Genomic DNA, 127,506 nt, shown 5'->3' with positions numbered 1-127,506 from the left:
CCTTGTCTGTAGCCTCTAGTTAAAGAGAAAGTGCCTGAGAGCACATCATTTGTTATGATATTGGCTCTGGGGGCATTAAAAAGTGTCCTAACATGGCGGGTGAACTTCTCTCCGAAGCCCATAGCTTCCATTGCCTGAAATAGAAAGTTTGGCTCAATCCTGTCAAATGCTCTATTAGCGTCCATGGAGATTATTAGCAGTGGGTCTTGGTTTTTTTGAGCAGTGTTCAGTATATGGAGCAAACGTCACACATTATCTGCTCCGTGCCTGTTTTTAATGAAGCCTGTTTGGTCGGCATTTATTATCTTAGGCATAATGTCTTCCAATCTGAGTGCAATTATTTTAGGTAATATTTTATAATCTGCATTTAAGAGGCTGAGGGGTCTGTAAGAGTCACATCTCTGTTTGTCCTTGACCGGTTTTGGGAGTAATGTGATTGTTGCAATTTCCAGTGATTCTGGTAATTTATTATTTTCTAAAGCTTCTTTAATCATATGGTGCAGCTTTTTTTAAATTCTATTTGTGGCATTATTCCTGACAACTGTGAATGGATAATACATCACACTGCTCCAATCTAATGGTCGCTGCTCACATTTCTGTGAATCTGTTGCCAGATCAGATGGTGTTTCTGCTGCTGACAACATTGCAGTATAGGAAGAGGAAATGCTTTAGTGCTTTTAATACCTTTGAAATGACACTGTGGATCAACCACCTCACCAGTTCATTTTAAAAAAAATGAAAGCAAGACTTTCAAACAGAATGAGAAAATAACTTTGAGATCTATCGGAGTCAAATGAAAGTGGTGAGAGCCTACATTACCCAAATTGTTGATCCCATAGAATTAAGCTTCAAATTCCACTGATGTGATCCAAATTGTATGTGGAGTGTGCACACACACACACACACACAAAATGATACAACTGTCAAAAACAGCCAGGTCATTTAAGAGCAAAAAAGAGGAGGAAATGAATATTCATGAAAGCACAAACCTCTGAGCTCTGCTTTATTTCCCTTTTAAACATTTTTAAACTTTCATAATAGCTCGATGTATTTTTGATGTGTAGTCACATCTCTTAATTGTGGGGTAGGAAAGATTCTTCTGGAAACAAAAACTTCACATGGACAGATCACGATCACGGCAATCTTTTTATTTTTTTGGAAATGTGCCTGCTCCATTTAATCTTTATTCAGTGGTTCATAACATTTTGTCTTCTTTTTGCTTATTATCACAATTTGTAACAAATAAATAAATAAAATATGAAGCGCTTTTTCAAAAACATACACACGTTTCAGGAATGGCGCTTCATTTAGTTTATTGCAGACCCAGCCCTCCGTGATGGATCTAAAAGCAGCTCTGCTCCTTCACAGAATGCAGTTACTAAGCCTTGGCTTTATAACCCACTTCCATTTAAGGTTATTTGGTTTGAAGCAGCACACAATGTGGCAGACCTTCCATGAGAACGAGAGTGAGAGTTTGCAGGGAGAGGGCATATAGGGGGCAGGTTATAATTGGGCCGAGAGGTACAGTATACTTCATTTGGAGTTCCTGATTTTGCAGAAAGCAGTGGTTTTTAAGGGCAAAGGGTCACTGTGAATGAGGTTTAGTTTTTAACATGGCATGAGGTGTGGCGTCATCAGATGTGTGGACCTCTATTCTTCAGCCTGCACTCATTATGGAAACAAGGTTTTCTCAAGAAGCCAGTCTGAACTCTAATGCTGCCTGTGACTGTACTGCAAATTAAAATTCACTTCAGTTCAATTCAGTTTTATTATATAGCACCAAATCACAACAACATTTGTCTCTTTATATTATATGTAAAGATCTTACAATAATACAGAGAAACCCCAACAATCAGACAACCCCCTATGAGAAAGCACGTGGCAGCAGTGGGAAGGAAAAACTCCCTTTTAACAGGAAGAAACCTCCAGCAGACCCAACGCTCAGGGAAGGACGGCCATCTGCCGTGGCTCTGCTTTGATTCTGCTTTATCAAAAAAGAAAACAAATTAAAAAGCAGACAGGGTGCCAGTCTCAGCCCCAAATCCAAAATGAAAGCTGGTTCCACAGAAGAGGAGCCTGAATGCTCTGCCTCCCATTCTACTTTTAAAACAAGATGTGTTCCTGAATGTTTGTGTTTTTCTGTTTTGCCTCCATATTTGTTGCTCTGTGTTGTGTATTAGTTTCAGATCTTAATCCAACAGTGCTTTCCATGGCTGTGGCTTTGCACTCCCTGTTTCTCACCGTGTGAAGTCTAAACTTTAACTCGTGTGAAGTTTAGAGCTCAAAGACTCATTCAATAATTAAGCTCTTGCAGTGTGTATACAGTACAACATGGTTCTTAATTCTCCACCACATTGTTCAATATAACCAAGCGGCAGAAATCTTATGGTATTCAATTTCAATTCAATTTGATATATACAGCGCCAAATAACAACAACAGTTGCCTCAAGCCACTTTATATTGCATGGTAGACCCTACACAATACATACAGAGTAGTGATGTGTCGGTCGCGAACGAAATGGCTCTTAGAGCCGGATCTTTGAGGTGAACGACGCGAGCCTTGGGTTTTTGTTTTTTTTCTTTCTCTCACCCTCTCTCGCTTTGCGCTGGCAGAGGGGGGAGGGGCGGTAGTTACACTCGCAGTAGCCAGGAACAGAGCGGGAGGGAGAGAGAGAGAAAGAGAGCCAGGGACAACAAGGTCACATTAGAAAGGTATAGTAATCATCAACAACTATTTTCAGTTGTAAAAGTATATTTACAGTGGCCCCTAGAGACAAAGCATGTACAAACTCCAAAACATGTACAAAACACAACAGAAGTGCTCCAGGATGCTAGGGCGCAGTGTTGAGCTTTGTTACCTAGTGGCTACACAAGTCAGCAAGTACCAACGACCTGATTTGGTGTGTGGTAGTAACAGGTAAATGAACATTTTTTTAAATTATTTGAATATATATGAGTGCTTGTGTATAAATACACAAACAATACACATATGCTTTCAATTGTGTAATTTAAGTGATCTAGGTAGCTCTGTTTTGGAAGTTCAGTTAACGCTAGAAATGTGTTTTGGAGTTTGTACGTGCTTTGTCTCCAGGGTCCACCGTATATATTTATATATAAACATATATAAATAAAACCACTTTATATTCTTGTTTATAATAAATTAATTAAAGAAACAAAACAACCTGAAGAGCCGGTTCGGAGCCGAAAGAGCCAGCTCTTTTTAGTGAGCCGAGCCAAAAGAGCCGGTTCCCTAAAACGAGCCGGAAATCCCATCACTAATACAGAGAAAAACCCAACAGTCATATGGCCCCCTCTGAGCAAGCACTTTGGCGACAGCAAGAAACCTCTGGCAGAACCAGGCTCCCTGTTGGTGTTGTCAACAATATTTTAAATTTATTCTTTAATTAACCCTCTGTCTCATCCACTACCAGCTTTCAAATTGCAAGTCAGACTAATTTAACCCTTTATTCATCATGGGTTCACCAGCAGGCCCATTTTGTAAGTACTCTTAAAATAACCACAACTCTGTTACAATTTTTGCTAAAAGTCAGAAATTTCCTGAAAGATGAGATTGATTTCTTTAATTTTATAGCCAAAATGACAAAATAAGTCCATTAGGTCTGTATGGATCCTGCTTGATAAGGGTTTGAGCCTCATGTATGGTTTGCTTCCAGCAATCTCAGCTGCCTGAACCACTCTGCTGCACTCAACTGCCTCTGATTCTCAAATAAAATCTATTGAACTGTTTAGCTCTAATCTCTGAATCCAGCTTTTGATTCTTAAATCCTTTAGTTCTTAATAAGTGTGTGTCCCAGATGAAACGAGTCATCGTAAGTTCACAGTCAACTGAAATAAGGATGCAAAACTGCGAGTCACAAATTACAGACGTGAGGGAGACACTCATTATTCATCACTCAGAGATTTACAACACATCTTCAAAACTTTGCAGATTGCCTTGGAGCCTAATGCATTTTTTAAGCTGAGTTACTTTTGCACAGGAGCTACATAAGCCGACAAGCATGTTTACCATAAGATTTGGCGGAGGGTTAGAGCCTGGTGGGATAAAGCTCATGGCAAATGCATATGATTACCCCCACATGAAACAGGCTCTCTTTCTAGATATTAGGACTTTATCTTACAGCACTGGTTCAATGTGAGTCAATGTGAGTTGTTGGTGTTTCTATGATAGCATGAAATATGCATCTTGTGTGTCAACAAAAATCCAATCAATTAACTCATCACACTGTAATGGAACAATTTTAGTAGTGTAGTGAAATTACAGACAATTTTAGCCACTTTAAGACTGAATATCACAGCCCCTCGTTTATTTATTGGCTTTCCACGCACTTCCAGAGAGCTGCTCTATACCTGCTGAAATCTGTGTAATGAAGTAAGCTCAAATAAAAACCCCTCATTAACAGAGGAAGTAACACACCAGACGTGAGGTCAGTAAATGGTTTGTGCCATAAATAGTGAATGAAGTTCTGTCTCTGAAGAAACACACTCAAGACACGAACAAACACTTACTTTCCCCAGAACAGGGTGAGCCTCTCACCCTTGCATCGGGGGTGCTTGTGTTTTTCATTCCCTTCAGTCTACACACCAACTGGGGTGGATTTCTGCTGGGCGCCATGGCAACCAGTGGGGCTATTCTCCATCACAGTGGCCGAGGGAGGAAAGAAAAAGGAGAGCTAATCAACAACACACATTTCCCACTAAGACACACATGCACACACATACACAAAAAATCATTACATTCACTTAGCGTTTGCTGAGGCTTCCACGGATAATAAGGAGGAATGGATAAATTCATGACCTCCCATACAAACAGACTCAAAGTTTTAGCAAAATATCCCACAGTCACACCTGGGGTTTCCTGTGTTCCTGTGTTTGCTGACATTAAACTATTCCAAACCAAGTTGCAACTAGCAGCATTCCTACCTTTGCCAAGGAGGTTATGTTGTCTCGCTCAGTCTGTTTGTTATCAGGATTACTCAGACTTATGGCTTTAACACTTAAAATGTTTAAGTTTTGAAGTTAATCTGGATCTGGATCCAGGAAACAGAATTTTTTGGAGGGATTTTTTTTTCCCCATTATGAGACAGAGTCTTTTTCGCCTCATATCTTTACAAATGCATAAGAAAATGAAAAAAAAAATGAATGAAATTGAGAGAAATCATCTACAGTTTGAAAAATCCCAAACCAATCAACAGGGTTTGCATGTTCTCCCTGTGTCTGTGTGGGTTTTATCTGGCATGGCAGCTTCATAAAACTAGACTGGAGGTACTTTCTTCCCTGAGGACTGACTTGTCAATAACGACACTAAAAGACCTATCTGGCAAATAAGAATAAAACCACCTTAAAACCTAAACTAGAAATGCCAACCCACTGTTGGAGACAACTCAAACAGAGTGTCAAATACAGCGCTTATAATTCATCAGCCGTCTCTGTCCTGTGGTTTGCTCTAAAACCCAAGTGGCCTGTTTCAAAGAGTCCACTTCTCTTTAACAATTTTCTAGTCCAATGATTTCTTCTGTCCAGACATCACTGTAACACCTCACTGCATTTGGCACATATTACCATTTGGACAGTGTAATAAATAAATAAATAAATAAAAATATTAAAAAGATGTGAACGTTTTACAGTGGATAGAATAGAAAAATAAATGCTGTCAGTGGAAAATTTGCTATCAATCACTCCCTCACATGTTGCTTCCTTTAGGAAATACCGTCCTGTAATATATATATATATATAGAGAGAGAGATGTCATACCACCCTGACAAAACCTGCCTCACAAACAACACAGTTAAAAAATACAATTTAATTAAACGGATGAATTACTTAATATTACATTAATATACAAAAAAAAAAACCACCTTCAAAACCTGTCGTCCTCGCGCTTCTTTCGTTTAACAATGGCGCCATCACCTGGTACATTTTAGTAGGCACGTCCAAACGTCATCACGGCGCGACAAGGAAGCGCCTCTGAGCGTCCTTCACTTTGCTCTATGCTACAAACACCCGAGCAGGTTACAAAAGTCTGTCGTTTGTGGAGTACAAGTAGCTCTGTGCGGGTTGTCGGGCTTTATGGAGTGAACGCGGGAGACTGAAGGGAGACGTGCTCTGAGAGGTTTCCGCGTTTTTATTCAGTGAGTGACGTTTAGCTAAGTTTATACAGATGAAGTTGGTGTGGCAGCTACCGGTATTGTGCCACAAAAGTCATTTCTAATATTTCTCTGCTTTTTTAGTGCCTAATATGTTTGCTTATATTGGTAAATAAACTGTATTCAAGAGGAGTTATAAAGGTGTTATATATAAAAAATAAAGAAATTATCTACTTTGCAAGTATTTTTATGACTCTTTGTATTTTCACCCACATTATATCCAATCAGTTAGTCCAGTCATTTACAACAGATGAAATATAGTCATTTTTGGCAAATACCGGAAATTAATTGTTGTCTGACTTTTTGCCACAGCACCTGTTGTGTAAGGTTGCAGTCTGGTATTAAAGCAGGCTTAGAAGATGTGCAAGTTCTTTTTGAGGCTGTTTTCTCAGTGTGAACACAGAAAGTTGACAATATGTGAAGGTAAAGTTTACCCAACTGTATATACAAAGCTTAGATTAACTGTTATATGGATGAGGGGACTTTCCTGACTAGAATAGATTTCTGTGGTAGAGAAACTGTTATATTTTAACAGTTTACCTGTGCTAAGTCATTAGCTATTAAAATTTCTGTTTTATTGATGATTAATTTTCTCTTTGTGTTTGGGGCAGTGATGACAGCTCCAAACTCAGCAGAAAGGAAGACCTGCTGGGACGCCAGAGACCATCTCTGGAAGTGTTTGGATGATAATGATGACAATGTTGCATCGTGCCAGAGGTTCCAGAGCGAATTTGAGGCCAAATGCCCGGCCCAGTGGGTAAAATATCCCATCTTTTTTATTAATGGTCGAAGTTAGGGTTGCAGATAGTGTCGATAGTAGTGTCACAGATGAGCAGCTGACAGTGTTTATTGGACAATTTTGGAAGCTTTAAGTTAAATGTAGACATTTAGAGAACATTTTAAAGAACCTAAGCAGCAACAAGATTGTCAGCCTTTAGTAGCTTCTTGCTCCTTTTCATTCTCCCCTGCAGGTGAAGTATTTTACCAAAAGGAGAGACTTCCTGAAATACAAGGCGAAGATGCAGACAGAGGGATTCACACCTGCTGAAGGCCCCCAGGGGGCATCCTAATCACTACTTGACTGGAAACCGTCAAGAGCTGCAAGCTGGCCTGGGTTTGCTGAGGTGCAGGACTTGGACAGGAGCTTGTGGCTAGACAGAGTGCGTGAAGATCATACTAATAATGTTATTTATTTTTAAAAAATAAAGGCTGCTTTAGGAAATACAACTGGCAGCACAAGGGACCTGTTTGAAAATCTTCATATCTTCCATCCCCAGAAATGCTAAAGAGTCCAGAGTTATGGAGTCCAGTAGGATTTCACCTCAAAGTAACGTGTCATTTTGGACAGATTTTAGTATCGTTACCTCCTGCTGGAATTCTGAAGTCTCACATTCAACCTGCTGCCATTAGTTATCATAACACTGTCCAATATTAATGTTTCTGTGGTTCTGTTCAAGCAAAACAATTTTTTTCCCTAACACGTCTGTATTTCTCTGAGCAGAACAGAGAATCTGTTCTGGTGTTTTTCTTAAAAATATGTGATTTGCAAATAAGAGCTGATCTGATAGTGGAGATTTAAACTCTTTACTCTCATTTTTTGAAAATCTTAAAAGCTTGAATTGTGTCGTTCAAGAATAAATCAAAACAGAGTGGTTTTAGTGGTTTTATTGTTGCACATGAAGTAATATTGGATCATCTTGACTCCTAGGTTGTGTTGTGGCTGGATATGAATGCACTATCAGGGTCAACCAAAATTTAAAAATGTTACAGCTCATTTGAAACAGGCAAGGACATAGTATGCTTATATTACAAGTCTTTAAAGTATTTACAGAAGAGCGTGGCCCCTGGGTCAAAGGTCACTGCTGTAACACAACTGAGATGTACGAAACCTTCAGGAGAAGTGAATAAATTACACAAGAAAAAGACATGCTTCTGATTGAGGCTACGCTAAAGGCCCATACTGTACTTACAATGCCGTGATATAAAAAAAAAAGTGACTAATGACACTTAAAATCTGTGTACAAATATATAAAGGCATATATTTTACATTTTTGCACAGTACAGTGAGTGTTTTGTGCAAACCTTTTTTGTGATTTGACAGTTGATTGAACAAACTACTACACCCTTCCACTCCTTGCTTGCACAGTCTTTTCCTTAAATGCTTTCTTTGCGTGCTGCATTAAAGAACCAGTACCCAGAGGAAGTCTGCAGCCTCCCACAGTGGCATTTCATTTTTTTTCTTTACATGCCAGGAGAAATGTTGCTCCTCCCAGGAGACAATGAAAAAGTACAAAAAGCGGTCACGCTATGGTGCGACAAGTGAACGATTTCGTGAAACCAATTTTTTTGCAGTTACTAAAAAAGCTTTCTGTATTTCATAAAGATCCTTTGTTAGTGTTTGACTAACGTGAGCGCCACAGTTAAAGCTCATACTTCAATAAGTAGGTAAATTATCTTGTTTGACTTGATCTACCTTTAAAAATTTCTAGATCCTTTCAACATGTGACATGAATGTAAATCAGGAGCGCAGAGACAAAGGGTTTGTTCGTAGGATCCAAAACACCCTGCTGGGTTCACTGGGTAATGACCAGAGTTGGTCTATAAGCTTCTGCGATTAGGAAAAGAAAGTTCTGGCATAGGTCGAGCAAAAAGTAACTGAAGGCAGCTCAAGTCTTTAGCGTAAAGACATCTTTTCTAAACTTCGTTATGTTATATGATTGAAGGAGAAAGGTAAAACGGCTGGTTGCAGTCGAGTAGTCACAAAAAAAACCAACTTTTATGCCTTTCTGATCATTTTTCCTTGGCCTTCGTGGAAGTAAAAGAACCGTGGTCCTGTGCTTCCAGCTGGTCTTCTGAGGTAACATTAAAACTGACACTTTAAAGGGCACCTTAACCTGATTTTTTGAAAATGGAGTTTATTGAACCTTCTGACAATTATTGTTAATTCATAAAATAATCATTTGAATATCTGAGATTTAAATTGTGTCATATTTGCTACATCAGATTTTTCTTTTTTCGCTTAAAAATGTACTGTGCAATTTCTTTACAATTTGGGGGGGGGGGGGGGGGGGGTCACACTGATGATGTAAGACATTTCAGAAACTCACGTATCATGTCTATGATACACCAGGAGTCACACTTTTATTTGCCAGATGGCTGGTGGAGTCAGGGAATATTTTTCCTAGCGGTGGGTCCCAGGGGGTTGCCGACTGGTCACCACCAGGGCATCTCTAGATATGCTAAAGGAAGCCCCCTTATTTAGTATTTACCATTTGAGCTGCTCCTGTTATGGCTGCCAGGTGCACATTACTCATTTTATGAATCTTCCTAAGCAAAACTGACTAAATCTACCGCAACCAGGGTGAGGATGAGGGTGGAGTGTGCTTTGACATCACAGGAAGACATGAACACTGTTGGGGTAAGACGTTTGATAGTAGGTCATGTTAAAATTGTAGCGTGTAAATTCATTAACACAAGGCACTGTAAAAGGCACTGCAGCATTCGAGTAACATGTAGCAACAAGAATTGTAACGTTCACAGCATTTTAGGACACAAAAGCAGCTTCAGAAACTTTGGTAAGAATGTGCATGAAATGTGTAATGAAGGCCCACGGTGTTCAACGTAAAAAGTACAGTAGCTCTACATATACAGTACACTGGCAGCCACGGTAGATTTCTCTTTTCATGCATTCATCTCGCTTTAATCCAGCAGCCACTTCTTCCCTCTTACACGAAAGACAAGACTGATTTTTTTCCAGAAATGCTGAAATGTGTTCAATTTAGTTGTAAAAAGTATATTTCATTGGAAATGTTTAAGTTCAGCAAACATGCAATAAAAAGAGACTTGTCTACAGTGGCCATAAGTAGCTTATTTCTATCTAAAAACAGGGAAATAAAAGGATGTTGTAGATCTGAAAATGTATTTCAGGTTTACTGTAAAACTTATCATTTTTCTTCTACTATAAATCAAAAAAACTAAATCAGTTCTTGATTTTTAAAGGTTTCAGTTGGAGTTTAATGTCCCCCAGTGGCCAAAGGCGTTTAACATTCCTTGTAACACACCAGTATGGCCAGTATATAATAGTATATCTAAGCAGCTGGTGAGGGTTGTTTCTCCACTTCTTCTCCTTCTCACCACATCCATGTTCTTCTTTTAAGGCCTGTGATAGGTTTAGATTTTATTATTGTCATTTGTATTAGGAAATATTTAACCATATATGCTTAGAGATGTATAATCAATTGTGTAGTGATAGGATGTGTGATCTTTAGGAGGCTGCAAAGGCTTGGTGCGCATTCCAGAGTGTTCTGGAATCTACACCGACATCCTGGGAGCATGGGAAAAGGTCGTACATTGTTTTATTGTTTTATGGTAGGATAAACGTAGCTATATCTGTTTTAGTCTGAGTGCCTTTTGTTTAGATGAACTGCTGGACTTTCCAGACCAGTAGGTTTAGGGAGGTCATTTATGGGGTCACACTCTGACCCCACACACACACACACACACACACACACACACACACACACACACACACACACACACACACACAGTATTCTTTGTTCACATGTATACCTATGTAAGATGTTATATGTTAATGACCCTATGCATATTCATGTAACCACAATAAAAGGAGTGCTATGGGGAACCTGGCTGAGAGTCTGACGGAGGTCAAGTGGTGGAACGACACTTGGCTCCAGGCAGGTCTCCCTCATGCATGAGTAACACGAAGAACTTTGGTGTCTTGTGTCTTGCTTTTTGCTGTGTAGCAAATTGTCCTTAACGTTCCAGCGAATAGGTTTAAGCTACAAACCTATCATTAATTGGTCCTTCGAGAGCCGGAGCCCTGGAGTCGACATTCACCGAGGGGAAAAGAGACACACTGACAGACTGACGTCAGCCAGGACTTATAGAGGTCCTGCAGCAAAGTCCCGAGGCGTGAGAATTCGTCATCGGGCCGGTGGATTAGCCGTCTGTTTTTTTCTCCTCGATGGATGACGATTGATGGGATTCGGGACTGATGCTACTCACAATAAGCAACACCAAGTAGGTATGTGAAAACTCTTAGCCACTGTGTGAGGCTGAGTTCTAAAGTCTTTATCACTGTGTGCGATAAAGTGTGTAGTCACTGTGTGCGACTATTCTTTGCCACTGTGTGCGGCAAAGCACGCATCCACTGTGTGAGGTTGCGTTGGAAGTCTTTATCACTGTGTGCGATAAAGCGCGTGATCACTGCTATGTAAGTCTTTGCCACTGTGTGAGGCAAAGCGCGCAGCCACTGTGTGAGACTGCGTTGAGACGATAGGCCTAATTTTTGTTGTTGTTGTGTGAGTGTGTTTGTGTGAGTGCGTGCGGAACAGAACACGTGGTCTGTGACGCCAGCAGCTGTTGTTATTATGGGTTCCCAAGCAACCAAGAGTGTGTCAGAGGGTGACGAGAAGTTTATGATGAAATTCGCTCCCGGCAGCGCAAAGTATTTAGGACATTGGCGCAAAAAATATGATTTTGAAGGTAAATTGGTTGTAGGACAATGTCAAATGTTAGTAGACCAGTTGACAGTAAAGGCAGCTTGTGCAAAAGGGAAATTGAAACAGGAGAGAGAGTTACAACTGGCGTCCGCTAAACTGTGGTTAGAGCAGGCGCAGAAAAGACAGGAGGCAGCGAACGTGAAGAGAGCAGCTTTGCAGGCATTAGTTGTGAAACCTGAAGATGAGACGGTGCGGTCTACTTCAGTGGTACTGACGTTAAGGGACCAACAGCGTAGAGCAGCATTAGAGAGGGAGAGAGAGGCCAGAGAGGAGGAAGAAAAGCAGGAGCAGGAGAACAGAGAGAGAGAGGAGGAGGATAGAGTACGGCAGGAGTTTGGGGATGCCGCAGCAAAATATTTAAGCCCTTATGGAACTAGATCCAAAACTAAAAGGGATGAGGCGAGTGCAGCTGGTATGCCTGCCTACCCTTTGCATGATACCTTTCCCATGGTGGAGGTCGCGAACCCCCATTTTGGTGTTGAAAATGACCAAAGCCGTGTTATTTGTGTTTACAGGCCATGGACTGAATCTGAATGTGCAGAGGCATGTAAAGGTTTAGGAAACCCGTTGACTAATGTTGATGAATTTATCGCCCGACACAAGCAACTCTGCTCCTCGTACCGCTTAAACGGTCAGGAAACAGAAGCCACTTTTAGGAAGTGTCTCACATATAATTGGACTCGGGTGCGAGGCACCTACACAGGGAGGGATGGTAATACCGTCCTACCCTATGGCCATGCAAATTTAAGAGGCCAAGTTGATGGGGTTTATGAGCGTCTTAGAAATACCTTTAAAGCTTCTGTAGATTACAACAAAATCGCCCAATGCATTCAGAAAGCAGGAGAGGATGTTCATGAGTTCAGGGCGAGATTAGAGGAAGTTTTCAAAGAACATAGCGGCCTTGAAGAGAGTGCAGAGAAGGCCAGCCCATATCAGCAGCAGTTAAAACATGCTTTGATGAATGGCTTTCATTCACCCATTGCTGATTTCATCAGAAAACAAAATGTTAGTCATAACACTGACGGGTCCGTTGAATGCATGAACTGGGCCCGCCATGCACAGGAAGTCATTAAAAATAAAAAAAAGAAGTCACAAAGCTCTGAGGCCGCTGCCTTCTTAGTGGATGAAATCTTTTTCCAGGGACAGTTCAGTCGGGGAAGAAATAGAGGCGGAGGTGAGAGAAGTAGAAGGAATTGGGGCCCTAAAGAGAAACGGGATAAGAGATTTGATAAATGCTATAAATGTAGAGAAATGGGCCATCATGCAAGGGAGTGTCCTGAACGCATGCCTGAAGAGTATAAACGCCCTGATCCAAGAAACCCTTATTATAATAAATGACTAGCACCTGTTGACACTGCTAACACACATACATGTACAAATGATCCCTTAGCTTGCCAGAATTTACAACAGCCTGTGTTTCAGACTCTAGATTTGACTGAAGTATTGTTAAATCTGTCAGGAAAAGAAGTAAAACCAGTTCGCACATTAACTGTGCAAGGCAAAACTGTTCAATTTCTGTGTGATTCAGGTGCAGATAAAACTGTTTTAAAAGATCATGTGTCAGGAGTTGATCCTTCAAATGGCACAATTTATGTGAAGTCTGCAAATGGTCAGTTAAATCAGCATAGAATCTCTAAACCAGTGTGGATTAGAGATCCTACCACAGGAGAGGCAGCTCAGAGTTCAGTTGTAATGTGCCCAACTTGTCCGGTGAACCTCTTGGGAAGAGATATGATGATGAAACTTGGAATTTCAATAATTCCAACATCCATTGGGATGATAGCTGCAGGAAAAGGAGAAACTGCTGAGACAATGGTTCATGAGGACAGTGGGGATTTGCATTATTACTGGACACTTGACCTGTCGGCCTCCAGACCTGATCAAATAAACTGTAAACTGTTAGCTGCAGCTGAAGAAATGTTGACAACTAACCATGACATACAGCCACCAGAAGACTTGCATGTCACACTGAGATTTAAGACTATGCCTGGGCCTGATGAGGCCTACACAGATAAAGTGCTGAAATTAGGGCCACAGAGAATCACCATAAAGGCAATATATACTGATGGTGAAACCATGACTGGATGTAGTGTTATCCTTTCTGAAGCTGCACAACAACTTTTTACAGGGCAAACACCACATATTTCACTGACAAAGAGTGGCATAGCTGAGTGGACAGACTTAGCATCTTTGGTGAGACAGGGGGAGAGTGTTGGAATGTGGCAGCAAGCTGGAGGGGGTTGGGAGACAGACGTGCACCACAGCATCTTTCGTAAAAAGCTGGGATGGGTGACACATACTACACCTCAAACACATTTAAAGGGGGGTGAGAATGACACAGCAGAATGATATGTTATAGATGTCAAAGATCACCCGGAGCTTAAACAGGTCCCAGAGAAGCTCTGGTCTACTGGGAAGACTGATGTGGGGCTAATAACAACAGCGAGTCCAGTAGTAATAAAGCCCAAAACGTCTTTTAGGCCAAGAGTGAAACAATATCCCTTGAAGCCTGATGCAGTGGAAGGCATTAAACCAGTAATAGAGGATATGATTAAAGCAGGGATACTAGTTGAAGCTCCACAAGCAGTATGTAACACACCCATCTTCCCAGTTAGAAAGGCTGATTCACAGTCGTGGCGCATGATTCAAGATTTAAGAGCTGTAAATCAGGCAGTGGAGAGTATAGCTCCATGCGTCCCCGACCCCCACACCTTGTTAAATCAGCTTAAGCCAGACAAGACACACTTCACTGTGGTAGATTTAAGTAATGCTTTCTTCTCCATACCAGTACATGAGAATTCACAAGGCTGGTTTGGTTTCACGTATCAAGGCAAAAAATACACATACACCAGATTGCCGCAAGGTTTTTGTGACAGTCCTACAATTTTCACACAGAATATTACAAATTGTCTGTCTGATTTTGTGATTCCATCACATTCACAGATGTTGGTATATGTCGATGACATTTTAATTGCATCCAATTCAGAGAAGAACTGTAAAGATATATCATTGGCATTGCTGACTCACTTAGCTGAGACAGGTAACAAGGCCTCACTTTCAAAGCTACAGTGGGTGAAGACAGAAGTGAAATTTTTAGGACATCTGCTTAGTGCAGCAGGGAAAAGCATACACCCAGAGAGGAAAACAGCTATCTTGGCAGCACCTAGGCCAGTGACAAAGAAACACATGATGCAATTCCTAGGGTTGCTAAATTTCTGTCGATCGTGGATGCCCCATTACTCTGAAATTGCGCAGCCATTGTTAGATATGATGTACAGTAAACCTTTAGCTATGTCAGAAAGTTTAAGTTGGACCCCTGAGGGGGAGCAAGCTCTGTGCATGCTGAAACAGATGCTGACAGGAGCATCGGTTCTGGGACTTCCAGATTATAACAAGCCTTTTGTTCAAACTGTTGACTGTAAAGGGCATTTTATGACATCCATGTTAGCACAAGAATGTGGAGGTGGAATGAAGCCAGTAGCTTATTATTCTAAGAGGCTGGATCCAGTGGCTTGTGCCTTACCTCACTGTGTGCGTTCTGTGTGTGCAGCCGCTGAAGCCGTAAAGTGTTCTGGTGAAATTGTTTTGTTTCACCCTTTGACCCTGCTAGTTCCACATGAGGTGGATGTTTTATTGCTGCAGACCAAAATGACATTCTTGTCACCTGCAAGACACTTGTCTTTAATGTCACTGTTGCTCTCCCAGCCACACATAACTATTAAGCGGTGTACAACTTTGAATCCCTCTACACTGTTGCCCACAGAAGAGGAGGGTACACCACATGTGTGTAGTGAGCATGTAGAAACACAGTGTAAACCTAGAAGTGATTTAACGGACATACCACTCACTGAGGGCAAGGTTTGGTTTGTTGATGGTTCCAGTTTTAAAACAGCAGAGGGAAAGACTAAAACGGGCTTTGCTGTTGTGGATGATGTGCAGGTCATCCGTGCTGGGCAGTTATCACATTCCATGTCTGCCCAAGCGGCTGAGATAGTGGCTTTGACGGAAGCCTGCAAAGCAGCTGAGGGGCAGGTAGTGACTATATATACAGACAGTCAGTATGCATACGCCACACTCCATTTCTTTGCCGCTCAGTGGTCAAGACGAGGCATGACAACATCAACAGGGAAACCTGTGGAGCATGCGACACTTTTGCAGGCCCTGTTGAAAGCAGTTTTACTGCCTAGTAAAGTTGCGGTTTGTAAGTGTGCAGCACACACACGTGGCACTGACCCCATTGTACTAGGCAACGCCTTTGCAGATAAAATTGCAAAGGAAGCGGCCCTTGGAACACATGGGGTTCATATTCTGGCATCTCAGGAGCAAACTATGCCCATCACACATGATGTGTTAGCAGACATGCAGTCACACTCACCTCCAGCTGAGAAGCAGCTGTGGCTCACTAAAGGAGCAAGCCTGCGAGGTGATGTCTACTATCTTTGTGATAAACCCATATTGCCTAAAAACTTATATAGGACTGCTGCAATTTTGAGCCATGGGCTTTGCCATGTCTCAACAGCCGGGATGTTAGCAGCTGTCGAACGGCAGTTTTTCACACTGGGATTCAATGCTTATTCCAAACATTTTTGTAAAGCATGTTTGATATGTTGTAAACATAATGCTCAGGGAAACCTCAGACCTAAAAGAGGAAGGTTTCCTAGACCCAGCTACCCATTTGAAGTAATCCATATGGATTTCATTGAGTTGTCTAACTGTAACACCTACAGGTACTGCCTGGTAATTGTGTGCCCGTTCTCAAAGTGGGTAGAAATTGTCCCCACTAAGAAAGCAGATGCTATTTCAGTGGCTAAAGCGATATGCAAAAATGTGATCCCAGAGCATGGGATCCCCCAAACTATTTACAGTGACAATGGTCCTCATTTTGTGAATGAAGTGATTGAGAAAATGTCACAACATCTGGGGATAACGCTGAAAAACCACTGCTCATACCACCCACAAAGTGCAGGGCTGGTTGAAAGGACTAATGGCACAGTAAAGCTGAGACTCAGGAAAACAATGGAGGAAACAGGCAGAACATGGGTAGACTGCATTGAGCTAGTGAAAATGTATATGAGGATCACGCCAACTGATAATGGCCTAACGCCTTTTGAAATAATATATGGCAGGCCATTTAGAGTTCCAGTGTTTTGTAATGATAATGATAAAGCAGAAGAAGAAAACACACTAGCAGACTGGATGATTAAAATGCTGAAAAGCAAAGAAGTCATGAGTGCAAATGATCTGCCAGATGATTCTGTTTCTGTACAGGAAGAACGTCTGAAGCCAGGGGACTGGGTGCTGATAAAGGTCATAAAGAGGAAGTGCTGGTCGAAGCCACGGTGGGACGGACCATACCAGGCTCTGCTGACAACACCAACAGCTGTGAAGATCGCAGAACGACCCACCTGGATACACCAAAGCCACTGCAAAAAGGTGACACACATCCAGGCCAGCTCGGAGTAAGTGGCAGGAAGACCGGGTACAAAGGGGGGGGAAAGCCTCCAGGGCCCCTCGTCTCAATCCGGTGAAGAAATCAACTGAGCCACAGGTACTCATCAGAATGGCTGGTAAAGTGTTGTCTACCCTGCTGAGTGTGATGGCTTTGATGTCATCTTGGTCAGCTGTGGAGACCCTGTATGTCCAAGGAAACCACACCCAATACCCTCATGGCTATTCTACAAACTTTTGGTGGCAGTTTATGAATACAACTGCTCACTTGAACAATAGGACAGACTGCTATGTGTGTGCTCATATGCCGTTATCGGCATATACATCTGGACTGTGGCCGTATAGCATACCAGAGGACAGGAGTTGGTGTCTGTTGGGCTTAGCAACTCATCCTGGCAACAGAGTCCTCTGGTCCAAGGCCAACTATAGTACACCTCTGAACATCACCTGGAGTAAGTCGCCACTTCTAAACGTGAATTGTTCCGGGCAAACTGACTTATTGGCCTGGCCTCAAGTATCAGACCCACTGCCAGACATAATATTGCTGAACAAGCTGAACACAGCTCACCTGCCGTTGTGTGTGATGAACAATGGATCACTGTCAGTGGGGGAGCTGCCGCTTCGCTTATGTGGATACATATACACCTACTGCCCTCCAGAGAATGAGAGCAGGTGTATGAAATGCTTGACTAGTGCGAAGTGTGCTGAGAACTTGACATCGAGGAGGACTGAATGCAAGTTCAACCTGGCTTACAGAATACCAGTAAAAGCAAAAAGTCAGAAGTGGACAGGATGTGCAAGGACGGTGCCGAGCAGTAAAGGAACAAGAGTTTTGGCTGATTGGTATTTTCTGTGTGGACATAAAGCCTATCTATCACTCCCTGAGGGATGGGGAGGATTGTGTGCTTTAGTGAAGTTATCGGATCATGTCTTCTTCATGGACAGAGTTGAACATCACCCTAACAACCGACGGAAGCGTGAGGTGGATATAGCCTCACCGAACTTTTTTGGAGTGACAGTAGACACTGGAGTGCCGCGAGAATTCCGCATTTGGAGTGGAGGAGCTAAATTCTTCCAAAGTTTGATCCCAAACATCGGAGTTGCAGAGGTGCGGGATCATGTGGAGATCAACCGGTATGCCCTACTGCGACACATTAATCTCACTAAGACATTGGGAACAGTCTTAGCGGAGGAGCAAAAGGCCATCAGAACGATGGTACTGCAGAACAGGCTGACCCTGGACTTGATAACAGCATCACAAGGAGGAGTGTGTAAGCTGATTGGAGAGACGTGTTGTACGTTTATCCCAGATGGATATACGACTGGAGGAGACATCTATGAGGCACTGCAGAACTTAACTGCTCTGCAGAAATATGTGGCGGACCACACATCAGGAGGAGACGCGTCAAAAGGCTGGATAGCCTGGTTGACATCTGGACCATGGTGGAATTTGTTCTTAAAGTTTTTGACTCCCATTCTTACATTATTGGCGTTGCTTTGCTTGTTTACAGGTTGCATTTTGCCATGTGTAAGATCGATGGTGAATAAAATGATTGCTAACACCTTTACCAATTACATACTGTTGCAGCAGAGTGATATGGATGTTAAGGCTAATATGTTTGTATGAAATGAAGCCTGCACTGAAAATGTTGACAAGTGGTGTAGAGCTGAAGATATATATATACGCCGTATAGCCTTAAAAAATGACAATACAGGGTGGTGATGATAGGTTTAGATTTTATTATTGTCATTTGTATTAGGAAATATTTAACCATATATGCTTAGAGATGTATAATCAATTGTGTAGTGATAGGATGTGTGATCTTTAGGAGGCTGCAAAGGCTTGGTGCGCATTCCAGAGTGTTCTGGAATCTACACCGACATCCTGGGAGCATGGGAAAAGGTCGTACATTGTTTTATTGTTTTATGGTAGGATAAACGTAGCTATATCTGTTTTAGTCTGAGTGCCTTTTGTTTAGATGAACTGCTGGACTTTCCAGACCAGTAGGTTTAGGGAGGTCATTTATGGGGTCACACTCTGACCCCACACACACACACACACACACACACACACACACACACACACACACACACACACACACACACAGTATTCTTTGTTCACATGTATACCTATGTAAGATGTTATATGTTAATGACCCTATGCATATTCATGTAACCACAATAAAAGGAGTGCTATGGGGAACCTGGCTGAGAGTCTGACGGAGGTCAAGTGGTGGAACGACACTTGGCTCCAGGCAGGTCTCCCTCATGCATGAGTAACACGAAGAACTTTGGTGTCTTGTGTCTTGCTTTTTGCTGTGTAGCAAATTGTCCTTAACGTTCCAGCGAATAGGTTTAAGCTACAAACCTATCAGCCTGTTTAATCAGTATAATTCTGAGCAATCGCAACACTTGCCCAGTCTCTTCCTCATCTGTTTTTGAGTTCATCCCCGCTTTGTACCGCCAGCACCTGCCCACTGTTAGTTATAAGCTCCCAGTGACATTCCTGGCCAGTGCCCAGGCTGGGAACTCAGTCAGATTGAAGAGTGGAACCCCCCAGGTGGTGATGGCCAACATTACCACCGCCACGCCAATCAGATTCACCCCAAAACCTGCTTTGACCTGGAGATGAGGAGGAGAAAAATTACTTCAGTAAGCATCAAGAGTTTCTGTTTGCCACATAGTACGAAATAAAAAGAGCCTCGAATCGGATACGCTGTTCGCTAAAATCTTTTGATTCTGCAGGTGCAAGAAGATTGTGGGACAGTGAGTGTGTGTTTGTGTGTCGTACCATGTCCCTGATCTGCACGTGGCCGTAACTGAAGACGATGGCGTTGGGGGGGTTCCCCACTGGAAGCATGACCCCAAATGACACGCACATGGTGGAAGGGATCAAAGTGTGGAGGGGGTTGATGTGCAGAGTCTCCGACTGGACAGAGAAGTACGCCATGAAGAAGAACAAAGGGGGTAAAGAGAGAGTAGTGAAGAAAAAAGACAAGAGGGAAGAGGAGAGGTGAAATGGTTGGGGGTACAGAGGTTATAGATAACTCAGAAAAATGTAGAAGGAGGGAAGATAAAAGAAAGAGGATGATAAAGAAAAAATGAACAAACGGGAGAAAGAGAAAGTCAGAGTTACCAACTGCTACAGAAGTTGATATGACACTTTTAAAAAAACAACATTTTCACATAATATAATCATAAAAATGTTCGTCTGGTATTAACGTCACAACTGACCCATCCTGTCGCTATGATGTCATAGTTTTGCAATGTGGGGAAAAATTAAAAAAATTGCACATGTTGTACAATTTTATCTGCTGTTACAATGGTAAGCATTTTAGTTAGTTTTTTTTTTTTTTTTAACTGAGCTTTAAAACATGCAACAAGAGTGGTAATAAAAACCCAGAGAGGCCAACAGACATCACTGACTATATTTTAAGGGCCGGTTGAGATTACAAAGAACACAAAACTCATTAAAACATGTTAAAAAAGACTTTAGCCTTAATGAATGCAGTGTAGTTTGGAGCCGGAAGCAGGGTTCATACGTCATCAGTTAACAACTGGATAGAGGTGAAGTAATATGGCACCTGCTGCGAAATAAAAAGAGCCTTGATGTGCACTTTATGAGTAAGTGCACGAGGAACAGGCGCCATTCTGCAATAAAATGGCTTGTGACATACTGGTGAGAAAACGTCACCACTGACAGCTAAAATAGATTATTGCCAATACAGCAGTTTTTTGGGGGGGTTTCTGAGTAAAAGGGTCAGAATGTGCAGATGCACAAATATTTTTGCCCTACTCTTACATGTGTTTGTGCTTCTATCCCAGTATAGTATAAGAGTGTAAATAACACAGGTTGTTTTATATATCTATATGTATATAAAAACAGAACCCGGCCTCACAATCAGTGCCACTTACCTCAAGCTTTACATTGTTTGCACTGTTACACGCACACACTTATGTAACGGTTATGTAACCAGAACTATTCAGGCCACCTGGTAAAGATTATTCAAATTCGTGGCCCACATCAGAAGTAATTAGCACGGTTTAAAAATGAAAAAGTATTTTCAAGCAGCACATTAGCGCAGACCTGTTAGACTGAATATCCTCCAGGTCATTTATGTGAGTGTTTTTAAGGATTTATGAAATTTTTATGATCATTAATGAGGAACAGGTGTTGCGATATGAAAGAGAATATGTCGTACCAGCGCAGACAGGATGGGCAGGAAGACGGTGAGAGTTGCCGGGTTGGAGGCGAACTCGGTGACCGCAGAAACCAGCAGGCAGGCTAACAGGGTGACCGCCCAGGGAGGAAGACCACTCATGGGCTCCAGCTGTCTGCCAATCCACACTGACAGGCCGGACACCTACGCACACACGCAACATTAATCAGCTTTCTACATGCTGTTCATATCCCCACCATTACCTAATGTAATAACATGTGAAATGATTCTTCTCTTTTATAGCTACAGTCTCTTGTAGATACATGTTGAAATCACATTAACTCCATCAAAGTAATCAAGAAATTTATAATGGTGAAAATGGATCGCAGATTCAGATTACTCAGATGCTATGATGCCAGAGCAGTAGAGTAATACAAGTAAATACAGACATATATTCGTAGTACCTTGCAGCCCGCTGCCAGTGCATAGCCTCCACCAACTAGGATGACGATCTCCCACGGCATGAGTCTCTGGAAGTCCTTCCAGGTGATCATGGGAGCCAGTGGGTCAGACTCTGAATCATCATCTAATATTTTAAATTGACAGAAAAAAATGTCAATAGAGCAGGATCTGGGGGAATAATATCATGTAATACTTGTGGTTGACAAACACTTGAGAAGTCATTTATTTCACCAAATCTCAAATGAATGGCTCACAACATCTGTAATGTGCTGTTAAAATAATCTGAGGTAGTATACGAATGTTATCGAAGCTAGCTGAACAACATCACTGAGCCCTTTTTTTATTATTCAATATGTTTTAAAGCCACCAAATGGGGCCCTGATGAGACAACCCAAAGGTGCTCGAGTGCTTGTTCCTGACCTGAGTTTTTACAGCAAGAGGAGGAAGAGAAGGGCCGCCGGGCAGGGATGAGGAAGAGGAGGAAGCCCAGAAGAACAGACACCGTTGCATCAGTCCTGTAGCCTTTCCTGAGAGAGAAATTAAGAATACACAGATATAAAACAGACACAAAGTGTCTCAAAGGTGACCCTGAATCCTCCCTTAGTTATGCTGCAATAGATGTAGGCTGCCGGGGGATTCCCATGATGCATTGAGTTTTTCCTTTCCAGTCACCTTTCTCACTCACTATGTGTTAACAGACCTCTCTGCATTGAATCATATCTGTTATTAATCTCTGTCTCTCTTCCACAGCATGTCTTTTATCCTGTCTTCCTTCTCTCACCCCAACCGGTCGCAGCAGATGGCCCCGCTCCTCCCTGAGCCTGGTTCTGCCGGAGGTTTCTTCCTGTTAAAAGGGAGTTTTTCCTTCCCACTGTCGCCAAAGTGCTTGCTCATAGGGGGTCATATGATTGTTGGGTTTTTTCTCTGTATCTATGAAGCGCCTTGAGGCGACCTTTGTTGTGATTTGGCGCTATATAAATAAAATTGAATTGAATTGAAAGTCTTATTAAACTACTTGTATTTATTTTTATTATTTTAGATGTCATGAAGTCTAATGTAAAATATTTTGTGTATGCTTTAAAAGGGACCTATCGTGCTTTTCCTTACTTTCTATCTCAGTATAACACTGACCTTTACAAGTCCTAGCTCTGTATGATGTCACTGAGATATTCTTTATAGTCGATAAAATGCAGGGAGAAACAGCTAAAAGGACTCTTTTGAGTACCAAATAATGCAAAAGTACTCTAACAGAGGCTAAAAATCAAAAATATGTTGTATGAACAGAGCATAAGCACTCCTTACTAAGTGTCTATTATGGTAAATGGTAAATGGTTCTTATATAGCGCTTTTCTACTCTTCTGAGCACTCAAAGCGCTTTACACAACTTGTGCATTCACCCATTTGCACAAGCACATTGTTCTAAGTGCTTTCTAAGTAACATTCATACACATTCATACTCCGATGGATGCATCGGAGAGCAATTTGGGGTTAATATCTTGCCCAAGGATATTTGGCATGCAGACTAGGGGAAGCCAGGAATCAAACCACCAACCTTCCAATCAGTAGATGACCTGCTCTACCGCCTGAGCTACAACCAACCCCTAATTTACACCTACTCTATGTGACAGGGTGTGTATTTGTTACGGAGAACCAGTGCTTCCCTAAAGTGTCTGACCACTAACACTTCTGAACGTTTGTGGTGATCCGGCGCAACATTATCAGTACTTACTTTTCAAAGAGCGACGTCCAGCCGGGCACAAAGCCAGGTTCTCTGGTGAACCACAGCAGTGTCATCAGGATGAAGAAAACACCTGTCACCACCTCTGGGTAGCTGCACACACAATCCACAAAATCACGTCAGCAACAATTACATGAGTGACAACACGATGGGGACAAAATGTCACGTCTGGGCTCGTGAGTAAGATGCAAATGCATAGCTTATATTTACACACAGGTGAACTTAGTCCTTTAAATATACATAAAAAGTGGAAGAGTTGACATCAGAGTTGGAATTTCGGGAAATTATTTTGCATCGTTTCAGCTCTGGCACACACCTGATGGGTCCCAGCTTCGCGTACTCCTCGTGGATCCTCCTCTCTGACAGCATCTCTCTCCTGGTTTTGCGTTTCTTACTGAGTGAGCAGGTTTCTCTGAAGCTGAACACACAGACAGCAACAACAAGATCAACCACACGGTGACCTGATACGGTCGCTTTGTGCTTTTCAACCTGTAGCCTCAACAACATACAGGCAGAAGGATTACCATGAGTCCATAATGACAACATGGAGATGTGGGCAAGTAGGAGACCCACCTCTGTAATCACACCCCTGCCTGTGACCATTAGCACAGCAACTAGCAACACAGCACACACACAAAGATCCTCGAACGGGCACTCACTTGCAGCCGAGGAAAAGGAAGTGCAGCCACAGCCAGGTGAGAACCAGCATGATGATGGCGATGGGGAAGCTGAAGATGAACCATGTGCCAAAGTTGATCACCTTTGCGTCTGGATAACGGCTGGAAAGACAGTTGGAAACAGCAGCTTTAAACCACACTCATCGGTCGTCTTCATTTCATTTTAATGTGTAATATACGCATTGCTACACACTGGCTCTTTAGGGGCTGAGCCTCATGACTTGTGACGGCATGTGTCAAGACCGATAAAAATGGATCCTTATCACGTTTAAAAATAGCCGATTAACTCACATCAGCTACACACACTGACCCAGCCTCGGTCACGTGTGTTTGCTTTGACTGACAGATGTTGTCATTCTCATTTACTTATCTGTGCAGCATTACAGCTGACTGTCCACACTGATAAGACTGTGACTATCACAGCTCAGAGAGTTATACTACACTACTGGACAGAAGCCATAATGGGTCACCGAAATTCTCTTAAGAAACACTTAAGAAGCTTCTATAGAGCAGAACGCAGTTACAGAGTAAAGCAGCAGCATCTATCTATTTTAAAAGAAGACAACCAACATGTCATGCCAGAAAGGATGCCACTTTCTAATATTCAGCCTTATACAGTGGGGCAAAAAAGTATTTAGTCAGCCACCGATTGTGCAAGTTCCCCCACTTAAAATGATGACAGAGGTCAGTAATTTGCACCAGAGGTACACTTCAACTGTGAGAGACAGAATGTGAAAAAAAAATCCATGAATTCACATGGTAGGATTTGTAAAGAATTTATTCGTAAATCAGGGTGGAAAATAAGTATTTGGTCACCTCAAACAAGGAAAATCCCTGGCTCTCACAGACCTGTAACGTCTTCTGTAAGAAGCTTTTCTGTCCCCCACTCGTTACCTGTATGAATGGCACCTGTTTGACCTCATCATCTGTATAAAAGACACCTGTCCACAGCCTCAACCAGTCAGACTCCAAACTCCGCCATGGCCAAGACCAAAGAGCTTTCGAAGGACACCAGGAAAAGAATTGTAGACCTGCACCAGACTGGGAAGAGTGAATCTACAATAGGCAAGCAGCTTGGTGTGAAAAAATCAACTGTGGGAGCAATCATCAGAAAATGGAAGACATACAAGACCACTGATAATCTCCCTCGATCTGGGGCTCCACGCAAGATCTCATCCCGTGGGGTCAAAATGATCATGAGAACGGTGAGCAAAGATCCCAGAACCACACGGGGGGACCTGGTGAATGACCTGCAGAGAGCTGGGACCAAAGTAACAAAGGTCACCATCAGTAACACACTACAACGGCAGGGAATCAAATCCCGCAGTGCCAGACGTGTTCCGCTGCTGAAGCCAGTGCATGTCCAGGCCCGTCTGAAGTTTGCCAGAGAGCACATGGATGATACAGCAGAGGATTGGGACAATGTCATGTGGTCAGATGAAACCAAAGTAGAACTTTTTGGTATAAACTCAACTCGTCGTGTTTGGAGGAAGAAGAATACTGAGTTGCATCCCAAGAACACCATACCTACTGTGAAGCATGGGGGTGGAAACATCATGCTATGGGGCTGTTTTTCTGCCAAGGGGACAGGACGACTGATCCGTGTTAAGGACAGAATGAATGGGGCCAAGTATCGTGAGATTTTGAGCCAAAACCTCCTTCCATCAGTGAGAACTTTGAAGATGAAACGAGGCTGGGTCTTCCAACATGACAATGATCCAAAACACACCGCCCGGGCAACAAAGGAGTGGCTCCGTAAGAAGCATTTGAAAGTCCTGGAGTGGCCTAGCCAGTCTCCAGACCTCAACCCCATAGAAAATCTGTGGCGGGAGTTGAAAGTCCGTGTTGCTCGGCGACAGCCCCAAAACATCACTGCTCTTGAGAAGATCTGCATGGAGGAATGGGCCAAAATACCAGCTACTGTGTGTGCAAACCTGGTAAAGACCTATAGTAAACGTTTGACCTCTGTTATTGCCAACAAAGGTTATGTTACAAAGTATTGAGTTGTATTTTTGTTATTGACCAAATACTTATTTTCCACCCTGATTTACGAATAAATTCTTTACAAATCCTACCATGTGAATTCATGGATTTTTTTTTCACATTCTGTCTCTCACAGTTGAAGTGTACCTCTGGTGCAAATTACTGACCTCTGTCATCATTTTAAGTGGGGGAACTTGCACAATCGGTGGCTGACTAAATACTTTTTTGCCCCACTGTATATAAAGCTTTGTAATATCTTTACACATTCACCTAACAAGTGGAAAATATTAGTTCAATCCCGGGAAGAGATGCAAATCCCTTTGGGGCTGCATCAGGAAGGTATCTGGCGTAAAATTTGCTATAAAACATGTGTGGAGGGACTTGTGTGGCGCCCCCTTGTGGATAAGAGAGCAGCCAAAAAGTATCCATTAATGCCCTACATCTAAGTTTACACTCACACTCATATGAGGAGTAACTCAGGGATACTTTAGCATGCAGCCTGGAGCATCCAGGGGGGAATCAAACTACCAACCTTCCCCTTACTGTAGTAGATGACCTGCTCTAACCACACAGTTGCTATACACTTCTGCAATATACTATTAATATTTACAACCCTTTATTGATAACCTATTGAAAGGTAAGTTTATCACCTAATTAAATGTATTCATGTTTAAAGAGTAGTACTGTTCATACATCTAGAACAGGGGTTTCAAACATAAGGCCCAGGGGCCAGAATTAGCCCAGCAACTCCTCCAATCCTAGAAGGCTTTGGAAAATGTGTATAAATTAGGAACTTTTGACTGTATTTTGAGAAGTTTTCCAGGTTTCCCTACTGACAAAACCTTCTCCATTGCCATTCATACTGCAAGAAACTAACAGATACACAGGAAAATGACAAAAATGTTCTTGTTTTTCAAGATTTACTATATTTTCTGTGATTAACTAGAACGTCTATTTAATTTAACACATTTGTCATGTAGAAAAGTTGAAATGTACTGTTGAAACTGGACTTCTTTTTCTGATATTAAGAGTTATCAGGGATTAAATGTTGAGTGAAATGTCTTTATTCTGACAGAAAGGGTTGATTCGCTGATACGATTGATACGGTCAAAGTGGCCCACCGTGTACAATGAGTTTGACGTCCCAGATGTGGAATGTTTAGGTGTTAGTTGCTCAGATTTGGAGATACTTTGAATCTAGAATCAAGTGGAACTAAATGACATTCACTGTTGCTTTCCAAGCTCATAAATGGTTTCAGTTGTTTGTTTGTTTTTTTTCAAAGATTAAGTTTTTATTCTTATTTTAGCTAATTCAAATGTTGTTGTTTTTTCAGTTAACTATATAACCTTGGTGATCTCTGTACCCTAATTCCACCCAGTGACAGCTGGGATAGGTGAGGATAACCTCCCCACTTTTTCCACAGAGATAAAGAAAATCTGAGAAAACTGTGAGGAGACCATATCATCAACATTAATAGCCATCTGTGTAGTGTATCAGTAGTTTATGATTAGTGCACTTTAAGCTATTAGACAAGTTGGTCTCCACTGTTGTTTCATTTAAAGCTATATAGGTAATAAAGTGTGTTTGCTCTGATTTGCTTCACTGCTCTGTAACGACGCTAAGCAGAGTAAAGGTGACATGCAAAGACGGTGATCACGTATGTGCTGACCGAACAACTCTGCCATGCCTTCTCTGACCTCCGGGCATTCGCATCGTGGATGGAAAAGTGAAAGCGAGCCAATAAAAAGTATGGGAAAATGACTGGGCTACTTGTCATCCTCTGAGGATCATAGATATCTGCATCAAATTTTACAGATCCCATCCCCTAGATAATATGAGGGGAAAACCCATCAACCTCATAGCTCGACAGAAAGAATCAGGGAAAACATAGACCTTTGGGAACCATGAGTTTCTATATAAAATAACAGCAGAGAGAAAAAAATTAGATATTTCAGGCAAATAGAAAGTTTCATTTATGAAAAACAAGAACACAATAAATGAAATAAAAGTATGAAACTATTCTAGAGCTTTTAAGATTTCATCTTAACAGCAAATTGCATTTTAAAAAGACCTAATGCAATTAAAAAAAATCATAATATGTTGACAACGTCAGTGTCAGTGTCCATCAAGATTTCCTGTACTGGGTTAAATTTTATGATCTACTAAAGAGACACATTTAAAAACGCTGACAGTCTGCTGGCAGGGCTCTGGAGCCATGAAACACCGGATTCTTTGCACAGTTTAAATAGTAGAAACCCAGTTTACACGAGTATCTTTAATAAGAGCAGAACTTTCACCACTGAAACACAAAATCCAGCTTCTATTTCCACAAAATTACATACAAATGGAGACAGGGAACAATTAAGCGCACAGTGGAGGGGGTAATAATTCAAAGATGCAGTCCTGTCAGTACAAAACAGAACTAAATTTTCCAGCCTTTCATCAGCAGACAAAAGTGGAAAAAGTTATAAGATGTGAGGGTTCAGCACAGACGTACATAAAAGATGGAAGTTGCTAGCAGGATTTTTTTAACCTAGATCTTGTATGGGTATCATTTGTCTTTATGGTAACCAGCCTCTACTTGTCTTTATAGTCCTTTTTAACTCTAATGGGGACCATAAATGAGCATTACAGTGTATTCAATGTGAATTAAGATAGCGACTGGAGACCATAAACTCATCAGGAAAATGTTTACTGAGATTATACATCAAGCCAACGTTGGCAATTAGTCAGAGACGTCAACATAAACTGACTTTTAAAATAAAAATAAAACCAAATATCCTGATTTCAGTTGTAGGATACTACATTTCTGAATCATCAGGTAAAAATAAAAAGAGTTGATTCAGAAAGCTATGAGTAATGATATGTTTGCAGTTCCATTCAATCCAATTTTATTCATATAGCACCAAACCATAGTTGGCTCAAGGTGCTTTATATTGTAAGGTAAAGACCCTACAATAACAGTGAAAACCTAGCAGCCTAAGTCTACAGCAGGGTAACTAAGGAAGGATTCAGGGATACCTGATCTAGACCCAACTATGAGCTTTACTAAAAAGGAGAAAGATTATCTCCGGAATCAGAACTTCCATAGAAGAGGGGCCTGAAAGCTGAAGATTCTCCCTCCCATTCCATTTTCAATATTATAGGAACCACAAGTAAGCCAGCAACCTGAGAGCAAAGTGCTCTACTGAGGTGATACAGTACTATGAGTTTCACAGATAAGACAGAGCCTGATTGTATGTGAGGAGAAAGATTTTAAACTCAATTCTGGATTTAACAGACAGAGCCAATGAAGAGAAGTCAGTGTGGAAGAAATCTGCTCCTCTTTCTAGTCCTTCCCAGTACTCTTTCTGCAGCATTTTGGATGAACTGAAAGCTTTTCAGGAATATTTACAGTAGTCCAGCCTAGAAGTAATAAATGCATGGAATAGTTTTTCAGCGTCACTCTGAGACAGGATGTTTCTAATTTTAGAGATATTATGCAAATGCAGGGAAGCAGTCATTACAGTGTTACTGGAGGCCAAGCTAATGCCATCCAGAGTAAATATCTGGTTACATACAATGTTTCTAAGATATTTAAGGGCCAAGTACAATAACCTCACAATTGGAGGTCTTCTAGGTCATTGTGTCTTTAAGAAATCCCTGCACTTTAATTAATTGACGTGTGTTATCTGGCTTAATGGATATATAAAGCTGGGTATCATCTGCATAGCAATGAAAATGTACACAGAATACTGCCTGAGTGATGAATGAATAATTTGAATAGAACTGGTCCCAGGCAGAACCCTGTGGAACTCCACAAGTAGCTAGCTAAGAGAAACCTGCAAACAAACAGCTCATTTTCAGCTTCTAAAAGTTAGCCAGGTACTAAAATAACCCTCTGATAAATGTAACATTGCTTTGTTAGCGTCTCTGCCCTCATTCACATATCATGGGACTGACAGTGACAAGTCCTCCACTTCGTGTAGACACACACTAATATGTCTACAAAAGCATATAGCATAGATAAAAAGGCTTTTTTGTTTAATTTGTCTGTATGTTTGAATTTATTTTTATAAGTTTGGTTGTATTTGTGCAGCACTGACTAAAATCACATCCACAATCTGTACAAATATGCTTGTCAAAGCAACTGATGTCAAGTTTATCACTTGTTGTACGAGCATGGACTCCACTTTTGGATCAACTAAACTGAATAAGTACACACAATCACTGAATTTCAAGCTTAAATCTCTAAACTATGAGATTTTACTTTACACTGCTTAGACTTGTTGCTGTCCCTGTTAGCATCACAACTACTAGCACACACTCAATCCCACACAGATCAAAACCTAACCTTTGTCCACAAGCTGTGACATGAAGGAGGCCATTCTGTCAGAGCAGTGGCCAAATGAAATCATCTCTGTCAGCACTGTAGAGGCTGATTAGTTTGATCTCTTGTGGCCACAGACACTCAGCTAACATAAACTTTTTCAGAACAGAGAACACAGCAGCCAAGAAATCAACCAAGCTGTAAACATGTTTGAGAACTGAGGAGATGTTTGCAGTCATCCAAAGCCATTACAGACCAGCATCTCTCTCTGGTTCTGAACGGTTTGTAAAGTAGATTTAATATTACTGTCAACAGATTTTGGAAGCTTATTTAAATCATTACATAAGCAAGTGTTTGTGTAGATACCACATACGTGAGCATACTTACGTGTTAAACTGTTCAGCAAAGATGAGGTTGGTTGACGTGCCGGTGATGGTGATGAGTCCTCCGATGGTCGCTGCATACGTGATGCTTAGCGACAGGCATTTACAGATCATGTGATCCCTTTTGGTGGGATACTGGGAGTCTCTTCTCATCTTCACCCTCTTTACATTTGGGATTTCAATCTCAACCTAGACGGCAGTGATGAAAATGTTGTAAACGAAGAGCAAACATGAGAAGCAATTAGGAAGATTGCTTCTAGCTCTTGTTTCCAGCAACATGGCTCTGGCCCACCCTCTTCACTGACACACTGCTCACCTGTGGCAGGTGGCCGTTGGTGTTTTTTATGAATTCCTGGTTTGAGATGGGCTTGAGACCCAAACCGTTGACCTCAGCGGTTTTTGTCTGAAAACAACAGAATACCGAATCAGTGAAAGCATATAGATTTTTCTGTGGCTAATTTCCACATTCTGTGTACTTCACACACACACACGCACGCACACGCACACATGTCACTTACGTTACTTAGTGTGGAGAGCTCCTGCTTATTGTAGTCATTGCTGAAATAAGAAGAGAAGATAAAGAAAATCAGTATGGTTGTGTGAGAGAAAATTGACTTTACTTTGGTTAAAATGAGTGAGACTGAAGGAAAACAGTCATTTGATGTAACTTAATAGCACAGATAAAAAAGTAAAATCCCTGCAGAACTACCACAGAACCCTGTGTAGACAACTTAAACAGACATTCACATATCATCGAGTGTACACACTGCATAAATAAAGACCCAAAATGTCCACAGACACATACCAGTTGTTGCGGTAGAGCAGCTCTAGCTGGTTCTTGTCCAGGTTCTCCTCTTTGTCTGACACAGCTGCAGAGAAACACGGGCATCGTCAAGTCAATAACAGAAGTAGTTTGAAAAGTTCGACTGTTTGCTTGTTAGCAGGAGACCCTCTCTGCTACAGCACCTCAGCTAGCTTCTAGCTAATGTCCACACTGGTGCAAGCACTGTTGTTATATTTGCAGAAATGTAGTGACAGACCCAGACATACCACTGTCCTCTTCAGGCACCTCTGCTGTTTCAGAGTCGTTATGACTGTCAGCCAGACCGGTGCAGATCAGCTGCTGCAGGACGGCCTCAGCTATGGGCATCACCATGGCTGTGGTGGATGTGTTGCTGAGCCACATGGAGAGAAATACGGTGCAGCACATGAAGCCCAGTACCAACCTGCACAAGAAGGAGATCATTTTATACTTTTGTGGGGGAGCATTTTGACTACATTTACCATCATTATAGTGTTTAAATGTACAAAAGTGTGATGCTCACATGCCAGGCTTGGCCCCTGCAATCATCACCATCCTCAAAGCAATCCGTTTATGAAGGTTCCACTTCTCTATGGAGGCCGCCAGGCAAATGACTCCCATCAGCAGCAGAGTTGTGTCTTTGCAGTACTCTGCTGCTACCTGAACACGCACAGGGTACAAAAATTATCACTTCAAATGATAAGTCTACATCATTTCAAACTAATTCAACAGATGCCGGGAAAATAAACAAAATGAGATGTTGCAGGCAGGAAGAAGTTCCGAGACCCTCCTTTCACCCAGTCCACCCTCCCTCGTACAGGATCAGCACTCACGGTTTGTTGTTCTTAATCTGCTCTACTTCCCATCAGCAGCGTTCACAGGTCTGCAGCGTTACATAATCCCAAGTGCACTCACCTCTCACCTAAAATCTTTTAATTTTCCTTAAGCTGAACGTTTACACTTTGGTGTTCTTGGGAACAAAAGTACACAGGGTAGGCCCTATAAAAATGTCTCTCCACACTGTTTGTTGTCATAAAAGATGTCAAAATCCCATAAATGAACTTTTAAAAACAAGAAACCAACTTTCAGCCTGAATGGGAATCAGACAGATGCTGGAATGAATCCAAGCCAATCAGCTGCTTCACAGTAACAATAACAGCTGTTAAGACAATAAGTTAAAGAAATGACTAAAATAGCTAAAATCTCAGTGTTGGCTAATGCAAAGCTTAGTAGTGACAGCTCCAGGTTTAACAGACACATAATCATTGCTACAGTATTCACATACAGTGTACAGATTATCCTCCACAGCTGTTTAGCACTGAAACTCGGCTAATCGGTTTTCATTTCAATTTGCAGCTACAAATCCAAGTCATAGTCCTTTCCAATCACTTTAAATACTAGCTTTTTTTATGGAACACTTATGACCGCAGAAAACTTGAACTGTTAACTGGATGAGATAAGATCCTGTGCATTGTTGATGCTCTTATATTCCACTCTTGAGTGGCAGCAGATGAAGACGGAATCTAATCTCTAAATTAGCAGCATTAAAGCAGCAGAAAATGAGGAGATTACAAAAAAATGAAAGTGCTATAATAGACTGGAAATGTTGCATAAAGCTCTCTGCTGGCATATTTATGGAACACCATCACAAGCAGCTTACAGCAGTGTTAACAGGCAGCTTTTGTCACTGTTTGTCAAGGCGCTTTGGTCACGACTCAGTTTTTATGTAATGCAGATAACAAAGGTAAAGATGATGAAGGTGAGTTTAATTGAGGAAACTGTTACTGGTATTATTTTTTTTAAAGAAAAAAAAAGGGACTGACGCCAGTGGCCGCCACTATCAGTAACGCCAATCGTACTGTATTGAGATTCGACAATGGTGTTAATGGTTGGTAAAGTATGTGAGAGGCTGGGTGTGGCCACGTGAAGAACACTGAAGAACATCAGTGGGTACTGATGATGAGTGCCGGGTTAATGGGTTCATCTGCACTCTCCACTCAGTCATGTCTAATGAAACCTTCACAGTTGAGTGACCGTGCCTCTGGTTTACACTGGAGTGTAATAGGATAAGCAACAGAGAACTGTAAATCAAAAAACTGATGTATGTCTGAGGAGCACACGCGTGGACCAAATTTCTTTAAGCATACATAGCACAGTCCAGAACACAAAAACCATGATCTGCACGTATATTTTTACTAGAGATGGACCGATCCGATATTACGTATGGGTATCTGTCCGATACTGACCTAAATTACTGGATCGGATATTGGAGAGAAATAAAAAAATGTAATCCGATCCATTAAATATCAAAAAAGCACCTCAAAAAACTTGCAACACGGCGTAACTCGGCTCATAACCATAGCACGTCGGAGCATTGTGGTCACGTGATAGAGCGGCTGTGTGTATTTGTAGCCTGCTAGCAAACATTTCATCTCCGAGGAAGTTATCTCAGAGAGAAGTAAAGCAAGTGTGTAAGTTCATCTCTGAATATTTGTAAAGCATTCCCGCGTTAAGCTTAACAACCGATATATAGAGCAACTGCCTCTTCTCTCTCTCTCCTGCTGCTACTTCAATCGTGTAACTGCTTAATGATCAGCTGATCGGCTTTTCTGTCACGAGTCCGTCTCTCTTCTTTGTTTTTGGCCCACTTTGCACCAGAAAGAGGAAACCAGCGGCTGAACGACAGCAGCACTATTAAGCTTGATAAGCTGTTGTTAGGATTTATTTAATATTACTTTCTACACCAGGATCTTTTTCTACGTAGCTGACGGCTGGTAACTGTGCAGGGGCGGATCTAGCAAAGTTTAGCCAGGGGGGCCGATAGGGCATTAACAGGGAAAAGGGGGCACAAAGACATACTTTTCTTTCTTATTCTCATTTAAAATATCTAGCTTTTAATTATTTAATAATTATCTGAATCTTACACCCAAAGTTTTAATCTGATGTAAAATGTATAGAAGTCCATTAGTGTATATAGTAACTGTTAAGTCTAATGTACCCTAGTAAGCTGTATGTAGTACTTTTTCCTTTGGGAAAGTACCATCTGTGAATTCTGCAATTCTGTTGAAGAAAGATGTTGAATCTATTTAATTATTCTTGAAAAATAATTTATTTCTGTGAATTTTTTTCACCCTGCATCAAATTAAAGTAGATTACATTGATTAAGCATCATGAGGAAGAGGGTGGTTCCCTATTTTCTTTTGCTGGGAGTTTGCAACCCTATTAGTTAGGTTGCTTAATATTTCTGCTAAGTAAAATGGTAAATGGTAAATGGCCTGTATTTATATAGCGCTTTACTAGTCCCTAAGGACCCCAAAGCGCTTTACATATCCAGTCATCCACCCATTCACACACACATTCATACACATTCAAGTACTCTTTAAAATACCAGAATAGGGAGGATGGAGTAGGTTTAATTTTATTAGATTGATCAGTGTTGCTGATCTATGAAATATTTTGGGTGCAGTGCATTTTTTATTTTTTTTTTTATTTTTTTAACATACAGGTATAACAGAATAGCTTTAGTGTTGTTGTTGTTTTTTAACTTGAGTATGAACTTATACAAAAAGCAGCAAGATGTTAAAAAACAGTTTTACTGATTAAAAACAAACAAACACACACACTATATCGGATTCATATCGGTATCGGCAGATATCCAAATTTATGATATCGGTATCGGACATAAAAAAGTGGTATCGTGCCATCTCTAATTTTTACTAACACTTTTTTTCTTTCTTTTCTTTCTTTTCTTGCTTTAATGTTGCTTTAGAAAAAAAATTAGCAAACCCACAATAAAGTAAGACAATGCAGTGTCTAAGGAGAATATTCTTAATTATTCAATAACCTCTTCCTATTAATATGGACATAACTCTAGTTAAACAGATATATAGAGATCTGTACAGCAGATTTTCACTTTATAAAAACTGTAAACACTGTAAAAATTGATGAAATTTGGTTTTGCCTTAAAAAAAAAAAAACTACTGGGGACTCCTGTGCCTCATACTGTACAGTTACAAGAACACTCATAATAATGTATACTTTATTGATCCCCATGGGGGAATTACTCTCTCTGCATTGGACCCATTCAATCAGTGGGCAGGCGCAGCATGTAGGGACAGTACTTTGCTCAGGGGTACCTCAGGGCAGCCGTTCAGTGGATTCAAACCCCAGACCTTCCGACCATGGGGAACCCACTCTACCTACTGAGCTATCCCTGCCCCACTTTTTTAATTAGCAAAAAGCAAAAACAAGACTCTGACCAAGACTTTTGTATTGCTACAGGAGTCTCAGTCCTGGTGTCTTTTCAAACTGAAAGAACGGAGGAGGATATTTGCACAATAAGGCAAAGTTTTAACAAAAGACATCAAGAATTAGGATGTAATAAATTAAAGAATAATTGTTATCGTTTAGATTTACTGCACTGTGCCAAAGCTGTAATTTGCCTTGAAAATAGTTAGCTACGCATGGTGCTGTAGCAGGATTTGCAGCACATGGCTGTGTGGTAGAGCTGGGCGATATATCGAGTTTTTAAAAAATATCGATATATTTTTATACGAGATATAAGATGTGACAATATCCTTTATATCGATATAGTCTATGTTACGTTATAACTATACTTGTGGAGCCGCAAGTTTGCCTCTCTTTCGTCCACTTTTGTCTTTACGCAACATTACTCGGCCTCGCCCCTCCTTCACTGAACACAACTCCCCCTCCTCCCCCATCGCTTCACCTGCAGGAAGCGACAAGATGGACACGGCAAATCTCCGTTAATGAGTTACTGCGCATCGCCCCGTGCGTGGGGCTGGACGCCGTCAATGTATTAGCTAGCTAACCACGCTAACGAGCTAACCACGCTAACGCCATGCAGCCCAGAGGCGCTGCACAGCCTAAAATCCTTTCATTTTCTCAAAAGTTGACAGCGCGCCTTATGTATGAATTCTGGTTGTGCATAATGGCCGCGAAGCGATTTTATGTGGTACACAGCGCTCAGCAATCTATCAAAAAATGTTTTAGTACGACTTTGGTAAGCTACGGTGCTGCACCAGTTGATGGATTGTCAGAGCATTACGGCTACCAAGGAGCCTCGCGGAGTGATACGTACTGTGCTTCAACGTAATATTACCCTACTGTGTATAAGGACCATAAATGGCACCTGTTAAGAGACGTGGTTATGAAGAGGATTTCAAACTCAATGCTGTCAGTCACACAGTAGAAGTTGGGAACAGAGCAGCTGTGAAATCTGTCTTTGTTACTATGCTCTGCATCTTTTAGTTTACATTTTGACTGCACAATTGTGAGCTTTTTGTTATGCACAAAAATAACATTGTTTTCTTTTATTTATGGAGCATTATTATTTAATAAATGCTCATAATTTATTTTTGAGTAAATTTTATGTACATCTATGCTCTATGTTAATAAAAGTGCCTGTGTGACATCTGGGACACAGCTTTGACTAAGAACTCTCTTTTTGTTCTTACTTTATGGCTTAAAAAAAAAAATATCGAGATATATATCTTATATCGCCGTCCAGGTAAAATATATCGAGATATGAATATGGGGTCATATCGCCCAGCCCTACTGTGTGGGAATTATATCATTTTTACATTATTTTTATTCTTCTATATCCTTTTTATTAAGCTTTGAGTAGTGGCATTTGATGAGAACATTTATTCAATTTATTGAACATATAGTTTTAATCATGTTATTACACACATTGCATATGTGCTCATGAAAGAGTTAAGCACTCAGTCCTGTGAAGGTCAGAAGCTTCGTTCAGCGTGACTGTCTGTCCTATTTTACAGTGCTTTTCAATGTTCAAACGGGCATTTTAATCACATGACACATTGAAAACCCGAGAAACATGATGTGAAAATCTCCGTACAAAAGACAGAAAAGTGGAATCAGCACACACAGCATTCACTGGTGCACAGAATGACACAAAGATTAAGATATTGTCTTTTCAGAAATTGAGAGCAGGCGATGCTAAAACTTCCTCCAATTTTCAAACATGCAAGCAGAATTTTAGGTATTTTGTGGGACACTGAACTGTCTTTTAGCACCTTGTACCAATCAGTTTAAGATTTCACTTATAATGCATAAAGCGTGAGGTCTACCTACTGATGGACTGCTAGAAGCCAGAGACTTCAATTCTCTTGTAACTCTTCTAGTTGTTCCTATCCTATCTGTCTGCTCTCTTTTATTTTCTTTATTGCAGCTCCTCAAAATACTCCTGCCATCTTCTCAGCACACTCTTTTCACTCAGTACATTGGCATCTCAAATAGAGTTTATAAGATTATTTCAACTTCAGAGAGCTGAAGCTCGAACCAGACAATCAGCTGGAAAGACGGACTCACCTCACTGGACTTGAGTACACCAAAGAGCGGGTAGAGGAAGGCTGGGACCAGAGCAGCAGCACCCAAGGGAACAGCTTCAGACACCCAGTAGACGGCCGTCACCATCAACACATAAGCACAACACGCCTCCTGCAACCCCCAAAAAAAGTCTGTCTATATCATCCACACAATAAGCAATACAGAAAAAAGACACAGGTTTCTATAGCAATTGTATTATTATTTTAGGTTGGTAGCAACATTGTCCACATCCACACATCCATGTGTGCACATGCACATATGGATGTGTGTGTGGATGTGCACACATGGATGCGCACAGTCTTTTAGAATACATTACAAGTACAAGTACAAATATTGTATGAGTTTATTGTTGTGGCAGCAGTGGGGAGTGTTGTTTGTACTTAATATCCAACTGGGACACACACTAACACTCTTTCTGACAAAACTCTAGCACACACGCACGCACACACACAGTGATATTACATTAATCTTGTTATTGGTTATATAATGTCAACATGCCAGCCTCTCTCTCTGTCGCAACACCAATGGGCTTAGTGACACGCTCTCCAATCTTCAAAACTAAAGTTGAATCTCGTGACATTTGTTAAGACCTTTTATAGCCGACACTCGCTTTGCAGAAAAATACAGTTTGTTCATAAATGAATTATGCTTAATGCTTAATAAGCTTAATTTAGGTCAGAATGAATGTGTCACAGACAGGGTGCTATTATATATGCAGGTTATCACTATGTTATAATATGAGACTTGGATAGTCTTTTGTTGAACACAGATTTCATATTAGCTTCTATCAAACGCTGCTGGAGTCTGTACTGAAGAATGCTTAGTATAGCATTTTGCTTGTAGCAGGTCACTTAATCTCAAGTTAATAAACCCACAGGGAGGAGAATTAGCCACAGGACTTCAGCGTGAACCATGTCCAGACCTGCTTGAACTCCCATTTAAAAAAAATAAATAAATTTTTTTTCAGAAGTCAAGCTTATCCATGCCTGCTGTTTACATTATGTTGCAAGAAAACGCATGTAGATTATTACGATTCAAAGACATTGTAGAAGAACCCTGAAACTTTGAAGTTTCAAAATATCCACAGGTAAGCACAGATGCCTCAGTGCATGTGACAACAACCACAAAGAGACTGTACAAATGTGGCCAGTGTGGGAAGTGTGCAAAAGAAAAAAAATGGTGTTCAAAAGGAACACAATAGCCAAACTATAGTTTGACGATGAACATATCGATGAAGACAAGAAATATGAGAGAATGCTTGTTGGTAATCTGCTGCTCGCAGACCATTTTTAAGGCGGCTCAGTATGTTTGAATATGCATATTGATCTTCAGTGTTTTTATCATGTGTTTGTATTCAAACTGTGAACCACTTTGCAACTCTGTGTTTTGAAACGTGCTATACAACTAATGTTATTATAAAGCTACAATAAGCCATTTTAATAGCTATATTAAAAGTTTTAATAGCTGTAGAAGTACTATAGAAACAGTAACAAGCAAGTAAATATTTAAAAGCTTATTATTATTTTCAACTACCACATTTATTTATTTAAAAAACTACATTACAGTACTATTGCTTTAAGATAAGATGTGTCTGATTATTCAAGATATTTTATGTGACATGAAGGATTTTAAATTTAATTTTGGATTTAACAGCGAGCCAATGAAGAGAAGGCAGTTCTGTTTCTAGTCTATGTCAGTTTGTCTGTTGCTGTGTTTTGGATCAAATGAAAACTTCTCAGGCAGTTTTAGGACAGCCTGATAAAAATGAATTACAATAGTTGAGTCTAGAAGTAATAAATGTTGCAGAGTGATGGTAAAATAGTTTTTCAGCATAACTCCGAGACAGGCTGTTTCTAATTTTAGAGATATTGCACAGATGGAAGAAGGTCTTTATGTCTATACGACGTTCCTGCAGTTAAACTTACTGGTCATCTGGCTTTGTGAGTAGATAAAACTGGGTATCATCTGCACAGCAATGGAAATGTATGCTATGCCTTCTAATAATACTGCCTAAAGGAAGTATCTATAATGTAAACAGAAGTGGTCCTAGCACGGAACCCTGTGGAACTCCACATCTTAACCTTAACCCCAGTGTGTGAAGACGACTCCCTATTTCTGCTCTCACTGATATCACAGACAGCCAAAAATGTTTTAAAATGTCTCAAAAGGGGCATTTAGAACATTTTAAAGCTGGAGCTGTTGGCTCACAGGGATTACTTGCACATACAAAGATCTCATTATATGAAACACTGGCCATATTTAACAAGCATCTACCACTCTAACAGAAAATAAGCAGAAGCATAAAATATGCTCTAACGTTGCTCTGTTTTTGATTTGTTGTTGACAACACAGGTTTTTACTCTAAAGACAGGTGCTTACTTTTTGGAAACGTTCCTAAAGATTTAAGAGGCATTTCCAGGCATTAGGTGCAGCTGCCTGATTAGACCAAATGAGATGTTTGGGGTTCATAATCAAAGAGAACTTCGCCACTGAAAAGATTACAACAATTTAAATCCACTGAGAAAACATTCCAGTATTATAAAGAGAGACATTGTGTCCAAATAATGAGTTTTTGCACTTTAACAGCTAGCTTTACAGCTCCTGCCTGTGTCGGACACAACACCACACCGAGGACGTGCTGGAAGTCTGCCAGATCAGAATCAGAATGCTTTATTAATCCTGGGGGGGGATAGGATTAAAGCAATGCCAAAGGTCTGACTACTGGTTTGCGGGGGGGAAAGCACACTGATGAGAATGTAAAGAGAAAAAGAAATGTGACCTTCGGAAAGAACAAACAAACGGACAGATAAACAAAAAAGACGAATCAGCAGTAATCCATGATTGATTATTGGTCACTATTTATCAGAGCACAGTTGCCCCACAGAAACTGCATCTTCAGTTAGATCCTCAAATCCTACTGTTTGGCTTCTTTGTTTGGCTTGTTTTTAAAGCCATTGTACTTCAACCTTTGTGCTGAAAAGACTTCACGCTAAGACGTGTCGAGGTTCCGAAGTCATCACATGAAAGATAACCTGTGCTTGTGCTGATTTAAGGCAGGCTTCTCTGAAGGTTATGTAACCAGTTAAACTCTCTGTGGTGACAAAATTCAAATCAGTCTACATATATTTTATGAAAGTGCCACCTGCACGGCCATTTTTGAGGGAAAGTGGACAACTGACTGGCTGTGACAGGCATGAAAGTGTGAGATGCTGTTTTTTGTTTTCTATCTAGGTGAGAGTTCACTTGATTTCTGTTTCTGTTGTAAAATGTGATATTGGAGAACCAGAGGGAAAATGTTAAACGGCTTAACAAACTGTAATGGACCCTTCAGGCACAATCGTATCTTTCCTCAAGCAAGATGCTGCAGAGAAGAAAAATATAAGTTTTTATATTCTGGGTATTTAGCTGCAGTTTGTCATAAGAAACATCCATAAGTGACGGTGCATATTATTACTCTCTTTGTGGTAATGAAAACAGTGAAATAGATCATGCTTTAGACCATTTAAATGCATTTAACAATCAGGACACCAAAAGGACTCATAATTTGTTTGTAACAATGCCCCGGATTTGTTGTTTCCTACTTTCCTGCGAGATCTGTGAGGAAGAAAGAGGAATGCAAATGTTTTCCCTTTGCAGCTATTCACTAGACACGTCTTGAGTCTTTTGCATTGGAGCCCAGTGTGGTTTTAGAAGCTTTGAGCAAAGCGATTTCTGTGAGCTTACTGGGATGAGAAAAGATGTTTTTCTTTGAAATCTCAGTGGTTTACAGCTGATAGGTCAGCTTTTCTCTAAACAGAAGCCCACTGATTGCCTCGTCAACTAACTGTTATCCGTGATCAGCTTGGGAAATGAACATGAATATTATTCAGTTTAAAAAAAGAAAAGACAGTTACCTAAGGATGTCTGATAGGCAGATTAGGTCACAGCTCAAACGTTTTTCACTGAGTCAATCAGCAGAAGGCTAAACGGCTCAATAGATAAACATGCACACGGTTCACTCCTGTGCCCATTTGTATGGAAAAATACTCACATGAAAACTGACTTTATACTGACAACACTGATGAAACTTCCTTTTCTGGGACTGGAGTTTGACCTGTCCAAGGTGTACCTATCTCATCAGTCATAGAGTGCACACCTACAGACCCCACTACCCTGAAGTGGGTAACAAATGGATGGCATATCAGTCAAACAAATTAATTATCCAAATTGCTCTGACAATAAAAGCATTTTTAAAAGAACATCAGTACACATCACAGCTAAAAAGACCATCTTAGGTGAGTCATACACATATACTACACATATTTGTCCTGATCACCACAGTTATCATCCTACAGGGTACATTCATTGGCAATCCATCCACATGACAAGACAGCTAAAAACCACAAATGCCAGATTTCTGCTAAAGGAAAAGTCAGAGGCTCACCAAATATAAATCGTAATTAACTGCCAGTTTTTTTAACAGTAGCAGCAATTTTTCAGTGTGCATCACAGCAGCCAAGCCAAAAGCCAGGGAACATCTCTTTGCGTGTGTGTGTACGTAGCTGTCTGGACTCAGCAAGAATTTTGGAAAGTTGTGAAACTGCACACGTGCGCCTCTGATAAGCCCTGTGCTTATCTGCCACTGACTCTGCTTCTTTGTTCCTGTCCTCAGTCTCTCTGACCTGGCCTGACTGCATCCTACAGATGTCCTGTTCAGCTGCAGCTGGACACAGGACCTCTCCAAACACACACACAACGTTACTCTGAACCTGTCACATTCCCGACACAGTCTGGGGTCCCTGGTGTCGTAAGGAAGCCACGTGGGGGCTCAAATCCAGCGTGGTTGTGGGTTGATTATATAACTTAATTGCTTGGGTTGTTTCTTTCTTTTTCTTTGTAGTCAAGTTTTTGTTCTTTTGTTCTTTCTTGGCCTCATCCTGCGCCACTTACTCGTGCCAAACATCCACCACCACTGACATAACAGCAGGGCTCCTTGGCGATCGCTCTTATTGGCTGACGGTCAACTTGTGGAGCATAACACTTTCTTTGAATATGAATGACATTAAAATAAACACAGAGAAACACCTGTAGTTACAATTGAGATACGTGTAAAAAACACTATGGCCGTGTGCCAATAAACATGACAGAATATGATCTAAAGCGCATCTCTTACGACCCTTGTTCATTGTGTTTATCAGAAACAGCACTGATACCTGGTTCATAAATACCGAGAATACATTTTTTTCTTATATCACTGTTTAACAGAAGTGTTGGGAGTTGTTTTATGTGTTAATTCTTGAGTTCTTAAGTTCTTTCATTTACCAGAGATGTGGTTTAAGCTCCAGTCCCGGCTGCTCACAAACATTAAAAACTCAAAACTTCAGATTCTGATTCAGATTTTTTAAACACGAACTTTAACTTTGGTAGCTATATTTAGCGTTTGATCCATGCTTGAAAACACAAGAAACAAAAGGAAACACCTAGATATACTATAACTGATACGGTTTTATCACAGAACACCTTGAGGATTTTGAAAATGCATTGCGCATGCCGTGAGTTTTGAAATGACGTGGGCCTTTCAAACCAACACATTCTCACTCCCTTTAAATTGATTGTTACCTCCGTGACTCAGATTGTAATACATTAAAGTCACAAACTGGAGCTAATGTGTACCACTTGCATCATAAATACAGTGACGTGCTCTGATAGGGTGTTTTAAAGCTTCAATTTTGGTTTGCTGATTGCTACTGTCTTTCACTGGTCACGGGAGAAAAAAAAAATCCTAATCCCAATTGAGGTGTTCTCAGTATGACCTACACTAGAGGGGAAAAGTGCTTTCTACTGGATATCATGGAATCTGACAGGTGACCACGTTAACCAGAGAGGCTCTGCAAATCAGAGAAATGCACTGGTCTGAGCCTTGGTAAATATGAAACCACACCACAATCTGAAAGTCTGAAACAAACAAAACAAATATTCAAATATTAAAAAAAAAAAAAATACATGAAACTCACTCCCCAGCAGCAAAAGTTTAAGGTTTTAGTCTCAGAATGGCGAATGCTTGCACATGGCTCATGTAATTCTGTGCTTTTCATTACGATTTCACTAATCTGAGGACACTGAAGACAGAGCTATCCCAGATTCGCAGGGAAGACACGCAAAAGAGGAACGGACCTCTCTCCTTTTATTCCCATCTTTTCCCTCTTCACTTTTTTATTTTTCAGGAGCACGATGATGTTTAGCTCATTAACATGTCGCGACATCTCCTCTCCACACACACGGCTCAGCTGATGATCGGGGGAGCTCGAGACAAGCGATTATCAAAACGGAGGACAGTGCGCCTTTCTCTCTCTCTCTCTCTCTCCCTCACACACACACACACAAACACACACGCACACACACACAGACCAAGATCCCATCAGGACACTGAGGCCAAGAGCAGCAGCATCACCACACACAGATCAACTGGATATCTTGTTTACTGCTGTGCCGGATGGTTGCTAGGTATTTATTAAGAGTAAATTATTGGCGCATGATGTTTGATTTAACCTAAGTTCGCTTATACTAATTATTTTAACATACATCTTTAATTTATTTCTTATAGGCACTGGCATAGCCATCACATTTAATGCTTTGAAGAGATTTTCTGGTGCTTTAAAAGTAGTTTCTCGTCATTCCGTCTTTAAATGTTTCACATCTGTGCATTAAAAAGTGTATTTGTCGATCTACGAATTAACTTCAATAAATTTGACGCATTTATATGTCAATAATTTCCAATAGAATATTAATACCTTTATATTCTATCCATCAAATACATTAATAGTGAAAATTATACAGTTAAACTCTACCATGCTCTTATTTTGAAACCCATTTGGTTATGGTAAGCGTTCTGTTGCGTGTATATGCTAATAATGATAAAAAAAAAACTTCACATTTTTTCACACTCTCTCTCTCTCTCGTACTCACACTGGTAGGGTGGATGAGCGGTAAGGGAAGCAGGGACAGCGGGATGAACACCACAAGGATCAGCTTCCTCGCCCTCCACAGCTTCCTGAACAGATCCATCCTGGCTGCGGCCTCCAGCCTCATGGGTGACCCGGGGCTCTGGGTGGAACCGGCCACAACTCAGCAGAACCGGGCGTAAGAGTCAGAAGTGGCCTACGGAAAGCCTCAAGGCACAGTCAAGCAGGGAGAGCCGGAGGAAAGAGGAAGAGGGGGGGTACGGTCCTCCAGGAAGAGCGTAAAGTTCTGAGTTTGGGCTGTGCGCCTTAACGCACAGACGGCGGAGCCTGATCGGGTTCTCGGTGAGGTGAGAGCTTGGCTGAGCTTTACTTCCACGGTGACTTTTACTCGCACTGTACACTACACACGAAGGTCCCCCTCTTCCTCTCTGTGTGTGACGCTCTTCGAAGCATCAGGTGAGCGTGCCGGCGCATTTATCGGACTGCACAGGTATGCTAATTAATCCCAAGGTTTCCCCACCCTCTGTGGCTGTGAGGCCACCAATCAGGGCGGGTGAAAAAAGTTTGCGCAAGGGTGTGTGTGTGTGTGTGTGTGTGTGTGTGCGAAACACACATACACACACACAAAAACGTGTTCAAGGGATGAGAAGGAAATACCGCGAGATTAATCAATTATGTAAAAAAAAAAAAAAAACAGTGGCTCGTACACAAAAACTGTTTGTCTTATAAAGTGAATCATAGCAATTATCAGAAGGTTTCTAAAGTCATAAAACAAAGCGCCTCATAGAAGCAACAAATCAATCAGGTCAAACAATCACGAAACAGTGATCCAATGATGACGATCAAATAAAACAAACAAGAACGCAGCAAGAGGACAAAACATTATTCTGTTATAATTATACAATTATTCTCCCCCCGAAGGGAGGGAGTAAGTAATCGGCCTGTCTGTCTGTTTGTCAGCAGTCTAGTGTCCACAGTTGTTGAGATATCATTTTCAAACTTTGAGTGACGGTAGATACCAATAATAGCTCGATCTGATTTAATTTTGCTGAAACATCAAGGTCACACCAAATGTGAAAACCAGTAGAAACGTTTTTTATAGATCATCTTCAAACTTCACAGCAATATACTGGCCTTGTGCGGCATGAGTACCCAGGCTGAAGAAGCATTTGACCTTGACCTTAGTTGTTAATGGCCAAGATCAAAGTTGACCTTGAAGACAAATTTCAGGGAACCATATCGAGTAATATGTCATACAAAAGGCCATCAAGACAGCTGCACAACACTTGTGCAGAGAAGTGACACAGTGTATTTGATTAGATTTTTTCAATATGGCATCACAAAAAAATTGCACATTGCATTAATATCTTAAAATATCAAGTTTTTAGAGCTTATAGAAGCCAAAGATTTCAGCAAGTCATATGGTTAAAGATAATAGCATACAAGGTCAAAGGTCAGTGTCACACAAATTAGGGGAAAAAACTGTGGCTCATATATTAGTATGTATTAGTCATCGGGGGACATAAGCAACAGGCTAATGTCATGTTGTAATAAAAGCATCATAAAGCATCAAAGTGTTAGCATAGCTCTTGACCTTCTGTGGAAATGTCACTGTTGTTCTTTAATGTTTCAAAATGCAAAGTTGGGAGTTTTGCTTTGAAATTGTTTTTGGACAGTGGGTGTGCATAGTCCTAACTTTTGGAACTGCAACATAAATGAGGGGTTAATGGAGAAAAATGTATTTATATAGGTTTAAACTATGTTATTCTGTATGTAACAGAAATCCCTACCACACCAGCAGGTATAAAAACATAACTCGGAGGCCAGTATGGAAACCATTGATGTGTGGCCGCATTCATACACTGCCATCTAGAGGATTCACCGAGTTAATGGTATCAAGTGACGTTTCTAAACAGCTTTCCCCCACCAGACTCCTGCTGGCCCTGACAATGATGTTAGTGTTTAGCCTATTGCTAATCCAGGTAGAGAAAAACTATATATATATATATATTATTTTTGCTGAAAACTTTGACTCTATTGGGATTAATACAACCTTTATCTTTAAACAGTTATCAAAAGGTAACTGTTATTGTATCTTCTAATATATGAAGAAATAATGAAACGTAATTCATAAAATAACTTCTATTATAGATAGATAATAACAGTTTAATTTTTTTAGTTCTTTGCAACAGTAAAAACAATATTTCTATGAATGTTAAGAATTTAGTACTAAGGGTTTCCAAATAATTTTTCTCTTTTAACAGAAAGGATTTTTAAATCTCTGTTTTAGTAACGCTACAGAGAACAAAAGCTTTTTCTCAGTGAATATGTTTAATCCCAACATGGCAGTTTTCCATCCATTTTCAGTCCTTTAGTATTTTTCTAAGACTGACGCTTTTATTAAGGGTGCTGATGGTTATTAATAGCGTTAGAAAATGTTGTGATTTTATTGAAATCATCCTATTGTTAGGAATATGATCTTAAAACAACAGAAATTGTCTTTGTGGATCCATCTCCATTGCTTACACCAAACAGTTCACATCTGTGATTTATTGTCATATATGTCATATATGACAATATATTGTCATATATATATACATATATATATATTCAATTCAATTCAATTTTATTTATATAGCGCCAAATCACAACAAAAGTCGCCTCAAGGCGCTTCATAGATACAGAGAAAAACCCAACAATCATATGACCCCCCATGATATATATATATATATATATATATATATATATATATATATATATATATATATATATATATATATATATATTATTGTAGAGTCTAGAACATGCTGTCGATATTGAAAGTTCTGCCCTGCAGTTGTTTCAATCACATCTTTCTAATAGAATCCAATTTATTCATGTAAGCCGGAGTCTTCTTCACACAAAAAGGTTCATTATGTAGTTCCACAGGGCTCCATGTTAGAACCAGTTCTGTTTACATTATACATGCTTACCTTTGGCAGTATCATTCAGAGGCATAGCATACATTTTCATGGGTATGTTGATGATACCAAACTCTAGCTATCCATGAAGTCAGATAACACACACCAATTATTTAAAATGCAGGAATGTCTCAAAGACATAAAGACCTGGATGGCCTCTAATTTCCTGCTTCTAAATTCAGATAAAACTGAGGTAAGGGTATTTGGCCCTGAAAATGTTAGAAATATGGTATCTAACCAGATTCCAGTTCTGGGTGGCATTACCTTGGCCTCCAGTAACACTGAGGAACCTTGGAGTCATTTTTGACCAGGACATGTCCTTCAATGCACATATTAAACAAATATGTAAGACTGCTTACTTGCATTGACACAATATCTCTAAAATTAGAAACATCCTGTCTCAGAGTGATGCTGATCACTCAGAGTGATTACTTCTAGGTCACACTATTATAATTCTTTATGATCAGACTATCCTATAATATAAATATAAATAAAATATATAAATAAAAATAAATAAAATAGATTTGAATTTAGTTCAGTTCAGTTCAGTTCAGTTCATTTTTATTTCAAACATTTCAAACATGAGCCTTCACAATCATTACAATATATTATTCCATTATTTGTTTGAAAAGGAGTAGGTAGAAGTATTTACTTATTTGTCCCTACCCCCTCACGTTTTACCTCTCATTCATAAATTTTCTTAAATTAAAACAAACAACATATGAAACAAAAGTAAAGCAAAACAAAACAAAACATACATAAATCAAAAACAAGAAATTAGCAATCCCCACCAGGGTATAGTTTCTTTCATATGAAAAATTAAATTAAAGTTATCCTCATAACAAATCATTCAACAGAAAATATGATAGTAAACAGCAGCATAGCAGTAAACAGTTGCACATCAACAGGCTTTGTGTACTCTGAGACCTCTCAGTTGTTCACATCTGCTGCATGTTTATATCACTTTACTTATTAAATATAATAAAGTTTTAATGCGGAGCTGTTGGCTTATCCAGAGAGAGGGAGCTGTCCACCCTTCTGTGGTGCTGAAGGCTGCTCATTAGTTTGTTTTCAATCATTAGTTCGAGGCATGATCAGTACAGAACTGTGTTGACTACAGGTTAAATGTTGTGTTTCTATGTATTTATGATAAAATAATAGAATGTTTAAAAAATAAATAATGGCAGATAAATAATTAGAGTATGTCTAATTAAAATAGCATTGGTTGAATTTGAATTCATTAAAAAAAGCCAGGGGCAATTTAAAAAAAACTGGAAAACTTCTTCTATGCTGAAAAACCAACTGGTGGACCATCTCACCGCTAATTTGTTTAATTAGTAACATGACTGGGTTTCAGAAGTAACGGTGAAGGAGAAGGGTTCAGGGAATCCACAGAAATCTCTGTACACTCTTCAGTGCAAGAGAAAATTGTAGCATGCAAAGAAAATATACATATGCGACCTTGGCTCAAGAGTTGGGAGTTCGCCTTGTAAGGAACCTTGGAAGGTTGCCGGTTCGAGCCCCGGCTCGGACAGTCTCGGTCGTTGTGTCCTTGGGCAAGACACTTCACCTGCCGCCTACTGGTGTTGGCCAGAAGGGCCTATGGCGCGATATGGCAGCCTCGCTTCTGTCAGTCTGCCCCAGGGCAGCTGTGGCTACAACTGTAGCTTGCCTCCACCAGTGTGTGAATGAATGGGTGGATGACTGGGTGTGTAAAGCGCTTTGGGGTCCCTAGGCGGGACTAGTAAAAGCGCTATACAAATACAGGCCATTTACCATATGTACACAAGATCCAGAAACAATGCTGCCTTCTCTGGGCCTGAGCTCATTTTAGGATGAAGTGAAGATTACAGAAGTGAAGATTACATGAACACAGGTTTCCACCCAGATGTCCTTTTGATGTCAAAGACATTCTACACATTCGGCATCAGCACAGATTTGTGGTTTTTAAAAAAAGGTCAGGTGCTACACTAGTCCTTAACTAATAAGCCACTTAAAGCAAGACATTTTATCAAACACAAATGCAACACACAAGACTCCAGCATGTAGAATATCTTAAGTAGTAGCGAGGGAATGAGAAGATTAACAAAAGGTGAGGTTATCGCAGGATCAATGGGCAGGAAGCGCGGAGATATCCTTCCCTTGAAACACAAAGGTGTGGTCAAATACTGTTCACCTGCTGTAGATATTTGTTTTTTGGTCTGGCACTTCATCCTTTGTCATCCATTTGTCCAGTTTCCTCAGATATCTTCAAGGACACGCTGCACAACATGCTGAAACATGTCAGTAGTGCTTTGTGATTAACGTTTTTGGTGTAAAAATACTATTTTATGGCAGTGAAACTGTCATCTTTGGCATTTTTCATAGATTTTGCTAAAGATATGAGAACAAGTTGATTTCTGTGATAGGCTACGAGTAACAAGCAGCCCAAAGATATCATTTAAAATTGGTTCTCTGTTGCTTGCATGCTTGAATGTTTTGGTGTTTAGTGGCTTAACAAGAATAAAAAAAATTCTTATGATAATGGTCAGATACAAGGACTGGTCTGAAAGAAACTCCAAAGAAAATCTTTTAAAAGTTCAGAAAACTGGAAAACTATAGCTCAAGAGCACTTTAAACATTACAAAAAAGCCTGGAGGATATCAAGAAATTAGGGGTAGCTCAAGACTTTTGTATAGCACTGAAGAAGAAGTAGAAAAACACTGCTTTATAATCTCTAACAAGCATAGAGGTAGTGTTTAAGTGACACACCTGTGTCCAATGTTTAATGAGGGAGGCATCAGCTTTAAAAGTAAATTATATACACTTAAAAAAATGTAAAAAAGTTCTACATTTAAAACGTTGTGTTTGTACTGTTTTCAGCAAAATATAGGTTTCAATTCTTTGCCAATCGTTGCTTTGTGCTCTCTGATTTCCACCGTTGAACTGCATTAACCTCTGATAGCTATAGATGGTGCTGTATACCTCCCCAAGTTTGTTTTATAGATGGCACTCTTATAGATACACATCCACTGTAAAATAAAAGGTAAACAGAAATGGAATCTAGATTAAGGCTGAGCATTTTAATTAATTTATTATTAGAAACAGTTGATATTATATTATGATAATCCAAACTGAGAGCCAAATCCACCTCAGTTCACACGAAATAGTTTGTAGTTTTCACTCAATTCTTTTAAAACTATAAACATATTTTTAAAGACATTTATATCAAATTGTGCTCCTATTCATTTTTTATAAATTAAAATGCCTCACTCTCATTAACTCTTCTTAAAACAGCAGAGTCTAATCACTTTTTGCACCAGTTATTACTGGACTCTTACTGCAGCCAGGTCCCGCGGTGTAGATCAGACAGGAGTTCAGACACTCTACAGGACTCCCAAAGTCCCCCAGCCGCTCGGCGTGTCACTGCAGGTTCACATGTTTATCTGATTGCTTATTTTTAATCTGCCACTGTTACTTCCTGCCCAAATTAACATCAACGCTGTGGGGAGTCACCCAAAGCTCAGATCTTCCCTTAAATCCTCATCCTACAGATTAGGAAGTGGTTAAGTGTTCCAATCCTGAGAACTAAGTTCAGTGTCCAGGTGTGGAAACCAGAGAAGAATCAAAGTGGAAGTATTAACTTTTAACTTCTGATTACAGTTTACATTTTAATCATTACATTACATTTAATCTCCGTGTTTTCTCCTCCCTCGTGTATCATGTTTGTCTTTCCTTTCTATTTTACACTCCTTTGGTCTTCAGATGCTGTGATGGTGCAGTTTCGCCCACAGAGATCAATAACGCCTCATCTCATGTGTCACAGCTACCTCAGTGATGGCAAAGCAGAATTTTCAGGCTACACTCCAGCTCTCAACAAGTCAATCAACCAGTGTGGGCAGTACATTTTTCCCCCATTAAATATTAATAAAAAAATAACAAATAAAACTAAAAGCACTTCTGTTTAGTCCAAACAAATAAACCCAATCTTGTGTCACACACGACAATACTTCAGTATTGAAGCAGTATTCAACCGCTCAAGGAACCTCTTGTGGGAACTTATTCCCCAGCTGGGCCACAGTTTTTGAACAGTCTATGATTTGAACCAGCAGCTTTGCCCTCCAAATCCCCTCTGTCACGTTTGGCTGCCTCCTTCCTCTGGGGTCAAATGTGGTTTGTCTCAGCAGGAACAGATGCTTCAAGATACAACTGGTTCTCATCACAAAAAAAAAAAGAAACTAAAAAAAGAAACACATCATTAATGCCGTAGAAAGATGAATCCAATCAGGGCAGATCTTTTTTTAATCTACAGTTTCCCACTGTGCTGCAGTAAGACCCTGTAAGCTGTTTATCGCTGGGTATGATGATGTTGTGTCTGCGTTATATGCAGTGCTGATAGACTGAAAGTAATGAGGCAGCTTCATTGGAAGCAGACAGGTCTAGAGCAATATATATATATATATATATATATATATATATATATATATATATATGCAATATCATTCTTAATCATAACAAAATCAGTATAAAATATGAACGAAGCCTTTGGTGACATAGATCCACAATCTTGCAACAGTTGGCGACACCTGACTCCTAATCTTACTGCAAGAGTGTTTACAATCTGTCTAGGCTAGGAACCAAATAAAAGACGAGTCAGGCAGTCTGAGCAATAAGACTTTTTTTCATCTTCAATAAGATTTAATGTCAAAGAAAAGGCACTGAGTAATACTTTAGAGAAGTGATGTCTAAAAAAATGTTAAACATAAGGAACTGAAGAGCACAGAGGACAGGAATGCAAGCAGACATCAGACAGGGAGACGGGACCATAAACAGACAGGGAACTAATAGGGAACTATTGAATAGGAAAACAAAAAGAAGGCAGGCGGTGAATCATAAAGGAGCAACAACAGAAAACAAAACACACATGCAGGAAGTAAAACACAATAAGATGTGTGAGCAAATTACCTGTCAAAATAAAACAGGAAGTAAGGAAAAGAGAGGGAATAACTCACACAAAAAAATATGAAGACAAGAAATGAGGGAGAGAAGTCAGAAGGAAACTAGCATGGATTGAGAAAACAGTAGTCGAATATAGCAAACAAAGACCCTCTGTTTTCTATTCAAGGCACCCCAGCTTCACTTTCCCATAACATTGGTGAAAGCACATAAGCATGCTGGCCAATATACAAAACTTTCAGTGCTGCAAAGGAGGATTTTGGCTTCTTGAGGTCAGCTGAAAAAAATGTTCAGTATAGGAGCTGATAGCAGCTAAACTTTGAGAAAATAGTGCCTGCTTTTATATCCCTACATCAAATTTGTACCTGGATTTCATTTTTTGAAATGAAAACAGAAAATGAAAAAAGCTGATTGGTCGGTCTGGTTTCAATGAAAATGGAGGAAAAACAGTCACAACAAAATGACATAACTGCAGGAAAACCTAAATGATAGTATAAGGTCAAATATAGTGTGTAAACAGTGTCTGTCAGGAAGGTCAGCTTCCTCTCCTGCTATCGGTGTGTGAAGAGTGGGAGAAGAGGGTTGCATTGACAATCCAACACAATGGGCAGCACATATAACACATTTTATAAGTGGTCAGAAACTTGTAAATAACTCATGAAAGAATAAAGTTACGTTGAAACCAAGCACACCATTGTTTTTCTTGTGACATTACCAATAAGTTTGATGTGTCACATGGCCCTCTTCCTATTGAAAAAACAAAAGTTGTCTCCAAGATGGCCGACTTCTAAATGGCCACCATGGTCACCACCCATCTTGAGGAGTTTGCCCCCTCACATATACTAATGTGCCACAAACAAGACTTTAATATCACCAACCATCCCCATGTTATTACGGTGTATCCATATAAATGGCCCACCCTGTAGTTCTGTGTAAGCACCCCTGACGTTAAAAGCAGGCATTAATAATTTAAACCTTAGGTGCTAATTCAATTTCAACACTATATAGTAATTCACCTCCTGTACTGTTGTCATGAACAGAGACATTAGCTATAGCCACCCTTAAAAACCTTTTTTTCTGCTTTTTAACCTGCTTTTGGAGAATCCTACATTTGAAGAACTTTAGCTTCATTTTTTAGCACTTAGCACTTTAGCACTAACCACTAAGTCCTTTATTAAACAGAAAGAGTCAAGTCCAAATCTAACTGTTACTTTTGGTTCGAAATCTATTTTAATGTGTGGCCATAAAACCAAAACAATGAGCAAAAATACTCTGCACTGTGGGAGAAAGCTGCAAAATTGGGTGGCTCTCAGGATGATGTCATAACATTCCCACATAAAGCTATTTGATTTTTAAATTCAAAATAAAATATAAACTATCAGACGCTGATGTTTTTATAAATATATATCCATGTGATACAGTGACAGAATACATAAGAATGTATACAACTGCTTGAACATAACAGCTACAGACAGACAGAAATGAAAACACACAGGGAAACACGAAAACGTGAGTGCTCTGTTTCTCTATTATATAACAGTATTTAATGGGCTCTAAGATGTCGCATTAGGGATTAGGCTGATAGTGACTGTGCTGCAGATTGTCTCCGCCTCAGTGTACACACACACAGACAGACTTCTGATTTGTTTAATATTCCTCATACTAACCACACTGTACATGCAGGCAGCTTTATTATTCATCAGAGCAAAATGAGGCTTCTCTCTCTGGTTGATAAGCTGGAGTTTTTTATGTTGTGATGTTCCACGCTCTCCCAGACATCAAAACTTAAGACTGATGTTCGCAAAAACTGGGAAATCTGGTGTTAGTATCCTAGCTTTTTAAGAAAAACAGCCAGTGCAAGGAGGATGAATGCTTTAAAATTAGTATGCTGCTTTGTTTATATAGCTACTTTTTGGTTTGTTTGTTTTTCATTTTCATTTTCATTTAAATAAAAACTGTGATCACAAAATTAGTTATTATGTACTAAATCAGAGTCAAACACTGCTGTTCTGTCAAATGCCCTTGGTGTTGCAACTTATATACACAAACTGTCCTTTTGCATCAGTGCTTTCAGTGCATCAGTACCAATATTAGATCATAGCAGATTATCTTCCTCTTTTGAGGTGTGATATAGTTCACAGTTGGTGATAGGGTGGCAGCAGAGTAAAGTCAGCCAGTAAAGTGTGGTTCTTTTGGAAGCCTTGTGTTTTTTGCATGTTTTTTATCAAGCCAAACATTAAGTTTTTCCATTCATTTTAACTCACACATTGGTAAGATTTTAATGCAAGGAACTACTTCCTTAGATTGTTGTTTGATTATAATAGTATAACTGTGCATGTTTAAAAATGCCAAGTTGTTTTTTTGTAATCTTCTATATGTGACAACGTAGCAGCAAGATCCTACTGAGGACTCTGCTCCAATTTACTGCTCTCACTACTGAGACATAGCCAGGTGATGCCAAGGGACACCTTGTGTCATGAGACACAGCTTTGACAAAACACCAGCATTTGACGCCCTGGGAATGAGAAAGAGCTGGCCAGCTGGGTAGTAACAGTGCCCTACTCTTTGTTTTATGGCAGATGGCAAACAGTGTTAACTTGCAATACCTCCAGCCACTGTGTTGGAGTGTTAAATAGTTACTGACGCTGGATTATTTTTGACATTATTATATTTGTATGAAGGCACATTAAACTTTGTCATCGAAAATCCTAAACTGATTATTGTCTTAGTCAGTAGGCGAATAGTAGTGATTTTATTCAACCGTATCAAAGGTGTCACTGAATCTTACTATACTGCTGAAAGAAGACATGTCAATAAACATGTTTGGCTTAAAAGTGTGAACATGTCAGGAACATCTGTCACCTCCCCTTGCTATCCATGTCTGTCGCTTCTTAATGCAGCTGACTTTCAGTTTCCTCTTTGTGCTTTTCTCCTCTTTTTAAAGCAATCCAGCTGATTGCATTCAACATCCAACCTCCTCACTCACAGTGTAACATGCTGAGTAAATGCTGATAGTCTGTTCAGGCTGTTGGCATGAGATATACAGTGCTGTGAAAAAGTATTTGCCCCCCTTCCTGATTTCTTAGTTTTTTGTATATTTGCCACACTTGTTTCAGATCGTCAAACACATTTTAATATTAGACTAAAATAATCAAACAAGTGATTGATTGATTGGTTGATTGATTGATTGATTGATTGATTGATTGATTGATTGATTGATTGATTGATTGATTGATTGATTGATTGATTGATTGATTGATTGATTGGACAGTCTGGTGATTATTAGGTTTGGGTGTGGCTAGTACAATTGGACTCCTTTTACTCAAGCTGTGGTTAATCACAGTTAAGTTGTGATTTAACATGGCAGCAAGTATTTTTTTCACTTAGGGCCTGGCAGGTTTATGCTTGTTTCCCGACATAAATTAGATAATCATTTAAAAACTGCACATTGTATTTGTTTGGGTTATGAGTCACTTATATTAGAACATGTTTGATGTTCTGAAGCATTTAACTGTGAGCAAAATAAGAAATCAGGGGAGGGAATGCAGAGTACTGAAAAATACTTTCTCATTGCACTTATTATTGAATTTGTTAAGCATTAATGTGGTAATTATTTATAGATGTTCAAAAAACACAGCAAGGAGCACATTATACATAATCTGATCAAACTGTGCTTAAGTCAGTGAGAGTAGAAACCTGAGTGTGAACTTTTTAAACAAACCACACTTGTTTGGAAGGGTTTACATACTGCTTCACTGCATTTTGTCTTCTTTTTTGTTAAATAAATAATGAGCTGGCATGCTATGCAGTTTTGCTCATATGAGTTTTATTTATGTAATTTTATGATGAGCTAAAGACTGGATGTTTTTCAAGTATTTTATTAGCCTGTTACTTAACACTAATTAGCCAACATATCCTCATTGCACCTGTGCAGTTTATCAATGCATCTTGCAAGCTAGCAGAGGCTAGCTAGCATCCAGACAAAGGAACTTCTCAGTCCATAAGTCCAACACGGTGGTGGCCCAAACGCTAATGTTGAAGCTTCAAAATATACAACCTAGGATCAGTGGGTGAATCCATCAGTTTTTTTTATTGTCTATGTTCATAACTTGTAAAACTTAAGGGTTTTCCAGCTAGCAGTTAATTTTTGTTCGTTGCTGAGCATGTGGTATATAGTGGGCTCCCAAGAGCTTTTCAAGCCTCAAAATTCGGTAAATAAAAATGAGCTGTGTGTCTAAATACCACAACAGCCCCTTTTCCATTATTACCTACTTTAATCCACTCCCCATCGTTTGCCACGGTTTTCAGGGTTTATTAGGTCATAGTACCTGGTACTGTCATGAGTGTATACTAGAAGGGACGAGCAGCAAGGGATGATCACAGAAGCAGAAAGACAAAAAACCCGGTTAAAATAGTTAAATAAAAATAAATACACTTTATTTACAGCATAAAAATACCCTGACCAGGGAAGATAATTTTTTTTAAACATAAAACTCAGCACAATAAAAGTCCAAATGGTCCTCAGTCAGTGAGCTAAAGTCCCAAGGGTCCCAATCAGGCTCTGCCACACTTCTTGGCCGTTAAGGGTCTGCCGAGTCCACCAGTGGGAGCCAGGCTGACAGCGTCCTCCGTCATCTCCTCGCCAATCCGCACCAGCTTCCACCCACGAGGGCAAAGCTCCAAACTCCGCCCGCCACTGCTCCGTGCCTTTAGTGTTTAGCTGCCATCAACTGGACCCTCTCTCTTCTCCTGCTGCCGCGCCCTGCCGCCAATTGCCACTCCACAGCTCTCACTGCCTTTGGCTGCGTCCGGCTGTGTTTCCCTTTTCCGACCTGCCAGACCCTTTTATTGGCCTCCAGCTGCCAACAAGGGAGGCCTGATTGATTGCCGTCCTCTATGCCCTCCAGGTGTATCTAATTAGTTAGGGAAAGCAGGGGGGAGGAGTCTCTCCAGAAGAAGTCCCAATAAATACAGTAAAAGCATGCAAAAAAAGAAAAATACTCTTATCATCAAACACAACAAAGCATGCAACAACTAGGAAAGAAAAATCCTTCTTCCCTAGATGACAGTACCAGGTACTAAAATAGTACCTGCTCAGCCAGAGTTCCTAGCAGGTACTAACATGTGACGTTCTCAGACTGCATGCCACAGATTGGCTGGTCAGTAGTTTCACTCGATGAGTTGTGAGAGCATCTCATTCAGGAAAATCAAAACCGCCTGGTATATCTTTGCCACAAAGTCCACTTTTGTTGTATCGTTCATTAATTACGTCGTGGGATGCTAGGACGTTTCTATGACAATGACCATGCACATTAGGAGGTACTCAATTGTAATGGAAAACCAGTCGATCCGAGTAGCTACTATTGGAAAAGGGGCTTAAGGCGCTCCTTATAGCTAAGGGGAAACTACAATGAGAGCTCAGTGTCCCTTCCTATGAAAAACCTCTTTAATGTTACACATAAAGTATTTGTTTTTGCTTTTATTGACATTTATTTGAAAAGAGACCATGTACATTATTAACACAAATGCCCCCATTGGATGCATTGTACCAGAGTTAGCTTAAAGCTAACTCTGCCATCCCTTGGTGGGTTACATGAAGAAGATAACAAAAATGTCAAATCAAAAGTATATTGCTGACTACACTTTTAAAGTAGAAATTCACATATCACATATGATATAACATGCTCCTATTGAGAAGAATTTAAACATCCACTGTGTTTGAGTTTTCTGCCAACATTTTACTTCACACTTGCATTAGAGGTTAAAGCTCAAACCTGAAGCCACCTTTTCTCTGTTCTAGCCACATTTTGTGATTTATACCAGCAGCACTTTTCCCATAAAAACCTGGTCTTGTTCAGCTATAATTTGATGGCTTAAAATAAAACCTTGGATCAGTCCTTTGAAGCCATCCCTGTGTCCATTTTGGCAAAGCTGTAGCTGTAAATAATGTAGTTTGCAGCAGCGGAGCCTAGTGAGCCCCCATTTACTGGCCGAACATTTGATAGATGGCAGTTTTCGCAGGCTAAAAGGGCCAGATCACTCCATCGTTCTTTCTTTTTCAATCTCTTGCCGTCTTTCTCTCTCCCACTGCTTTCCTCCTTGCTCTCATGTCATCGCTCACTCTGTCCGCTCCTCTCTTGCTTTTTGATCCTCTCAGACTCTACCTCCTTTCCTTGCGCTACACATCCTGTTCTCTCTCTGTCTCATTCTCCTATTTTGGTCCCAGCTGCATCAATAATTCATATCTTTGCATGGACTTTCTGACTTGAGAGCTATCAACAAAAGCTATCAGGGTCATCATGTTACACCTGTGACATACGCTGTCCCACATGAAGATGCATGCACACACACACACACAGTTAAACACAAATGGACGATAGTGCACACATTTAGTGACGTCAGAGAAGGCAGTCAGGTACTGAAGTCACGTTTTTGATCACATGAATGCAGCAAAAAAGATAATCAGAAACAGTGATGATAAATTAATGAGCAGGGAAACTCAGTTTTGGACTAAGGCATCAAACTCACCTCACAGGCTTCAGTGTCTTATTGAAATAAAGCCTTGTGCACTGTGTCACCAAAGCACATCCACCTTGTTGTGATTTGAACATGCCTGATGCTCACTGTTCATTTCTGTGAAAGAGTCAACAACTGGAGAGTTATTGGGAAACGGTGACATATTGTAAGATAGTCACAGGCTGACCTGGGACATCATGCCAAACAAGTGTGTACTTTCTCAAACTTTGCTTGAAGATAGCAAGACACAGTGCATGCTAGATAATTTCTTACACTGTTGTCACCAAAGCTTCAAATCTGCCTCACGGGGTAATCTAGGGCTACTATTTTTGGATTGACAGACAGTTTTCACGGCTGGATGCTGGGCTGAGTTCCTGACTTCAGTGAACACAAGAAAAGGCTTATCTTATCTTGCAAGGCTACAAACCTGTGATAAAATGTCTCTTTAATATTTTGAATAAAATCCATCAAATAGGGTGCAAATCAGCCTGCTAGACTTGCTGTTTGACATGAAGGTGCAAAATTTAGAAGTTGTGCATTCTTAGATCTACTCATCTCTCCCTTTTCTGCTGTAGGTTTGCTGACACATTCGTGTGTGTCTCTCTCCAGCATAAGCCAGCTAACCATAGCAACTCCCCTTCCTGTCAGGAGCCCTATTTAATCTGAATTGACATTATGAGACCAGTGCTGTCTTAACAAAAAGCTGGACCTCACTTCAAATCTTTGTATAGCTAATCTCACCTTCTGATTTGACCATCTGTCTCTTAAAACTGTTTTAAGGTGATGAAACTGTCAGAATCACAACAATGGGAAAAAAGAAACACAGTTAAATTCAAAGTGCAAAGAGAAAATTTGAAACAGAAAACAAACTCAGTTCTCCTGTGTTTAAGATGTTTTGTCAGCCCATACATCCACCCCAACCTCCTCCCTAAGCAGACTTTGTGGTTCTATAACCCCTAGTTTTTCCGTCTCCCAGTTTCTATAGGCACTAATAAATCTAACAGTGGGTCCAGTGAACCCAGGATTAATATTATTGAAGGACAAGGTAAGAAGAAAAGGTGGCTAAAGTTAAAATTGCCAATGCGGCAGATTCACCAAGCAAAGAAATTGCATAAAATTGCAGCAAAATAGTGTGTTAGCACAATCACCAAATAGTACTTATAGGCTTGCTTAGTTTTACAGGGGATTTACAAAAGTTGTGCTCTTTTCCAAACACAGGTGCAATCAGTTCATTTCAACATCAAGTGCAAAAAATAAGAATTGCTTTTTTTCGGTGGTAAAGATTGGTGCAATCAGCACCAAACTGCGTGTCGCAAACATTAGTAAATCTTTTTGCGGGCTTCATTTAAATATTCTCCTCCCTGCAATTTTGTGCTGTCACTTCATTCTCTTTTGTAAATACCCACAGTATTTTTTACACCAAACACCATCGGTGTAACGTGTTGGTAAATCTGTCCCGTAGTCAGTCAAGTAGTCTACTAACACCTGCTGTGCAGAGATACTGGTAGACTTGACCTGAGGTGTCACCCATTCTATGTTGGGCCATGAGCTAAATCAAGTATTTGTTCTCTGTGCCACTTGGTGTGTTTCACTGCCTATGTAGTCGATATGTTTGAGTTTGTTGCAGGACCTTGTGTTTTATGCAGTCAGACTTTCTAACCACATACTGTATGGGATAAAAGTTCCAGTCTTTCCATTCTGTTTTTCTGCCAAAAGCTCTGGAAGCTTTAACTTCTCTTAGCATGGTGTAGTCTAATCTCCAGCTTGCGATCTCTTAGCTGGCTGTCATCGAATAGCGAATAATCATCAGTCTGAATCGTTTAATGTAAACACCAATATTCAATGCTCCATGCATGCAACCTGCAAGAGGGTGAGAGGGGCAGAGAGGGAAAGAGCAGCAACCAGGAATATCAGGACTTAAGGGTGCATGAGTTACAGCTCAGCACGGCTCAGCGAGTGAGTTACTGTTATGCAAGAGCTCAGTCAGCCCAGCTGGAGATCAAGGAGAGAGAGAGAGAGAGAGAGAGAGAGAGAGAGAGAGCAGCGGCCCAAGTGAGAGCACAAGCAAGTAAGCCGAGGGACGGCGAAGAGCAGGCTGGAGAGAAAACAGCAGCAAGTGAGCAGAGAGCAGGCAGATTACAGCTGGATCTACTACACACGCATACACGAACACACTTATATACACGCGATCCTTTCTTCTGTCTCATGCCTCTATGCAGAGCAGCAGCATCATGAGAGGACACACAGAGGGAGTTTACCTCTCTTCACCAAGGGAGTAAGGAAAAGAAGAGAGGAGAGGAGAAGACTGAAGAAAGCAAGACAGAGAAAAAAGGAAAGAAAGAAGAAAACTTTCCTCTACAGGATCTTTCCTCCACGTTTTGAGACTTACCATGAGGCTCTGAATTCTCTTCCTCTCCCATAGCTCTTCTTCAGTAGCTGAACCCATGTCTCTAAAAGTGGCAGCCACCGGTAAAAGTGCCAGCACCCACCTCTTCATGCTGCTGTGCCCCCTGCTCTGTGCTCTGGTCCCTGCTGGAGGCTCCACACTGAGCCCTGTGGACTCGCGGAGCACTGCTGCCACGTTGCTGCCAGAGGACTTGACCGGCACAATAATACAGCTCCAGCCAGACCTGCAGACTGAAGCCCAGACACCAACAGAAGCACAGACAGAAGCACAGACAGAGGCTCTGACAGATATGCAGACCCAGGGTGTCACCAGCAATTATACAGGTTGGTCTAATGCCTTACTTTTACTTTTACTGTTTTCACTGCTTCAATATTTCAGTGTGCATGAGGGGCACAAAATGGTCATTTTTGCTTATTAGCAAAACATTTCGAGGAGCATGACCGAGTGCCAAAGCTGAATCTATGGAAAGACTGAAATCCCACACTGAATACAACATTCATACAAATAAGACAAGCAGCAACAACAAACAGTGTATTAAAAATATGAGTCAATTTAGTCTTTTTTTTTTTTAAGTCTAACCCTTTACGCATAATCCAGGAAAATTGCAAAAACTGTGAAAAAAGGACCACAATAACAACATAACACAGTATGCATAAAAAAAATGGGGTATTTACAAAAACACTACAAAAAGATTTTTGCATATCTACCTCCTCTCCAGTCAACCTCACTATGGTTTTATCTGGTTCCTTACCTGAACTCAACCTAAGCACAAAAACCACAACAACAACAAAAATTCTCAGAGATAATTTTATTTAAGCGACACTGCATTTTATCTACAAAAGTGTCTTTGAAAGTACCTAAAAGTCCAGTGGGCTTGTGTTTTATGCAGTGTTTTATCCTTTGCTTAAAGCTGGTTTGAAAAAAGAGGCAACTTACTTGCTCTGAAAGCTTCCACTTTGCCTTTCAGTTCACTCACAAGAAAGATGTAAGAAACCAAAACAAAATAGAACAGGCATGTTATCACTCTGGCTGTTATAGTGGAAGAGTGTGCCTCTCAGTCATCTGGACTGTTTATGAAGGCCTGCCTTTACTTTTGATTTATAGTAAATCCTTCTGTTTGCAGTTAAGTAAGCTTGCAGTTTGGTAATTGTGTGAACATTTGGCAGCACAAGTGCATGCAAGGACACACGTGTATGTGGCAGTAAGAAGAAAAGGAGCAAGACCCCCGTACAGAACAGAGCAGGCTTCAGTCACAAGAGATCTGACAATAAGTCAGATAAACAATACATAAGCTGTGAAAGATGCAGCTTGCAGATTTGCAGCAAATGTTGGCAGGATAAAACAGACTAAACCTCTCATGTCTAAATTATCATCAGTGTAACTCTGACCAATCAGGATAAGTTGTTCTCCCCAGTTAAGAAAATAATCATTGTCACATACATCAAAAACTACTGTTTCTTTCAATGAAAGTCTGTTATTGCTTTCTCCAAAACGTAGAACGGGTTAGGGTTAACAGCTATGATGGCTTAAGTCTCAGAGGATTACCACAGCCACTATGAGATTTGTTAATTGGATGCGTGGTAGTGTACCAGCTGAGCCATTAGCAGTTGTGGGCTGACATTAAGATTGGCGGATCTGCCCGGATTGTTTGGGGTGGACTTTGTGGCCTGCTGCAACTAACAGTGTGCTCAGTTTGATTATTAGCATGAGCTGGTGTACAATAAGCAGATAGTACCCTCTTGTTTTGTGCAGGAAGCTGAAACTATTGTGTTTTTAGGGTCTAGTAGGTGCTTCCAAAACACAAGGAGTTTTGAGTGACATAATTTATATATAAGTCATTTAAATGCAATCCAGTTAGCCACGTAAATGGCAGCTCTTAACGTTAGCGCTCACATTTACCAAATAAAAGACAGAAAAATGAACCAGCAGTAAAAACCTGACTTTATTAAGCCTATGTGTGACAGAGGAAATACAATGTGATTTTGACTTGTCAGACCTAAATATAAAAATGTATAACAGTCATTTTTTTCAACTTGTTAGGCATCCATCACACTATGGAGCAATTTAGAGAAAAAAAACAAACAAGCTCAAACAGCATTAGAAGGAAATAAAAGGCTACAGCAAGAGATGCTGTTGGATTACATCACTGCAGAGCTCATATGAGCAACGTGGAAGCAAACAGAGAAAAAAAATGGTAGCTCCCATGGGATCCCTGAAATGTTTCGTGTGAAACAACTTTAATATTATCAGTAAACACAAATCCGTAAATGTAAGCAACAACTCTGTCATGTAAGGAGGAAACAAAGCCATTCAAAAAAAAAATGCTGCTGTCTCCTGTCAGCTTTATATACAGTACTACAGTCTTATGAGATAAGTGGAAAAGCTTCATGTCCTGTGATTCTACTTGGAACTCATGGATGCCACAGCTTCTGTGGTAAAAAGGAGGTGAGGTCTAATAGTGCACCGAGCATGAGCAACACACATCTGTGAAGGCACTATCAATGCTAAACAATATATATAACTGTTTTTGAGTAGCAGACAATATGTTGCCATCCATTTTCAGGAAAAGGCTTGCCTATTTGAGCAAGATAATACCAAACCATAGTATGCACGTATTCCAAAAATATTTTTTTAAATAAAAGAAAAAAAACACAAAATACTAAGTTTCAACATTTTATATACGATGCAGTTGGATTGTGATTTGACAGACAGCTACACTTGCAGCATGTTTAAGTACAAACTGAGGGTTTCCATGTCTGGCTGTCTGTATGCCTCTATGGCAGCGGTCCCCAACCTTTTTTGCGCCACGGACCGGTTATGCCCGGACAATATTTTCACGGGACCGGCCTTTAAGGTGTCGCGGATTAAATACAGCAAAATAAAACTAGTACCGGTACGAAAAGAAGATTTATTCATAACACACGTGAAAAGACCCAGGAAAAACGAGTTAACGATAAACAATAACAAAATAACGCTGAAAACCGATAAAACCCTGAAAACCATACATTTCACACCCGAGCCTCAACTCTCGCGGCCCGGTACCAAATGACTCACGGACCGGTACAGAAGTGTAAGTGGGTGCTGTGTGAGGCAGCAGGTGATGCAGTTAAAGACAGTTCATTATGTCCACGCTGGAGCAGCTCAGCCTGAAGAGAAAGCTGCAGCGCCACTCGCATGACTTCATCTCTACTGGAGCATGAGCTGCCTTTATCTTTTCCTCCTCTCCCACTGCCCATCTAGGCTATTTCTCTTTGCTTTTCTGTCTTTCCATTTCACCTATCCCTGTCTCCTCTGTTTCTCAGTTTAATTGCTTTTTTTTATCATCTGTCACTTGGTTTTCTTTTCTCAATCTCATCTCATTTGCCTTCTTTATTCTATAAGCATTTGTATTTTTTCTTTTACTTTTTCCCACTGTCTTCTTCTTTTTGATTTTCCACCATTATTCTACGTCCTCCACCCACCCTCCTCTCAGTCACACTGCCCATATCCTCACGTGTACACACAACAGCCTACAGCAGATGACAAAATGCAAAGCTCACATGGCTAATACACACATAATTCACTTTCTCTCTCTCACGCACACACACACACTGGAAATGGACGCACTCAGCCCAAACGACAGCAATCTTCTTAAAGGTTTAGAGAATAAACAACACAGTTGCTCATTTCACAACTGCAGCAATCTGCCTGACCAAGCAGGAATAAGCACTTCATGCTTTAATAACACGCACACACACACACATACAGGTAATCAGCTGGCCTGCCACACTGCACCACATGGAGGGTTTTCACTTGACCAGAGGTTTTATGCAAGAGAGTGCCCAAAAATGTTAAATCCTAAACGTGTGATTAATGTCAACTCTCCTAAAAGCAACATGTGAGTGGTAGCTATGTTTATGACAAAATCAAATCCTAATCAGCTAGCTTTAAGAGATAAAAGCTGCTCTCCAGATTCTGTTTACTTACCCCCATCACTTTAAAGCTGTTTGATTTTTTACTTTAGGACCAGATTACAGTAGCAATGCAGTGTTTATGTTTAGTCATTATCGGTGTTTTAGTTTTGGCTTTGTAAGTATAAAGCCACTGTCAGGTGACAAAAATAAATTCAGTTAAATATAGGAGATGCAGAGCACTTTGATTCAGCAGCCAAATTAAAGGCAATGAACAAAGTCAAATAGTAAAGTAAAAAGTAAAAAAAAAAGTCTAGTATGATAAAGCATATATGGGTGACCATGTGGATGTCACCCACTTCCTCTCCAAAGCGTGGTAGACAGCATGCAGAAGTTCCAGTACCAGTAGGGGGAGAAAATTTATTAAAAGTCAAAAAGTCATCCTTCTACTCCAGCTAGGCAGCTAACATGTAAAGTCTGTTTAAACACTTTCCCATAATTCATTTCATGTAGGCTTGAAATGAAATATCTCCCTCTGCTGTTACTGCAACTTATCACACGTGGCCATTCGGCTAATATCACCCATTAGTCCTTGATATTTAGCTAACCATTTGTTCATTGCTTTTAACAAGTAATTTCAGCCATCTATTACCTGTATATCTATTTCTCTAACCTAATTCTGCAGTTTTTACATTACATTTGGCTAACTAAATGTAACACATTTAGCTAACTCAATTTACTTTTCAGTAAACTGATCTATGTGTCCATTGCTTTTAGCTTGTTTAGGCAAGTGTTTCCCAACCACTGAGGCACGGCACATAGGTGTGCCATGGGGAATTATCAGGTATGCTGTGGAAGATTATCTAACCAGCGATCAGTGTAACGGGCAGAACAACATTTTCTTCCACTGGAGGGCAGTACAACTACCTGCCCTAATTAAATGGGTTGCCAACTGCCAGTAAAACAGAAGGAGAGGAAGAACAAATCACATGATGTGAGCCAATGCAGCGTGTATTAGCAATAGATAAATATTTGAAAGTAGTAGTCAGTCTGACCTGGAGAAAATTCTGACCCAAATGAAGGCCCTAGCATGAGTAGTGGACAGAAGAAAGCAAAAAAGGTATACTGGGGACAAACTAAGCCAATTCCCCTACGCCTGCTGTGTGGGGGGAAATGGTGAATATGGTTTTTGTGACATTTTTGTTTGGTGGTGTGCTGTGTGATTTTTCTAAGGTGAAATATGTGCTGTGGCTCCAAACGGTTGGAAAAACTGGTTTGGACCATTTAACAATCACTTTCAGCAGTTTCATTGAGCCTTTAATGCATTATTTACAGCTGTTTCCACCACTTTTCAATTACTTTTGAGCTATTACGATCAGCTAACAGCTTTAACCATTCAACACTACATGACTGTAAACTAACCAGCCATGTCAGGAACTCCTTTATTTATTTACTGCCTTTGAATTGGTGATTGCTGGAGCCAGACGGTGTGAATATTCAAGAAACTGCTGACATACAACCACCTCTAGGGTTTACAGACAACGGTTGAAAACATTTTCCAGTAAGTAGGCAGTTCTCTGGGTGAAAATGCCTCATAACAACCAAGAGCATCTCTGAATGCGTAACCTATCAAAACTGAAGCAGATTAGCAGAAGACCACACCGGGTGTCCATCCTCTAATGACCACAGTCACCCATCGTCTTATGGCTGCTTCCAGCAGGATGTCACAAAGATCAAACCACATTAGTTCACTCTACTGTAATAACATGCTTTAAAAAATCTGCATCTATTATAAGCAAGGTCAATTCTTTTATTTATTTAAAGCTATTAAAGACAAAATTTAGTATCTGAAAACACAACTGAGATGTCCTGTTAGCAGAATTCACAGTGTTAATATCGATGAGGCTGGCGAAGCAGGTGTCTTAAAGTTTAGTTCAAAGATCCTTGGAGTGTCGGATAAAACAGAGCTTTCAGACGGAGTCGATAGAAGCCGCGATTCATTATGCAGCGCATCCAGGAATCCTTACCACTGCCTGGAAGTAAATGAATCTCTATTGATCACGTTATCCTCAAGTGATTCTTCTTTTACATCTGACTATGTTTACATTTCTCTTCTTTTTCCTCTCTTCTTGTGAAATGTTTCAAATAATGTATGTTTATTCGTTTACTCATACTATTAAATTATCGATGGCTCAGATCGAATCAGATCAGAATCAAAATCAGATCATTATAATTCACAGCCTTCATTTCACCTAACATCCAAAAAGTTCCATGCAGTATCTTTCACACAGAACTTACATTGTACATAATGTTCCCTGCATGAAAGGAGACATTTAGTCATAAACTACACAAGATTCAACCTGGAACTGAATGAAAGATTAAAATATTAGGATTCATGAAGCGACCAGGAAGGTGCAGAATATGAAGCTAAAACATGCAATATGTGGTTTCCTTGCTGATGCTGACATATTGCATGTTTTAGCTTCATATTCTGCACCTTCCTGGTCGCTTCATGAATCCTAAGATTCATCAAATATTTTATGAGGATTTGAAGCCTAAATGTTAAACTGACCAGTAGACTGACATTGGCAGCTCTACACCCCTTCAGATTAGCATACAGATAGAAACAATCGACCTGAATAAAGTTAGAAACCAGTTGCCTTAGGGTTGGAAATTTTGGAAAGTAGGAAGTTGAAACGAACTGAACACTGCACACTTAGATATCAGCATAAAAAGAAATCATTGGTAGAAATACTTTGTTTTGTACGACTTTTCTCAGGTTTATATAGCTTTAAATATGTGGTCAATAGCAGACTGAGCTGGAGAGAGAAGCAGCGGTGCATGTTGATGTCCAGATCGACTTCCTGCGGAGGAACTGGCAGATGATAAGCAGCAGTTATTTCAGCTTTAGAAAAGCTGTAAACCTCAAAGTTAACATGATAACACAACCTATTAACCGCGACAGAGTGTAAATTAGGCCTATATCTGTTACTTGGCAGATCTTTGGGCTATTTAATCTGAACAAGCCAAAATTGACAGCGAATCCTTTTTAGACTATCTGGGCTATTGCTTATTTTCCCTCTAAAGACATCTCTGTCCAAAAAATCTTTATTAAAAATTCTACAATTGTTTGACTGAATGAGACAACATGTAGATAGATAGATAGATAGATAGATAGATAGATAGATAGATAGATAGATAGATAGATAGATAGATAGATAGATAATATTTTTAGTGTGTTTTTAATGAAGTTAATCAAGTTAAATACTCTAAAGCGATTCAACTTTGCGAATAAGAACAATAAAGTTCAGTTTTAGACACATTGTCTACTTAAGTGTTGCTTGTAAGCTGCTGTTGCTTTAAATAAAAAGGTCAGCCAAAAACGTAAACGTAAAATCTGATTACCTTCTTGGCAGAGCCTATTACCTCTGCCTATTCCAGGTTACATCTAGTGCAAGAAATCCTGTTACTGACACGCTGACACACGCGGATAAAGATGCACTCATCTGTAGCAGATAGAGTCCAGTGTATTTTAACATTAGTTACTTCTGTCCACTTGAATATTTTTTTTTCTCCAACATCTAAAAATAACATACGTTTCTCCCATTAGCACACCATTTTAATCTTCTTCCCTTATGTATAATACTGTTGCATGTTTTTAGTCTTACTAACCACTCAAAGCACATTTTTTTCTATACGCCATTTAATTCAATACACTTTACTCAGGTTATCTACCTTTAGCTAGCCCATCTGTGGTTAGTCTAGAATCACTAATCTCATGTTTTTGAGTGGAACTCACACAGGCACAGGAATAACATGCAAGCTCCACACAAAATGGGCCATAAATGGACATGCTGTGGGGCGACAGCGCTGCCCATCCAATCCAACCTCTAGTGTCAGTTACCGCATAATGTTCACTAATTTCCCTTCAGCGAGAAACACTCAAGAAAGGTGATACACAGAGGAGCGTTTTGGCAAAGATAATGTTGGCAGTTTCTAGATTTCTGCAGTTTGACTGACAGGAATTTATTTGGGGACGAGTATGGTACAAGCCACGACACACACACTTGTTTTCATATCTTAGTGAGGACATCTAATTGACATAATGCTTTCCCTAACCCTAACCATCAAAAAGGAATGTCTAACCCTTAACCATAATGTAATTGTAACCCTGAAAGTAAAACCAAATTTGAGTCTGAAAAATGCCTTCAAACTCGTTCTATGGGCATTTTGTCCCATAAGCGACTGTTGGTCCCCACAAGTATAGTAGCACTCCTACTTTTGGTCCTCACGATGATGTATAAACACACACACACACGCAGATCCAGGGGTATTTCTGTCAATGACAAACACTATCGTCACTCCAGAGCTGTCCAGCTCAGTGAGCTTCAGACAAAAAAGACTTGCCTCTTTACCCGGCCTGTCAATCCAATATGGCGTTTGGCAGTGACTCAACTTCATTATTACCTTCCCACAGCTTAAAACTAGCTCAACAAAGTCACTAAGCTAGAGCTGGAAATGAGCCTTCTCTCTTCTTTGATGGGTGAAGCAGAAGGGGAACAACTGCTCTTGCACTCTGTCATTTTAGATTTTCTTTTGTGATATAAGTATTCTAATTTATCCTCTCAGTATTTCCATTTCCTACATTTTTAAAAGGCAAGCATGAGTTTTACTTGACTCTCCACATTTGAAACAAAGTGACAGGCACCATGATGGAACATGCACGCGGAGAAAGTGGGAATCATCCTGTTATATAAATTTGATGAAGCCTTTTTGCTTAAATGTGTGCTTTTTTTTGTTGCTTTTTTCCCCTTTTTTATTTGTGCAGAATGTACTGAATTCATGGAGCTGTCGCCAAGGCTAATAGAAACTCAAAAAGACACTATTGATGCTCAAAATTCAGTCCTACTGTCAGATCTCTACCTGGAAAAAGTATCCTTGGTCAAATCTGGCAGCTTTCGGCTAACGTCTGTAGTTTTTGCACACTCAATGAATAAAGGAAAACATAAACCAAAAGATAATCCCTCATAAATGTGCTGACCACTTCACATGTTAGGAAAAAGGATTAAACATATGCCATAGACACATGCACTAATTCACAGCTGAGGTTTTAAGGGTTTGCACAGGAGCATACGCTGCACAAGCAGAGAGAGCTGCGGGCGTTAGGTAATCAGCTGTGATGCAGCGCATCAGCGAGGTGCCACAGAAATAGATCCACTGATGGATAGGACAGGGAAGCACGATGTTTGTTTGAGCTCAGACCATGTAAGAGAGCAGCTGGAGCAAATGGAGCAAAAAAAGAAGTGCTCAAGAAGATAGGAACTTGAGGACAAACAAGATGCAGCAAGTCAGCCAGATACCCCGTCTCTCATTAATATCAGTTCAGAGTTTTAGCATCTGCCTGACTCAAATGAAGTTTATTTGGAAGCGTTGTGTATCCAAGGATAGGCTTTGTGGACATTGGCCATGTTTTTCCTGAACTATCCCCCGACTCTGTGAAATGCTTGTTTTTTTATACATAAGACAAGTATTACAATTGCCTTTTTTAGGTAAGATTATAAATTTGAATTTCTATAAGTAGCTGAAATTGAAATAAAATGGGTAAAGGGCTCTATAAACCTGCTGTTAATAAAAACACGCATGCATTTTTTATTCACTGCATTTTCATTTGTGCATGCTGTGGGTACAGATAGTGTGTATTGGATGTGTTCCCTCTGCGTGTGAATGTGTGTGTTTGAATCTTTAATGTGGAGAACCTAATCTTTATTTAATCACACACTATTCCGAGTGCTTCCATGACAGAGACGAGTGTGGGAGGTGATGAAGAAGAATACAACCGAGTGGATGTTTGGTTGGACAGTGTGGGGTTGCCTGGTTTGGGGAGTGGGGAGGGGTGGGGGCAGAGTTTGTATTAGTACCCTGTTGGCAGCCAAACTCTTTGATTTTTTTTTCTGAATGGGTCTGAAACAATCGACTGGACAAACACAGCACAGAGCTAACACACACACATACCCTCACTGCGCTCATACAGTCTTCTCTCTGGGGAAAACACACAATACCTGAACACCAGCATACCACAGAAGCACACGAAGTCTGTGCTTGGAAGCTGCTGTCAGTCTCCCGTGAGCATTCATTTCAGCTAAACTCAGATAAAAAAGTACACTCCAACACAGCCAACACACAGATTCAATCTTTTCAGCATTAATTTTGCTTTTCATTGCTTCTGAGCACCACTGAGGACATTATGCTTGTTTGCTCTACACTGTCTTCATTGTTCCTTTTCTACAGTAAACCCAGAGGGAAGAAGCTAAGAATCTCAAAAGACATCTCAGAGTCTTAAATAGTGCACCCTGTTTCCTAATGTGTTGCTTAGTAAGTTCACTTTAAACACTGCTGATAAATAGATATCAGTTAATGGGATGACTCTGACTTTGTCCAATGACTACATAAAGCCACCATGATAAACCTCATTGGATTTTGAAGCTTTTGGCTGGTGAAATCTTAGATTTTTCGAAACTGGATGAATAATTGGTCAGCCAACTAATGGTTAATTATATCTGGTGAAAAACAGGCTTAAAATAAAATACAAACCACAGTTGATATTCAACAGTACCTTTAAATAGCCACACCCATTTATGGTCATGAACTGTAGAATTACATAAAGAGACCATTTTTGCACCAGCAATACACATTTAACATTATGGGCGATCGTGGCTCAAGAGTTGGGAGTTCGCCTTGTAATCGGAAGGTTGCCGGTTCGAGCCCCGGCTTGGACAGTCTCAGTCGTTGTGTCCTTGGGCGAGCAGCCTCACCTCTGTCAGTGCGCCCCAGGGTGGCTGTGGCTACAATGTAGCTGCCATCACCAGTGTGTGAATGACTGGTTGTGTAAAGCGCTTTGGGGTCCTTAGGGACTAGTAAAGCGCTATACAAATACAGGCCAGGCCATTTACCATTATTTCGTGTATAGTGTTTTAACCTCGAGGGCGAATAGGATTACTTTATGTTTATTTATTTCTTATTGTTGAACACTAGTTTTGTCACAATATTACAATTTTCAATACAGCGGGGAAAAATATGACCCAAAATGACTAAGCACAGCAAGAAAATGTTTGCAGAGGTTAAAACGAAGAGCCATTTTCCCATAAATTTCTGCAGCACCAGTACTCTGCAACCACAGCTTTGCCATCTGGTGGCCTTTAGATAGAATGCAGGTTTAAGGTACTTTATGTTGGCTCTATTTTTTATTTTTTAAATCAAGTTGGTAAAGTGGGCTGCTACTGGGACAGGGCTGGTAATGATTACTGCTAGCCACCAGTCACTACCTTAATTGTAACTTAACAGATAGCTAATGTAGCTATCAGGTACTACTAATAGTTAAATGGCTAAGGTTAACATGTGTGCCAGCCAGTTTAGCATTTGTGATAACTCTTTAAAATTTAAGTGCTGTTGAAATGGGAGCTTTAAGTTCCTCATTTTTTAGCGTCGTGAACCACAACTACTGTTCAGGTGTTCAGCTGCTAGTGAGAGGAGGGGCTGTGAGCCTGCCTGTCCGTTCCTTTCAGCTTTACTGAGCATTTTAGCATTAAACCTCAGTGTCTCAATTGTCATCACATCAAGAACCTTTTGTTCATTGTAAATACACTGTAGCTCAAACCCAGTGTCCACTAGCTGCAGATCACACATAGCCAAAGTTAACTGCTAGCTGCTGAACAGGGTGAACCGTTTAGATGGTACTTGCCAGGAATTGTAATTGTGCGTGACAACCAAGAGAGTTACCTTTGAACAATGTAATAAAATGAATGCTAATGTTGCTTTAGTCATTAAAGTATTTAAAATTGCTCTTGTCTCTCTGAGTACTACAAATCCATCCATACTGTAATAGCCTGCTGATTTAAAACAGAGTGAGTCCATTGCTGAGCAATGATAGTGACATTGTTTTTGTTATAGTACACTGTTAATGCATGCTGTGGTTTGTGGTCAGGAAACACTGGCCTCCAGTCATTGGCTCTCTGTAAATCTGCAAGTTCCTTTAGGATCCTACTGTAAATAAAACAGCTAAATGTAAATCCATATGGTTGATATTCTCCACCAGTTGATAATCAATATGGCCGTGAGGACAGTGAACAATGTGTTGTTTAGTGCGCTGCCTTTTAATAGGTCATAAACTGAGAGCTCCTGGTGCCGTAATAATGTCTGATAAACTCACCAGATGAATCTCTGATGATAATTGCATTCACCTCATTTTAATTAAAGATCATTTAGCTTTCATTCAAATGCAAATTTATCTCTTTAATATTCTTTCTGTGAGAGGTTTGCCCCACTACAACACAAATGAGCAATTACTTTTTATTTCCACAGCAGGAATATTGAATGTTGCAAAGGAGCAAAAGAAAAGAGCAAAGTATTGTATCCACATCACTGATGACATCTTGAGTGTGTAACTTTTCTTGAACAGGGAAACATAAGGTCTTTTATAAGTTAAAGGTGTGCTGTATTTCATGACTATAAAGCAGATTGTTTGAATCATTTAAACAGATCATGTCCTTTAACCTCCTAGGACCTGGCGTCCACATATGTGGACATCACATTTTGGGTTATTTAGACCAAAATACTCAATTTTGCTCTGCAAGGGCCTGATATCCACTTACGAGGACATAATACTGCTACTGTTCTATCGAAATTTTAAACGAATATCCTCATATGTGGCTCTCATTTTTCTTAGAAGCAAAGATTAGGTTTAAAAAAAACCTCTAGTAATTCTTTGTTTTTACATTCATCAGGTCCCAATCAGCCCAAAAATTAAAGAGAAATTAAAAATGCATGTCGTGGAAGAGTTCGGGTCTCAGGAGGTTAATGTTATTTCTTTATCTCTTAGTGCTGTGTGTGCATGCTCTGCCAATACAGACATCAGGACCTAAAAAATTCAAGTGTTTGTGTTTTTTTTAAGTACACTATAAAGCCCCCTCTACAAAATACATGATGGTCGCCAGATAGATATATACACAAAGCATGAGTAAAAGGTCTCTTAAGGAAACAGAAAGGCTTTTAGTCCCCCGTTTAAAAAAGAACAGAGTCAGCTTGTCCTTGTTTCCCTGTACTGTAGCAATCACGCACGTGTCTCGTGTGTGCTGTGCTGTGCTGTGCTGTGTGTGTGTGTGTGTGTGTGTGTGTGAGGGAGAGGATGCTGTCATCTTCGCATAGGATCACGGGATCCTCTCCCTCACTGTCTCTAACACAGCGGAAATCCTCCCATCTGTCGCTCCTAATCAGCAGAGAGCAGCTTGTATGTTCATAGGGATGATATCTCTCTCTCTCTCACTCCCATGCACACACACACACACACACGCACACACACACACACAAGATTACACTAATAGTGACACAGCAAAGCATTCCACGGTATCACGCGCTCCTCTGGCCATTACTCATTAAAACACCATAATAGCAAACACTTTCTGTGTTTAATTCTTTAATCCATTTTAAAGCACAAATGTTGTTGTTTTTTTTAACTAAAAATAGAAAATATTACTATAGATAGAACAAAGGTGTCCAACCCACAAAGAATCAACCTGGTCATCCTCCATTAGCATCTTTCAACTTAGCATTTAGCTTTAATCTCGTGCAGATTAACTGTTCAAGTCTAAGAAATTCATCTTCTAACCCGCCTCCAGTTGCTGTGTTCAGCAAACCTTTCTGGGCTGTTGTGATATACCGATTTGATATTTAAAACATGAAATATTAGTATCATGATGGCACTATACATACCACACATCTAGTTGAAACTGCAGCAAAGTAGGTGGCAGTTATTGTACCTTAGCGATAGTTTCTATCCAAAGTAACACAGGAGGAGAAGTGTGAACCTACACTGTATCCTAAAAGTAGATGAGAAAGAGAAAAAAGTTAGCCTGTTAATATTCAAGGCTGACCCAGGGCTTCTTTCCAAAACCGAAATGAAATCACAATAAACTAAAGATAATTTTACCAAAGGAAATTACATATTTTTACATTTTTCCATAGGCATGAAATAATTATAATATAATTATTGGGCCAAAAGTGCAGCAAAAATTTGATTGCTAGCATAGCATTTAGCTACCAGACACTGTAGAAACCCTGGTAACTGCATTAGTGCGTTCCAATAGTAAAGTCAGAAGAGCACAAAAACAGGATTTGTTTTGCGTTTTAGAAAGGTCAACACATTCATGCATCACTATCGAGACAGCACGATGCTTCTTTGCCACCGCTGCAGCACCTTCATGGGTGGAACCTGGTCAGTGCTTTGCGTGGCTTGTTTTTTTTTTTAGCAAATCACAAACAGCAGTGGCAGTATGGATTAAAAGTTCATATTAAATTTTTACATTGTCTGACAGTGAAGCAATCAGAATTGTTGTCTGAAGTCCAAACAAAATGCCCAACAGATTCATTTGGGCTGAATCTGATGATTTTACAGTTGAAAATCCCAACTGGGACTCAAAAATTCCAACTTCCAAGTTAATCTGGACCACATTAAAAGTCAACAATACTCTGAGACTTCAGGTAACGATGGGTGTTATAAACACTGGTGACGCAAAATGGGTGGACCAAGTTCAGCTTCTACATGGGCAACTGAAGCAACTAGTTGATTAGTGTAGTTAGCTAAAGTATTATATGACAGGATAATAAATCTATTAGAGGGTTACCAGAGCCTGGAATATTTTTTAGTGACCAACCATCACAATAAACCGATTGGTGACAAGTGTCTTGTTTCCTTTGTGGACACTCCTTTAAATTTTACGGTCATCATTGTCGATGTAACAGACCTCAGAATATAAGTGTTTCAACTAATCTTCACAATGTATAAATTTTTGGTAGCTGAAGGTTTTCTTCAGTTAATGATTCAAGTGATAATGCAGCTTTCCAATTCCATGATGAGGTCAAAACATATTTCTGTACATTCTGCTGGAGATCCGCTATTATTAGTATAACACTCTGCAGATATAACTCAAATGTAACATTCTGGCAAAATTATTTAAAACCCAGAATTTCTGCAGTTCAGTTTAGACCTGGTGACTGCTGAATCGTCACTACCAGTATGCACAACCCTGTTAGCCCCTATCGTATGTTCTTTTTTTTTTCCCCAGATATTTTGGTTGAATTTTATGCATCAATTTTACAAAAGACAAATTGCACAGTATGCTGTTTTCTTTTTGAAGAACATAAAACAATGTGAGACATACATTCCCACATCATAATTACAACAGTGCCAGTAGATGTAAAAAATAAAATAAAATAAAGAGAGAGAGAGATCCAAGCTAATAATACAAATAAAAAACCCTGGAATACAAAGTGGACCCACACCCCTACACAAACAAACAAACAAACAAACAAAAAGGTCTACGATTTAAAATAAGTGGTCAGCTTAGTCATCGTAATAAGTCAAATCCGTAAAAAAAAAAAAAAATTATATTAAAAAAAAACACCCAGCACGCCCCTGCGGGCGGTTTATCCTTCAAGCTCGGGTCCTCTACCAGAGGCCTGGGAGCTTGAGGGTCCTGCGCAGTATCTTAGCTGTTCCCAGGACTGCGCTCTTCTGGACAGAGATCTCCGATGTTATTCCCGGGATCTGCTGGAGCCACTCGCCTAGCTTGGGAGTCACCGCACCTAGTGCTCCGATTACCACGGGGACCACCGATACCTTCACCCTCCACATCCTCTCGAGCTCTTCTCTGAGCCCTTGGTATTTCTCCAGCTTCTCGTGTTCCTTCTTCCTGATATTGCTGTCATTCGGAACCGCTACATCGATCACTACAGCCGTCTTCTTCTGTTTGTCTACCACCACTATGTCTGGTTGGTTAGCCACCACCATTTTGTCCGTCTGTATCTGGAAGTCCCACAGGATCTTAGCTCGGTCATTCTCCACCACCCTTGGGGGCATTTCCCATTTTGACCTCGGGACTTCCAGGTTATACTCGGCACAGATGTTCCTGTACACTATGCCGGCCACTTGGTTATGGCGTTCCATGTATGCCTTGCCTGCTAGCATCTTGCACCCTGCTGTTATGTGCTGGATTGTCTCTGGGGCATCTTTACACAGCCTGCACCTGGGGTCTTGCCTGGTGTGATAGACCCCAGCCTCTATGGATCTTGTACTCAGAGCTTGTTCTTGTGCTGCCATGATTAGTGCCTCTGTGCTATCTTTCAGTCCAGCTTTGTCCAGCCACTGGTAGGATTTCTGGATATCAGCCACCTCCTCTATCTGCCGGTGGTACATACCGTGCAAGGGCCTGTCCTTCCATGATGGTTCCTCGTCTCCCTCCTCTTTCTTGGGTTTCTGCTGCCTGAGGTATTCACTGAGCACGCTGTCAGTTGGGGCCATCTTCGTGATGTATTCTTGGATGTTCGTTGTCTCATCCTGGACTGTGGTGCTGACACTCACCAGTCCCCGACCCCCTTCCTTCCGCTTAGCGTACAGCCTACCCTAGCGTACCCTCTGCAGGTACTTGGTGGTTGCAGCTTTCCTAGCGGCCTCTTCATGGTTCCCATTCGCCTGCGGGATCCCCAGGTACTTGTAACTGTCCTCTATGTCTGCAATGTTGCCTTCTGGTAGTTCAATCCCCTCAGTTCTGACTACCTTCCCTCTCTTTGTTACCATCCGACTACACTTCTCCAGCCCGAACAACATTCCAATGTCATTGCTGTATAGCCTGGTAGTGTGGATCAGTGAATCGATGTCTCGTTCACTCTTGGCATACAGCTTGATGTCATCCATGTACAGGAGGTGGCTGACAACTGCTCCGTTCCGTAGTCGGTATCCGTAGCCAGTCTTGTTAATGATCTCACTGAGGGGGTTCAGGCCTATGCAGAACAGCAGTGGGGACAGAGCATCTCCCTGGTAGATCCCGCACTTGATGGTGACTTGTGCTATGGGCTTGGAGTTGGCCTCTAGTGTTGTACGCCACATCCCCATTGAGTTCCTGATGAAGGCTCTTAGGGTCCCATTGATCTTGTACAATTCTAGGCATTCCAGTATCCAGCTGTGGGGCATTGAGTCATAGGCCTTCTTGTAATCAATCCAGGCAGTGCACAGGTTGGTCAGTCTGGTCTTGCAGTCTCGGCTGACTGTTCTGTCTACCAGTAGCTGGTGTTTTGCGCCTCTGGTATTCTTGCCCATTCCTTTCTGTGTCCCGCTCATGTATTGACCCATGTGCCTGTTCATCTTAGCCGATATGATGCCTGACTGGAAGTACTACAGTACTTCCATGTAGTACTGAGGCAGGTTATTGGTCGGTAGTTGGAGGGGACTGGTCCCTTCTTGGGGTCCTTGGGGATCAGGACCGTCCGACCTTCGGTTAGCCATTCCGGGTGTCTCTCATCAACTAGCAGCTGGTTCATTTGTGCTGCCAGACGCTCGTGGAGTGCAGTCAGCTTCTTCAGCCAGTAGGCGTGAACAATGTCGGGCCCTGGTGCTGTCCAACTCTTCATACTGGAGACCCTTTCTTGGATATCTGCCACTGTGACGGTTACTGGACCCTGTTCAGGGAGGTCGCTATGGTCTGCCCTCAGATCCACTAGCCACTGAGCATTGCCGTTATGGGTTGCGTCCTTCTCCCATATGCTCTTCCAGTATTGCTCCGTCTCCAGCCTTGGTGGTGCTGTTCTCTTATTATTGTTCCCTTGCCACTGAGAGTACACCTTTGCTGGTTCTGTGGAGAACAGCTGGTTTATTCTCCTGCCTTCTATCTCTCTGGTGTACCTCCTCAAGCGGCTGGCCAAGGCTGTGAGTCTTTGCTTGGCAGTTTCCAAGGCCTCAGGTATGGACAGCTTGCTGTATTTCTTATGCACCTTCTTTGTCACACCTTTCTGCAACTCCGTTAGTTGGCTAACCTCCCTCCATGCTACTTTGATCTTGCCCTCTAGCCTCCTTCTCCATGGAGGGTACTGCCCCTTGTGGCTGTTCAACTTGTAGCCAAGCATCTCACTGATCACTGCTGCCGTATTGTAGATCAGCTTGTTAGTGTCGGTAATCATGGCTGTAGGTATCGTCCGTAGTGCTGCATCAACATCATCTAGCAGACCTTCTGAGGGTACTTCACGTAATCTTGGTAACCGGAATAGGATGAGGGACCTATGGATATATATATATATATATTAAAAAAGTAGATAAATAAATGCAATCATAAAGTGCAGGCTCAATAGAGTTTGTATAATTAAACATAAAATAAATAAAATTAAGTCTGAGCTGGCTAAATGGGAGTGTTGTGTCGTATGTTCATTTTTTCTATCATTCTTTGCAGCGATGCAAAAAAACAAACAAAAAAATGCTTGCATTGCTTTTCTGTAAGCTGCAGTATAAACATGTGGCACATTTTGTGCAATCAGTGATGCTGCATGTTTACATGAGATTTTCTGAGAACTTCAAAGATCCCCACAGCACAAGCTAACAATAGCTGCTGTATCACAAGACCTCTCAGAGGTATTTGTGTATTGTAGCATGAGGAAGATAAAAATAGTGCTGCATGCCTCTGCTTTTCTCCGTCTATCTCTCTCTGCTAGTGAAAATGGTAATCTAAATGCCCCACCACAGATTGCAGAAACTTGGGAACAAGCTGTGGTTATGCATGAAACGAACATGGATAAAGAATCGGGAAAAGAGGGGAGGGGACATTAACTCTGCTAAAGATGGTCCAGCTATTGGAAAAGACATTAACTCCACAGAAATCAAATGGCACTAATTCATGAAAAGGCATAATGTTGGTTTTAGGAGCTCACACACACTAACTCATGACCTCAGTGAAAAAACTTTTAGAGGGCTCTACTATACTTTTCCTTGCTCGGTCGCATACATATACTGTTATAGGACCTGAAGTTGATATTCCACATGGACAAAGGTTAAAATGAGGTCTTTGTAATGAGCTCTAAGCATCATTTTTCTATTCTAGGCTCTTGGTGTCTTGATGCCTGCTCTGCAGTGTCCCTGAGAGTAGATATCCCTAACATAGTTATCTCTGGCACACCTCTGGCTGTGAGCACAGCAGCCCTACTCATCCAGCCTTTTGTTTGCGAGGGGCTTTCAATCAGAATAAAGTAGGCTTAAAGGAAGGTGTACCTTCCTCAACTCACTAAACCCAATCTCAGTGCCCCCTTGAGGACTTTTGGAGGGCGCCCTGTCTAACTGAATCCCCTTTTTCTTTAGCACAATGACCAAGTGTTTGGTTGATCTAAGTACTTTTGTCCCACATCCCATCAGGTCTGTCCTGTACGCCTGTCCTGCCACCACGTCGGGGTTCCTTCTACGTGGAAGGTGGAACAGGCGTGTCGATCGGGAGTGCTTTGGCCTTTTGGTGCAGAGATGGATACCAGCTGGTTGGCAGTGACAAAATCTACTGCCATGTCAGGAATGGTAAAGCGCAGTGGAGCAACTACCCGCCTGTCTGTGAAGGTGCGTAGATTTAAGTATGGAAAACCTAAAACTTATTTACATTAGCCCAAACATTTCTCTCCTGCATTTACTTTTTTTTTAGTTTTCACCATTCAAACCTCTACTTTTATAAAAGAAAGAAAAAAAAAGACTCATTGACAGTACACAGTTCTTTTTTGTGCTCAGGGAACAAGTCTAACTGTTCCTCTCAACATGCAAGCAATCAAAGCAAAGAGGAAAGAAGAGAGAACCTGAAGAGTCATTTCTGCTCTCCCAACAGCAATCCCCAGGCCGGAGGACCGTGGACTGAGAGTGGCTGTGCTGGCCTCAGTTGTTAGTGGCATTGTCATCCTCGCCATGTCCCTGTCCTTTCTCATCTGCTGTCTGCAGGAGCGATCCAGCCGGGACCGTTCCAAGAAAGATGGACGGATCAGGTAGGAATGGGGATGGCGGTGCGGAGTTATGTTGGTATCAAACTCTCAGAAACTGATAAATCTCTCCTGTGACCACATCAGACGCAGAGACAAGCGCTCCGCCCGTCGCAGCGAGTGCTGGCTGGAGAGAGAGGAGGGCGAATGGGAAGCCTTCCCTCCACCTAAGATCTTCCACCTGTCCCAGAAGATGAACCCCCGTCTTGCTCCAGACAGCCCCCTCTACTTGACGGGAGGCCTCAGTGGATACGAGAACAGAGGATACCAAAGGTAAACTGGCAACATTCACAGGAACCAAACACACAGAAAATCTTTTTTAAAAGTCACTAAAAACAAAATAAACTCAACATTTCTCCCAAATTGTGCCGAGACAAATATAGTATGTAAGAAGGTTTACCCCTTAGACCTTTATTTTCAGAATCAGAATCAGAATCAGAATACTTTATTAATCCCGAAGGAAATTAGGGTTACAGCAGGCAGCACGCTAATGGCGCATGCGCACTTACAAAGGAACCTTCTGACCAACTTTACACAAACATCACATTGGGGAGACATGTCAGAAAGGTAGGCTGATAGGAAAAAAATAACAAAAATACACAACATGAGGTAAGAGGAGGAGAAAAAAAACTCCACTCAGACTGAGCTCCTAGTGGGAGAACAGTTTGATAACAGAAAAAACACCTCAGCACAAAAAGCACATGACTATCAATACACCATAGAAACACAAGACAAGCAACAGGGGCGGGTAAAGGGTAAGAGAGAGCCGGTGTAGACAACGCAACCGGTCCTGCATGTCTGCGCTGGTCCAGTCGACTGCCATCTTCCCCTGTAGGGCACAAGCATCGAAGGCGTTTGGAAAGGGAGGGGGGATCACTGTGTGCATATCAGTGTGTGTGTGTGTGTGTGTCCAGAGTTCAGCTGAGACAGTGTCCTTCGCCCCGCCAGGCTAAATAAACAGTCTTCCAGCCAACCCAGGTGGCCTTGCATGGAATGGAGGGAACAGTCTAAACACAGTCGTTATCAGGGTGTTTTGTTCAGCTCCAGCCTTGAGGCCGCAGCTGGCGCCGAAGGGGTCTCCGCATGAAGTCATGATGGTTTTTACTTTCGTGCGAACAACTCATATGAATTTCAAAGCTGTTCTAACAGTCTAACACTGGTCTCTCAATCTCCCGTTGGAGAGCCGTGAGCTTTCTATGATGTTATCCAAACTTACGTTCCGTGATGTTGTCATTCTTTTTGCTCAAAGAGACGGTTCTGAGAACTCACGACCGCAGTGCACTTCCCAAGATGTGATCAATTTGCGCTCAAAGGTGTTATTCGAGCTAGCCCCTCCAAGTGTAATCCAGTTTTTCACTCAGAGGTCTTGTTCTGAGTATTCACGGCAGCCGTGCGTTCTCCAAGATCTTCTCCGTGCTGCACTCAATGAGCCCACTTTGAGAAACGCCTCGTCCCATCATTTCAATCCCAGCGGGCAGCCTTGTGGGGGTTTAAACAGCCGGTTCCGCTTCCTTAATTCTTCGATAAGTCAGGGCCAAGCCAGCTCCGATCGGCCAGAACCCTGTTATCATGGTTCCGAATAGGTAGATATCTTCAGCAGTCAGGCTCACCCGAGCCCAGACTTCTCGTTGAGAAGGGGTGTCAATTGCATTCAGAGACCAGTTGATCAAATCCATAATTCCTCTTTTAGGTTTTAGAGAACAGACTGTGAGAGAGTGTTCCAGGGAAAAGTAAGTAAAAACACAAACAAGACAAGGACATAAGAAGCTAAGCAGGGAAGATAAGGGCAGGAGAGGAGAAAAGTGCGACCGCCTTCGCTGAGAGCCAAACTGGAGCCAAATTTTGGATACATGCGACTGATACAAGTAAATTGAACATGTCTGAATTGTGTTATGCATGTTAAAAAAAAAAAAAAAAAAGGGAAATGAATCATGATCATTTGGAACCAGACCAAGACCACTTCCTCTTGAGGGTCTTGGTGGGGTTGCTTTGATCTGCACTTGAGAGCAATTACGGTGTGAAAACACTCACTAACGGTTCTGTGTAAGAACCATCTGCTGAGTCAAGTTAAACTTGCGTTATTTTATAGTTGTAGCATTTCTTTAATTCCTGACATGTTTCAATAAACCGGTTGTTTGTTTCAATCTGTACTTTAATCTTGAAGTGAAGCCTTAGCCTAACGTGGATACATTTCATATGAGTTCCCTTGTTTGTAATAACAGATGGCTTATTGTGCTTCTGTGTTTCAGGAGTCAGGAGAGTCTGCTGAAGGCCTCCATGCCCGGGCTCTACCGCTCCGAGTCTCAGCTTTACCCACATGTTGTCCTGCAGAGGGTCCCAACGCCGACTGCACCGTCCGCTCCCACTGCTCCCTCTGCTCCCCTCTACCTTCACCTCCCTGACTCCGCTTCTGCCGTTTCCTCTCCCGCCCACACCATCCCCCACAGCCAGCCACACGGCATGCCACAGTACCCCACCCCAACATATCCTCCAAAACCCAACTTAGTGCCAAACTACCACCACCCAACACCGGCGCCCATCTATCCCAACCCCAATCCAACACCACAGAGGCCATGGCAGTAAGCTACGTACTTCCGCTTCCATTTTTTCTGGGCGCTGTGGTGCTCCTACTGAAGAACGGGCATGTTCAGAGACACATGAAGTCTTTTTACTCTTTCTTATCCCAGTTTTCTCCCACAGAGGTCTGCCAGTGCCAATAATCTAAAGCAGACGTGTAGAAATGGACATGCAGCCAGCGTAGAAGCTCCCCTTTGTTGTGCATGCTTGATGGACTTCTCAGTTTGGACTGAGCGGGAACCAAACAACTTTTTTTCCCCTTGATTCTCACTCAGATGAAGCTATGTTACCAGCAGGGGGAGACTGGTGGAGAAAACCCTGCTTTTGTTTAACAACCACCAGATCGTCATTACTGAAACCCAATGTAGCCTAGCAACAAAGGGACACAAAGAGTTGTTATTTAGATTCCACTAATTTTGTTCATTGAAGGAAGACTTTGTTTAGGCAGCTCTCAGAAATGTACATTTTAATAGCTAACTGTTTAGAAATAATCAGCCATCATCGCACATATTATTATCTTGAGCTAAATAAATTGACAAATATATATTTTTTGACATATCTTCTTGGAATCTCACTCATCTGTTAACCAGAGCCATGTGTGATGTAATGAAAGCAGTTCTTGTTAATACACTGAGGTATTTTCCCACAATGAATGGGCAAAACACAGTAATGAGGGCTTTTATTGGCAGCAAGCGCCGTTGTAGCAACCACTGAGCAAAGCCAGCTTGTGTGGATTTAACCGCACACTGGCTATTGTTAATTCACATATTCTTTCTTTCAACACTGTTAACTACTTTTAACTTTTTCTTCTGTCTGTGTCTGTTTCCTTCTTGCAGCTATTTGTGTAGTACAATAAGAAAATTAATAAGAAAAGCTTTAGTGATCAGCACTGTGGCCGGTGAAACATTCCAGCGTGGTTATTCTGGGGACGCTTGTGGGTTATAATAAAAAAAATCATCACGTTATAATTAATTCTATGACAACATATTTAATTTTATGAAGATCGTTTGTGCAATGTTAGTGAAACATGAGGAAGTCAGGCACACTGTGAGTGTGCAGTGGGTGGAGATGCTAAACCTTTATTGTTCCTTTGAACTGTTTAAATGCATTTAAATCATAAACTCTGTGCAAGGCCCATTTGCTTTTATTTTTAATAGAACACTAATAAATCTGCACTTTAACCCTTTTTTAAATGGCTAGTCTTTTACTGTAAACTATTTGTATAACAACAGGACTGCCGTAAATGCTGAATAAAGAGAGTTCAATATGTTCAGTGTGTGTTTTAAGAGTTTTTCAAAAGGAATGCATGGTCAGAAATGATTACAGACCCAATTCATCACTGTGTCCGGACAGCTGAAAATGACAAGCTGGCCTACATTTTCAGCATGTTTTTCACATTCAGCAAATCACAACAGTTTCCTCAAGACACTTTATGTTGTAAGGTTAAGACCTCACAATAATACAGAGAAAAAAAAACCCAACAATTAGAAAACCCCTATAAGCAACACTCTGTGACAGTCGGAAGAAAATCTCCCCTTTAACAGGAAGAAACCTCCCATAGAACCAGGATCTGGGAGGGGCAGCCACCTGCCACGACTGGCGATAACTGGGGATCACTTATGGCATAATGAAATCTGGTACATCGCTCATACCATCTTCCCAACCTTGGGTGTTTTTGGAGGAAAGGAAACCACTGTCTGTCTCAAAGGTAAAGGCAAAGGTAAAAGTTTACATGGCCACAAGTCCACTAACTGGAAATTTGATTGCAACTAATGCAAGACCAAGATTATTACACCACCCGGGCTTTTGTGTCAACACGATGAAGTGTGAACCAACTGCATGGACACTAAACCAGCATCATGAGAGGCATTATAGGCCAACATATTAAATTCACTGTGCAACAAATGAGACAGGATGCAGAGACTAAAAAACACATGAACATTTAACTCACTCATTGAAACAACCTGATATACTGAAATACTCATCGTTTTGTTACAGACGGTCTGACTAGACCTCTGTTCTGCGTGGAAACAATGTCAACATCTATCTACAGTTTGATTTTTGCAGTTGTACCATTATTGGTTTTGACCAGCGAGATGATGTTGAGGTTTCAACCATGTTTCTTGGGATGTGACACTTCTTAAACCATTTCAAACTTCTGTTTCCCAACTGGGGGACTTTTTTAGACGATAAAGCAGTTGGACTGAAGAAATATGTGTTGTGTTGGTATATTTGTTTAGGAATTAATGAAGGAGTCGATTAAGAAGATTGGTAAGCAGATGGTAAATGGACTGGTTCTTATATGGATGCATCGGAGAGCAACATGGGGTTAGTATCTTGCCCAAGGATATTTGGCATGCAGACTGGAGCAACCTGGGATTGAACCACCGACCTTCCGGTTGGTGGCTGATCCGCTCTGCCACCTGAGCTACAGCCACCCCAAGATGATGATGTTGGTATCAATAAAACCTTATCAATCCCCATCCTTGGTCAGTTACCAAGCTACCTGGCTTTTTGGCCCTCTATGGATTACTATCACTAGCTTATCCCAAACTCAGATATTGCATAACATTAGGTTGTCTGTCCAACTGTCTTTTCAATATCTTTCAACTTTATATGTCTAATAACAGAATTGAAAGACCTAAGAACTATGTTAGGCCTGACTGGCTGTCCTCTGTGTGTATATGTAATGGACAATACCCAATGGTAATTAGATTCATGAAATTTAAGATGTGAGAGTTATGAGGGGCTGTTTCTGCTGCAGTGTGGGAGCTCATCTTATCCTTTCAGGTAAGTGCTGGATTAGATGTTAGCTGAGAAACTCTTCATGGGGTGGCGCAAAAGAGGGATAACCGGGGACAGTAACTAAGATGTTGACAACGCCACCTGGGGGAGGAAGTTACACCCCAGGAAAGATTTCTATAGCCAAAGTAAGTGTTGCACTGGCTACCAAAGCCCACAGACTCATTAACAGCAGAGGTGAGACAGATGAATTTTACAAATCAAAATTTATTAAGAAGAACTACTAAAAACATAAAATTATAATATCAGAAAGGTACCTAAGGTAGCAGGGTTGAGACGGCAAGATAGTTAATTAAAACACTTTATTAACACTCCCTACCACGATGCTACCCTAAAACAATCAGTTTGATTAAAAAAAGCTAAACAAAATAGTGGAGACCGGCCACTTGAGGAGGCAACCTACCTACAGGGAGGAGTGCCCAATTACTCACCCGTGTAATTCCACTGCAGACCTCACTGTCACTCACACTAAACTCTAAATGGTGCAATCTGCCTATGCCCAGTGTGTACACTCGCATGCATCGGGGAGGGGATTCCACCTCACGTGCCTAGCCCCTCAACAAGCGGCCGCACCTCCACTAAAGCAGTAAAACAAAGCATAAAACGTTAAACACGTTAGTAAAGGAGATCTACATAAAACAAATACACCCCAAGTTACTGTTCTTTATAAAAGCGTCACATATCAAACAAGACAGCAGCAGTATAGCACAATCCACTCTCTAAAGGGCAATACTAAAATGAGTAGCTTTCCTGGAGAGATCTGCAGTGCTTAGCTGCCTAATGCTCTCAGCCACCTTGGATGGACAAGACTGCCAAATGCCTCCGTCTGGTAGTGAAGCGCAGCTGTTTCTTATAAGCCCGCTAATTGTCAGCTGGGAAGGTGTGGATGTTAGTGGTGCATTCGTGGACATCATGTAAAATCCTACCCCAGAATCTACATCTCTACATTCAGATATCTGTAACAGCTTTACAGAGCTGGCACATGCTGCAACGTGGCTCATACTTTCTGAGGTAAAAACAAGGTCTATGACTCAATCACAACCTTAGCACTCACAAACTTAAAGATGTTGAGCTTATTCCATCAACTAAGCTTTAAGCTCACAAGACCCTTAGACCTCAGGGCTGTCCTGCTGTCAAAATGTCCAAGTGCATGGGGACATTTTCCCAGATATTAAGTGCTTTTTATACACTCCTTCCAAAAGTCTGCATTTATATAGACTTTGCACAAGGGGATTACCCACAGCATAGAAGACTGTGATGTTTAACACAAAGTGGCTATGGAAACCCTTGCATTTAGAAACTAAAAAGAAGTAGCTGGTTCCCTAAAGGCTTTGGCGATGAAGAAAGTTCCAAATCTGCAAAAACACAAAGTATGTTTTTACACTGTTAGAAACTACAGTCACATTGCTACTTATACCGTTTACATTCTACTTATGCACAGCAAAGTTTCAGTGTCCTAACAGGTGATATTAATTAGGCCTAAAAGCGTTTTGTCCCTTGGTGCCCTAAAACATACTAAAGTGGGCATGTCATGTAATCCATGTACATCCAGCTAAGAATACTTACCAGGAGAGAGACATCAAATTTTTCCAAGTGTACCATAAAAAGAAGACTTTAGGAGAGCAAGCAGAGAGAGTTCACCACAAGATCAGCCCATACCAGAGGTTGATCTTATAGAAGATCAACCTATACCTATACCATATGAAAAGAGGAACGTCTGCTGAAAAAATGTAACAACTGCAATCCAGTGTTTTTGTTTAAAGCCTCGATTTAAAGCAGAGTCTCAGCTTTGGTTGTGTTGTGGTTATTATAGTTTATATTATATTATATTATATTATATTATATTATATTATATTATATTATATTATATTATATAAATCTATTGCAGAGATGAACATAAAAAATGAACCAAAACTAGCTATATTGTAATCTAAGGTTATCTTGAAGTTTAGGTATAGACAGAAAAAAAATAGTTGCCATTTATAAGAATCCCAGTGTTAAAGGAAGCAGGCTTCTTGGTATATTACTATATCGCTTTGGTATATGTTCAAAGTTGAACATATCTAAATCTGCTCCTGTAAGCCAAAACTGCTCCTAACAGTATAATATTAATGATTATCTGCTTTTGTTCTGAGACAACATCTATATGTCACACAAAAATTTTACATTTTTTTCTAATAGTTCATTTCAATTTGGTGCCAGTTGTCTCCTACACAGCATACGTTAATAATGTTGTTGGTAATCAATATTTTTATAAGTAGTAGTTGACATGTTATATAATTAAATGTTATACATAACTGTAAATGAATGTGTTACATAAAAATTTCTCTATATTAAAAATAAAAGGTGTTCTTAAAAATGGAGCATAATTTTTCATTTTCACGTCCTCTTTTCCTTATTGGTTGTTTTCTTCATTGTTTGCTTCCTCTTCTTTGTAAAGCAATTATTTTAAATGTCTAATGGAATAACTCTATGGATAACATGACATCATTATCTGTGTTGTTTGTGAGATTTGACTCCTTTTGTAAGTGGTTGTATATTAATATTATTTTAAAAATGAATTAAATAGTTCACAGTCTTCACCATATTGGCAAATTCATGCTTTAAAAACTTTCAAGCATGGATGTAATTACTGTGCGAAAACCATTTTGGCACTGGTATCAAATAAAGACCTTAATTTTAAAATGAAAAAAACTGTTGGGACAATTACTTAAAAATGCTCTTTTACTGACAAAGTCTTCCCCCTCGGCTCTGTTACAGCAGATACAATGACAACAGTTATCACATACAAACATCAGACACTTTGTCTTTGATAGCAGGGCATGTTCATCATGCTTCAGTGTCCATTTCACATGGCACAGATGGCAAAAGTATGTGGTGAGTTTTCCTTGTAAAGCCAAAAAGAGCGTCTTACTCATGACTTCCAACTGAACCCCGTCAGATGCGACATGCATTCAAGGCAACAGAGTCACATTAAACTTTCAAGATTTGAGGAACCAGTGGTATAACCAGGTTCTACATGAGCTATACTGAGGCTGCAAATTAAACTAAAATTCACCTTTACTTTCACTCTTATAACCTCAGAGTAAGCTCGGTAACGACTGTGGCTACAGCTTTTGCTCAAATCTAAACGTCCGCTTGCATTCTGACCTCTGACAGCTAATGACAGTATATCTGAGTTACCTACAATGTTGAGATTATTCACGAGTGGCTCTACTACACAAATATCACAGCTAATTTCTATGCTGATATTCTGGGGCCAAAACAAAGGAAATCTGTCCTCAGAGTCCTTTGGCTCCTCAAAGGAGTTCATTGTACAAGAGATCACGTTAGCATCATGTTAGAACGTCTCTGTTAACGGGCAAACACTACAGCCTGACTTCAACTTCATCCTTTAGTGTTAATTCATAATAGAAACATAGATTTTACCAGCTTTATGTTACATACTGAATATAAACACCCTTGCATTTTGTTTTCTTTGTGTTCTCTTTTACTTAATCTATGGATTTTTACAAGGAGGCCGTAATCACATTTCTCTAAACTGTAAATACATGACTGTGATTTGTAAAGTCCCACTTCCACATGATATTCTTTCCATACAACTTTGTTTTGTGTGGTTAAACTGTTAAATGTGAAGCTGATTTATTACTAGGGTTTAGTTTCTTCCTGTTAAATGAGAAACCAGGTGGTCAGACATTTGATACATATGTAGAGAAATTTATAAAGACTACAGAGTCTACCATTCCTAGCATTCATTCAGCAATCAGAACTGTAAACAGTATTCAATATTCAAGTATTTATTTTAATAAAAACAGTCCTGAAGTAAAGCGTTCTCCATGAAACACATTCCCTTCGTAGGTCCTCGTAGCATTAGCGATCCTTGCTAGTAGCCCCATCGCTAGCTAATTGTCAAAGTTGGAATCTGTGTGTTGATTGTGCTAGATAATAATATGAAACCTTTTAACCACATTATTGTTATAATTCTTTGATTGTCTCTAAGTGTAAACCAAGCATCTTCGCTCATGTGGTCTGATTAGGTGACAAAAGTGCTCGGCTAGCTCAGTAGAAGCAAAAATCAGACACACTTCTGGATCATTTGTGTATACAAATGATTAGGAATGAACACAATTTCTTTTAAATAATACAGTACGTGTGATTCAAAGCGCTGGGTGTCTTTGGCAATCTTGCAATTCTGATAGTCCGTTATCAAATACAGCCCATGATCTGCATGTCCCCAGCAGTGTCTGCTGTCTAGTGTCTAGTTTGTGTTGTTTTCTTCACCCCATTACTGCCACTACAGGTTTGTGAAGTGCGATGGAGAATGAAGAATTCACAAAATACTTAAATAATACTAATTAAGCAGTAGGGTTTTTTTTATAGAGAAACTACAAGGTGATTAACTTTTTTTCTCCTGCAATTATGATCTTATAAAAATTTGGCATTTGTGAATCACTGCAGAATTTTAGGTAACAGTATTTATATGTGACACAGTGTTTTTAACTCTCCCCACACTGCCTGGCTGTACTGGGCATGTCCAAAATGAAATGTAGCTGAACCAGTAGTGGTTGTTCAAGGACTGAGGTGCCCCGATTTGTACATATTTAGCTGCAGTTTTTAATCAAGGAGCTAAAACTGACACATTCTTTTTAACCTTCTTCAGCAATTTACTCATCAGTTTTTTCTTCTTTCTTTTTTTTTTACTTTTACTTAAAATGTGTCTGATGGGAATCTTTAACATATGATAAAAAAAAATTGAACAATCAGACAATGTATGAAAAACAAGTCATTCCTAAAACTGTACCAAAGGTTCCACAAATGTCAATGTTTGAGGTTTCTGTAGCAGCACTGCACATTACAGGACTTCTATGCTCCTTCAGACCTTGGTGGCCTTGGTGACTAAGGGCAGCAGAGCAAATAGATTTCCCTGCTGTTGAAGGTCTCGTCTCCAACCCCTATTCAGGATGCACAAGTGTTACTAAGGAAGACACTGTATCACCGCAGGCTCCAAGGGATCTTCAACCAGACCTTCTTTCAAGCAAAAACCAAGTACCCGCAGGCTAATCTCAGTCACAACACTTCCTGTACACTTCCTGTTCAGCGGTCCTCAAGTCTGACATGTTGTGACTTTTGGTACAAGTCCTGTAGGTTCAATTGTGCAAGGCCAGTTCAGGTATCAGGCAGATCAGAATTAACTGAACTGCCTAGTTCTGTGAGAGAGAGCGAGGCCGAGAGTTTGAGCACCCTCTAGAAAGGCCAGTGTAAATCCTCCAACTCCCCTGATTGACCCATGTTCACGTCCGTCTCCAGCAAGCTCATGATGACCGCCATGGCAGCCTCGTCGCTGCTGAAGCTGCTCAGGCCTGGCACCACCATGCTGTCCAGGTCCAGCTGGGAGGGCTCGCCTGAGTGAAGCAGAGCAAAACAAAAAATGAGATCTAAGAAAAAAATAACACCTTTAACAGTGTTAAAGGTGTTATGTTCTTCACCGGTAAAGCGGTGAAGAACATAGAGTGACGTCAAGTCAAGCAGCCGGAGCCGGAGCTTCAGCAGCGATGGGCTGGAAATGTTCCTACAGTACAACTGCTGTGGGAAACAATATTTGCTGTCTGGACTGGTTAACGCTGCTGTTGTCTTTAAAAATGAAAAAAAAAACAACAACAACAATCTAGCACATGGCTCTGTGTCCAGCTTTTATTTATTTTATTTACTTTTATGTGCCAAAGCATCTCTAAGCAACGCTAACATAATTTAATAAGTGATGTAAGTAACATAATGCATAGCTTTAAAATAATAATAATGAATAATATGTTAGTCTTTTTGAATAATGACCAAAAAGCTCATCAATAATTTTAGTTTGCTCATTTTTGCTAATTAAAATGCTAATTTTAAAGTAGTATTTTACCATTAGCTTGTGGGAGCTGCTAGGTTAGCTGGTTTCAGTTAGCTTCTTTTGTTTTGGCAAAGTTACAGAAGAAACTGGCTTCAGCTTCACTGCTTTTGCATCCTTTTATGGATTGTTTTGCATCCTTTTGCATCCTTTATTCTAAGGAAAGACATCAAAAAATGAACATTATTCAATAAGACTTCAAAGTACAATAAAAACAGTGCCTCTGTACACATTAGTAGACAGAGGCAAAATCATTGGGAAGTGAAGTGATGAAGCTTCAGTTTAGAAACTGATACATTTTTTAAATGTGTCACTCACTGACTTTACTTCAATTTTGTGCATGTGTATACAGTATATTCTGCTTTTATGGAGTTTACCCATAAACTGCTGTTGTATTGACCATGTAGTTACAGTTTTATTTTTTACTCAGTTTGTATTTCCTTTCTTTTCTGTGTCGCATTTGCCTAAATTTGGATTGCTTACATCTTTTCTTGGCCTGCAGCTGTGAAATCATGAGTGGGATGCACACCATAAACAGCCGAGGTATTTACTAATACAAAATATAAAGTGGTGCTCAGTTACTCTCGTCCTTCACTGCAGACTGCAGTACAGGAAAAAGAAAAGACAGAAACTGTTAACAGAGTGTATTTGTGATGGTCTTGCTGGCAGTACCTGCGCTTTCAGAAGTTGAGCTGCTCGTCCCTGCTGCCGTCCTTGAGTCAGACTGGGACTGGGACTGTGATGAACTGCCTGCTGCCTCCTCCCTGCTGGATGCCTGCAACAAGCCATTATACATTAAAACAGCGTGCAGGACCCCGCGTTTCACCTTTCTCCACTGAAGTGTGTAATTAAACTCAGGAAAGCAAGCTGCTTTCATCTTTCTCACACACATCTCCTCCTACATTTGAAGAGTTTCTTGTCTACGGGGATGATGATACACCTTGTGAGGATGCTGTGGTGGAAGTACAGTTCAGAGCTTTGCATTATGTAAAGTAATGGCATACTGACAAATCCTGATACTTTAGACAATTATAAAAGTATTATTGTGAATTCAATCACAATATCGGACCTCCCCATCTAACGAATCGCACCATTCCTCCAAATCCAAACAGTAAAGATTTAGGATTTCAAGAAAAGTGCCAGAAGTTCAAAAGAGTGCAAAAACTATAACCTAAAGGATGAAATATTATGAATAAATTAACCCCAGCAGCACACCAAGCAAACTGATTCCAGTTGGTGCTTCATGGTTACTGTTAGTAACAGTGGGAAAGTTGCCTGTCCTATGATTTAGGTCACTCACACTCCTGCTGGTTTGTGGGGACACCAGTGGACATTTCTCCTGGGCTGGGCCAAACGGACTCGAAGCTCCGCTTGATGGAGATGAGTTCACCCTGTCAAAAAAATGATAAAACATTGGGTCTTGATGCATGCTCAATCATCCAGGTAAGTAAAACACTGGATTTATCACAAACGGGCTTTCAGGGTTATTCTGGATGTTTTTGTACCAAATGTTCAGATTTATTGGAGCATCTATCAGAAAATATGATGCCTTTCTATGAAGAAAAGCAACATGATTTTAAATTCATCGAGCCTTGACAAACAGAGAGTTGACAGACTCTACCTGTAGGAGTCGATGAGCTCATTTGCGATTTGGGTCCCTATGCTGCCAGCGTAGATCATTGTGCCGGTGCCACTGGAGAAGCCGGGAATTACTGGTATTTGCTTTATGTCGTCTTTTAAGGCAGGAGGACAAAAAAAAGGTCAGACAAAAAAGACACATGACAGCACGATGAATACACGGCTCTGTGTGCATCTCTTACCCTGGAGTGCCTTTGAGCTGCCTGCCTCCTCCTCATCTTTTGTGTGACCGGGCCCCCTGTTGGTGCAATGGAGTATTTTAACTGCTTCATCCAGAACAGAGTTGTATTAAAAGCTTTATTACGGCAGCACGGTGCATATGAAAAAGCAACAATAAAGTTGAAACAACAGCAATTGGTACTTACAAAATAACCCTATTTAAAGACACGATAAACTCAACTTCTTTGGTCCATGGATTTGTGAAACTAAACCACTGACTTTGGAGGGAAACGTAGGAGCCGTATTTTGTTTTAAACTTGTAGCACTGTGTCTCAATCTTCTCTTTGCTTCGAAGCACTGCCAAAAGATTTGACACATGTCATCACAAAGCAAAGTGAAAAAAGTCACTATGAGCGCTTTCCTTTCCTTCTGACCTGAAGACAAACTGAGCTACAGTTATTTTAGCATAGATTCAGTTTGGCATCAGTTGTGGCTTTGCCAATTACCTTGCCTGTGCTTTCCTGCAAGGTGCTGCAGGTCATCTTGGTGAAAGTACTCATAGCAGGATGTGCCGAGAACTTCCTGCGGCAAATAACCAATGACGGTTGTGGCTCTGAGGGAAAAAAAGAGAGGACAAAGATGGAGTTTAATGATTCTGGTCTTGCTTCTTTCGCTGCCTCTCAGGATTGTGCCAATTAAAAATAGTAGAGGGAAATGGAACCAAAGCAAATACAGAATTGATAACACTTCACAAAAAGGGACACAAAAATTTGCTTAGTCACCTGCAAACAAACAAAGAACGAATCAGGAGCAATCTGATCGCTAACAAAGTTGTTCGTTAGGATTAGAGCTTATAGATTTCTCTATTTAATTATTAGCTACTGTATTTTGGAGTCTAGTGGTATCAGCAATATCCGATAAATTAACATTTTAAAAAGGAGAAATAGAAAAAAAAAACAACCTTCAGCTATGATATGAATGTTGGCATTACACAGTTTGTCCACCAGAGGGCAGTGTGCCACTTCCCTGTTGCCAAGATGTGTTTCAAATACTACAAATACAGTGATCAACTGATCGGATCAGAGCTGGACAGAGTGTGGATGAATGTTAGGGAAATGTTATGTTTCGTACATCTGGGCGGAAAAAAACTCCCATCAGCAACCTATTAGATTCCTCAATCACCTATAACCAATCGGCACTGGTCTTAAAAATCCTTTATTGGACAGGCTGTAGTTAATACTTTCCTAATAGCTCCAGATCCAAACCCTGCACAAAACCCCTCCACTAACTATTTATTCATTAGCATGTTCCTCTTTCTGTGCTGCCAAAAAGAGTCATGATTCATAGTTACTGTGGAGGATCTACTGTAACAGCACACAACTTAAACATTACTCAAAAATTACCAACTACTTTTGTATTCCAGGGTAACAATGCAGGTACACGATGATTGTCTTTACAATTATTGCCTTGTTGAGACTGTAATCATCATATTTAGATACTCATATTCAGTTCACCTGTGCCTAAAATTCAGAGCAAGTAAAAGTAAATTAGAAGATAATAGAAAGAAAAGATACGGTTAGACGGAGGTCAACAAAGCATCAGAATGTCACAACTGGAAGAAATGGGCTGAATGACATGTGATTACATCCAGAAAAGCTTAAAAAATAACTGCAGGAAACGAGGTTACAGTGACGACAGAGACGGGGTGATAGTGGATGAGTGGATGAAGTGGATGTTCAGTGATGTATCACAAATCCACATTAGTGAAGGAGATGATGCTGGACCCTCTGTGTGGTGCTGTTTGTTGGCAATACAGTCCATTTTATCTTACCACAGAGCAAAGACTGTTAAATCCTTTTTTCAGGAAAAACATAGGGGGCCAATAACCGTCCTGCAAAGCTGGTCTGTCACCCACTATCTGAGAAAAGACTAACTGTGATTCTGGTTATGACTTTTCCTTTGCTTCATGTCTAAAAAATGCTATTAATAATGTCATTTAATGTATGTTTCATGAAACCAAAATATTAAACACAAATGGGTTTATGTCATATTTGTAGATGGTTTATTTGCTACATTGCAAACAAATCTGACTGAAATTTATTGGAATTTTGGATAATATGTAATAAATAAGTGGTTACATTTTGATCAGAGTTGATCAGGAAGGCTAATGAAGACACAGGGAGATTAGCTTCAAGACAGTTATGAACTAATTCATACTTCACACGCCACTGAAATAGCATATGTTCATTTCAGTTAAAAACTGTCGCTTTAAGCTCCTTTAAGTACGATTAAGATCCTACGACAATACAGAGAAAACCTCAACAGTCACACAACCCCATATGAGCAAAAACTTGGTGACAGCGGGAAGGAAAAACTCCCTTTTAACAGGAAGAAACCTCCAGCAGAATCAGGCTCAGGGAGGGGCAGCCATCTGGTTGGGGGTGAGAGGAGGGGAGGAAGACAGATCAAAGACACACTGTGGAAGAGAGCCAAGCCAGAGTAATTAATAATAGTAATTAGTAATAACTAATGATTAGATGGTGTATAAACATATACAGAGCAAAAAGAAGAAGCAGTCAGTGCCTCACAGGCACAGCAGTCTAGGCCTATTGTAACATAACTAAGCAAGGCTCACCTGATCGAGCCTGAACTATAGTTTTAAGTCTAATCTTGAAAGGAGAGACAGTGTCTGTCTTCTGAATCCAAACTAGGAGCTGGTGTCACAGAAGAGAGGCCTGACAGCTGAAAGCTAGGGTACTTTTAAATACTCTAGTAAGTATTCAAGTAAGCCAGCAGTCAGTCAAGGCTCTACCAGGGTGATATGGTACTCTGAAGTAGATGTTGGCTTGTTTTATAGTAAATATTCATTAAGGCATTCCTGATTCGTTCTTCGGCAACTAAGAGAGTTTTCGCCTCCCTTATCATAAAGTGTAGCATAGTATAAATAAGCCTCTCATGTAACATTCATCAGTCACACACATGGGTAATTCATTTAATAAAGTGATTCACTATACTTGTGTTGTGAAATTACTTCCCAAAAAATGAGAAGAGATTTTCACGTGATGCCCTCAAGATGCTCAGGCCTTTCTGAGAAACAACGGCAGACACAGAAATGATTATCTCCACTGACAGTCCGACCGACAAATCTCACGCTGCTGCGCTCAGAGGCCTCCCCACCACGCAACGCCTCTGCCATTCTTTTCTCAGCAGAACTGCGTGCGCACAGCAAATCCATGACTCACGGCGGAAAGATACATGGTGCACATGGATGTAGTTAGAAAGGGGAAACTCACTGTTGATCTACAAAAGTGAACTTGCCGTCAATCGCACAGCGAGTGACGAACTCAGTGGGCTTGACGTTGATGTCTTTGGAAGGCTGATGGGACGCGTGAGAGTAGAGGCGGCACATGGTCACCAGGCACGTCAGGGTCGAGCTTTCCTTGTCGGCGTCGGCCTCCAGCGAGTCCAGCTGGCTGCTCGGCCAGCTCCGCATGTACCCGGTGCAGTGCAGTGTGCAGAATCTGTAAACGTCTGCAGGTAGAAAACAAGTCGTGTGTATGATATAATATCCTTTCTAGTATTTTTAGATTGTGTTTTGGGTGAACTGTGTATATTTAGTGGCACAGAACATAAAATCAGACCTGGTGCTACTGTGGTTTCAACAATCCAGCTTATTTTTCAGGCAACATGAGGAAGCAGCTACTCCTTCAAACGTCACTCCATGTTAGATAAAAACAACATGCTTTAATGCATTACATTCATTCACAGCTGCCGTTACAGCTTACCTGAAGACAAAAATCTGCAGGTATTGTTTACGTTTCAACATGTGGGTTCATATTTGTTTAAGCTTTTTACAGAAAACCAGAAACTGGGTTGGCCAGTTCCTCTGGTTTCAGACAATAAGCCTGTCAAAGAGAGGTTTGACTTCTGAATTTCTCATGTGGATTCTTTTAAACAAGAAAAAGCAAACATGAGAACAGTGCTTAACAGTGTAACTCACAGTCATGTGAACAAGAAATCCCCCCCTCTGCTTTTCATATCAAAGGTTTTATGTATCAGGATATAATTAAAAAAATCACCAGATCTCAACCCAACTTAAATGCTGTGGCTGTGCATAAACAAATGCCTGCAAACTTCAGTAAACTAAAATAATGTTAGAAACAAGAGTGCGCCAGAATTCCTCCACAACAATGTGAGACGTGGATGAAGTCACACAGAAAACCACTGGCTGCTAAAAGTGCTTCTACAAGCTGCTGAATCACAGAGTGTGTTTCCTTTTCCACACACTGCTTCAGCAACCAATAAAGAGCGAATGGGCTTTTTTGCATTATGTGCTGATATATAAAAGCCCAAAAGTTAAAGAGGGTGTGCTTTCCTCTTCACATGACTGCCTGTGTTTCAGTAATATTGGTACATAAACCAAATCCATGTCACTCAGGAATAAGATACAGCACATCAGAGTTGTATACACTTAAAGTAAAGCAGGAGTGAAAGTGAGCCCCGCCTCTCACCTTATGACAGCTGTGATGTGCTTCAGGATCTTCATGATAGTAAATCAGATTGTCAGTTAAGAAAATAGATTGATGGATAAATAATGCTAATAAATAACATTAAATTTTCCTAATTATTTTAAAATGTAAGTGGGAAAATCATACTGAAGCCTACAATGTACTGTAGACTGTAACGCAGCGGTCCCCAACCTTTTTTGCACCACGGACCGATTTATGTCCAAAAATATTTTCACGGACCGGCCTTTAAGGTGTCACAGATAAATACAACAAAACAAAAGATTCATTCATAACACATGGGAAAAGACCCAGGGAACCCGAGTTAACAATAAAAACAATTATTAAAAAAAATAATGAAAAAAAAAAAAAGATAAAAACCCTGAAAACCATAAATTTCACACCAGAGCCTCGACTCTGACTCTGACTCCGTGGCCGGAGGACTGCTGCTGTAACGGACTGTAAGGCAGTTGCTTGGTTTTTCCACTGAGTGGCACCAAAGCTTCATTTTCTGTTGCACAGTTAGCAGAGTTTGACCAGCTACTAATTTTGTGATTACACAATGGCTAACAGTGACCTACTTACTGTGCGAAACAACATGTTTTAAATGTCTTTATGCAATCATGTTTGTTTCTTTATTTAAGTCACTGTTGATGTGAAAACATACAAGTATCTACAGAATTAGTAGCTTAAGAAGCAGCTCCATAGAACAAGAGAAAAGGTGAAGAGAAAAGCCACTCTCATCCACCTCTCCACCAAATCTTAATAAGATAATTTCTTTACTTCCCCAACATGCAAACCAGACAGGGCAAAAACACTAAGTTCACTCCATGTGCTTAATTTCCTGCAGCTGCCTAAATTTTGGCCTCATTGCTTACAGACATATTTAAATATGTATATATATATATTTATATAAACATATCATATATTTTAATTCATTTTATTTTAATATATAATCTTTTTGGTAGGCATCTTCAGACCTCTTCCTCATCTCTTTAGCTCTGCAGGACCAGGACTGAACCTGAGCGTTTATACAAAGTGGAACAGTTTCAGTCTATTCAATAAATAACTGACTCGGGCTGTTTCTCGCAGCTGAATCACCTTAAGTGCTCTCATCAGAGCAGCGCAAGATAAACAAAACACTCCAAAGTAGCTCTGTCTGAAGCTATGAATAGAGCGTGTGTGTGTGTGTGTGTGTGTGTCTTTACTGAATCTAAATTCGATAAGCAACAATATTAGACTGGTGCAGGTGCTTGAGCCTTCATGTTTCACCAGCATATTCACAGCACGTCGATTATTAATTGATACTTCATATCTACACGTCGTGCCACCTCCAGACTGAACCCACCTTTCTTTTTTGAAGCTGTGGGCAGCAAGTGTTTGTCCTCGTGTTTCTCTGTCAGTCGACTGTGCTTCATGCGGCAGAAGAAGGATCGCCGAGCTCCGGTGGTTAAGTGGGTCGCTCTGACAGGAGCATCCACCTGGACCTGAACCCCAGCTGCACACAGAAGGACCACATTCGTGACTGGGACACGTAGTGCTTATTCTGTTTTTCTAAACATCATCTCTACAGACTACTGTGCAAAACACTCAAGCCACCACTCATTCCTTTACATTTTCCTAAGAAAATAAACAGCAATTAACTGAAATGTTTGCATGAAAATAAAGCATATAAGGCAAAAACAAAGGTTGTTCAGTTCCAACAAGTCTGAAAGTCAATATTTGACATGGCCACCTTTATTCTTCAACACAGCTTTAACTCTCTTTTAAGTCAACCGTCTTTAGTCTTCATGAGCACTTCTCCAGGTTTCTTGATGTTCAAAGCTCTTCTTTAGATGTTGGCTTCCTTTTGTTCCTTTTTCTCTTAGGTTGATCCCATACTGCTTCCATAAAGTCCAGGTTCAGGGGAGGCCAATCCATGACTGATAGCATTTTTGGGCTGTGACCCAGGGTTTTGAGTTTATTTTGTATTTTAGTTTTTCTTATGTTAGATTGCATTAATGTTAAGTTCTTGTGTTGTTATTATTAGTCAGGATTTAGTTGAGTTTCAGTCTAGTTTATGTTATCATCCATGTCTCCTTGTTTATGAGTCTTTTTCTGTTTGTCATGTGTTATCATCTCGTCTATGTAGGTTCCCCTTGTGTGTGTCTCTCTCGCTCCCTCTCTCTGTCTTTTGTGTCAAGCTTGCGTGTCCCAGTTCATGTCTCTCCATGTTTCCTGTTTTATTTTGAAAGTCTTGTTTCCACATTCAGTGTGTTTAGTTTTGCTTCCCCTGTGGCATCGTGATTATTTGTGTCAGCTGTGTGTATTTAAGTCCTCTGTCTCCCTCTGTTCATTGCTGGTGTGTCTGTTTTCCCTCCTCTGATGCCAGGTGCCTCATGATTCTGTTCAGCTTACGTCATGTTTACTAGTTACTAATAAACATGACGTAAGCTGAGTTACTCCCATACTCCTGCTCAGAATCATGTTCATGTCTCGTTTGTCATAGTTTCCACAGCCTAGCTTTTCCCAGTTTAGGTTTTAATTTAAATTTTGGCCCTGCTCATTTTTGCCTTGTTTTGAATTCATGTTTTTTGGCCAAATAAATGTTTTTTGTTAAGATTCAGTACCGTCTCTTTCCATGTCTGCACTTGGGACCACGTCACAAACACCAGCTGCCCCGCTGTTTCAGTTTTATTGTATGTTTTTCTGTTCAGGTATGCTTTTACTGCACTGGTGCCTTTACCATGCTGAACAAAATATAGCAAATGTTAGAAACTGAACCAATCAGATATTCCCAATCAGACAAAAATCTGGCCATTCTGTTTTTTTACGATTCTTGTCTATATTCATAATTTGATCAGTTATGTGAAGATCTTGTGATCACTTTCTTTATGACATGACATTTAGATACTGTTCATCTGCTGTAGATAGTTTTTAGGTCTGCCACTCCTTTATATTGCTTCATATTGTCCACCTGTTTAGTTTTTCTCAGTTTTCTTTTAAGGCACACTGCACACCATGACAGGATATGTGAAATTATGTCAGAGACGCCTAATAATAACTCTTGGTTGGTGCAAACATACTGTTAAATTGTGTTATCATTGCTATTTTTCATAAATTAAAAAACAAACAAACCTGAATTTGTGGTTTTTCCTACCCTGTTACTGGCATCAGGGTGCTAGTAACAAAGTGGCTAAAGATACAATTTCCAACTTGACTGATAAGTTGTCTGCATACACACTGTCACTCTGTGTACACCTCACCTAAGCACACTGAGTTCCTTTTTTTGTTTCAACTCAATTTTATTTATATAGTGCAGAATCATGAGAAAAGTCACCTCACTGTGCTTTATATTGTAAGATTAAGACCCTACAAAACTCTAGGTGAGACTCGAACAATGAAGCAACCCCCTATGAACAACCACTTGGTGACAGTGGGAAGGAAAAACTCCCTTTTAACTGGAAGAAACCTCCGGCAGAAGCAGGTTTAGGGAACAGCAGCCATGTGCTGCAATCAGTTATAATTGAAGGGAAAACAAAAAATAAACAGAGGAGAAAAGAGAACCAGTGCAAAGGGAGAAAGAAGACAAAAATATAATAACATGCTGCAGTATTGTATAAACAGTGGACACTGAAAAGAGGCGAGTGGTGAAGAAGTGCACAGTGCCTATGGGAGCATTTCTAAGGGATGGTTCAGGGTCACCTGACCCAGCTCAAACTATCAGCTTTAGCAAAATAAGAGAGGAACTGTTGCTCAAGACCATGTTGTTAAGAAATCACAAGAAAGACTGTCTCCTTGGAAGAAATAAGGAAATTAGGTGTGGCTCAGGACCTTTGCACAATACTGGAGCTCCGGTGGACTTACTTGCTGCATCAAGAAGACGCTGACGAGGGTACATCTCTGACGAAGACAGCTGTTCCTTCACTTTGTTGATGTCTTTGTGGTGGATGAAATCAAACAAGCTCTGCCCAGTCAGTTCCAACTGTGAATACAAATGTTGTACATCTATTTACTCAGCTTTTTAATGTTTAGTAAATTCAATTTCATTTAATTTTTTACATAGCACTAAGTCACAACTACAGCACTTCAAGGCATTTTATATTGTAAGGTAAAGACCCTACGATAATACAGAAAAAAAACCAAAAATCAGACAAGTTCCTTTGAGCAAGCACTTGGCAACAGTGGGAAAGAAAAACTCCCTTTTAACAGGAAGAAACCTCCAGTTGAACCAAGATCAGGGAGGGGCAGCCATCTGCTGTGACCACTTGGAGGTGATTGGAAAAGAAGAGCGAAATATAAAGTTTTAGTCTTAAATGCAGTTTTTTCCACTGCTCTGTATGGTCTAAGTAAGGGCTGATATCATAGGTACACAGCCTTGGCTGTGGGCACAGAATCCCCACCCAGCTGCTATTCAAACGTTTTTGTTTGGAAGTGGCAGCCAACCATTATACACTGTACATTAGCAGCTAAATCATGCTGTGCCTTTTTTTCACTTTCAGTGATGTTATCTCCCTGTACAAAATCCACTGCCATGCAGACATGGACTAGTTTCTTAGAAGCTTTTCTTTGCTATCCCTCCTAATCACCATTCCTTTCTGCTTGCACACAGTGAGTCTTAAAGTTGAGACTGTAGAGCAGGTGTGACTTCATCCTGCAAAGCATGCACTACAGAGATACTTTCAAAAATGTATCAAAGCTTAGAGATTACTAGCTGTGCAGAAACATCAGGGCATTGCCTTGATTATTAACTTTTACTTGCAGTGCTGAGTCTTCATCAGAGCATCAATAAAATGCTTCATACTGAACAACAATTTATGTGAACACTGAGTTGTAAAGATTTAGTTCAGCCACAAAGGACTGTGGATAGTGTGCAACATTTACAAATGAATTTATTCTAAAAAAAAAAAATACAAATACAAATATAAAACTTCTACTCTGAGCGTCCAAAAGGTTAAAAAAAAGTTTTCATATTGTTTCCTTGATTTAACAAAAGCCAAGAGGTTGGTTACTAGCAGTTACTGCAAACAGGAAGCAACATTAGCCTTTATCTGGTGATGAATGCAGATCCACTTCAATCCACTTTTGTTCTGTTTTTGGGCTCCACCATCCCCTGACGGAAATGTCTGGCTCTTCATCTTCTAAATGTTACCTGTCATTTGATGCTGGGCAACTGCGCAACTAAAAACTACATCTTTTGTAATTTAAGGTCATTTAATGACCTTTTTTTTTAAAAGCAATTCCTGACAGTACATGTGAATAAATGGTCACCATGAAGGTGTTGTTATATACAACTAACTGCATTGGTAATAGCCAACACTGACTGTACTGACAACTAAAGAGTGAAATATTAATATTCTATTAATAATATAATATTGATAGATTAATATTGATATTAGTGTAAAATTGTTACAGCTCCAGACTCTCTTCACTTGCCTCACATATTCAGTGTAGATTATATACCAGAGGCCGTTCCTGATTCAGGGAATTTATGTTTCCAAATCATCAATCTTTAATGTTAGGCAAATGTAATAACTACTGTGGAGCCACAACAATCATATAGTGAAAATCTAATATAATAGCCTTGGTTATAACGCAGGTAACTTTGGAGATAACATCACTGCATGAAAACAATGAAACATTGCATTCTATATAAACCTTTTGCCAGCATCTTTTTTCAGTGATTGGCAGCAGCACCTCATTTCATTTAATGTTATAGGCACTAAATAAGCTGGAGCGAGCTAAAATCAACAGCACACAGACTACAAGCTGAAATGTGGAAGACTCTTTAGGAGACGTGAGACCTTCTCAAGTTATGTTGAAATTAGGTCCTATATATATAATATAGGACCTAATTATTTTACAAATTTTGTGAGGTACTTTGTTCAGTTTTACCAATCTGTACTTTTACACCTTCATTTTGCTAACATTCAGAAAAAGAGAAAGCTGCAACCAGTAACTGAATGTTGCAAGTCGTGTGGTGGGAGGGTAACACACCCGGCTAAAGTTGAGGATCTTGGAGACGGATTCGGAGATGAACAGGATTTTCGCCCGGTCACAACTTACGACTAAAAGGAAACCATCGGCAGCCTGGTAGATACACAGAAAGACGTGTTAATAAAAGCATAAAACATGAATGAAACAGATGTACGAGGACCTACCTTCAACAGAAGGTGTCTGAGGTCATCGTGAGGCAGGATGGAAGGCTTGCAGGTGGTTTCTGAAAAGGCGCTGCCCATCCCAGCTGAAAGCAGGGGAGCTTTTAGAGTGACAAAAATCAACATCACTGACCCACTTAAATCACCACGTGGGTTAAAAAGTACCTTTGAGGGCTTTCAAGTGCTGCACAGCCTTCCGCAGCACAGTGAGTTTGTCGAGCTTTCGAGCCATGGGCTGACAGGCGGGGATCATGGCAGCCAGCTCATCAATCAGATTGTTCATTTTGTCTCTCCGCCGCTTCTCAATTTGACGGTGAGGCTCCCTGTAGGCACATTCAGCCATCAGACAGTCTGTATCTTAGAACTTGAAAGGGGAATGCATAGCTACATTACTACCTGCTGTGTCTTTTCTGGGGGGGAAAATAATTACCTAGCTATTTTAAGACTGTCTAAGTCATTAGGGTTTTAAATAGCTGACATCTTAAACTAAATGAGACCAAGGAAAGCTACATGAGACTTTTTTTAAAGCCACAGACGGCGCAGTCGTTTGATATAAAAATAGAATCACCTGAAGCATTTCATTTTGACTTGCTGATCCTCTCCCTCAGATCTGCAAATGAAAGCATCAAAAATCAAATTCTTTTTTCAGTACGGTCTAACTCAATGCAGATACAGCCGACGACTCAACGTACCTGCTGAGGTCATCGTCCATTTGGATGTCAAGGCTTTGCCTGTGAGATCGGTTGGACAAACGGTGCGTCATTTAGTTTGTGTACATTGTACCATATCATTTTGGCTACAGGCATAAACAAGAGTGAAATGTCTCAGAGTTTGTTTTTTCTTCTTAGACAACATAACACTGCTCTTACTGTACATGCGCATCTGACCTCTCCTCCACATCTCCCTTTCGTTTCCTTGGCAGCTCGACAGCTGGCAGCAAGGAGCCTGCTTGGCTTGGCCCTTCATCCTCTGCAGCAGGATCTGATACATGAAAACAAGCACCACAGTGATGTGAGAAGCTACAAAAGAACACAGTACAACAGCCTTTCTAATAACGCTTGCTCTGTTTACACTATGAATGAATGAATGGAGGCTGGGGTTTCTGATTTTAATGAGTTGACCTTATATCAAATGAAAATACCATTAAAGATCTTAAAAAACACGTTGAGATTATTCTGACAGTCAAATATCATCACCCAGGTATCTGGTATATCAGTGGTATGTGACTAAAAGGAGGAGACTTTATTTAGTTTACTGCAAAGTTTATTACTTATTTGAGGCTAAAGACTTTTTTCATCTACATGTATGAGCGAATAAATAATGCTTAATTTGAGTTTTGAAGGTTAACAAACTCAACTGTTTTACTGTGTTTTGCTGTTTACAAATCATATTTTTGAACATACACAAATTGTTTGTCTTTTTGAAAATGAGCACCATCAGAATGACTCATATAGTTTTTTTCTGCATTAACAGGCGGAAAGTATTTTTGAAGGCTGAAATCTCAGCCAGGAATGCTCACTTTAAAGGCTGACCCAAAAACAATTTTATAGCTTGACAGCTCATTTATTTTTCCCATTTTGCCCTGTTTTCTTACCAATTTTCATACACACATTCTGTTTCTAGGCAAACTTTTGATGCACTGGCTAAAAGTTGCTGTTACATGGCGCCAAACCATGCTATGCACTCCTGCAGTTTGTGAATTTCAGAGGCACGTGAGAGTAAATAGAGTTTGGCCCATTGTATTCACTAATGCTTATATAATACTGTAACACTGACCTACTTCCTCGGGGATCCCATTCTATAAAGTATGACATCTATTTGTGAGGAAAAATGTTTTGATAAAGTGACAGACACGTATCTAGGTGAAGAAAAGCAAATAGCACAATACTCAAACTGAACAAAAAACCCATTTTATGTTTGAATCTTTAAAGTACAATAATACATATTGTAAATAAAAGTTTATTTTTAACAGAAAACCCAGAGGTGGTCACAGTGACCCTTTTCTCACATACATGTGTCCCACTAACAAGCACAGCAAGCTTTCACTATCAGCAAAAACTCTTACTATGAGATCAGGGCCGCACTGAACTTTAATGATATTGACATCATTTTCTTTAATCCCTCCAGAGGAGTTTAGTGGGTCATCACTGACGCAAAAGTGGAATGTGGGAGTGACACTTGCCGGCTCTCACTTCCACCCACCATGGCTTTTCACTGCTAGTTGCTGCACCACACACTTTTTTTTCCCGTTTCTTTGTTAGTCAAGAAATGTCTTCTCCTGCCACCTGCACCAGCACTGCCAAGTCATATTTTAAACAATGCCCCTTGCTTTTATTGGTGCAAAGTGCACGTCTAGACGGTCAACGTTGAGTGACGCCCAAGCCAAGAGCACCAGTCGTGACTAGAGTACTGATGAGAGGCCAAGCCTGCAGGGTAGCAGATGACATACCATATTACAGAAACGCAGGAACACAGTCCACCACCTGTGGTGGAAATGCACAGGAGTGTAACTCAGTATGAAACAGAGTCAGCATGATATGACCTACATGCACTTCTCCACCTTAAGTGTACCACTTGAATCACTTCAAGGTATTTGGAGGTGGGGATGTTTTGGGGTCTTTTGTGAGCTCACAGTTTCTTTTTGTGGGTGTGATATATGTTTGAGTTCTTTGTTATTATTTTTGCATGCTCTGGCTCTACACCACCCACACCAAAGGATCACTTTTTCTCTAAGTCTTCATTTGGGTCTTATCTGCAGTTGAGGGAAAAAAGTTTGTATATGGCCTGATTTAGTTTGTTGATAAACCCTAAAAAAACTATAATACACCACTTAAAGTAGCACAGTTACTCTAATTAATACATTATAAACCAACATGTAGCCATTTTCTTGATAAGCTAAAACGATGACTCTCCCACATAAGACAAATAAACAAAAAATAAATGTAGCCCTAATTGTGTGGACAGCAGGGGCTTGCAGATAACTAGCTACTGGAAGGCTTTTAAGTTGTGATGACACCATTACCTAAACATATTGACACCAAACACTAACTGGGATTTTGCACTTAAGCTCAGAATATGCGGCTTTCAACAACACAATTATAGATATGATACAAATCATCTTACCAACTAGTAATGACAGGTTTTCCATACCATGCTGGCACAAAACATAAAGGTGCTTTCAGAAAATGTCCACGAGTGTGACGTACAGGGGCTGTCACACCAGAGGTCAAAAACATCACACAAGAGGACATGATATCTTTAAAACAAATAAATCAAACACGTTTAAACACTTTTCATTACTTTTTGGCTACTTTCAACAACTTTCAACTTTTAAATTCAGCAGTTACTGAAATTAAAATATTTGCTGCTATGTGTGTGTGTGTGTGGGGGGGGGGGGGGGTAAATTGCTAATGTTTTGTCATTAGAATAAGGATCTATGCGTGACAAGTGTGGAACTTTAATCTTTTTAGAGTGTAGAAAAGATGAATGGGAGAGGCAGGACAAAAAGGTACGCACAGAAAATGAACAGAGATCCACACAGAAGGGAGGCAATCCTAACAGGACAGCCAAAGGAAAACAAAATATGCTTAAAAATATCACTTCTTGCATATCTTGATCAATTTAGTTTCATACCAAGTGACTGAATGACTGCCTGTTATTAAGAACAAAGAAAGGAACTATTGTTGCTTTGGTTACCTTAAAATATTTGACACTATTTGAACTTGTAAATAGTTGATGACATTTCATTCACAATAGACTGATTCCATTCAAATTTGAACTTGACATTTCACAAATTTAATGAGAATTACCACAAAGACACAGCTACTAAAAGGGAAACAAAATAACAACAAAGAAATGTAAATGAGTAGAAAGAAACACAGGGTAAGTAGAGATAGACACTAAACAACTACACAATGACACAGGACTTCAAAATGATACTAAATCATTACAAAGATACATAATAACAACAAAGAGACAAAATAACCACAAAAGACAAGTTAATTACAAAGAAATATACAATGAGAAGAAACAAGCAGAAATAACTATAAAGAGTAACCAAATGACTGCTAAGAGACACAACACTACGACAAGAAACAAAAGACACAGAATAACTCCAGTTAAACGTTAACTACAAAGGAGTACTAAAATACACAAAACTAATACAAAGAGGTAGCAAAACACAACAAAAAATACATGCAGTGAGACTTAAAATGACCAGAAAGACACAAAAAACATGGAAAATGATGACAAGTGGGGAAAAAGCACCACCTTCTATCTCAGCTGAATACTGAAGGTTAACTTCAGTATTTTCAACCAGCAGCAGGACATGAATGTACCAGTCGTGGTCTTTTGAACCTGTAAAGAATGGTGTGTTCTGTGGCTCAATGCCTCGTAATTTTTCCATTGCTATAAACTATCTGGTTTACACAACAAAGAGCAAGGTGATTGGTTTAAATTGGTTATTAGGCATTTATTACACTGCACAGATAAATACGACCTTTTGTGTATCTTTACACAATTCTACTCATTTGAGAAATTAAACCCATTTGATTTAATACTGTGCCCCAGTTTTTTTTTTTAGTTAACCCTGTTAAAACCATGTTTAGATGTTATACAGTTCAGTACACAATAACCACCCATTACATTCATTTAGATGACAAAAGCTGAAAATGTAGAAGCTTTATTGAATCAGAATTGATAGCAGAGGAGTTTTACTGGACTGCATTTCATTTCATAATGTGCATAATAAAGTAAATGTCACATTATTCCAAGGCTCAGTGTCTCTGCGCTTCTGGTAAGATAACATAATAGCAGGGTTGTAGTTTTGGATGGATGCAGAAAGGTCAAGCCCTAAATCCTACAGTTACAGTGCAATATGTTCTGGGTTATTTCTGGTCAACTGACCTACAATTTCCTACAGCCGCTAAAACCAGTACATGCTATTGCTAAGGACGGTTTTGCAATAAGAGAATATTCTTTTACAAGTGGCACAGGGGCTATTCTAGGGCTAATTGAGGTATTTATAGAGCAAATCACACCGTATTAAAGTATTTTGATCATGTGTTTTAAGAACAGCATTTACCCCATTAAACATACTTACTTAATTAACTGCCTAACAGTAACAATCACTTTGAAGATGAAATCTTGTATTTAAAAGTTTGGTAACAGTTGTGTGTAGTTAAACATTTTAGGGGCTAGATTGTGTGGGATTAGGGTAGAGAGTTAATGAGACGGTTTCAACATTTACAGTAAATGATTACAGCGCTAACAGCTGTACTTTAAAATACTGACAGGACCATTTGAAATATATGGATTTACAGAGAAAATTGGGTTATGTATGGCTTGAGAGGGCTTTATATTTTCATGCATGTTGTCATTGTGATAGCCTGTTAGCACAGAGCTAAGTTTTACTACCATGAAATAAGTTAATCCATACTATTTACATGGTGATGTTACATTTGCAACCCAAATGGCTGTACTTAAGATTAGCTTTTGTAAGACAACAAAGGGCCAAATGCATATTCATGAGCACGAAAGACAAAAGGAGGGTGAGGCAAAGGGTTACAAAGTTTTGAAGGGAAATGCTTTAGAAAATACCCAACTGGAAATTCTGGGTGTTCAAGTTTCATTGTTGAAAAGTGAAAATTTTAGTTTTCACATATACATAATGCACCTTACTCACAGTGGCTAGTTTGAGAGAAAATAACAAGTAAACACAGGTGTTACTAATACATTTAACCAGGGCTTTGACCCAAACAGAATATCACTAATGTCATTAGTAACACCTGTCTTACCTACTGTTCGTGTCAAAATAGCATACTGGGGAAAAGCGTGATACATTCACAGACCTAGGGCTGTTCAATATAACGATATATACTGTATATCGGATGACGATATAAAAACGTCTATCATTTCATTTTACGCTATTGTTTGTTTCGTGGTGTTGCAAAATAAACTGTTTACAGCAATATTTTTTCATAGTTTTGATGGACACTGTAGTGGCTATATTAATTTCTTAAAGTTCTCTATTTCTCTTATATTTAATATAACCACACTACTGATGGACAAGCGTTATGGTTTTATGTGTTATGGTTAGCAACAAGGACGGTAACACCATCGTGTGTTCGCTTGTTTATGTTCCACATAAACCTTTAGCAATAAAGCTCAAGATCCTGTTGAGACTTTTCAAAATAAACTGAATCACGTGAAAGAGCAGATTATTTACGGATGAGAAGTAAAAAAAAAAAAAGAGCCGCCAGGTGCTAAAAAATAGACCTTAGACTCAAACGTTAGAGTCCACTCGCAGCACCCTGTGTAATAAATACTCACAAAGAAAACAGCGGTCGTTACAACTTATGTCTAAAAATGTATCGTTTCATGCATCGGTTAAAACACTCGACTCCAGCTCAGTGTTGCCAACTTAGCGACTTTGTCGCTATATTTAGCGAGTTTTCAGACCCCCTAGCGACTTGTTTTCTAAAAAAAAAGTCGCTAAAAAAGACGTGAAAGCGCATATTGCTTTTATTCTCAACAAGCAGCGGGTGCTGTAACGCAGTCAGTTCTTCTTTTACTCTTTTACTCTTATGCTGTTTTGTGGATCACAAGGTTTAAAACTGCTTATAAACACACACACACAAAGTAACTCCACCAGAGTGCCTATTTCGGGTCACTTTTGCCGGTCCCAGCCCGGGTAAAGGAGCAGGGTTGGAATTGTGACATTAAAAAAACAATAATTGCTAAAATAAATTTAATTTGTAGTTCTAAATAAATTCTAAATGCATTTAGGATGTTTTTTACTCACTTTATGTCTCTTCCACGATGTTATTTCTCTCTCCAACAACATAGATTACAATTACATTAGCATGACCAATTATGCAAATTAGGTGATGACTCATTTAGCGACTTCTAGCGACTTTGGGACAGCCAATAGCGATTTTCCTTACTGAGGAGTTGGCAACACTGCTCCAGCTACATGACGCACAGCTGGAAACACTTCACGCAAGTCTAGCTGCCCGAGATTCACAGAATTTACAAAAAATGTTACATTTTTGTGATTTATATCATTATCGGACGATAGAATTCTTATATCGGGATATGAGATTTTGGTCATATCGCACAGCCCTACACAGACCTGCCATTTAATCTAAACAAGAGGCTACTTTTTGTTCGTTTTCAGGAGTTGTACTTTTAATGTGGTATTTGACAATAGCACTTTCATATTCTCGTCATAATTTTAGATTGTATTTTGAATTAAATAACGTAAGGGGTTTACATCAAGTGTCTTTGGACATGTTATATAAACTGTATGATTTCTTTTCAGTACCTAGATTTGAACTAATCTTCCATGATTGTAGCTAGCACTGAAACATATTTTGAGACGTATTTACGCCCTGTAATGATTTACTCCTGTGCATTGTACTGCGTTTACCAGAATGTTAGCACTTAGACCACCGTGGTTCAAGTTTTTAAAAAAAAGTCCCGGTGATGGTTTAACTCCTTTGTGTTTTAATATCCCGCCGTTAGTCTGCATTATTTGAACTGAAGGGTTTGGTAGCTGACATTCCTCTGTGCTTCTTGGTACGGCTCAGAAACGGCAGGGAGCGACTGCTTCCCTCTGCTGCACACCGAAGGCAGAGCTGCTCTACTGCTCTACTGACCCAGTTTCTGAAAGCAGCTGAACGAGAAAGAATATTGGGGGGGACAAATCTCGAGGAACCACGTGACAATATAAGCTCCTCGAGGCCAGTTTGGTGAAGGTTAGGCAAATATTAATATTAGCACCAGGCTTAGAGAAGACGACGGGTTTTCGCAAAGGAACCGCTTGTTAGCGAAGTGTAAAAGTATTGCTGGGCTTTTGAGATGAAGTCGTCGTCATGGTTACAGTGACGTGTTTTTATCGTGAGTGTGAAGTTTGCCGACTAAACTCCCCCCCTCCGCTCGCGTCCCCCTCCCTGGAAACGAGCACCACATAGTACGGGAATGAATGGAGAGGGTGTCACGCGCGTTGCCAGCCGACGCGTTCGGTTTTAGGAGGCAGGTGCCAGCTGCTCGAGACACCGGTGCGACGCACTGTAGCGGCTGGTCCAGCAAGGCTACTGCGACTGCTGCCACTCGGTTAAGTGTTATCGTTACTGCCGCTGTGAGGTCGTCTGCTCTCAATGTCCTCAATGTCCCTGTAAAGTTCTTTTTTTAAGTAACCTTCACTCAATATAACCTAACTTGCCGTTAAAGAAAAAACACGTCAAGGGACGAAAGAAGTTCAGAACTAATTCGTGGAAGAAGGCATACAACTAGTGCTTAATTTATTTTTTCAGCTAATTGAAGGGGGAAAGTAGTTGCCAAAAAGAATATATTAAAAAGAAGCTAAGCTAAGCTACCCACAATAACCACAACGTCGTCAACCGGAGCCCCTACCTGCTGGCCTCTCCGCCGTCCCGTCAGAGCCCCCAGCCGACATGCCTACGGACTGCAGCCGGTGTGCCCGGTGAAGGCTTCGCAGCGCCGCGGCGCATGAGGAGCCACCAGCTGTAGTAGTAGCAGAAGGGAGAGGAGGGAGGTTAGGAGAGCCGGGGTGTCGTATAATTGACTTCATTTTTTCCCTCTCACCCGACTCCTCCTCCCCCCGTATCTGTTTTTTTTTACAAGGGGGGGGGGGGGGAGTAGAAAACGTGAGGGATGGGTGAGAGTGGAACACCCAGGTCCTTTAGGAAACAAGGGAAGAGTTCACACTTGTCTCCTCCTTAATCGCCTGCTCGCTTCATTCACAGCCATGTTCACTCGACGGTGTTATAAGCTGCTGAGTCCATTCATATCAGCGCGACTAAAAGTCATGAATCAGCGTCACGTTTGTCGGAATGGAGAAAAAAATCTGTCAAAAATAACCTTTTCGCTGCGTGACGATAACATTTGTCAGCTTTTACTGTAAAGGGGTTTATCTTCGTTTTAAACCGCTGTTTTGGTATTTGGATGCTGGGAATAATAGTGGCACAGACTTGAATTTCCATTGGCACACCTTGGATATGTTAAAAGTCTGTCAGGAAGTGGATGGTCTGCCAGGAAACGTGGGATGACGCCGTGACGGCGCTAATAAACGAGCTCTCATTCATACAGCCGGCCTTGGCTTGACAGGACCGGTGAGGGATTGGTTTCGCCGGTGCAGCGCACGTTTTGGTGACCTGAAAAAGTACCGAGTGCGCGTCACCGATCTGACTTTGCTACTCTCTCGCGTTCCTCCAAACAGAGCTGCCACGCGACAGATGTCTCACTCTGAACTTATTTCCTGGAACCAACACGATCGCGTTCATGGGCTAACATTGAAGGAGTATATGGGCTTAAACCAAGGTGGTCCTGCTAGACTGAGATTTTGAAAACTACAAAGTCGTTTCCTCTTTCATCAGAAGAAACCGAAAACCGTTATGTCCAAGCATGAACGTGTACACACAATAAGCACAACACATTATTTATACACTTATATGTACATACATCAGCAACAACTTAAAAAAAAAAACAAGCATACCTATTATATCACGGATGTTAAAATCATGCCCCCCTGGGCCTTATGTCTGACACCCATGTAATATTTGATTCCCTTCTGCCCTGCTGCTGGACACGGGGGTTGGGGTCTCTGTGGACCAGGCTTATCCCAGCACATCTTATGGATGCTTGATGGGATTGTTTGGGGAGATGTTTTGGGGTGATGTGGAAGCAAACACATCACCCCACTGCTGTCGAGTAGTATCATGTCAATGGAGTAGGGGTCCCTGTTGTTCACGTCACCCATCTGTGATCTTAATGCTAGAATATGTGCAAATATTAAGCTAAGGTAAAAAGTTGGCTAAGACTGGGTGAAAATGTCTGTAATTTAGATTAGATTAGATTAGATTAGATTAGATAAAACTTTATTAATCCCTCGGGTGGGTTCCTCTGGGAAATTTGTTTTCCAAAAAGCACAGCACCGACAGAAGTTACAGAGTTAAGAATATTATATATATATATATATATATATACACACACATATATAAATACAAAGACATATATAGATAAAATATACAAAAAAATAAATAAAAATATAAAATATAAAAAAAAATAAAATATACAAAGGGGATAAATAGAATAAATAGGAATAAAAATAAAAATACAAGTGAATTGCACATTTCAAGTATGGTAATTTGGGGGTTTCCTCATATCCTTGTTTCATAAGAATACTTTAAATAAATCTGTTTTTGTTTATTTAAACAAAGGCAGAGGCAAAGGTGTTAAATATAAAAGTCTAATTATTCTAACACCAAAATTCCCCAAAATTTGAGATACAAAAAAGATTTCAGCAATTCATTATCGCAGATATCGACGATCTTTGGCTCTCACCTACATAGTGTAATTCGAGACTTTTGCACGAGACTTTACGTAAGGGGGGAAGGCTGCACGTGCGAGCGAGAAACGTGTTGACCTATATATTATATAACTGGACAGTCACGTGGCGCTTGGCTCGTTAACCCATTTAAAGCCCGTCGGCAGGGAAAGTAGTGTCCCCGTGCACTTTAGACACCCGGAAACATCGCAAGTGGACAGGAAACACCTCAAGACGCCAAGACACGCGACATTATACGCGTTTAAGCAGGGATAGTGACGGTTATATGACGTTAAAGTGGAAAGCTATCAAAAATGCACAGCTTCGAAAATGACTTTTTATAGCCCAGTTTGTAATGAGAGGTTCTGTTGGATGTCGCTGCAAGCAGGCAGGTGTGCTTTTCAGTTGTTTATTTGTATCGTATTCACTCCTGTCACACATGGAAACCTATATGAGTCCTGGCGGTTTGTTTTCGGCCCTGGACGTGTATGTTTTCGGGGCGCAGTAACTTGTACTCCAGGTTTAACGTGGGCTATTTATGCCTGTTGACTCTTGGCTTGCTATCCTGCTTGTGACCCCTCTGTGTCAGAACACGCTGCTCCCAGCTATTCAGAAGGGAGCATTGTTATGATCATAAAGACAAAAAAACATCTTTCTCACCATGGTGCCATGTTCCACCAGTAATGTGGTGTGAATTTTACCCTCACGCAGCAGTAAAACAACCTTATCAGCCCACATACAGATACACTGCTTCGGTAAGGGCTCTTTAACCTCTAATTCAGGATGTGTTTCCAAGGTTTTGGCATCCTACTTGGTTAAATAATCAGCATAAATAATTTAAAATACAAATGTCTTAAACTTTAAACTTCAAATTCTATTTATTAAAAAAAAGAAAAAATATAAAGCAGCTACTTAACGGGTAGACAACTATCAATGCACGATAATAACTGGGTTGTGACATGGCAATATCATCCCTGCATCAGGTGCACTTACGAGAACTTACATAACCTAGTTGTTGTGAGCTCTCTGCAGTAACCTGATTTCTTCATGGACACCAGGAACCCGGTTTCTTAATCGGGGTAAGGGATTATAGAAAAACCCGGTTAACACAACTGTGTTTTTGCAGGGAGGAGGAAAAAAAGGTGAATTCTTGGCTTATCTTATTCTAGGCCTGGCTCGTGTTCAGGAGTCAATAGGGAAAGCACTGTGGTGGGCTGGCAGGGGAGATCTGCATCACTGGTTGTAAAACATAAAATGTACAATGAAGCAAATACAAATGTTATTTTTAGTCCCCATACAGTTAAGTAAGCAATAATCATTATGTTTTAAGCTGTTCGTGAATAATATACCTCCAAAATAATCTAAATAGACCAGATTTAGAAAGATTGCTTTTAAATGTGCAATCAAAAAGCCGTTCAATACATCCCTAAAGTTAACTTTAAGGTGGCAAATATCTAAATATTCAAACACATGGCAGCAACTCTGTGCATTTAGGCATGTAGACACGGTCACAACGACCTGCTGAAGTTAAAAGCGAGTATCAGAACGAGGAAAAAGGGGATTATGAACGTGACGTGGTTGTTGGTGCCAGACGTCTGAGTATTTCAGAAACTGCTGATCTGCTGGGAATTTTCCCACATAGCCATCTGTAAGGTTTACAGAGAATGGGCTGAAAGAGAGAAAATGTCTAGTGAGCAGCATTTCTCATTGTGAAAGTGTCTTCTTGATATCAGAGGTCAGATGAGAATGGCTAGACTGCTTCAAGCTGATAGGAAGGCAACAATAACTCAACCACTCGCTACAACTGAGGTGTGTAGGTGAGCATATTTGAATCTATTGCACATCAAACTGTAAAGCAGATGGGCTTCAGCAGAAGACCACACTGGGTGTCACTCCTCCACCGAGATTAGACAATATTAGATGAGAAAAACATTGCCTGGTAGGATGCATCTCAATTTTTGTTGCCAGATTCAGAGGGTAGGGTCAGGATTTGGTATCAGTGGTTCAGGGTGTGGGGGATATTCTTCTTGGCAAACTTTGGGTACCTCAGAACCAACTGAGCATAATGCAACACATCAGCAGCTCAGAACATCTCAAAGTGGTTTCTTGGCGATAAAAGGGAGCTTACTATACCCTTAGGGTGTCCAGAGTCACCAGATCTAAATCCAATAGAGCACCTTTTGAATATGGTGGAACAGAGTGCCCAGTGAGTGTAAACAGCTATGTATACAGTGTATACAACATGTAGCTTCAGTAGCTAGCTAGCTAAACCAAAACATCCATTCATAAGATTTTGATCAACAGTAAAGCCGCAACAAGAGCTCCCTCTAGTAGCGGCAGTAATCATAGCAGGAAGACAATGGATTGACACTGCTTGTGCCTCTATATCAGGGGTAGGCAACTCCAGGCCTCAAGGGCTGGTGTCCTGCAGATTTTAGATGTGTCCTCGATCCAACACAACTGATTTAAATGGTTAAAATACCTCCTCAACATGTCTTGAAGTTCTCCAGAGGCCTGGTAATGAACTATTCGTTTGATTCAGGTGTGTTGACCCAGGGTGACATATAAAACCTGCAGGACACCAGCACTTGAGGCCTTGAGCTGCCTACGCCTGCTCTATATATTATAAGGAAATGTCTTTGGAAATGTCTTTTTGAAGTTCAAGTTTTGAAAGTTCTGATTATCCATTGTGCAGTGACCCGCTCAGTGCTGTAACTTAAAACGATGACCCAGGTCAGCGCTGCAAAAGTTACAGTCCTCGTAATCACGGACAGAAGCACACCCTATGTTCTTCAAGAGTCATTTTGCAGCCTTCTCCACAGGCGGCACACTGAAAGCCCGGCTGTTTTAGCCTTAGGTGTTTAAATAAACACTAACAATCCATTTTTATCAATGTGTGATCACACTTTAGTCTGATTAGAGTTCAAGCATTCATTTATCATCCAGTATGACCCCCCCCCCCCCCCCCAAACATCGAAGAAATCTTAAGACATGAATTGTTTAATTTTATTATTTTAAGCATTTTATCAACATAAAAACTCAATGATGTGAATGAATATATTAATGAACATTTCCTCTTCAACTCCACACAGTTGCCTTCAAGTGTCTACAACAATATGTACACATCATTACACAAAATATCGCACGACACAGTATTGGCCTGTGGAGGGTGGAACCTTAATTTGCCTCATCAAAGGGAAAATTTCAAATTATTTGCCAAATCACTCGGAAGCTTTCTTAGTCAATGTTAAATATATTTCTCGAAACATTGGGCAACAATGACGTGTCTGACACCAAGGCTGAGTCGTCTAGGCTGGTTTGGTCCATCAGAAGTAAATTGTCTGGCTTAATGAACGATAAAAGTGAAACATTTCATGAACTCGACCTCGTGAAAAAGTCACAATAATTCTATTCCCTTTAGATAAAGTGACACAGTAATGGATTTCAAGTCATCATGTATATATAAGAATTGTATGGATACCAATAGAAGATTTACCCTCAGTTTTCATGAAGAAGAAAAAAAGAATCTATCACAAAACAGAGTTAAGACACTGAACACCAGAAAGTATCTACTTAACAAAAACTGCATTTTTAATCACTCGTGCAGTTGCACACACACTCACAGACTAGCTTACCATGAACAACCTCTACTGTTTGGCTGTGAAACGGGAAGCTCTGAATACAGCACTCGGGCACTGATACCCAGGTTATGTCAGAGCATTCCAGTGATTAGACAGAACCTTGAATGTGCAGCGGTAGCCATCAGCAAACACAATCCGCTTCTAATGTAGGGGTCCTGCTCCTGACCTGTTGTACCCAGGTCTTAGCCCCATCCGTGTCAATTAAAAACAGTCCGTAGGGTTGACTGTGTGATATGATGCAGATTGTTTTGGCTTGTGTTTCAAGGGCATCACCAATTTTCATAGGGAGTATTAGCCTCCCTTTATGGACAGGAATATAGTGTAGTCTGGTGTTTTTCTAGAGGGAGAAGTCTGAAAACTTTACTCTGATGATGTCACAGTGATGTCACCAGACTATGAACTTTTAAAAACAGGCGGTACAGAGTTTGGAAGACACAAGCTTTGGGAGATAGAAAAACACCACATCATATGTTGCATTATAGAATATGTCAGGTTTACAGTATATCCTGGCATCAAGTTTAATACCCCTTTACATTTGAGGTCAAACAACATTTAAAAAAACAAAAAAAAAAAAACATATTTTTTCAGTATACTGAATATTCTCAATGAATCCAATTCATCAGCATTTTAATGAAAAACAAGGAAATAATAAATAACAGAAAAAATATACACGCATCTGCCCTCAAAATCCTTCATTAGTCATCATATGTGTCATCACATTTTCAGCAGGACTAGCTTGAAGGGGAAGGGGAAAAATATAAATGAAATCAATCAGTTGTAGACACACTGTCTCCGTCTTCCCTCAGAAATAAGGAACACTTTCAGTTTCATAAAGGATTCATTCCTGTGATGGCTACGGCTGAACTGCGGTAAAGTCCTCAGTAGATTTCCCTTCCCTGCGGGTGAACCTATAGACATCCTAATTGAGAAACATCAATCTCCCGCACATTCATTTTCTCACATGTGTACAAATAGAAATGGCAATTTATTCCATGACCAAGTTTAGCTCTCCTGGAACCCTTTTTTTCCCTTCTTTACAGGTAGTTTTAAGTTAAGTGCAGCAAGCGACAGCTACATGTGAATTTGTGACGGTCAGAGTTCTTTGGTAAGCATTTTTTAGCACTGTGCCTTGTCCCAACTCTGAGCACACATGAAGCTTAAATGTCTTGTTGAGAAAGTGAGAAAACAGCCTCAGATCTGCTGTTCATGGTAAAAGGTTTCCTTTTCTGGACATTTAAAAAAAAAATGCAGGAACTTGAATACACAAAGATCCACTGTGTTAATCTACAACTTTCATCCTTACTTGTCAAACAAAGACAAACTGTTCATTGTGTTTTCCTTGACACATATTTTATGAGTCTCCCGTTTATTACCTAACCTATAAGCCACCTGCTTTTCTATAGTCCTGTTGTTTCTTACTGCTTTATCACCACAGATATGCCTTATCACTCTGCAGACACATCAAATCAAAACATCAGTGCTTTCGCTTACTCCTTTCCACTTTGAGTCAAAACAGTTGGTTATAATGAATGCCGTCTTATTGGTCTCACCTATATATCTGGTTAAATATTTATCAGCTCTATGAAAAGGCACTTTGCATGTTTTGTCGACCTAAGAAGAAAAGAAGCGATTGGCCCGTGCACTGATCAGAATTTCAAATAAATCAGAGGAAATAACAAGTACTTTAGCACTGATCTGACCAAAACTCAGATCAGAAGGGGCACGCTCAGCAGTTTGTTTGGCAATGCAAATAGGGCAACACGCTGCAGAAACTGATGTCCAGCACAGGGTAAACTGCATTTCATTGTTTCCTGGCAACAAGCTGTTCTTATGCGAGAAAAGCAACTGTGCTGAGACGACGCTGCAAGCTGGGTTCCCCCCGCTGAGCTGCCACAAACTCACACTGTTTCACTAGCACGAGGGTTAAAGGATGGTTCCAGCATGATTTGAGTTTTTTGCTCATTTCTTTTAGATTTTCTATCCTTTTGATGCTACTGATTTTGAACCAGGCTAACAGCTAAAGGCTAACAGCTAGATTGTGAATGCAAAGTCACTTTTTATATATAGAGAGAATTTTTTTGTTACACTTTAAGTGTAAAGAATGCTCTACAGTGGTGTTACATGCTAACATCAGAGTGGCAATGCTAAAATGTTTAACGTGTTCACCACAGTGGTTTAGTGTATTAACATGCTAACATTTGCTAATTAGCATAATAAGACAGCAAAGCTGAGACTGTGAGAATGCTGCAGCTATCGCTAACTTTAGAGGCCTCTGTCGCATAAACTTTGACCCGATGATGACACTAGACGATGTTACACCTGTCCAATCATTGTTGGACTATACCTTGAGCCATCAGCACCGTTTAGCTAGCATTATCCAAACTACAACTATCCAAACACATAGCTTGTGCTGTTAACCTAAGCCGTTTTACAGTTTTGATACCAACTGACCTTTAATTGGAGATCCATTACAACTTTGTGAGCTAATATTTTAGTTCTACAAAAACTTTTTTTTTTGTTTGACCACTAGACAGTTGGCTCCTATATTCTTCAGTTGGGGTTAACTCTTGATTACACTTTGGAAAGTCAGCAAAAAAACACTGGAAATCATGCTGGAACTTGATAACAGAGTGTTGGCTACAATAAGTGAGGGGTTCCTGATTTTATCAATCATCCAGAGTTTGACTACAGTGTATAGAGCTCATTTTCAATATCAGTAATGCAGTTTGCATCTGACGAGCCACCAGTGTAAAAACTTATGTTAAAAAGTTTGAGCAGTCATTTGAATTCAAGCCTTGTTCTCGTGTATATATAAAAAAAAATCTTCTCCAGAAGCAGTATGCCGCTGAACATGCAGATATGCTGATTTAGTGTCCTAGTTAGTGAGCTGGCCTGAGTGCTATGGCTAAAGACGGCACGTGTATACAATATCAACAACCGAGGTAATGCGGTAATGCTCTTTAATTTCCGAGTTCTTGGCTTTCTTGCCGCGGCTGAGCAGACCTAAATAACTTATGATGAAGGTTAAATTTAGACTGAGAGGCTGACAGCGCAGCCTTCAGCACCAGCGGGGCTCCGGGGCCCGACCCTGTGTCCGTAAACGTCTATTTTTCTCCACCACACCGTCCACCCGTTTGAGTGCGTCAAGCCTTCCCTGCCTTCATGTATGTGGGGATGGTCCCTCGCTGAGTGAGGCCCTCAAAGCGTTTGTAGGTGTAGTTGAGGAACACCCAGTCCTTTGATTTGAAGTCTGGCTCCGTTGCGTTAGCTGTTTCAAAAAGACAAACAATAAAAGCAATTTACCACTTGGGGGCACCACAGACTATGCAATGATAACCCCCCTCATATATTTTAACACATTACAATATAAAATATGACTTATTTAGACTGAGCCCCTCAGTCTGTATCTGAAACAAGCCATTTTAGCTCTTCTTCCTTTTAATCCAGCTGTGTTCTGACTGGTTGCCCTTTGCAAACATAAGGTCTGACCAGCAGGTGGGTGAAGCTGCTGACCATTTAAGAGATATTCACTCTGAATGACATACCTTCAAGCCTAAGCTTTTGGCTCATAAAAACTGTATAAAATATAAATAAAAACAGAATGCAATTATTTGCAAATATCAAAAAACCCACATTTTACTCACATTAGAACATATGAAACATGTAAAATGTTTAAACTGAGATGTTTTAGTGTTTCATGAAAAATATTAACGCATTTTAAATTTGATGGCAGCAACATTACTCAAAATATTTGGGAAGGGGCAACAAACGTAAATGGCACTGAAAGGAAACAGTTGGAGGAACACTTTGCAAGTAATCAGAGTAAATTGGCAAAGGGTCAGTAAAACGGTGAAGACTTTGAATATCTAATTTACAGTACATGATATTACCACAAGATTCAGAGAATCTGGAGAAATGTCTGTGTGCACGGGGCTAACAATCAACAGTGGATGCACATGGCCCTCGGGGAGCTCTGCATTAAAAACAGGCATGACTGTGTCATGGAAATCACTGCATGGGCTCAGGAACACTTCCAGAAATCATCGTCTCTGAACATAGTTCACTGTGCCATCCACAAATACAGGTTAAAGCTCTATCTCTCAAAGAAGAAGCTATAGGTGAGCAAGATCCTGGAACTTCTCCCTGAGCCAACGCACATTTAGAGTGCAAAGCTGTTCTGTGGTCAGCCCATTGAAATTGTTTAGAATGAACACCCAGTCCTTTGATCCATGTCCTTTTCCAAACACATGAATGCACTGAGAGGAATGGTTCTGTATTTCCAAACCAGCTCCTTCTACACTCTGAGATTTTCATCACCATCAGTGACAACTAACCATGACTAACCGTGCCCACTCTTCCAACTTCTCAGTAGTATGTCGATTGTAAAACACACGACAATAAAACTCTGGACCGTCTGTGTATCAACACAAACTCATAAAAAAAGACTCTGCCCGGTCCTCACTATGTAGATCAGCCCACAAGCTGGTCCTGTTAACACCTCAGTGTGTCCCTGCAGTTCAAAGACTCATTGTTGTCACCAAGTCTGTGGGGCAGTGGAGTCAACAAGCTGCCGAGGTGAGGCCGTGCATGGCTGCTTTGACACTACAGACTGACACGTGCACTGAGATCCAAAAGTAGAATGGGAGGGAGAGCCTTCAGTTTTCAGGCCCCTCTTCTGTGGAACCAGCTTCCAGTTTGGATTCAGGAGACAGACACTATCTCTACTTTTAAGATTAGGCTTAAAACCTTCCTTTTTGCTAAAGCATATAGTTAGGGCTGGACCAGGTGACCCTGAATCCTCCCTTAGTTATGCTGCAATAGATGTAGGCTGCCGGGGGATTCCCATGATGCATTGAGTTTTTCCTTTCCAGTCACCTTTCTCACTCACTATGTATTAACAGACCTCTCTGTATTGAATCGTATCTGTTATTAATCTCTGTCTCTCTTCCACAGCATGTCTTTATCCTGTCTTCCTTCTCTCACCCCAACCGGTCGCAGCAGATGGCCGCCCCTCCCTGAGCCTGGTTCTGCCGGAGGTTTCTTCCTGTTAAAAGGGAGTTTTTCCTTCCCACTGTCGCCAAAGTGCTTGCTCATAGGGGGTCATATGATTGTTGGGCTTTTCTCTGTATCTATGAAGCGCCTTGAGGCGACATTTGTTGTGATTTGGCGCTATATAAATAAAATTGAATTGAAATTGAATTGAATCCACATGGGGATGACATCAATGGCATCAACTGTTTAAACTTCTGATTCCAACATCCCAACCAGGACTGTGTGTCGTTTTCCTAACAAGCAGGATTGACAAACTTAGCCAAGCCAGCACCATCATTGGGCAAAATCTGGAGGCATTTAAGTCAGTGAGGGGACTGAACAAACTGCTCTAGTCATGGACAATCCATCACATTCACTCCGTGTTATAGGATCAATAAAGTAAATGTAAAAAATTACTGCATTGTGTCTTTATTTTTGCTTCAGACAGTATCGCAACATTTTTGTAGCGTGGGTGCTTTATGACAGGAAATACAGAAAGGTGGACGACAGATATAACTCAGTTGTTTCTTAGAACTTACAGAAATGATGAAATGTTAAATTGGACTACAACTTCTGCTATTGTTGAGAACTGCAATGACTCATCTGTGGTTTGTCATGCTATGTCTGAATCTGACGAAAGGCTAGTTAGTGTTCCTAATCAGGATTTTCCTCTAGCGGCGACAGAAAAGCTTTCGGAAAACAAACCTGGCTGAAGGATGTCCGATTCAGGGAAGTCATCAAAGTTAGAGGTGTCGTCAATACTTTTGATTTCTATGGAGATGGCGGCTGGCCGCTCCCTGTAGAGAATCATCAATAGAAATAAGATGCGTTGCGTTTTTCACTTTCCCGAGGGGACTGCATTCATAAGCAGCAGATATGCTCTTTTGTACCTGATGTGCTCCCAATCCACCGACTCAAAAAACTGGTGGCTCTTGATCTCGTCCACGCTCACAGCTCCGATCCGGTTCTCTGCATCTGTGCAAAACCTAAAACACAGCAGAGGTTTTCTTGGCATAACTTCACCTGCTTCCAAGCTTCACGAGGAAGAGATCTGAAGAGGTTACATCCCCAGTAGTACTTGCAGAATAAGGAACAATGTTACTGCTTAACCCACACATGTTGCCTTGTAGCTTCCATCAGAGTCATCATCACGAGAACCAAAGTTGTTCTTTGTGCTGTAAGTTTGTGTAAGATTAAAATTTTTTTCTGAATATCTAAAATACACAGGGAGGAAAATGACCCAAAAAAAGTGTTGAAGCTTCAATGACAGAAATCACGCATTTGTTAGCTTCTAATTATCATCACAGTTAGCCAGATCGACTACAGTGAAATGAAGGGAAAGAAAAGCAGCTCAAGCTGCAGTTTCTCCTCTGAGAATAAAGGCTCAGTCTAGCCAAACATACAGTTTATACCTTAATATCAAGTCTTTGGCTCTCTCTGAGATGGGAACTTCAGGTGGGAAGACAAGTGTTTCCTTCCAGTTCATAACCTTCCTGTACGTCTCCTGTGGTGTCTCTGAGCAGAAGGGCGGATAACCTGATAAAGAACCAACAAGTATGTTATAACATCTGTGGCAGAGCAGTTGATATTACTGGCTTTTCTGACAGGATAATCCGGCCGAGTTAACGATTGTCTGGCAAGAACCTGTGGGTACTTCAGTTCTTCTTTTATTTACATCCATTTAAAAGCTGCAAAGCATGAAATAGTCTTTGAAATATTAACCCAACAGTGGCTATTTTTCACAGCAGGAACTTTTTCAAGGAACCAGAAACTTACGAGAATCACTACATTTCCATCACAGGGACCTGGATCTAAATAAAGTTCCAGGGAAATTATTTTTTTCCCCCAAAAAGTTCCTGCTCAGGTTCCAGTACTTTCTGTAAGGAAATCCTGCTCACAAAGTTCCATATACTGCATTTTTGCCATTGACAGCAGATGTTTGATAATAACATTGTAAGCTATCAATTTACATAAACGCCCATAAAAATTGTATTTGTGTAAATGCAAGTCTTCAAATCGTCCTATATTGGTGCCCTCTGTGTGAGTCATGCTTACCGATGAGCATCTCATACATGATCACACCCAGAGACCACCAGTCGCACAGTTTGTTGTACCCCGTCTGCATGAACACTTCAGGAGCGATGTAGTCTGGCGTTCCCACAGTGGAATAAGCCTGAAAGTCACACCAGATGAGAGGTGAAGGTTTTTACTTTCAAACGTAGAAACAATAACATCAAGTTTACTGTAACGGGGAGATGCTTTCTTTATTATTCTGCTGTCTGTAGTATACCTACTCTTTTCTTTGAAAGCTTCTCATTTACAGTCATGTGAAAAAAAAACGTTTTCACATCCCTGTGATTCAACAGCCAACTTTAGCTCCAATAAGTTGAAGTACTCGTTTTCAGTATGACTTCATCAGTCTCTCACATTTTTGTAGGGGAATTTTGTCTGACTCTTTATAACATTGCTTCAGTTCATTTATGTGCAGCTCTATTTAGATCCCATCACAGCATTTCAATCAGGCTGAGGTCTGGACTTTGACTGAGCCACTGCAACACCTTGATTCTTTTCCTTTGGGATCATCATCCTGTTGTATGACCCAGTTAGCTCAAACTTTGGCTCCACTCTGGTATACGGAGGAGTTCAAGTCCCACTCACTGACTGCAAGGTGTGCAGGTACTGTGGCTGCACATCACAGCTCCTTTAACATTCATGACAGTTGGCGTGTGGTGTTTGTGCTGATATGCTGTGCCTGGTTTTCACCATCCTACAGGCAAACAAGCTGCCAAAACTTCTGCTTTTATAGACTTTTTAATAATAATAAGATTTTTGAAAAGTTACTTCTGTCACTGATACAATCAGTCAATTTTCTGACTTCAATTCAGGAGTGCCATTCCTCTCTCCTATAATTTATCTAGTAAAATGCCAAAATTATACCAGCTGTCTCCGGTTCTTCTTCCAGGTCTCTGCTTTCCTCTTGGAGTTCATATTTTGAAAGGCTGAGAAATAAAGAAAAACAACCATTAAAAGAATTACATGAAAAATTTTGTTTCTAATAGTTTTGCCAGAATTATTGTTATGTTATTTTGTTGAGGGTGTCATGTTCGTGACTCACAGAAATCACTGGGCGGGTTGTGCGTCAGGTTCCTGTAAAATTCTGTGCGATGAGCTTTCTTCAGCCCAGTACACAGGCCAAAATCTGACAGTTTCACATGTCCCTGTGAGCAAATGAACATTTAATTAAGGAATCTGCATCTTACAGATTATGATATCAGAAATCTGGAAACGTC

The 127,506-nt window shown here is 40.4% G+C and overlaps 6 protein-coding genes across 11 annotated transcripts in view; 3 read left to right on the top strand and 3 right to left on the bottom strand.

Annotated features, from left to right (window-relative positions):
* The first annotated feature begins 5,963 nt into the window (after positions 1–5,963).
* coa6 (cytochrome c oxidase assembly factor 6) lies at positions 5,964–7,811 on the top strand. The gene is made up of 3 exons (XM_085137006.1): positions 5,964–6,149; positions 6,776–6,921; positions 7,136–7,811. Coding segments are annotated over exons 1-3 (246 nt in total). The 5' UTR covers positions 5,964–6,148; the 3' UTR covers positions 7,235–7,811.
* Positions 7,812–7,813: 2 nt separating this feature from the next.
* slc13a4 (solute carrier family 13 member 4) lies at positions 7,814–45,100 on the bottom strand. The gene is made up of 17 exons (XM_085136994.1): positions 44,966–45,100; positions 38,003–38,131; positions 32,172–32,308; positions 31,897–32,072; positions 31,652–31,715; positions 31,365–31,404; positions 31,163–31,249; positions 30,851–31,035; positions 24,154–24,273; positions 23,811–23,912; positions 23,486–23,587; positions 22,177–22,283; positions 21,759–21,880; positions 21,337–21,498; positions 19,926–20,063; positions 19,511–19,756; positions 7,814–10,323 (listed from the first exon to the last, which is right to left on the bottom strand). The coding sequence occupies exons 1-16, from the start codon at positions 45,086–45,088 to the stop codon at positions 19,619–19,621; spliced, it is 1,932 nt and encodes a 643-aa protein (XP_084993120.1). The 5' UTR covers positions 45,089–45,100; the 3' UTR covers positions 7,814–10,323; positions 19,511–19,618.
* Positions 10,323–19,501, top strand: LOC146498633 (uncharacterized). The gene has a single exon (XM_085136996.1). It carries the CDS (start codon positions 17,247–17,249, stop codon positions 18,759–18,761), a length of 1,515 nt encoding a protein of 504 aa, XP_084993122.1. The 5' UTR covers positions 10,323–17,246; the 3' UTR covers positions 18,762–19,501.
* Positions 45,101–45,310: 210 nt separating the features above from the next.
* LOC146498631 (uncharacterized) lies at positions 45,311–85,337 on the top strand. 2 transcript variants are annotated; one of them, XM_085137001.1, is made up of 6 exons: positions 45,311–45,417; positions 61,592–62,102; positions 80,893–81,084; positions 81,344–81,497; positions 81,579–81,764; positions 83,741–85,337. In XM_085137001.1, exons 2-6 carry the CDS (start codon positions 61,817–61,819, stop codon positions 84,072–84,074), a joined length of 1,152 nt encoding a protein of 383 aa, XP_084993127.1. In that variant the 5' UTR covers positions 45,311–45,417; positions 61,592–61,816; the 3' UTR covers positions 84,075–85,337. The 2 variants fall into 2 exon arrangements, with proteins under 2 accessions (XP_084993127.1, XP_084993128.1); XM_085137002.1 differs by having other exon boundaries at positions 45,320–45,417; positions 61,597–62,102.
* A 5,949-nt stretch (positions 85,338–91,286) lies between these two features.
* On the bottom strand, positions 91,287–114,385 carry LOC146498630 (basic helix-loop-helix ARNT-like protein 2). Of its 5 annotated transcripts, none has more exons than XM_085136990.1 (17): positions 113,612–114,385; positions 106,084–106,177; positions 105,889–105,927; positions 105,765–105,806; positions 105,362–105,519; positions 105,200–105,282; positions 105,036–105,128; positions 102,906–103,023; positions 100,408–100,557; positions 97,848–98,085; positions 95,061–95,167; positions 94,761–94,911; positions 94,578–94,633; positions 94,379–94,490; positions 94,058–94,148; positions 93,430–93,532; positions 91,287–92,272 (listed from the first exon to the last, which is right to left on the bottom strand). In XM_085136990.1, the coding sequence occupies exons 1-17, from the start codon at positions 113,787–113,789 to the stop codon at positions 92,115–92,117; spliced, it is 1,971 nt and encodes a 656-aa protein (XP_084993116.1). In that variant the 5' UTR covers positions 113,790–114,385; the 3' UTR covers positions 91,287–92,114. The 5 variants fall into 5 exon arrangements, with proteins under 5 accessions (XP_084993116.1, XP_084993115.1, XP_084993118.1 ...); XM_085136989.1 differs by having other exon boundaries at positions 106,066–106,177; positions 113,612–114,384; XM_085136992.1 differs by lacking the exon at positions 113,612–114,385 and adding an exon at positions 109,714–112,103 and having other exon boundaries at positions 106,057–109,614.
* Positions 114,386–119,394: 5,009 nt separating this feature from the next.
* LOC146498629 (serine/threonine-protein kinase 38-like) overlaps positions 119,395–127,506 on the bottom strand; it is a 16,830-nt gene continuing 8,718 nt past the window's right edge. The window contains exons 8-14 of the mRNA XM_085137000.1: positions 127,332–127,434; positions 127,154–127,215; positions 126,272–126,389; positions 125,629–125,752; positions 125,107–125,202; positions 124,922–125,013; positions 119,395–122,453 (exon numbers count right to left, since the gene is read on the bottom strand). Coding sequence (XP_084993126.1) covers positions 122,329–122,453; positions 124,922–125,013; positions 125,107–125,202; positions 125,629–125,752; positions 126,272–126,389; positions 127,154–127,215; positions 127,332–127,434 — 720 coding nt within the window. The 3' untranslated portion in view covers positions 119,395–122,328. The remainder of the gene's footprint in view (positions 122,454–124,921; positions 125,014–125,106; positions 125,203–125,628; positions 125,753–126,271; positions 126,390–127,153; positions 127,216–127,331; positions 127,435–127,506) is intronic.

This window comes from Neolamprologus multifasciatus, chromosome 17 (genome assembly GCF_963576455.1).
Source record: "Neolamprologus multifasciatus chromosome 17, fNeoMul1.2, whole genome shotgun sequence".
In the NCBI taxonomy this organism is placed as follows: Eukaryota; Metazoa; Chordata; class Actinopteri; order Cichliformes; family Cichlidae; genus Neolamprologus; species Neolamprologus multifasciatus.
This window is presented reverse-complemented; position numbering and strand designations above follow the sequence as displayed.

Coding starts and splice junctions, on each gene's coding strand:
- coa6 (XM_085137006.1), top strand. Junction 6,922..7,135: donor CCAAATGCCCGGCCCAGTGG/GTAAAATATCCC, acceptor TCTCCCCTGCAG/GTGAAGTATTTTACCAAAAG.
- LOC146498631 (XM_085137001.1), top strand. CDS start 61,817: ATGTCTCTAAAAGTGGCAGCCACCGGTAAAAGTGCCAGCACCCACCTC. Junction 81,498..81,578: donor AAGAAAGATGGACGGATCAG/GTAGGAATGGGG, acceptor TGACCACATCAG/ACGCAGAGACAAGCGCTCCG. Junction 81,765..83,740: donor GAGAACAGAGGATACCAAAG/GTAAACTGGCAA, acceptor TCTGTGTTTCAG/GAGTCAGGAGAGTCTGCTGA.
- slc13a4 (XM_085136994.1), bottom strand. CDS start 45,088: ATGAGGCTGGAGGCCGCAGCCAGGATGGATCTGTTCAGGAAGCTGTGG. Junction 32,309..38,002: donor GTGTACTCAAGTCCAGTGAG/GTGAGTCCGTCT, acceptor GTGCGTGTTCAG/GTAGCAGCAGAGTACTGCAA. Junction 21,499..21,758: donor CACTGGCAGCGGGCTGCAAG/GTACTACGAATA, acceptor GTGTGTGCGTAG/GTGTCCGGCCTGTCAGTGTG.
- LOC146498633 (XM_085136996.1), top strand. CDS start 17,247: ATGGCTGGTAAAGTGTTGTCTACCCTGCTGAGTGTGATGGCTTTGATG.
- LOC146498630 (XM_085136989.1), bottom strand. CDS start 113,789: ATGAAGTCAATTATACGACACCCCGGCTCTCCTAACCTCCCTCCTCTC. Junction 106,178..113,611: donor GACGGCGGAGAGGCCAGCAG/GTAGGGGCTCCG, acceptor TTCATGTATCAG/ATCCTGCTGCAGAGGATGAA. Junction 93,533..94,057: donor CCCCACAAACCAGCAGGAGT/GTGAGTGACCTA, acceptor GGCTTGTTGCAG/GCATCCAGCAGGGAGGAGGC.